The sequence below is a fragment of the Chelmon rostratus genome, chromosome 15 (genome assembly GCF_017976325.1).
Source record: "Chelmon rostratus isolate fCheRos1 chromosome 15, fCheRos1.pri, whole genome shotgun sequence".
Taxonomy (NCBI): domain Eukaryota; kingdom Metazoa; phylum Chordata; class Actinopteri; order Chaetodontiformes; family Chaetodontidae; genus Chelmon; species Chelmon rostratus.
The window spans coordinates 10412616-10556794 of NC_055672.1; the positions used below are offsets into that span (position 1 = coordinate 10412616).

General features: G+C 42.1%; 5 protein-coding genes across 5 annotated transcripts; 3 read left to right on the top strand and 2 right to left on the bottom strand.

Annotated features, from left to right (window-relative positions):
- Positions 1–53107: 53107 nt before the first annotated feature.
- On the top strand, positions 53108–87146 carry spred1 (sprouty related EVH1 domain containing 1). The gene is made up of 6 exons (XM_041954280.1): positions 53108–53916; positions 66160–66424; positions 71165–71333; positions 76038–76084; positions 81658–81813; positions 81952–87146. The coding sequence occupies exons 1-6, from the start codon at positions 53885–53887 to the stop codon at positions 82648–82650; spliced, it is 1368 nt and encodes a 455-aa protein (XP_041810214.1). The 5' UTR covers positions 53108–53884; the 3' UTR covers positions 82651–87146.
- Positions 87147–88918: 1772 nt separating this feature from the next.
- On the top strand, positions 88919–92691 carry fam98b (family with sequence similarity 98 member B). Its single transcript, XM_041954226.1, has 8 exons — positions 88919–89092; positions 89289–89437; positions 89533–89661; positions 89749–89924; positions 90247–90327; positions 90450–90566; positions 90792–90959; positions 91052–92691. Exons 1-8 carry the CDS (start codon positions 89055–89057, stop codon positions 91316–91318), a joined length of 1125 nt encoding a protein of 374 aa, XP_041810160.1. The 5' UTR covers positions 88919–89054; the 3' UTR covers positions 91319–92691.
- Positions 92692–92803: 112 nt separating this feature from the next.
- Positions 92804–108938, bottom strand: ptpn21 (protein tyrosine phosphatase non-receptor type 21). The gene is made up of 19 exons (XM_041953991.1): positions 108754–108938; positions 107607–107905; positions 105964–106133; positions 105389–105486; positions 104044–104111; positions 103867–103937; positions 103457–103544; positions 103174–103262; positions 102531–102618; positions 102116–102195; positions 101022–101082; positions 100783–100864; positions 99085–100613; positions 98452–98592; positions 96665–96883; positions 95679–95807; positions 95349–95583; positions 94962–95122; positions 92804–94826 (listed from the first exon to the last, which is right to left on the bottom strand). The coding sequence occupies exons 2-19, from the start codon at positions 107784–107786 to the stop codon at positions 94698–94700; spliced, it is 3618 nt and encodes a 1205-aa protein (XP_041809925.1). The 5' UTR covers positions 107787–107905; positions 108754–108938; the 3' UTR covers positions 92804–94697.
- A 1018-nt stretch (positions 108939–109956) lies between these two features.
- Positions 109957–115806, bottom strand: spata7 (spermatogenesis associated 7). The gene is made up of 12 exons (XM_041954268.1): positions 115600–115806; positions 114839–114901; positions 114645–114734; positions 114417–114464; positions 113219–113322; positions 112555–113021; positions 112390–112435; positions 111521–111642; positions 111378–111428; positions 111146–111223; positions 110879–110936; positions 109957–110756 (listed from the first exon to the last, which is right to left on the bottom strand). Exons 1-12 carry the CDS (start codon positions 115640–115642, stop codon positions 110115–110117), a joined length of 1812 nt encoding a protein of 603 aa, XP_041810202.1. The 5' UTR covers positions 115643–115806; the 3' UTR covers positions 109957–110114.
- Positions 115807–119424: 3618 nt separating this feature from the next.
- Positions 119425–137686, top strand: kcnk10b (potassium channel, subfamily K, member 10b). The gene is made up of 7 exons (XM_041954395.1): positions 119425–119479; positions 122551–122966; positions 131693–131810; positions 134009–134169; positions 135273–135465; positions 135555–135697; positions 136829–137686. Exons 1-7 carry the CDS (start codon positions 119425–119427, stop codon positions 137477–137479), a joined length of 1737 nt encoding a protein of 578 aa, XP_041810329.1. The 3' UTR covers positions 137480–137686.
- The last annotated feature ends 6493 nt before the right edge of the window (positions 137687–144179 follow it).

Genomic DNA, 144179 nt, shown 5'->3' on the forward strand with positions numbered 1-144179 from the left:
AAAGGCATGGCAGTAGTGTCGTATTCAGTAATGAGAAAAGGCAAAACCACACACACACATTGCACTTGGATGTAACTCCGCCTCTGCAGGCATGTAACCCAGTTTTGCTCTATAACATAAAGTAAATGACAGAGTCTCAACAAAGTTAGACACAGATCAACTACAGTACATTTGTGTGGTGTTGCAGCGGTGCTATCAATGGTTCAATCAGTCCAACTCTGAGATATAAATCAAATGTGGTAAAGTACCAGTGTGTCTCTTTATGAGTCATTATAAAGCACTTATAACTTATTCTGCATGACCATATTCCACAAATTCTAGCCCATTTACTAAGAGTTTTCCCTCAATAATGTCCTCATTACTGCTTACTGATAGCAAGTAAGTAAGAACATGAATTATGATCTTTAATAACATAATCCTAATAACCCTAACCCACAGAATAAGGTATTAATAAGTGCTTTATAAGGACTAATATGTATGCTAATTAGTAATTAGTTAGCAACTAGTAGTGAATATGTGCACCTTGATATTAAGTGCTACTCACTAATGAAAACATAATTCTGTATATTATATAACATTTCTGCCAATAGTTCCCCCTAAATCCCACCCGCTGGACTCTTAAGTATCTTAACTCCTACAGACAGGTTGACATGTTTGAAGCACTTCCAACTCAGCTGCATGGCAGACTTACTTGTTTCTTTCTCTATAGAGGGCAACACTGACCGTTTTCTGCTCCCAGAGGATTAGACAACAAACAACAAATGGACGGCGCTCTCTTTACTAATCCATCTGACCCGTAAGCTTTACTCTCTGCGTCCCCACCCTTTTGTCTGAGTATGAACCTGAGTCAGAACGGCTGACCTTTGGACAAGGGTGCCCGTAGCAGTGACCCCTAAGACCCTGAGTCCTGCAGGGACCAGAACAGTTCCATTGATGAGAAAGCTTGGCTGGACCGTCCCTCTAAGCTTGTTTCACCATGGCGATCAGTGCGGCCAATGGTCGCCTGTTGGCCTTGACAATGGACGGTTTACGTGCCAACAGTCAAATGGTGTCAACAAGCCATTGCTCTCACAGTGACCATTGTCTGCCTTTTCTGTTTTAGTTTTGTTTAAAGCCTTGATCAAACATGCCATTGTCTTGTGTTTGAATGATCACTTCTAACTTGAGCAAATATATGCATCTTCCTGGTGGAATTAGAGATCTGTATACATACACTTTAGTATATAAATACATGCACACATTTAAAATGATACTCCATGGTCCACGACACTTAATTCGTACTCGCACGACATAAGAGAAACTGAGCTTCAATTTAATTGGAGCTCATTATGCACCATGCACGCATATATTTGAAAAGCTGATCATTCCAAAACATTCAGGCCCACCAGTCCCTCTGAATCGTGTTAGCAAAGAAAGGTCCAGCACTAAGACAGCCTTCTCCCAGGAGAGCGTTACACATCTTCAAACAGCATTCATGGTTTACTGCTTTCCATCATGTCCTCTTTGAATACTGTCAAAACTTTCATTATGACGTGACAGGGTTCGCTATGCAGATGCAGGTCGGATGCTTTTTAAGAGGCTCCGCCCATGGACTCTTTGTTTTTGTCAGTCATCCTTGGAAAACAGCTGCTAGATAAAGATACTACTCCAGGCATTAGTCAGTAGGGCTCCCGATGTCTTCATGTCCCTCAGGCCATCACAAGGGGCCTGCAAATGACTACCTGACAGATTTCTCAAAACATATAAGAATATTGACGATATATAATTTTCCACTGTTCTTCAACCCATGACCATGTATACCAGGCTGTCAAAATAAAATCTACATACAACGTGAGCTGCATGTGAAATTGTGATTGCATTTATTTACATATGCGTTCTGACCTGAGCCATGTCAAAGATGCTGGATCATGAATTGCGACATAGTGTGGAACACAAAATTGACCGATGGGCAAAATTTCAACACAATCATTTTAAAATGTGTCTGATTTTACTGAAATAAATGCGAGAGATATGTGACGCACGTTAGCAACTGGCTGTTTGCATAGCTCTTACAAGGAATTATCGTATTATTTATGTTGATCTACCCAGTCCAACAAAAGTGGTATTTTTTTAAAACATGATGTGATTTTAACAGTGGTTTTGTATAGTAACATGCACTAGCCTTCTCAGAGAGTCTGATCATCTTCAGTCCTGGACCCAAAATAGATTGGGGATTACCTCGGATGTGAATATGTCAATGTGATCAAAAGCAGTGGCTTTAAAGGTTTTATGCAAAACATGATATCTCTCCCTGCCTTTCCATTAACTGGCTGTATTGAATTACTTAATATGGTATAGACATTTTGCCATGAAGCAATTAAAGGATTACTCAAATATAAATCGCACTGGCTGTTTTCTGTTTTGCACACCCATTCTGGTTCAGAGCTCCAACTGAGAATGTCGACTGCATGTAGACATGGAAGAGCAGGGGGGCAAAAAAAAAAAAAAAAAAAAAAAAATGCACTCATCATTCTGATGATGGTTACTGTAACAAAGAAATGCACCATGTCTATCTGCAAATGAACGGTATAACATTTCCATACAAAGTGACAACAGACTTTGGCCACTGCAAACAACTTAATTTGATCAGCTTTATGTAAAACAGTCATTTGAGGGGGGAGAGCCCGGTGAGAAGATTAATTGCTAATGTTTACAGTGGAATTTGGACTGTGTGTTCAACACGATAATCCAGCCAGGAACCAAACAGAGGAGAAATAACAAATTAATAACAATAGTGGCCTTTGCTTATCACAGGCTGCTGTCTGTTTAGTGTGTGAGGAATCCAGACGTCTGCCAGTCCTGAACACTTGCACCTACAGTCTAACACATTTATTTAAGACCCAACCATGGTTACAAGCTCCATCCAAGGAAATGTTTGTTTCTTTTTTTAAAAGCAACATCTGTCAGGAGTTATATACTGCAGCAGTTTTCTCATGTCTCCCTCTGTTTGTCTCATTGGCATCATTAATTTGCCAAGAGTGCTGCTGAGGTAATTTCTGTAGCACAAGACACAATTATCGCCGGCCAAAGTCAGACAAAGGCCTGCGCATTCGCATGTTCCCGGCCATCACACCATACTAATGACAAGTGAGGAAGCATAAGTCTGGTTGTCATGTGGTAATCAGCTCTGCTTTCAGTCGGAGGACGTAATTAACCAGTGTTGTAGGGGAAGTAAACACAGCTCACTGAGCATTAAACCAACAAACAATTACCATCACCAACCTCTGCCCTGACCTCCTTACCCATGTTCCATCAGCACAGAGATAGGAAAGTGGTGAGTGCGAGAGCTGTTACTTGAACTACTTAGACTGTGGTGTTTCTAAGTGCAGTGTGCAGTGTTTTTCGTTTTTTTTCGGTAGTCACACCAAATTGTGTTGATGTTTTGTGCGTGACTAACCAGCAGCTAAAATAGCTTTGCGTCTTCAGTCTTGCAGATCTTTTCAGCCATTGAAACAAAGAGTGAAAAGGGGTTTTTTTTTTTTTACATGCATATACATGCACGCGCAAGCACACACACACACATACACACACCACAAGCGCATTCAAATTATTGTACCTTGACCCTTTATTGAAAATCTGTGTGTGCGTGAGTTTGTGTGCTCGTGTCACAGGCAGAAGATGGTGTCAGTCTTTAGCCAACCCCCACCTCTTTAGCTACTCCTAATGCCCCTTTTACCTCCCCATTTTCTCCAGCCTATTCAAACCCTGTCACTCACTCCTATGAATTCCATTAAACCTAAAGGGCGCCGAGCATTCACCTGAAAGAAAGGAAAAATATACACCAATAGTTGACGAGCATTTGTGATACGCCATAACTTTAAATGTATATTTTGTCCTTTTTTGAAATAAAAGAACTTCTCTCAGTTTACTTTCTCCAAGAATTGCAAATCCGAAACAGCTCTATTGTCAGCCATCTCACTTTTTCTCCCCCCTGAGGGGTGAAACTAAAATCCTAGCATAAGGTCACATATTAAGCAGGAGCAGAAATGAGGAGTCAGCAGAGCTGGCTGGGAGAGAAATGTGTGTCTGGGTCTGAATGTGCTGAATGAATGAATGCAGGTCATGATTTATCGGGCCCAGAGAGCCACTCTCCGCCTGTCCTGCTGAGTCCTGATGGCTGCAGCCTTTATGTAAAACAAACCCAGCCTTTTCATTCGGCTGCTCCCATTGCACCACTTTGCAGCGGCTAGAAAACCAGACTCTGCATTCCCCAAAGTAGCCCAACAGCCACAAAATGACCATGGGTTTCTGTTTTATTGAGGTATGAGCTAAAAGTTCGCTCCACATGAGAGACAGTTATTACAGAGTGAAGAACAGTTTGGATTATGAAGAAGGCGAGGAGTCGAGATTAAAAACAAAAGGATGGTTCATTCTGAGCTCTGTCTAACTGGAGGGGGGTCGAGGATTTAGCTGACTGTGCTAATATTCAGCAGGTATCTGTCATTGATCATGATTCTGGCAACATATTAATACTTTCCCTACAGCTTAACATTCGTAAGGTTGCGTTTATGTGAGGAATAATTGGTGGCTACTGAAATCTTAATGGTTCGATCACCATTTGAGCGCCATTAATCAAAAGTTCTAATCCAAAGAGATGAGCCGTCTTCGGTAGTGAGGATTATATATTGTTTTAAATATACGAACATTCTGTGCAGATCAATCTCTCCTTTCAGAAACTTGAGCAAGTCTGCTTACTCAGACTGATCGGGGAGTGTGTGTGCGGAGGCCAGCGCCTTCCAACCTACCGTTTAAACCTAAAGGGCTATAGAGTTTGCACTGAAAATGACCCCTTTCAGTTTAATTACTGAGAATCTCATTGACCCGACATGTCCCTTTTTTTGTCCAGCACGGGGAGGGAGGGGCGTCCGTGAACAGCCCACAGTTTGACACACACTGGCTGCTGGAGGTGTCTGTCTTAACCCCACAGCGGTGGCGTGGCCAGCAGTGTTTAAAGCATTGACAAGTGACCAGGACAAAAGCACTCAGTCAACAAGCTGTTTAATATCCATTATTATGGAGTGAACATTGTGCCCCTAGACAGGTAAACACATCTCCATTGATCCATTGATGGCAAGATAGAAATATTTTCTCTCACTGCTCACCTCCATAAAGTGCCCCCTTTCACAAAGGCAGGGAGCAAACAATACAGAGAGAAAAGCAAAGAGGTATATAGGAGGGCTGACATTCTGCTCCATTGGTAAATAATAGCGTCGGCAAGCTGGCCTATCTATAACCTCTGAAACTGCTGTCTGCCAAGATAAAATGTTGGGCCTGTTTCTCCAGAGCCGTCGAAAAAGATCAACACGGCTGATGTGGTTTTATTTGTCTTTAATGTCACACTCAGTCTGGGCTCTCTGAAAAACAGTCTCGAGTAAACACTAATGACAAGAATGCTCTTAGACACTTCAAATTGGACGTAAAGCATGGCGCTGAAAAGCCATTGCACCCCAGTGGATCGCTAATCTGTTGAACCTCTGAAGTGGATAAGACCTTGATGAAAAAAACCTCAGGAGCTCTTCACAATACAGATTGATGATGCGTGGGGCAACCTTGCGCCTGCTCACACAGAGTCAAAAGAGAACCAAGTTCTTCTTCTTTCTTTCTTTTTTTTTTTTTTAACAATCTGTGTGTTTTGCATATGTGCACATGTGCCATTTTTTAGCTGGAAAAAAAACCCCATCAAATTGCATGTTTTTCCATTGTAATTGTGCATTGTTATGTACTGTTGACACCTTTCCTCCTCTGCCATCTTTTAACTGTGTGCTATTATGACTTGTCGCTTGTAAGCAGTGAAGTAGATGCCTGCTTTTAAGTTTAAATGGAGGCGTATCCTTTTCCACAGGCTCTTCATATGAGCCCTCCATCAAAGAGAGGGGGACAGACACTTGGTATGCTGTTATTTTGTGAACTACTCCGCTTAGTGTGAAAGCAGAGGGCATCTCTTCCCAGCAGGAAGTGGACAGCTCTTCCCCCTGTAATGATGCATAACTAGTACACTTCCATTCACTCCGGCGAGCCTCAATGAGGATGGCCTCTCAAACCTAACTATTATAGTCTGGCTAATGTCAGAGAGTCAGCTGCATCCAATATTATATTTTGGTCTTTTTTTGCAGTTTGATTACTCTCCTTTACAAACACTCAACCCCCACCGACCACGCCCACAATCTCATCCATTTCCCTCTGTTTGGCTGTCTGTCTCCACCAGACCTCTCTCACTCTCTCGCTTTCAGACCGTCTCTCCGATTTCTCCACCATCTTTAATTTCAAATAGGCTTGCTGCTGATTTTCAGTCCTGTTCGGGTGGTATAAACAAGCACAGTGGGTAATTCACACGATATTAAAAACAGTTGGTGCAACAAAGAACTCTAATCAGTGGAGGACTGCATAAGCAAATTATCACTGCTAAATTAAAACCCTAAGCACAGGCTACATGGTAATAATATTGTTGATCTCTAGAGCAACAATCACAAACTGGGTGCTTAACTTTATTTATTTTTTACTAGGCAGGCTATCAGACTGTTTTAGGAGCTCTAACAGCATCATCAAAATGTCTTTATTACAGCATACACATTACAGGTAATGTAGATTAGGATCTGATGAAGCGTATGGAGCATAAACGTGGTGCAGTGTCATGGCTTCCGATTTTGGAAAGCACCCGTATTATTTGGTACGATAGCACAACAATGATTTTCCTGGGTTATTACATGTTCAGATTTCTATGGTCCAAGTCACTTCCATCTTTGTTTTCTAGAAAATTCACAGCTTCGTGGTGCATCATTAAAACTCCATTACTAGGGGTCTCATTTTAGTGCGTAATAGGGTTCATATTTCAAAACACTTCTTTGTTCCCTCAACTGTTGATTGTTATTCATGCAATGCAAAATATCGTCTCCATATTCCGTGCCAGGCCTACACTGATGTGTATCACAAACTCTTGTCTGCCTCCAACCTTTCACATCACAGCTTAATGTGATAGCATCAGGATTATTTCTTGTTTAAACTTATGGTATCACAAACGTGCAAAAACAGGACATTTGCATAAGCATCAAGAAACTCCATTTAAGCTTCATCTTACGGGTTTGCAGGATTTAAATGCTACACAGTGCTTTGTTACTGATATAGTTTATTCTGTCGGAAATTGTAGAAACATTAGTATTTTCGCTTTTACTAAATCTTTTGTGAATGCACATTTTCTGGGTTTTCGGGGTGCGTTGGGTATGCAGTTCTGGTCGCAGGGGGCAAGGGGTGGAGGATTTTTAATGGGAAGACAGTCGCATTTTTTTAATGTACCGCAAGAACATGTTACCGTTGTACCTCTCTTTCAGCCGTGGCCCTCCTGAATTCAAGCCGATTATGGATAACAACCACATTACAGTGCGATACATCAAAGACCTAGCTTACTGCTCAGTGGGGAGCCACTCTGGCACATTTCAAAAATCTACCCATTCAAGAGCTCTCACTGGAAGCATGTTATGCATTAAATGTGTCACACAGGGAAGTGTCTTCTGATCCATCTGAGTCCAAACCTCACTGCTGCTGCCATGTACTCGTTCTGGTTTCATTAAAAAAGATGAGCAAAAGAACAAACAGTAGCATAAACAAAGACGTGAAAATGGCGGCATCATAACAAAGAGCTAGAATAGGAAATGCACAGAATTAACTATTAACTGTTTATTGTGTTAATTGTTAGGCTTATTAGAAGTTTTGAGGCATTTTTCTCTATTTTTGCCATTAAAGATTAATGTGATTACAACATATTAACTCAGTCGTCACCGCAACTGAAACTAAAACAAATGTTCATTAGATGCTTCATTAAACATTAGACTAAGTGTTGTATTGTTGCCACCAAATAAGGAGGAACATTGAAGGGAAAAGTTCCAAACAGACAAGTCAGCACTACTGCAAAGCTACTGAGTATTACAGCGTGTATCATGCAGCTTTTCTTTAAACCTGATCAATTTATTTATGTTTTTTTTCATATTGCATCCATCCATGTGCACATGCATCTGGACACATTCATTCCGATCCAGTTTAATTGAATATGATTCTAAACTAATTTCTGGGTTGTTGCGCTAATAAGCAGTCGTTTTTCACATGCAGGTGCGAGGACCGTGGGCGACCAAGGTGTGTTTATGTATTTGCATAGCTTCACACCTGTTAATGAAAGTGCTTGTTTTTCCAATGATTCTCCATGCTCCTCTAATAAGACTCCGTTTCCTCCCACGGCTACCCTAATGACTGTTATCACACCACCTTCACAGAAACCAGTGCAGGAGTTATAATAACCTGCGTACTGTAGCACCGCTGTGTGTGTGTGTGTGTGTGTGTGTGTGTGTGTGTGTGTGTGTGTGTGTGTGTGTGTGTGTGTGTGTGTGTGTGTGTGTGTGTGTGCCCTTACACTGCCGCACAGGTGATACATGATCCATGCAAGGGGTGAGGGAAAACCAGCAGATCCTTGTGTTGAACCAGGGGAGGAGCCATGAAAACATAATGTCCATCAGATTCAGATTAACTAGACAGAGACACACACACACATTGCATCTTTATTTTTTCCCTTATATACACACACACACACATTATACAACTATTATTATTACTATTATTATTACAACATTATTAACTTTGCTCTTTCTCTTCTTTCCTTAGACCTTGAATCTGCTCTGGAAAAATCCAGCACTCAGCCTGACACTGACACATTTTGCAGGCGAGAACAGGTGAGGGCCTGCCAAACCTTTTCCTAAACCCATCAACAGTCTTGAGAGCTGAAAACATGCCAAGGCTGCCTACGATAACAAGCAGAACACGTGGAGATCCTCCTCTGGGCAGTACCAGAAGCCTCTGAATAGTTAGGGATTTTCATTTTACCCTCAAAAAGCCTGTCAGCCTCTTTCCTGTGACTTACCACACCGGGAACTGTAGATATTTTCTACAAGCACGCTTCTCCATTACCAGGAGCTAAATTAACAGCATTTAAGTATCTATTAAAACACCAATGCTTTGCTGCCTCTGGCTGACCTCGCCTTACCCTTATTCCATCCGCTGCTGCTCATTAAAATGGCATAATTGCAGGTAAGCATCCTGCAGTATCAACAGGCTTAATTACCAAAGTGAGAGAGGTTCATGGTGCCACACTGGCCCAAATAAACCTGGGTAGCAGTGGAATAAATAACAGTTATCATTACCAGTCCAAGCCTGTTTCATTACTGAGGGCAGGGCCTACGTTGATGTGTCCTTATTAACAAAAGAGAAATGTTTTTCTGTAATTCTTTATCAGTGAATTACCAATTAAGTGATGATAGTATTTTTGACAACACTAATAACATTCTGTCTTTTATATTTGTTTCTTTAATTTAACAATTACTTAATCATGCATGCATGATAATGAAGAAATAATTTCTTTTTTCAATCACGGCATGGCGACAGATCTGAAGTAATGTGAAAAAAAATTGTCAATTAAAATGTTGGTCAGGCTGGTAAGCTGCAGTGCACTTATTCGGCACAGCATTAGCCTGCAAACCATTCTGTGTTTGCTGTGCGTGTTGCACTTATCACACTGGATTCTCTTTCACACGTTCACACTTCCCGCCTTCCAGCATTGCACACTGCTTGGTGGTTTAGTTAAGCAAAACTTTTCTTTCTACCTCTCCTAGTGTCTCCTAAAATGACAATCTGCGAGATGCTTTTATTTTGTGCTTTTTATTTTTACTCCAGTAAAAAACAGGCCTCCATGTTGCCCTTCAAAGAAAGAGAAGTGCAGAGTATGGAGCTGTATTTACCCCCTGCTCATGTGAAGGTTTAACCACGGTGCTAATCGGCTCTTAGATTCCACTTTTGTCATCTCCCGTCCCCTAATATGCACTAACTGGATATATATTGTATGGGAATGCTCTTACTTTTTTAACCTGCCTCTGAACCGTCAAATTTCTGCTTGCTCTTGATCCGTCCATTTTATACATTTTAGGTCCTTTAAACCCCCTCAAAGCTTCTTAGTAACAGTCGGTCGATCAAAGCCACCACAGTCTTTCCATCCTCTCCTGAACTGAAGCACAAGTTTAAGATTGTCTGAAAGGGGACTTGGGGCAAAATAAAATGGCATTGTTTGCCACTGACCTGATTCAGTAAACCAAATGTGCCATTCTTAAGCTGAAGCACATCACGCTGGAACTTAGAAGTGCTGGTTTCATTCATTATACTGAAAGGTTTGGTTTTGAAGGTGTTGGACCTCATCCAAAATTCTGCAGTATAATTGTGTTGTATTGAAAAGTCCGACAACACACTGGAGTGAACCGAGCACTGGCGTGCACTGTGCCACCTTAATGGAAGTACAATTATAAAAGCTCATTTTATTTCCTGGGGCAAAGAAAATATTTTGTGTTTTACCCAGGATTACACTGAGACATACACAGCTATAAATTGAACCATGAGTGCTATTATAAATAATATATTAATATGCTGAAACTGACTGCCTGTTTTTCTGAAGAGGATACTGCAGGTTGTTGTTAGTCTGTCTGTCGGCCTGTGTGTGTGTGCGTGTGCATGCGCGCAAGGTTGCATATGTACCATCACTGTGAAAGCACACATGCACTGTGTGTCTTTGTGTGTATGTGAGAGAGAAAGAAAGCGAATGTGTAAGCAGTGTCTGAATATGTGCTCTGTTTATGTGCGTGTGTGTGTGTGTGTGTGTGTGTAGGTGGGTATTATTTGGCGGTCTGGGTCAGAGGAGGGGCAAGGTATCAAAGATCACAAAAAGTGTATGACAGCTGACAATTTCAGGCTTTTGATTAAGATTTGTTGATATGACCAGTCCCTGGGTCTCTCCCAAACGCACTCCAGGGATTCTGGGCTGCCTGGCTGTGCTGCAGACAGAACAACCCGTCAGTTGACAGAATCAGGCGGTAAGGCGGTACAGGCGCCTTACCTCCCTGCTGAAACCCCAGTAATTAGAGTCTGGGCAACATGCAGAAAAAACACCTACAGAGAGCACAGTGTCATGGACATCGCCAATTATGCAGCCATTTTGCTCATGGATGCGACCAGCTCTTGTTGTAATGACACACACACACACACACACACGGGCATGTATAGCCAAGTGCATGCACACACACAAACACGTACACACAGAGAGACACTCACATACAAATGATGCACATGTGGATACAATGAGATCATTACAGGACTAAATCAGGTTTAATCCTGACATATGCTTATTATTTACTGGAGTGTCATGTCAGCAGTAACACCAAGACAATATGATGCTGCTTATTATTGCTATTTTGACCACTAATCCCCATCAAGGTCCTCCCCTATAAACCTTGAGTACACCTGAGATTAATTCCACAATTCACAAAGTCATTAATAATAACTCTTCGTATAGTCTAGTCGTATCAATACAGCTGTCTATTAAAAGTAATGATGCATGTGAAAGCATAAAATTGTTTTGGATGGAAACTTGTTGAAAGTTCTACATGCATTTCAGCTGAAGAAAGTAATAATGTCTAATGACTATCTTGCTTTGGATTTTTCCATTAAATCATCCTTGAATAATACAGCATAAATGGGCTATTATCTTCAACTGTAATATTAAGTACCGGAGAAAAATACTGGGAAAAAGTCTGCTTAAATTTAGCAGTAGCCAGAAGATGCTGTTGAGGGCTAATGTCTTTAAAACACCTTCTCCCCCTAGAAACAGAGGAGGAAAAGTTAATTGCAGCATTTGCTCATTGGGGAGACAGAGGGCCACTCAAAACGTCCCCTCATTTGTGAATTAGAGACACGCATTTAGCCACAGGAAATGTAAAGTGGGATTGCTCACCATGAAGAGGAGGTTAAGTGCACTAATGGAAAGCAGTTAAGTGTTTGTTATTGTTGCTCCGTTATTTCCTTTCTCTTCTATATTTATAGTTTGTATTCGCAAATGTAAATTTTTTTGGAATGTTTTAATGGCAATTCTTTAATTCATCCATCCAATAATAAATGGTGCTGCAGTGTTAGTGTTAAGTGCACTTCATTGTCTCGTCAGCTACCTCGTCCTTGCAGTGCTTTGGTTTTGTGCAATTATACTGTGGGCAACACATTTAAGTAGTGCTAAGATGGCACAGGTACACAGTATATCATATCCAACATGACATCTATTTAAATTTACACAGGAGAAAGTATGACAGTACCATAGTAGAGTCTCTATGAGAGCTAAATATCTAAAATGATAATGCTAATATGATTCCTGTGCACACTGGCCTGTGTTAGGTATGCAAGAACTAAGACAGACTTTCTAAAAGGCTTGTCAGTGGCCTTTATTTTGTACATGGCACCTTCATATTGCCTACACTGCAACACAGAGCCACCATCATAATGGTACAGTAATGGATCAGCCACCCCCCTCGTGCATGTTTGGCCTTTGAGGAATTTGAGAAACAGAATTTCGGTAATTATTTGTGCGGCTCCCTCCAGTATAACTTGACACATATTGTAAACGTAATCCTGCTGATGATGTGCGGTGGAATTAGTGTTTCAGTATTTTATTTAACACGGTTAATAGTAATTCCCCAAGCAGAGATTTCTGAGAGGAGGAAATTAATGGATGTATTGTGGCTACTATTGTTAGCTGTGGTGAAGCACGCGGACACAGTAAAATGCTTGAAATTGTATTTGTCATGTTTAAACGAAGTCAGCGGCATGTAAAAAAGTAGGTGTCAGAGGGGAGAAAATCCTCAGTATTGCCTCTGAGCTGTCTGACACAGATCTTCAGCATAACATGCTGCCACTTCCAGAATAAAACAACCCAGGCAAAGCCGGCAGACTTACAGAGCAACCCTTTCTAATGAGAATTTGGTGTAATTGATGTCATGCTACGGCAAGATTGGGATCATTTTTCAGTTTCTTCTCTTTATTTGCTGCCATTTCAGAAATACGCCCTCTGAACTTTAACAGTCATTTATTCTTTCATTTCCTTCTCTAAACAAAAGCGTGGCCCTCTTTATGCTCATCACCGTGCCAGTATGAGAGAAACACCATCTTGTCACGCAATGTAACAAAACCATTAAACGTGCAGCATTAAAGGGAGACGAAATGCAATTAGCCAAGAAATTACTCTGATCTTGGTGACATTTGGGAGAAATTGTAACACAATATACGAGGCCGACGCTTGATTGACAGCCTAATCCAAGTTTGATGGGCGCAGGTCCACGTTCACCGAGCAGAGCGGGTCGTCGGCAGATAACGAGTACAGCTGCACAACTCTGATAGCTATGTCCGCCACGATTCGTCACCGGGCAAATTCCTCTGGTTTAAACGATGATGAAAGTATCGACCATTAATGACAGGATCATCTCCCTGCCTGAAATAAACGCTCTAATCCCTTTTGCCAGGTCCATGAATTCCTAATATGAGTTATATAAACTGGAGCAATAAATCAGTGTTAGCTCAGTTGTGTTTGGAAAATTGTACCAAGGCTCTTTGCCCCCTGTTTAAAATGCAAGACGGGCAACTGAGGACATCTTCGCTTAAGCTGTAACATCCAATGAGTTATTGCTGGGGATAGATTAACTTTCTCGCTGCAATAAGAATTGCAAATGGGTGAAGAATAAGGTGGAATTTCCCTTTGCTATTGTGAGCTGCGACGTGTGTTTGACTGCAGTCAGTGGATGGTGATGAATATCACAACCTTTCATCGGCTGGGTCTTGGATTGCTTGAACATGAGTGATGGGAATATCATACTCATTGTATTATAATGACATTAATCACGGTTGTAGGTAAGTGAGCCACAGAGATAGAAAGAAAAAGAGACAGAGGTTAACAGCAAAATCCGAAATTAGTTTGTGTTAGTGGGTCATATTAGAAACTGATTAAAGCGACAGAAGAGTCAAAGTAGATATTTTAGTTAGTTTCCTTTGAGTGCAACCTTTCACAGTATGTAATACTTGTGATGTTCATGTGCTAAGCCAAATGTTAGCAGCAATAAGTGCATGCTCACACGCATACTGTTTATTTCAACCACACAAATAAGTGCCACAGCTTATTGGAACATTGTAAGAACTGCAACATGCATTCATTCTAATTTATTTAGCGATTTGTACCCACACACAAGTTCTATTTTCACAAAAGTAGTGTATTTTAAGCCGTTTAAACATAAGCGGCATACATTTGTGAACACGGTTGGTTGGACCCTGAAAACATAAGGCAACATCATAGGAGGGAGGGGAAGAACTTTGACTGACACTTTTATACCAGAAAGAAAATGTCCACCCGTGGCACGCCTAGCATAAAAGCAAGAACGCATTCCCTAATTCACCTCCCCTCAGCAAGATGATTGTAGCCTCTCTTTTTTTTTTCGTAAAGAGGAGAGGTGACACAATGCTGCCTAAACGCAATGATTAGGGTGAGTGGAAAGCAAAAGTGAATGGCTGATGAATATTTCATAAATGTTAGCAGCACTTACTGGACACAAGGCCTGATTGATGGCAGAGAGGCTGTAAAGGCTTGGACGCTGAAGGGCTTCAGCCTCCTTTCACACCAGTGCTTGCTTCAAGCACCACCGTTAATCGCAGAATAAAGATGTATTTAGCTGAAGAGCTCTTCATTAATGGCCCGCTTTAAACAAAAGTAGCTGCACAGGATTTGTGTCATAGGAGTAAAATGCAAAGGAGTATAGTGAGTGATAGTAGAAGAGGAACAGGCATGGTGAGAACATGCCGGGGTTTTGTTTTTAGATTTTAACTCTATACTCCATTTCAACTGCCACTTTAAAAATCTAATTATTCCAGTGGCACCCTCTAGACTCCAAATAATAAATAAAGCACACAATATGAAGCTAAGTTTGTAAAAGTATAGTCAGTTACAGTGTGACCACATTTCTTTTGCTGAAGTAAAGCATATGTAGATGTTTATGCAAAAACATGTGCAAAAATACAGCTTTACTTAAAGGTACCCTGTGGAAAACTGTTGTAAACAGTTCTGATTACATTCAGTGTTTCTCAAAAATGTTTTTTTGAACCTCTGTTATTTACCTCCACGTTTACTGGCAGTCTTCTTCTCTGCCTTGGCTAGCGCTTTGCAATGTTTTTTGTAAGGCTGGACCTGAATACTCAACTATTCGGATATTCATTCATTGGCTTTTCTGATTTTGTTTAGTTTTTTTTCTAAATGTGTATGTGCAATTTTTTTCCCCACACATTCTTGTACTATATAAATATCATAAATATAAATCTCAAATCCTCTGCTGAGGCTAGTATGCTGTTTTTGTGCTTCCATTTTGCAGCGCTTACAGGCGTTGTCTATGTGGTCTAGAATTTATTAGCAAGAAAAATTGTCACAACCTGTTATCAACAAAACCCTTCAGGATTACAAACATGCATGACAGAATTTCCGTTGTTTTTACTAGGAAAATCTGTTGAAGACGTCTAACATATTTAAATTTCTCTGCTTATAATGTCCGGTGGAAATAATTCCTGAGATATATGTAAAAATATTCTGTAAAAAGATCCCAGTACTTTCACATTCAACTCATGAATTAAGGGTTTATTTCGACCAAATCAGAGTTGGTGGTGATCTTCAGAGTAATCGAAAGATGAACCAAAAAGGTTCTGGTGAGTTTTAATTTCAATGAAGTGTGTTTTATGATGCTAAAATGAGTCCGGTGGCTTTGGCGAGAGAGATACAGCGGCTGTTTCTGGTTGAACAAAAAGGATCTTACTCTTTAACAAAAAGGTCTATCTCTGTAGGGGCCCTTTCCATATTGTTGTCAGACACTTAGAACAACAAACTGAGCCTGTCAGTGGCCAAAACAAGCACTTTTAGTGGACGTACATTGACAGTGCGCAAACACCTTGAGGGATTACGTTGCAGCCCATTTAAAGGCTGCAGGCTGAAGCGCTCTCGCTCAATACTGGACCAATTTCAAAAATTATTGTCACCATTAGTCGATTATACACAAAAACATGGCAAAAAAGAGTATATAAACTCAGATAATACTTGACTGAAATTAGTCCCCACCAACACAGTTTCAGGCTCAAAAATCCTGCATAAGTCAGTCAGTACAACAGACCTTCAGCATGCGTATCCCAAGCCTGTGTGCTCGCGCATCCACAAGAAACTCACGGGGGATTTATAAAAACATGGTACTACTCCACAGGGTAAAGTACAAATTTCTTGTAAAATTCAAAAAATATATGACAGAATTGCCACATTTTAAATTATGGGCAAATCCAAAAAGGTTTTTAAAAGGCGACAAAAACAGACAAGACCATACTACGACCTCAGCCACAGAAAATAACAGAATCACAGGAGACTGTCAGAGGCAACAAAAATTAGCCTCTAAAAAAATGTCATATGTCATTGGCCATTTTATTGGTTTATCATTCCAGTCTTTGGTTCTTTATATGTGGCATCAGTCTGGTTTACGTTCTTGTCTCTCTGATTACTGGGCTGTAGCATGATGAATGTTTTCTTTTCATATACATGTCCTCAGAACGAGCATGCACAGCTTACTGCCCAATGCCTCGACAATCCTCTGATACACGACCCTGCCTGTACAGATGTGGAGAGACACCCAAATCCACTCTGGATCCACTTGTCCAGCCCTCTTTAATTAAAGCGTGTGCATTTTTCTGTTACCGACAAGTCCATTCGCCGACAACCATCCATCAGACATCTGCCCCCTCTCTGCAGGCTTGTAATGAATTGAGAAAAAGTGATTTGTGGTGGTAATCCTTTAGAGAAACTGAATAAAGTGTAAGCATTGCATGTATTTTTTACCCGTCTCCCTTTATTTCTCTGTGGATGAATCGTGCCCCATAGGCATTGGTATCGTATAGATGGCAGTGAACATTATGTTGACTAAGGTTTTGGTGCCATTACCATGTATTTCTAATAAAACTAAAGCCTTAAGAATGACTCTCCATCTCATTTTTCATTAGCTTTAGTGCCCTTTACCTGGAGTCCTCTGCCAATTCTTCAGCTTTGCTATGAGCCTGCTAATAACTTAAATCTCATTCAGAACATTATGGGAATAGAGGATTTGAGCAGTTATAAATGAGGTATTAGTGCAGAGAGGGTGGATGGATATTGCTACTTGCCATAAAAACTGTCACAGGGGACGTTGTCAACAATATATGACCGTGTTTTTTATGACATTCTATTGTATATTTCTTGACAGCCAATGTGTTTACCTTTCTTTCCAAACTTTGTTCCAGCACCAACACAACGAAGGATAAGACCACAGATGTTCTCTATTTTTGTCATTGTTAAAAAATGCCATGAAAAGATATAAACCAACAACATGTTAAAAAAAAAAAATAAAAAAAATGTAGTGTCCAGTAAGCAAGCTACTTTTTGGACAACACTGGAGGTCTATAGTAAAGAGGATTAAGATCCATCTGGCTTTTAAAGATTTACTATTTTCACTATTTCTAACCACATACATTTAAAACTGGCGACACCTGTAAATTACACAAAAATGCACTGTTCTTCTATATATAACTGTAATAATTGTTCATAATACTAACTAATCATACACACATCTTAAAATTAGTTTGCTCAGGAGAGTTGGGTGTAATGACAGCATCCCTTAGTGGGCCAGCCCAAGACATGCCCAGCCCTGCTACGTCCCAAAGGCGCTCCTGTCAGCTCTGTGCCTCCACCACCGTCACTGAGTATGTGTGTGTGTGTGTGTGTGTGTGTGTGTGTGTGTGTGCGTGTGAGAACGTGTGTCCTGCTGCAGAACAAGACCCAATTTGATTTGCTCCACTGGCCTGTGAAGCTCGGCTGTGAGGCAGCACCTCTCTTTATTCCCCTAATGGCTTCCCTTCCCCACTGCTCCTTACTCTTCCCCAGACACCAGTTATGTGCACTCTTGTAAATATACATACACACAATAGCGGGAGAGAGAGAGGGGAAAGACTGTGATGCATAGACGGAAAGACAGAAACAGAAGAGGGAGAAAATGAGTGAAAGGGAGTGGAATAAAAGTGAGACAAAGAGTGCGATTTAAAAAAAAAAGGTAGAAAAAAATGGGGTGTTCGCTCTCGGGAAGAGGCAGTCATTCCCTCAAACGCTGACCTTGGGGCTGGGGTCTCTTTAATCTGGCGATATTAAGAGCCTTTAGATGGGCCAGGCAGATGCTGGAGTGGTGCGACCTGCCTTTCAAAATGGGAGGAGAAGCACCAGAAGCAGTCCATTTCCACGGCTGGGGCACGAGCCGGGTTTGTCATGGTGTCATTTGTGTTTCACAGAGGATGGAGTTCAGGGGCAGCGGGGTTAAGCTTTCTGCTGCTGTTGCCACCCACTCTATACCACTGCAGTACATACATACGGTATTATACCAGCTCCCTCTCCCCACCCCCATAAAGTGATCTAATGGTAGCTGTGGTGAGTTGAACCATATAAGTGACTGTGATGGAGAGACATGTAAATTGCATTGCATAGGACATGCAATTGGCACAGTCTGTAGCTAACTAACAGCAAGGTTCTGCTCAAATAGGTTCTCTAAGCGCCCATGTGTGACTTGGAGTTTAAATGGGTCATACCATACAAGTACAATTCAATCACATATGAAATGAGTTTGCTGCAAGTAAACTTTGAAAATGATTTTCTTTGTCAAGCCTAATGTGTTGAGTTCAGTGGGTGCGCATGTGGTTGTGGGTCTTGGCAAATTGCAAGGGCTGTGTGAGAGGAGGCACTAATTTAAGAGGCTTAATAATGACCCCCTACTATTCTCTGCAGGAACTGCCTTCATTCGCCCATCACATCACATGCATGGCATGACATGGAAACAGGAGATGCATGTCATTTTTGACACGGCTTGGCACTTACTGGCTGCAGGGGAAACTTCTACATGAACGTCTTGCTGCAGTACCTGCCTGTGTCTAGGCGGAAGAAAGGAATACGTCGAGAAGCACTGATTTCTTTTTTTATCTTCCTCTTCGCAGCAAAGATTGAAAGAAACAACATAGTCTTACGGTCTTCTTTTTATACATAAGAAAGCAGTGCTGAATATTCAAAGCAGTCACAGTGCACAATGTAGCTTGTTTTATTGCTGGTATGAGAAATGGGATGAATTTTGAAACATACGCCTAGTTAAATGAGTTTCTTTGTAAGATTAAAGTACATCTTTGTTTTGGTGATAAAAACATTCACTGTGTTGCCATCCTACAAAGGACCTACAGTGAGATTCAAGGTAAATGCTACACATTTCTCCCACAGACACCAAAAAGATTGACAGGCTTTTGTCTATAGTACTCAAAGTATTAACTGACAAGGACTATAAATAGACAAAATGGGCTTACTGGCCACATGGGTGTGTGTATGGACAATTTATATCTTCCATGCTGTTCAGACTCAATAGATTAATTGATCCTTTCTATGGTTGACAAATCAGCATGAGAGCGGTTAGAGCAAATGAAAGGTGAGCTGAGAGGGCAAGGCGCATGCAATGTTTGAGGTAAATACCTAGGGATTTCCAGAGCACGGAAATCCAATTGCATGACCTTTATTTCTGGCTAACAAGAAGGCATCGTTGCTATTAAAAGGCTGCCTTGAGCTTCCAGGGAGCGTAGAGTATGTATTTCACCAGACTGATAGAGTAAGGCATGTCAGACACCATGAATGAACTCCACATGGAGATATAATGACATTGACAGGCAGTAAAGTGGTGAGGTGCATGACATAAACATGAGCTCCAGGCATTAATCACATCAAACTTTAATACTGATGCTTACTATATTACTATATTTTCACATTTTTCTATGATATCATTGGTTTTCAAGTCATTATTGCAAAATAATGAAAAGTTAGTAATTCATCTTTTTTCTATGCAAATACTTAATGCACATAAGGTTATTTTTTCTTGGCAAATCTGATATCTGATTCCATAACATGAGTTAGCAGCTCACTCTTAAATCTACTTGGTTTCTTTATTCAGAGGAGACCAAAAACCCTGTGGTGCATTGCAAAAAAAGGGGCCCCTTTGCGTTGCCCCTTGATGCAACAGTCACCATAATGCAAGTGGCACTGTGTGTCCGCTGTTAAACGCTTCGCATGAGAATCCCTCTCCCTCCCTCTTCCCTCCGTTTATCTTCGTTCTATAGTCTTCCTGTCTTTGACCCATGTAGAATCTAGCTTCCCATTTGGGCCTCCATGCGTCCAGTCATTTACATTTCAGCACATTCAAACCTTTCCAAATAGGATCTGAAAGCGTGTCATCACACTGACTGTCGGGAGAGGCAGGTCCCATAATTTCATTTAAATTTTCATGTTTTTTTGGGGCGTTTCAGTTCAGTGGGGGGCTTTCTCAGAGGTGACTGTTTTGAATGATTGTGGGCTCGAAGTGTAAATCTGACTCATAGCTGTCTGATAACAGCTTATAGTCTGAATAAAACCCAGAGGAATATTCTGCACAGTTTTAGCTAGGCTGCCTTAAAATCACTTCCTTCATCATAAATTTATAACTGCTGAATTGTAACCAATAGCTTTCATAGTCAGCCACCTCAAAAGGACCCAGCGCGACAATTCCAGGTGAATTTTTGATATTTCATTATGAAACGAGCCAACTGTCCCATTTATATCTCAGAGTATTCACTCCGCCAAAATCATTGCAGCCCACCCCGTCCCTTCCGTCGCCCCTGGTGGAATGTGAGGCTCGTCTGATCTGCTTGGACCCAGCCCCAGCTCATCTGGATATCATCTGATATTTTTCTCTCTTTCTGATATCTATTACACATTTACCGCCGAACTGCAACTCTGACAGTTAGACAACATTATTAAAGATTTGTGTGGATCTCGGATAGGAACGAACAGATGAGGAAAACTTGCTTTCTTTTCAAATACACATTCAGAAAAAAAGATGTGCTGGGAAAACCTTGTAATCGTGAGATTCAAGTTCATCTTATAGCAACCATATACCAGAATGATTTTTTGACCTTGTTGTCAAGGCCGTACTTCCCAAATCCCATGTGCATCTCAAAGAAGTATGACAAAACAGTCTGCATGTCAGTCAATATCCATAAGGATGTGTTGTCCAGTTTTTTTTTACTTGGCTAATTTAAGGTTGCGTGAGAGTACTCCTGAATTTATTTCTTTAAAGAGCTGCCAGAACTTCCCATTGAACAGGTCCCTTAGAAACACACATGCACGCACACACACACACACACCAAGCTCCCTTCCCCTTTGATGATATTCTGAAATTAGCCCTCTTTAATCAAATGCGCCATGGTGTTCAGGTGTTGAAAACTCTTTTTTCTTCCGGAGGTTGTTGTTGTAGGAAAAGAATTCCGTGGATTACACTGGCAAGCCACCCCTGAACCTTTCTAACGCTGTAATCCAAAGGGGAAGCATGGCTCATTTTTATCAGGAAGCTCAATAGATAAACAATAATAATACATTTCAGCTAATGAAACAGACCACGATGTATGGAGAGCTTACCCGTGCCAAGCGCCTCAGCCTCGTCGCCATTTGTTTGGAGCTGTTTGTTTTTAACTGCCTGCTATTGTTACTGTTTTTAATCCTGGAGAAATAAATTTATTTGAATGCTCCATGGATTAAAGAAACTGCGATTTTCCACTTCAAACACATGCAGTGTGTCAGGTGATAAAACGACTGCAGCTCAGAACCAGAGTTTCATTGTCCCTTTTCCTCCTGCGCCAAATGCTGTTTATTTAAACTGTGCCCTTTCTTTTTGGGTTTCCAAGTGTCTGGGTGTCTCTGTATAGATGTCTTTTCTATTTGGAGGTATTGTTTACCTCCTTAGTCAAAAGCTGGTTTGAATAATCCCAGAGCCCACCTGCTCAACTCAAACTGCTCCAAAAAGAAAAAACACACACACACATACACACAAAAAAGGCCAGGTAAGTGTTTGTGTGTGCGAGTACTTGTGCTTTTGTGAACTACCAAACATGGCAATGATATACCGTGATTCCTTCTCCAGCTCTAATTGCAGAGCAAGAAAACAATGGGCCCTTAGGAGGCTCTGCAGCCGCTGGATGCTTTATTTGCATCACATTGATCCCTTATCTCTGCACTGCCAGTCTTCCATCTACCCGTAATTCCAATTAGCACTCCTTTCTTTGTGGTTTCAGGAAGTCCGCTCAGATGGCCATGGTCACTTTGCTCCATGGGGGAAAGCAACGCCAAGGCCCAAGTGAAAGATGGGAAGGAGGAAGTGTGTAAGTGTGCATGTGTGTGTGTGTGAGAGAGAGAAAGAGAGAGAATGAGGGAGAGAGAAAGCAAAAGAAATGAAGAGAGCGAGCAACAGATGTAGAGACGTGAAGAATGGAAGCGTGAGGAAGTTTCGGGGTTTGGTCGGACAGATAAAAGACGACAGAGGAGCCGATTGCCAAAGGTTTGATACTTTAACAGCATGAATCAGAAGAGACTTCAGATGAAAATTTATGATGCGTGAAGATGCATTCATACAAACAAAGGAAGGAGTCAGAAATATAGCCACTATCCTAAATTACTGCTGCAAAATGCCATTAATTAGTAAACAACAGAAAGATACCATTAAAAAGATGCTGAAATGACGACTTGCATTAGGCAGTGCAGTTTTGGTGGAGGGATACATTTTATGCACAAGAACTTAAAAAGCTGTCAATGACTCATCTATGGGTTTTACAAAGTAAACCTGACAACATTAGCCTCCATCTGAGGCTAAACTTGGACCAAACATACTGGCATGCTAAAGATAATCTCGATGGGCAGCTCAGGCCAACGAGACAACTTTCTTTTAATGCAATGCATATGTGGGTGAATTTACACATCATTGTCTCTTAAAAAAAGATGTAACATTCTGACAGTCAAGTCTGTCCCTCCATTCCCACCAACACCGCTGCCAGCCTCCAGGGCTGGGGGCATTTTAATTGGCCCACTTCCGAACTGTAATTTTTTTAATTGCTTGGAGACACTCTGCTCTCTTTAAAAAAAATCAATGCAGATGTAATAATATCTGTAATTGTCTGCCACGCTCCAGGGACACCACTAAAGCCTCGGATCAATGGAGGAAAGCAGGGAAGCTGGTAGGGGTTAATTTTTCCCTTTCTGTAGGTAATGACAGGGAGGCAACGCTTGGCTCCTGGCATAGAGGCACAACTTGTGCTGTTCCTATTGTCTCTACAGCGCCTAATTGGGCCAAATGCAGTTAGTTCCCCCTGGCAGAGGCTGTCGAGGTGGTGATTAATGAAGCCTCCAGTCACATAACCTGATAAAAAGAAAAGAAAGGGATGGGAGAGGGGGAAAAATATCAACCTGCTTTGTGTTCTTCATCCTTAGTTCTTTCTTGTGCTTTTTCACTGCCTTTGTCAATCCTCCACAGCTTCTTTCTCTCAATAAACAGGTGAAGTACTTTAAGTTTGCTGCAGTTTATTTTTCTGCAGGGAAGGAAAGGGGGCAGGCCCATTATTGCATAGTGGGAGGGAGTAATTAAACCAAAAAAAAAAAAAAAGTAAGAGAAATGGAGAGGTTGCTCAGCTTGAATCCCAAGTCTCCTATCTTGAAGTGTAATATCACACATTCTTGGTAAAAATTGGCTGGAGTGTCTGACCGAGGCGGCAGTGTTTGGATTTTACAGCAGTCTTTCCTGTACCGTCTCCAGAGATGTGTGTCAGGAATCCAGGATCAAGAGGTCACAGGTATTAGCCTCCTAGGATTGTCGTGGCCTTTGACTAATTACCTCATTAAGCTGCACTCCAATACTTTCCATAGTCTCTGTGTCTTGTTGTTTGGTGTGAAGAGGACAGAGTGGACACAGAACTCATCCACAGTGACCTGGCTGGGCTGACCGCAGCTTGTTGCTGCCTGGTGGGTGGGTCGTGGGAGGCACATCAATCCTCTGTAAATATATTACATGCAATTACATCCTGCTGGACTTTGCCTAACACGTTTATGGAAGCATTAGGCAAAGTCTTCCTTTATCAACCCCCACCCCCAGGCCCAGGCCATTAGGACAATGACATGTAATTTTCACATGTAGGTGCTGTTGGGAAGGTATTGGAAAACGAGCACAGGGGAGGAGTAACACAGCTAAAGTTTTGATTGCATTCAGAACAAAGTGCATTTTATTGGTTTTATTAGGTTGATGTCACGTTGTGGTTTGTTGTTATCTTAACAAGAAGGCTTTATGCAACACGGCAACCAGCCTTATGAAGAAATCTTAAATGAACTGTTATCTTATACCTACAGTAAAAGATGTAATAAATCAGTTTCACACATCATATTTCCAATTTACAAACATTTACAAGATGCTGTATAAACCTTGCTATTCCTTTAATCACAGATTCATTTAGGCACTAATACATCTTCAACTCCGTATGAATAACTATTACTCATATAAATGAATTATTAAAATGGCATTTCAGTTTCTCTCAAAGAGAGGACTGACATTCTCATTTTTAATGTTTCATTTCAGTACTTTGTTGTGTGATTATCAGCAGCTGAAATGTTGCGCCGTTATTTCAGGGATTTGATTAATGTTTGTATTTGCGTATGTTCATTTGGTCTGGAATTACGTAGGCACCTTAATTCCCCAGTGAAAAAATGCCCAATTACCATAAAACGTATGAATGATAATTGTGGAACAATGTAATGTCAATAGCCTTCTGATTAATCCCTCTGAACACAGCCAAATGGCTGGCACAGTAACTCCATAAGTGATAAGCAATTTCATTTGTTCCTAATTACTAAGAGGCCCATTTTGCCACTGTCATGATGAGATTTCTAAACCTCCTTAACCAGCCAAGGCTTATACATTTATAAAAGCATCTCTTTTTTTAGCCTCTCTCTTCTTTTGGAAGGTATTCAAGTCTAATTACTCACAAGAGGGCATGTGTGCTTACAGTAGCACAAGAGGTGCTTGACAACAAAGTTTATCCCAAACAGCCAGGACTCTAAGTACATTCAGGTACTTTTTGAGAGGAACAGCAGTTGTCCTAATGAGAAAGCGTATTTGTCTGTGCGTGTGTGTGTGCTGTTTGTGTGACTGTGATTGTGTACATGTGAATGCGTCCCCACAGGTCTCTATGTATGAGTACGCACACAGCCGCCATCATGCCTGTGTGGATTTTTTCATGGGGTTTCAGAGCCAATAGAGCAAGCTTATTTGTGGTCATCCATGAAATAGCCTTGGGCCTACATGCCATAGGTTCTTCAAACAGCCCGACTTTTTTTCCCACCTTGCTCTTTCTTTTAGCAATGGATTGGGGAGGAGGTCTGGTCAGATGGGCTCAAATACAGCATCACACAGTTTTTCCTCAAGGCTTCCTCGCTGTCACCCAACAGCACCCTCAAGACCACTATTCTCCTCCTTATCCCAGACCTGAATTCTTCATTTGGTCACACTGCTTGCTCCTGAATAGTCACCTCTGAGGAGATTAACCCTTTCATTAAAAATGCCTGACCAGGGTCAATCTACTGCCTGGCTCTGCAGTCCCTGCCTTGCTTTGATCTATCAGCTATGGAGAAATTATTAGCAAACTCTAAGCCGTGCCATGTGATTTGTTTTTGTAAATTTGTAGAAATTATTCATAATCCTATTATGTGGCCAAGGGGCAAACCTGCATAAAATATATGAGGCCTTTGTTATCATGGGGAAGGCACAAGGAAGAAATGTTGAATGTGGGTTCAGTGGAGTTATGGGAAAGCAGAAGGGTTTGGGATCTGCGCTAATCTTTTGGACAAGGCAGTATGCCTTTGATAAATAACTGCCTCTGTAACCACAGATTCCACTCACCTAAAATCGAACAACTAGTATCCATATTTACCAGTTTCCCAACTGTATCCCAATCCTAAGTACACCTCTTTTGTTGCAGACAAGGAATAATTGTGACATTACAAACCTCAGTCCCAGCAGCATGTATTATCAGGAGGGTAATGTATTGCACATAACCAGGGGAAGAGGAGAAATCACAATTTTTACACCTCCCATCTCCCTTTCAGGGGCCAATACTTTGCAGAACAAAAGTCAATGTCTCAGCCCAAATCTTGTCTGACAACGCGTAGCAGCCCGTGCTATTTTGGGCTCTTTGTGGTGCCAATCTCCTATCTCTCCCGTGACATTTTTTCAAAGAAAGAGTAGATTTCCTAGAGACTCTGCCCTTTGCAACTTCCACAATGTATTCTTGCACATAGAGCAAGGACCCTCCTCCTCACTCTAATGCCGTCGCTCTCCGCAGTGACCTGAGAAAGGGAAAATTAAGACAGCGTATCAGGCTAAGAGCCCTATCTTTAGCTGGTGGAGTGAAAAGACGTTATACAGATGCTTAATTCCCAGTTACACATTTGGAATAAAAGGTGCAGAACCTGGGAAAATTTGGCCAGCAACTATGCAGTAAACAAAAGCCAGAAACATACTAAATCGTAGTATAGCATTTGATAAGAATATTTTGCTGATGTGCACTAACACAACATGCTATATCACCATTTCTAGCTTGTAATATGCTCAATGTATAATTGTCTCTAAAGATATTCATAAACCCCGCTCTTTTATCACCTTGTGTTCTATTCAGAAATAATTTACAGCTTATACAAAAACTTGCCTTCATGCTTTTAATGTCCCCATCTTAGATGTACTGGCTTACTGGCAGGCCACCAACTTCACATTAATTTGCTACAGTGTCTGAGTGTACAGGTCTTATCTGGGCCTGCTGTTATTCAGGGTGAAAAGCTGAGTCGTTCTAAATAACGCAGGTCTAATTGGCTATGTTTTGCAGTTAATTTCCATAAAGAGCCTAGGAGACTGTCACCTCAGTTTGGGAGGACAAGGTGCTGGAGCTGAAGCCATGTACCTCAGCCAGCCGTTAATCAGGAAACACACTTTTGCCTGCTTCACAAAGGGCAGAGGTCAAGGAGGAGGGGCCGACACCATATCTGCTCCAGAACGCTATAATTGTAGGAGTGTAAATTGCTGTAGAAAAATGCCCTGTCTATGAAATTCAGAGAAAACGCATGGTGAGGCTCAGTCCAAAGGGGATAACGAAGGACCAAGTGTCTCTTTGTGTAAGCAGAAAAGTAAGACGTGAGAAACTTATTTGGCTTGGGTTCCTCACAAACACGTCTAAAGTATATCAATGTCCCATTCCTTCTTCCCTTTCCTTTCTACATTCAGGTAATTCACAACCTGTCCAATAATAGCATATCCAAAAACTTGATGCAACATTTACTGTCGGCGCAACATTTACAAGAAATCACAGCTGTTTTCTAAAAGCGACTCACAACCTACGGCGTCAAGTATCTCAAAGCGCTCTGGTTTTAACCTGTGAAAGCTGTGCCGGTGCCTCGACAACAGTGAGAATATCAGTTCACCTTTGGTATTCTATTTGTGCTGTACTGTACCCTTGTTTGGGGCCGGACTTTCTCTCCTAATGTGGCGTGCTTGATCCCACAGCTGTGATTTTCCGGCTGCCACTTAGCATCCAGTGGCTTCGGGGGCCATGAATAGAGGTGGTCTCAACAGAGTCAGGCCCCCTCATTTTATGGCTGCCTGCCTGTGGTCAGCAGTCCTCCAGATCACAACAGCACCACAAAAGGAGAGAACATCTGAACTCCAGATCCGCAACTTATAAATCCATGGAGATATATGCTCATATCTTGTGATACTGATTCCGTATGCTCTGTGCTGTATATTTAACTTTAAGACAGGCAAATAATACATCAAACATATCCATGTACTAGAGGTACACTTCACAACTTTATAGCAACACTTAGAGCATGCATGAAAACCCACAAAATTTGAGAGCTGTTTCCTTTCCACTGCTTCCCAAAAAGGGGGCACAGCCTAACTTAACTGGCTTTATTTATTCAGTTTAAAGCGACCATATTGGGTCTATGCAACACACTAACCCCCAGTGGTATACTTAAGTGGCTCACAAAGAGATTCAGAGGATGGTGCTGCCAAGTGCGGCTTTATGGGGACAATTTAACATAATGGTCAAATAAATACTGTTGTAAAAAAACACCTGTGAACAGTGGTGGCAGGTTGAGGCCCATTACTATATTTTTTGTGTGACAGTTCAGCGGTGTACAACAGATTTCATTCCATTTTGCTAAAGCAGACGGTCGCATTCGGGCTTTATATGCAGGATCGGAAAGTACAGCTCAGTGAACCTGGCAAGGCGGTAAGGATGCAACAAGAAATGCAATGATCTGGGAAAATAATGAGAAAGTCTACTCTTAGTTCCTCATTATACTGCCTAATCATTCTCATACTCATTATTCTCTAAAGGAATATCTATTAACACTTGATGATTTCTCGGCAAAGTCTCAATTTTAGAATCAACCCCGGAAGAACTCCAAGCTAATTGGGTACTTTATGAAACACGAATTTGACAGCAACACACGAAGGAGCAAACACTGATAACTGATGATGCTGCTGCTGCTTTGCTCTCTGTTGGTTCAAAAGTTCAAGCCAAACCCATTCCGCAACATCACAGCCATCATAAAAACACCAAAGTCCTAGTCTGAATTACAAGGTGACTGGTATGAACTAGTGGGAAGATGGTAATTATGGTAACCGTCAGAGGATGTAAACTTGGCACTGAGCCCTACGTGAGTCAGCATGGATTAACCCTTTAAATACTTCCTTTATAGATGGAAATGTTGATCAATACAAATCAGAAATTTCAGAAGAATATACATTCTATGAAATAGTTCAGTATTGTGAAACTTCTTTCAAAGTGAATATATCGTGTGTTTAAATGATGTTTCCCTATTGCCACCCGCAAAAAGACATCAGCAGATTGAAAAAGAAGCAACACTCAGAGACTAGATGAGTTCTGGTTAGCTCACATGAACAATGGTCAGTGGCACAGGCTCTGATTACTCTGTTTCTGTCAGGTTTCTGGCACTCAGCTTAGTCTCAGGAGGGTCAGAGTGATGACTGGTATCTATGAGCTGTCAAAGTAGGCCAGAATTATCAACCAAAAGCTAAAATCAATACCACAAAATCAAAATGACAATAATGGTTGTGTCATTAAAATGGAGATTTAGCATTAGTACACTATCCTTCTCCTGTAATTACGGAGTCAAGCTGTTTATAAGCCTTGCTGAGGGCTATGTTATGCAGAGGTTGCAACAAGCTTATAAAAAGAATTAAAAGGTCTAGCAGTATTTCAAATTTTGCTTTGTGTTAATGGTAACTTTAAATAAAGTTTACATCATAAGAGTTAGGCCTCATCAGTCATCAATATATCATCTATCCATACTTTATAGATCAATAATAAGCCATTAATAAAAGCTTTTTGGTCCAGATGTATTGCATCCTTTCTCCAGAAGGTGACCACTGAAGGGGTCTAGGATTTGCAACAATTTTGGTGATCGATTCATCGTTTAAGTCATGTTTAACCAAAATGCCAGAAATTCTCTGCATCCGGCTTCTGGAATGGGAATATTTTCTAATTTCTTAGTGTTCTGTGATGTTTTTGTACTTAAACTGACATTTTAGAGACCAAACAATAAATTCATTAATTGGGAAACTAACTGACGGATTAATCAATAATGAAAATAATTGTTAATTCTTTTTGATAAATTAAAGAGCTGAATGACAAGAAATTATGAAAAAAAAAAAGTTTGACCAGGATATCAACCAACTGAATGGATTTTTCACATGCAGGCAAACCTGTCCCTAATAATGTATAATTACTCATTTATAAAGCATAACTAATTAATTTATTAAGCATTAATAAAGCCATTAGTTCAACCTTTAAAACCTTATGCTTTACTCGAAACTAAAAACGTCTATACACCCTGGGTCTTTCAGGTAAACACTGTTGAAACACTGTTACAAACATGTTCTCTGTTTTTGTTCTATGACAGAACAACACCTTGCATAAACCCGACTCTAGACAATAGACGACACGCCACAAGTCAGCAGTATTAAGATGCCATGCACCCAAACCCTGATGTTTCCTCCTCGTCCCCGTCCCCTACTCCTTCTGCTTGTCACACTTCTTCCACCATGCATCAGAGATATGACCCCTGCCTCACCCCTGGCACAGGGTGTGAGCTGGGTGTCCCAGTCAGACCTGTCCTGCTGAATGCCTTATGACAGGTTGTTTGTGAAACTCTTGTGTTCTGTTTGTCCCCTCTCCCCTCCGCTGTCCTTGCTGACAGTGTCCCCATTGTGAATCTGAAGGGCTCTGCTTTGTTTTGCCTGCCTCATTGGAGCCAGTGTTGGTCCAAAAAGAGCCTGCACACACCCCTGCTCACTCTGTGGGAGCATCAGTTGACTTACCTGCCCATTATTTAACTTGTTCTGCCTATTAATTAACTTTTCTGGGTGGTTCTGAGGGTTTAAAGTGCTGCTGTCATCTGAATTAATAGATGGAAAATATTTTGAAAGCAGCATGATCATGCTACAGAAAAATACCACTGATATACAGAATACTTAGTATACTTATGTTTAATATATGTCTGGTTGCATATGACTGCATCACTGCTGTCTAACTTTACAAACAGACTAGATATTATATATATATGTGTGTATTCAGTATTTTCTGAGTAAAGCACAATCCATATGTGTAACTAATTGAAATGTATAGGGTGGATACAGCAAACAAGACCTCATTGGACATCATTTGTTTTAATTGCAACATTCCTTATGCTTCCTTTTTATATACACATAAAACCAGTGATTTGAGCGGGAAAAAAGACATTGAATAAAAATACAATGCAATCAAATCCAGCCTCGTGTCTACATCCAGTCATCTACCTAACTCCCCCCCCTTTTCCCTCCCTCCACCCCTCATCTCCTGTTCCGAACATCAGCGGGGAGCGTGGCTAATTTACGAGCATGGGCAATGCCAACATACTCTCTGAGGAGGGCCCGTTTTAACACCTCCAAATGCTGTAATGCATCCCAGCTGACCTTAATTATAAAAGCATGTGCCTCCCCTGTGCTTCCCCCAATGCACCACCACCCCCCACCCCCTATATACAATCCACAAGGCCGGGGGTGTGAGCCAGTCCTCTTACCTGCAGAGAACAACACAGCAGCAGCAACCATTGCAGCTCAATGTTAATAGTTGCATCCTGAGAGGAAATCAATAAAGCTATAAAGGGTGATATCACAGTGTGTCTGGGTCCCCACGCACACATTCTCCCCCACTCCCTCCTTCCCTCAGTGGGACCAGTTTATGTCTGTGGTTGGTGGGAGTAACTGAAAGGTCAGTAGTATGAGGTTTTGATCCAAGGATGAGACGTCCTATTTGGGAGAGTGGGGTAAACGGTGGAGTGGGACCCCTGACTCATCTGGAGAAGAAGTGGATCTTTTCGAGGGCTTATAGCTGCTGTGTGTTGTCAAGGTAGTGAAGCATTAGTGCCTGTAAAGGCCCATCAATGCCTACTGGTTACGATCAGAGGAGAATCCCAGGAGGTAAAACAGGGCCTTGCTAAACTGCTGATGAACCGAGGGAGTTATTAAAAGACCGACTCACCCTCATCTTCTGTCTGTACTGCAGATTTTTGCCCATAATATTGATATACGCACAGCACGGGGCTCTAGCATCATTGGGCTGATAAACTGCTCACACAATAGATAATCTTTTATGTACCTCCCGTGCACAGCACAAATATTATGACTATTAGTACATTAATTAACTCACTGGCCTGGGGGTCCTCTGCCCAGCCAAGGTTAAGAGCTTCTTTAATTAAAGATCAATACCGTTTTGCAGTATATTTCTACAGCACCAAAGGAGACATGGAGCTCTTTACTGTCTACATGTCAGAATGATATACAAGTTCACAAGATATGTATAGACAGAGATTCAAAGTGCAAAATGAGACCATTTGCAAGTAAAGAACAGTGAGCTGATATATGTCAAACTGCTGAAGTGATGGTGTGAAAGACATATTAATACCTCCTTTATGGATTGAGTTATGTTTGTAGTGATAATGTGAGTTCACCTTTCTGCAGGTCTGAGCTCGAACCCAAACACACAAACCCATTAAGACCACTGCTAATGGGTGCAGCATTAATGTCCGGCCAATCCTCCAGTCTTTGTTGACATTCGCCTGTCTAACATCACTTAATACACCTGTGCACTGTGCAAAGGAGGTGAGCAGCCATGGTGATGGAGGGGATCAAAGCCCAGACCGTTCTCTCTGCTGCCATCCAGGTGTGTACACCTTAGGAATTAGTCCTTGTTTGTAGAGGATGGCAGAGCCCAAAGAGCACACCTTCACGCTCAGTGCTCCAAAGTTCCCCTCTGATCACCGTAATCCGCATGGATTATGTTTGACAGGACAGGGATCCTCCTGCTGGTCTGCACCCCTGTCTGTTCCGGGGCACATCCCACAAAGGGTGGCTACAGCCAAAAACCCAACCCCAGACCCAAACCAAGCACCAACCTGCCTCTGTCCATAAGAACATGGAGTTTTTAACAGGTAAGGAACCCACATACTGTATCTGCAGCATCTTGTATCTACAGTGTATTAGGTAACGAACATTCATGGTTTTTCAAATTACACTTTCAAGTATCTTAGATGCGAAAGAAACACATTCATTTTTGGACTTTGAGTATCATCAGCCAACATTTCATATCAAATGTTATATTTATTGCCATGTGCACACACTATATCAATTAACATTCACTCATTCTGCAACACAAAATAACTGTGTGTGCAAGACTTTCATATTTAGAGTATGCTGTGTTCATGTTTAGTTTACATATAAATATTGAGGTCAAACTTGATCTTTGGATCAAGTTTCTGTAAATATGTCTGGGGCCCTCATAATTGATAACGCACTGGTCCATTTGCAAAATACACTATAGCTACTTATTCTCGTGTGCTGTGTATTATAGGCAAGACATGAGAGTTGTAACCAAAGGAGGACCAATATGATTCTGATTTATTAGTCTGAGGCACCCAGGGGAAGCCACTCACAAACACACAATCTATTATGTATTCTCAGCCTCTATCTCACACACACATTTTGGTACTCTAACGACTCCACTGGAGATGTGATGGATAAGGAACCCTCTCTTATCAATGCTGGCCTGGCTCTGCCTTAGTCCACCTGGGTCTCTCTGGGCCTGCTGACCAGTCTCTCTCCAAAACCCTGCTTCCTCTCCCTCCCACCACAGCCCGCACCCCTTTGCCACACAAGACTAAGACAGGTTAAACAGTTAAACACTAGCAAATCCAGCACTGCCCTGTGGGAAATTTGCTTCTAATCCCTAACTTATAGGCACAGAATCAAAGCCAAAAAGCCCGAGCAACAAATCTGATCCTCCCCCTAACAATCTTGGGCCTCTTGGGAGGGCAGGGAGAAGCTCCACAGACAAGGCTGAGATGGATAAATACCTAAATGATGAGACAGTCTGGGGACAGGGGAGTAGTGTCTGGCTATGGCCGTTCACCTCCAATTTGGCATCCACGCAATGAAAGGCAATTGGGCGGCAGCCCCCACACAGCAGCCAGTCCTTATTATTATATGTTGAAGTGTGGCTTGGGCAATGATTAATGACAGTGTCAGGGCGAAAACAAAGCACAGCGCAAGTTATCTCCAATCCACCTGCTCCTGTGGCCCGATTGGAAGAGAATGGAATAGAGTGCAGGCAGCACATGGCTTGATAATGGGAAAGCGAAGGGGAAAGAGAATGGAAAGGAAAAAGAAGAGAGGAGGAGGAGGAGAGGGGATAGGGTGGGATAGAGGGTATAGTGAAGGGGACTTACTGACCACAGCAAGGTGACAGTAACTTGGAGAGACACAGTACAGGCATATATATACACAAAGGAATTTACAAAAACCAATGCCAAAGCCTGTACACTGTACGCTACAAATTCCTTCTTACATTCAAGATCAAAATAATTCCTAACAACCCCACAGGGATTTATTCTTTGCATCTTTAAACTAACCAAATGCCAACTTGCAGGTAGTTTCCATGTGAGGTGTGAACATGCAGCTTGTGGCTTGCCTCTGTGATTGATTTGACAGACAGAGTGGACTTTCATGGCGTCTGTGTTTGTTACATCCAGGCCCACTGTCCCCTGCTGTACTGGTGTTGACATTTATGAGACATGTCGGAGGGGGCCTGCTAGACCTCACTAATGAGAGGGCTGAGGCTGACAGCGGGTAGCACAGCCTGACACTGCCATCCAGAGGCTGCTTTTGGTAATGCAGCTTTAGTATGGCGATCAATTACCATGTTTACACTTGTTCCACTATGATTCTTTAACTGTGTACTAAATTGCCCAGAGATTATCAGAGAAACTTAAAACAAGCAGGAAAAGAAAAATGAATGTGTTTTTTTTTAATAAACAAAAAGTCAACTCCTGATGTCTTCCAAACTAAAGGCCAGTAACACACCAGTTATGGCATTGTGTGTGTAGGCTCTCAGGTGTGAATGTGTTTATCAGTGTGATCTTTCTTAATTGCGACAATGAGTTTATGGCAGCGAGTACCGAGTTCACTGTCAGACACAGTCCTCTAATTCAGGTCATGGTGTGACAGTGAGTCGTGGGCGCCGCAATAACTGTAAGAGGACATTGTCTGTAGACTAGAGCTGCCCTAGATAATGTCACGGTATGGTACAGTATTTTATTTATGCACGTGAATCAGCCCCGAGTTGCAGGAGACAAGCCTTACTCACTCATATATTCACGCAGCAGGGAAAACTGTGATTAGTAACCTGCTCGCATACAAAGAACCTGCACTATGACCAAAGAGATTAGGGCACTGTCTGATATCTGTCCCTTTCAACAAAGAATGAATGTAAGACAGTCATCTTTTCCACATGTTTTAAGCTCCATCTAATGACAATGTCTAATCCCCTCTGACAGTGAAAAATGACGAAACAAAAAAATTCTCTGACACTACCAATTACACCTTTAAACCACATAATATATAACCACAGCAACGAACGACTTCAAATGTGAAAGAATGTGTGAAAAAGAGGTTTTCTGTTTTCACTGTCCTCAAAAGCTGCAGAAAAAACAACAACATTAAAGTCTCATTTTGACCCATGTAAGGACCGAGAGACTCTCTCCATTAAAACCAGGAAATGAAAGTGCACCACCCCTGGCTTCACTAATAAATGTCTCTGCACTTTCCAAAGAACCCCTTGCTGGATGTATAATATACACCCTGGCCATTCTAGGTCTGACGTTCCCCCTCAAGTGACACCAAAAACAGCTTTGTGTGATGTATGCCAGATAAAATATGACTGAGAGAAATTATGTACACGCACAATCATTCACACTCTTTTTTTTGCTGCTTGAATATCTACATCAATACATTACTCCCTGGGTTTAATTTATGTCACAAAACTTACAACAATTAAAATGCAGCTTCAAGACTGGACTGGTCTAAATTAGAGTTATGGGCATTAAGAATAAAGGTGTGCCCAATGGAGCAGTAAATACAGTAGTAGTAGCCAAACGCATGTGTGGGAAATGTCTTTGTCAAATTACGGTGTACAGAACATCAGCAGACGCAGAAATGGGCGCCAGAGTCACAGTGGGTTCCCAAACACAACTCCCTCACTGCACATTTTTTGTCATGCAGGCTTGGGATGCCAGCCAAATGTATATGCAGTACCTAGTGTATACAACACTGTAGACTTTTCTGGCCTTTTAACCACCAGGATCTGTCACAAGGTCTTGACCAGGTGTAAGGAGCAACAACAAGCTGAAAGTAAGCAGGCCTCACAAAAAGGCTAGACATTTCTAAACATCAAGAACACTGAGATTTCTCTGTAAACAACCTGTCAATCATTTCCATTAAAAATGTTTTGTCATTTTTTTTTGTGAACACTTGTTTTGAGACTTCTCAAACTGTATGCTTTATTTGACAGTTCCAATCATGTAACACTGCATCTTTCAGCTGTAGATGTGGCAAGGGTGTCTTCCCTGTGTAGTTTTCCCGTAGCAGTGTAACCTGTGGAGGAAACAGTAGTGTTTTTAATGAGAAGCCATGGTCTCCTCTTCTCCATAACAGCTCCTGTCTGTCTGTAGCACAGTGCAGCACAGCACAGCATGCTCCACTGAAATGTGGTCTGTCTATGTGGGATTGCCGGGGCCCCTTTGAAGTACCGAGCCGCGGCTGTTTCCTTTGTGTGTAACAATGTAAAAAATCAAACCTAAAACCAAAACACCCATAAGAATAACTGAAAGGGGTACAATATAAAGTGCCATATGTATATGATGCTTTACACATCTCTTCTTTGTTTCATCCCCTCCCCTCTGCCATGATTATGCATGTCTTCTGTGAAGAGCTGCACTGCGTCTGGAGAGCCCCTTGAATGGAAACTGTGAGGTACAGAGAAGCACATTAAAATCCTCTAAAGCTCTCAAACGAACAACCTAGGGACAAAACATGAATTCCATGTGGTTTCTCCCCTTGTAGTGGTGCAGCTCAGACAAGCTCACATTTAGCACTGGCTGGCATCTCAGACAGTGGGTCCAGTGGGATGTGTAGCTATGTGTTTATCAGAGGATGAACTTCCTCTAATATGTGGCACGTTTCCCCCCCCTCCCGTTCTCTGCTCCCTCCCTCTCCCTCCCTGCGTCTCCTGACTGTAGTTCAAGGTGAAGCACCCGAGTTCAGAGAGCAAGAGGAGCAGCCGCCGCCTGAGTCACACAGAGCTCTGCTCTTTGGGAGCGCAGGGTTTTGTCCCTGTGTAGATGCTGTGGCATACTTACAGTAGTGAGAATATATGATGTATGAATATATGGCTTATATGATTGTGGCCTACATAGCATCTGTGTTTGGCAACTTGCTTACTGAATATCATATTGGTAACTTGGAAAACACCTTGATTAATTTTTGCTGAGGAAATGAAATTAAACTGATAAGGGCCACTAACATGAACCTAAAAACATGACTTTCTGCAATCTAATACACTTAATCTTACACACAGTATCAAATAATGTGTTGTATTCCCCTGTATATATTTTTAAACAACATTTGTATCTGTGTGGTTAAAGAGCTTTTCATCTATTTGATTTGCATTTCCTCCCACATAATTAAAGTTAGTTTAAGTAATAAAACATTGTAAAATAACAGGTGGTGCGAATATGTTTTACACCTCTATAAAACCTAATTTCTAACTCATGGCTCATATGCAGCTATAATGCAATCTATGTTATTGCTTCTCCACCTTTCTTATTTGATCATCCAATAAGTAAAACATATCAGCTCAATATCAACGAACAAAATGTTTTAATCACAGAACAATACAAGATATAAATATACAGTAAAACAGAGCTGAGTTACCACAACTGTCAGCTACAGAGGATAAGACTCAACAATAGTGCTCTCTAGTGGACATTTTGCATTACTGCCACAATGGTAAAACACTCACCAAGACATCCAACAGTTAGAGAAGCCAAAAAATACAGTTTAGAATGTAAAGATGTTCCTCAAGCATTTTGTGCTTGTTGTGACTTCTAATGTGAAGCAATCCACTACAGTATAGATGTCTCGCTCTGCTGGAGTTGCTGGGACTACAAAAACACCAAGTCCAGTCGTGGTTGTACAGTGGTGTTAAAGAGCGATGCTTCTTTGACTTCAGAAATAATCTTTGGCTGAGTTCAGACACTGCTTGCAGAAAGTACAGCACTGCACGATAAGGTGGACAGAATAGTACAGTAAAGCAAGGATCAGATTTTTATGGGCGTTATTTTAGCCATACGATCCATTAAAATAAGCCAGGACCCTTAGATTCAGCTCAGGACATCTCTAATTTTAGATTAAACTACAATGAATTTAGACAGATAATGTGTTTTTTAGTATTTCTTAATAATCCTGTATGAATTTATTTGGTTTCTCCCAGCACAACATGGCATATTCCTAGTCCTGCAGACCGAAAATAATTATTTCAATACATTTTTTTCCATTTATAATCAGAACACTTAACTGTCAGTGATGAAGTTTGTTCATATCCCAAAACTGCCTTGAGACAAGACAGTTCAGCAAGGCAGCAAAAAAAAGGCACATATGAAGTAAGGTAGCAAGAAACTCCCAATCATTCTAAAGAGCTGGAAACCCAAAAAAGTCAACTACAGTAGTGAGAACAGTCTTTATTACTACAAGCAGTGGTGCCTGTTTGTATATTTTGTTGGCCAGGAAGTGAAAGCTGGAATGCAAACTGCTGGATGAGTGGTGTGAAATCCTCTGCCTCTCCACTGCACAAGGGCACCTGCCCATTTGCCCCTACGCTGCCTGTGGTGTTGTGGAATGTCACATGAAATATTATATCTGCGAGGACAGTACAGGTCAGCCAGCATAGATATTCCAGTCATCAGGCTTGTTAAAAGTAAATTACAACAAAAGGGAACAGCTACAGTATCTGCTGGGTCAGAGGAACAAACTGTCAAATTATTTCCAAATATCCTCTTCTGAAAAGCTACTAAATAAAACATTATTACACTGATGTCAGTTCTCTCTCAACACCACCAAATGCTGACGTTAAATGCTGCTATTCTTCAAAACTGCAGTACTGGTTTCAGAACAACAGTCGATCACTGGGTGCTACACTGTGACGGCCCGTCTTAGTTATGGTGAGTCTAATGCAGAGGGCAAATTCCTCCAAAGGGATGAATAAAATATATTGTAACGCAAACTCTGACTGAACAGAAACTTTACATAAACAATGAGACAGAACTGATTGTATATATAAAACACTCAAATGTTAATATTTTATGCAGAAGCACATGATTTTGACACACTTTTAAACAAAGGAGAATACTGCAAAAACTTTATTTATTTCAAAAGCTTTTAAATTGCGCCAAAATAATTGCTCAGAACTATATCGAAGATCTATTGTCAGCTTTTGAGTCTTGATGCCCCAGGGGTAAACAAAACAAAATTTAGGTCTCATAAGCATTCAAATCTGTCTTTCAGTAAACAAATACTTGCCCATACAGAGAAGCTATCTGTACAATGAAGCCAAACTACTGCCACCCAAGTTGCACATTTGCATATTATTTTGGCAACCAAATTCTCCACCACAATTTAAATGAAATCACAACAACTCCTACTGCAGAAGTAAGGAGACGTCCAATTTAATCCCTACTAGCGACAGCATTTTTATTGTTGTGAATAAACTGACAACATGTTTGCTTTGTGTCAATCATAAAAGGTGTTGCGTGGTCAGTGGTGAGCGTCGCTGAATGCAGTTGGCTTTCCGAAGTAAGTTTAGCAACACACGTAAACTGGTGATTTCACCCACCGCAACAATAAACTTCAACATCAGTCAATAGGTCAGACCACAAGTTAGTTCCTCTACTGTGCTTCATTTTAAAGGATATGCACAGGTGTTTTCAGATACTGACTTGCACTGAGTTGCAGGATGTCACTACAGCTGCAACGGGTAGCCGATCAAGTGATTAGTTGATCGACACAAAATTAATCAGAAACTATTTTCATGATGATTCACATTTACATTTTTGCAGCTGCGGGATAAACTGAGTGGGTTAAAAATCAACTTGTCAGTCCACTCTGGTGGACAACCTTTGTAATATAGACACTGTTTCTAAATTCCCTCAAACTGTTACTTATCGGCTAACGTACACACAAATATGAAAATATCTGTGATAAGCTCATATCGGCCTGGTTGACTCTGAGTCAACAAGAAACTCTTGGTTTTTAAGTTTCTCCTCTTATACTGCCACAGACAACAGGCAACACTTAAAAGTCCTTTCTGCACCCCCTCTACAACTACGATTCCAAAAAAGTGTGCAAAATAAAACAATGTAATTTGCTGATGCTGTATGACATACACTCAATTGAAAGCAGTACAAAGACAATTTATTTAATGTTTGACCTTGTCAGCTTCATTGATTTTTGTAAATATCTGCTTATTCAGGTTCACAGGTAAACAGGTTGATTGGTAACAGGTGATAGTATCATGATTGAGTATGAAAGGACCCAAGACTCACTCATCAAGCCGACAAAGTATACTTGGAACAAACATACGTGACACTACGGAGGAAGTTGGGATGTTCTTACCAAGTACTTGTTTGGCAAAATTTTGACGCCAGATGTTTGATGCAATGGACAAATGTTTTGCCAAGATGCCTCAATCTGACAGAGCTGTTGGTGGAATCATAGTTCCTGTGTGTGAATATGTATGTGTGGTTGCACATATACATTTCTAGGGTAACCACTGCGGTGTTCCTTTGCGCAGGAGTGTGTTAAATGACAATGACACTCATCCCTTCATGGTGACAGGATGAACACATCACTATGATCAAAGCAGGGGTGACACGCCTTGAGGAGACAGATGAGTGCTTTACGTGTTCGGGTGGGGGTTTGGTATCCATAAAACAAGCAAAGTTTTTTTTTTCCACCATCAATAAACATGTGTTTGTCTCTGATAAGGTCATCTCTCCGTCTGTCTCTCCCCTCTCTCGTTTGTATGTGTGTATTGCTACTGTGTATTGAGAGCTCTTCACATAACGCTGCACAACTCAGTTGAACTGATTAATCTGTACAAAAACACAAAAGGAGATCTTGATCTCATCCATGCATGTTGAAACAATGAAGCAGCACAACTCAAAGAAGTCCAGGAAATATAGTGTGGTAAAAATGTTATGATGCATCGACTAAGTTCCAATACCCATATAATTACTCACTGCTGCAAAGTAAAATAAACAGGAAAAGGAAAAGCAGTACCAGCGATTTCAGGTAACTCCTGAACTAACTTATGCATTTCAAACCACCTGCAAATGTGACCTGAATCGATTTGTAAAATCTCATTTCATATGTGTTCTTGCTGTCCGAACTTTCTATAATCAATCTGGAGACATTGGAGACATGCAAGGCTGGCAGTCTACAACAAGGCCTGAAACACAACCCTGTTACACCGAGTTCAGACTACAAGGCACGACTACACAGCGCGATTAAAGCATATGGTCTTGGGTGCAACATACAAGGTGCCACCTGCTCATCTGGAGCGATAACCACTCATGCACACACACACATTGATAGAACAGCATCAGGAGCAATGTGGGGTTCTGCCTCCAACCAACCTTCTGATTCCTAAACCACAGCCACCCCCAAAGGATGAAACACTTTACAGACTAGCCAACTTCTCACACTAGATGGTAAATGGACTGCATTTTTATAGTGCTTCTTTGTATTTTACCGACCACTCACAGCAACAACACATGACACAACAAACCCAGTATCTTGGCCAAGGACACTTTGACATGCAGACTGCCGGGCCGGGGATCGAACCACAAACCTTCTGAGCCCCTACTGTTATGGCAGAAATAAACCCAAGACATAAAGGATAGCCAGAAACTGTACCATGAAAAGTCTGACTTCAGTTGGCCTAACAAAGTGAACCTAGGAGGTGAACACCACGGCGGGTGCTGCATGCCTAAATACAAGGCGCACTTCTTGTACATTCAACAGCAGAGATACCGCCAGGCCAGACAACAGTTAAAGCTACACACCGGAAACACAGCGGCAGAGCTGCCCATTTAAACTCACCTTTAGCCGGCGATCCTCTTGCTAGCTAGCATTCCTCTCCCCTTGCTGACAACGATTCAATGAAGAAAATATATGTTCTTCGGTTTGGAAACATCTTTCTCCAAAGTGTGTCTTTGTTTCCCGGTTTGAACGCCACTAACGCTAACCGCGATTCAACATTTCGACAACTACTCGCCATCATTTTTTTTTTTTGAGTTTCACTCGGTGGATTTGTTGGACGCGCGGTTACCCTCTGGGCGCGTTCGATTTGTGTCACTAAACGTGCTCGCCGGGCGGTGCAGTGACTCACTGATAAATAAAGTTATATACAGTCTTTGCTACCTATGCCGATGTACAGTATATCTAAACTTGACAGACAAACAAAAAAAGTCGCTTGGAATATATTTCAGTGATTAAGACAGACAGAAGAAAGAAGGGGAAACACACGGTACAGGTGAGCAATGGACACCCAGGTGTAACTAATTAACAAAAATGGCTGCGTTCTATTTCAGTGTACTAAGGCCAGAGCTCTGCTATTGTGCGTGTTGGCTCATTACCATGGCTTACTGGACATTTAAATGGACTATAGCTATAATTAATGTCATTAGTCACACCTGTGGTTTTACTACAAAAAGTCCAAATATCTCTCCTGAGTTCTACAACAGGATTAAAAAAAATACAAAGTTCATACAAAAGCAGACATATGATGTGTTCAAATGTTCTATACTATAATGTTTTTGGGGTTTTTGTGTAAAATATACAGAAAAAATAATTAAAATATTATTTGCTGTGTGCACTCTTACTGACAGGTGCACGAGCAGAATCCAATATTTAGTTTAAGACAATATATATGTATCTGTTTAGAATCATTAAAAAAATGATTTCAAAATTGTTGAACAGTGTATCTGTGGAGCTTCAAACATATTTCTTAAAAAAATAGATGGGAAAAAAGTCAAATAAATAAGATAAGATTATTACGTGTCAGAGTATTGACCTCTAGTGTTTGTTGTATAGAGAAAAATTAACTGTGATACAAATATCCACAATGATAGTTATGTTTGTGAAGTTTTGAGTCCAGAAACCACACTTTTTGATAGATATGAAAGAATGACCTCATGCTTACGTTGTCATTACATTACAATGCCAAAATGTTCGAGATGGCAACAGTTTTTTGAATTATGCCATGTTTTTTTGCACTGCTGTTTTGTTCCAATGGTGTGCAACGTTTTGCAACAGCTTTGAGATATGCCTGCTCCTCTTTTGGTGCCTTGGCTGAGAAACAATAAATCCATGGTGAAAATCCAATGGAGCAATAAGGTGTATAAACAATCCACAGTTCTAAATACCCATGAATGCACCGTGGAGCCCAATTTGCATTGTAAAACATGCATTTAAACCTTTACTTTCAGTGTTTTCTGATGCTGGACACACTGAAAACAACATTCCTAGTGCTATATTAGCAACAAATACCAACACATTTTACCACTGTTTTGCATCTACAATGTTTGCAGACATGTGAAACATGAAAACTAAATTACGTTGTACAGAGTAATGAAAGCCTAATGTTGTTGATGGCCTGTTTGGGTCCACTACAAGAACATGTGTTGATAATGTGATGTGTTTAATTGATGTGTATTCATATTAAGAATTATTATATTGCTATATATGAGAAAACTGTGTCAAATATGACATTACCAAATAGGGCAACTAAGGAAATTATATCAGGGAAATGGTTGTTCTTGCTGCTCCAGATTTGTTGATTGTTGGGGGAAACTACTCAAAATCCTGAACGACACATCATCAGCCACTGGGGGGTGCTAACCACACTTGTTTGATTTTGCTGTGCAGTTCTCAGGATAAAAATTAACCTTTTTGCTTCTGACTCTTGTCCTGGGCTTTGGCCATGTTTCAGAATTGGGTTAGCATGAATATTTTTGTGTTCAACTATGAACAGCAGCCCCATACCAATGCAAAACAGTGAATAAAATGAGTAGAAATGGTTACTTTGCAGACCTGAGTCTTGGCTCAACCTCTCTTTGGTCCTGGGAATGACTCTAGTCTCTACTTTGGCTTCTCTCTGAGAAAGAAGAGACTTTCACTAAAACAATGTGGATAATAGACTTAAATATTACATTTTCTTGCACAATATTCACAATACTATCTTCACCCACTTGATGGCAGTATAGACCAAAAGAAAGCGCTGACAATGAAGCCTTTCAGATTTCACCTAGCAACAGGGGCTGCTGCTTGTTCATTCACACACCTACATGGTTACACGTGATGCCCATCCACTTTCACATGTACAAACAATTCATCACAAGTACATACAAGCACACTAGCTCAGGTACAATTGCAAATGTGTTTAGGTAGGAGATAGATTTGCATATAAAACCTTATTAATCTGTAAACACTAATATCTATATGCAGATAAACAGTGGGCCTCCGCATACATGCACAATAAACAATTGAATTTAACAGGTGATAATCATGACAAACGCACAGAGCAGGCAGCAGTGTAAAGAAGAAGTGGTGCCCATGTGACACCAAGGCTCTGTCATACAGCCCAGTGCTACTGTCAGCCCACATAAAGCCACTTTCAGTGTGAATGGAAACACTTTGATTTGGCTTTCAGGCCACGGTCAGAGTCAATGCAACAGGCTCTAATAGTAGAACTACTCCCACCACTTTTACCCCTTCGTCTCCCACTTTCCTCCATTCACCCTCGCCCACATCCCTTTTTTTCCTCCTCCCTCTCTTCTGTGTTCTCCAATTCTCCTTCCCTCTCCTCATTCTAAATAAACACATGGACCCTGTTTATTTGTCCCATTGGAGAAAATAGTCCAGAGATCGTGGTGCTGTGTCGGAGATCAAAAAAAGCAATGCAAAAATCAATTGACTCTGCAAGTCTCAAGACTGCCATGCAGTAAATTGTCTCTGAATGAGGCACTATGTGGACCATCTTTTTTTTTTTTTTATGGGTCGTCTTTTGAAAAAAAAAAACCACACCCTGGTGAATTTAGAGTGCGCGACTGTTGTCTTTCTTTCTCTAAAATCATGTCAAGGGACTTTTGACTGAAAGCATGTGATTGGTTTTGTGGTATCGTCAGTCCCAAGTGGCCAAACTTACAGAAACCAAGCTTCTGTGGTTTTTGATAATGCTTACTGGAATGAATAATAGTTGTGTTAAATTGACTCCATTTTCTGGACGAATTCATCCAAGAGTCTTTTTATACATTTGGCTCCTTAGAAAGCTGAACTGCATCGCGATAGGCAAATTTTGTCCAAAGGACCCTGAAAAGCCACACTCGCTGTAGGAAACAGACTAATTACTCCTGATCAATTAAGAGACCTAGTTTTCCGGTCTGCATGTGTGCTGGCGGGTGACAGACATATAAACCATAGAGGCCAACTTCCCCCATACTTCCTAGGCTCTTTAATTAACTCTTTGATGTGAGTGGTACGTAGCGAGCTCAGGCCGGAGGCAGCTCAGAGGAGAAAACGGATAACATTTCATATACAGCACACCACAGCAGGAAGAGAGGAAAATGCTGACGTACTCCTGCTTGGATCCAAATGAGAGTTTATATTCTTGTTTACTTTGGTTCTAGGTTGGTATTGTGTAAATCCAGTAGAATTCTAGGGGGTTTACACTGTTTGCTACACTGTATACAGCACTTAAAGTCAGCTCTATGCATGTGGATACAAGATATGCAAGTTTGTTTCTACAGCCAAATCTGCATTGTAGTTGCGTCCCTCTTGACTCAAAAATCATTTTTTTCTTCTTGTTCCTACAATTGAATGTTTGAGCTTCGCTGTGCAGAACGATGTATGTGCAGAGTTTGACACCAGACGTCTGTTTTCACATTCATCTGCTGAAAGGAGAGAGTTTCTCTGTGATCACTGAAAAATCCAATTTTAAAGAGGCGGGCCTGCAAGCACGATTTGTGACATCACAAACAGTTTGGGAAACAATCCTGGTTCAACATTCACTTTAGACAAGTGTGATGTGGAAACTTGAAGCCTCCAGTGCACAAATACTGAGAATAGACTTGTCAGTAAAGTAGGACACATCTCTTGTGAAGTACTTAATTTTTTTTTTCTGCATAATCACAGATTCAGGATTTTGTAATGAGGAAGAAGGAGCAGATGTAATTTTAAGGATTTTAACAAGATAAAAGAACTTTTTTTGAGGAAAAATCAAATCCAAAACACATTACTAGTCAAATTACAGTGTTTTATATACATCTAAAAACATGTCTGGATGAAATCTTTCAGTTAAGATTTCTGTGCCATTCAACTGAATTACAATACACTAACTGGGTTACTCAGACGCTGTGGGTTAAGGATTTGACCGTCAGCAGAGTGTGTTGGGATTTGAAGGGGTTGAAGTAAAGGGGCAGTAGATCTGGCAAGTTTTAAAAGGAGCAGTAAGCTCACTTTGTTGGTTGGAATTTGCAGCGCCATGGAACGACTTAATAACAATGCGTGAAGCAATGAAAATTACACAGCTCCCGCTCGAAAGGAAAAATTAATTGCTCTCAGGTTGCACTCTAGAGAAGTTTGTTCATTCAAGCACATGCATACACACACACACACACACACACACACTAGGGCAGGCAGGAAAGCACTTTTACACCCCTGTCCAACACACACAGACATATGCACACAGACACACAGGTGCACGTGGAACCTTGGCTGCAAGCGGAACCAGGCCTTAGGACTCGATGTGCAGCCGTGTGTGTGTGTGTGTGTGTGAACCTGCAGCTCTCCTGTGGAGGGAAGAATAGGGCCTGGGCCACATTCCAGCCCTGCCTCCCTGGGTGAGAGACAGTATTCAGCATTCCTCTGCCTGCCTATCAGGCCAGGTGCATTCCAGAACACACACACAGACACACACAGACACATTTAGACAAAAAACACGAAGTTCGGCAACATACGTTTATGCTCAATCACAAAAACAACATGTGTAGGCATGTACTTTCATACCCATGTGTGCATACAAGCACTTACAGGCGATCATACAATATATCTATGCGTATATGACATTTTTTTTTTTAAATGAGCATGACAACCGAATATGAAACAGCCTATTACCTCATTAACATACTGCTAAACACACATGCACCCACATAAATCTGTGGAAGACACACGTACAAAGCATATTGTAAATACAAGTGCTACCTCACTCACATGAACACATTAAACCAAGACAAACTAGCATTGTCTGTGCATGGCTGCTGCTGCGCGCTAGGTTATGTGAAAAGATGTTCTCTGCCTCTTTAATTCTTGTATGATTCAGTCATTTTTAATGCATGGATTTTTTTTCTGTTTGGAGGAGGCTGAGCTATTTAAAGAGCAGGGGTTGAATACACTGTGAATGTACAGCCAGCCTCTTTTTGAAGTTCATACGGTGCTGCGATGCACTGTGAGTCACACATGACAGTGCAGACGGGGGTGGAGTGTGTGTGTATGTGTGTGTACGTGCGTGTGTGTGTGTGTGTGTCCCCATCCGGGTCTTTTCTTTCATTTATCAGGAGATTTGCTTAGCTTCTTTTCTCTCCAGACAAGAATAATACAGAAATCCCAGGTAGTCTTTATGTGAACGAACACAGCACAGACAGGAAGAACATGAATAATTAAATCTTCACAAGGGTGAGGCAGTTAAGGGGATAAAAATGGTTACTGGGAGACAAGTGCAGGAAAATGGGATGGCGAGGTAGGTGGTTTGATGAGAGAGGGAATGGGACCTCATGCAAAGTCTCATCTGCAGACTGGTCAAATGTAAAAGCACAACTACGGCCAGAACAAAAGCGCCATTCAGTGTTAACGCGCCGCTTCCCTTCCACACCATTCCACCATCAGACAGAGAAAAAGGTTGTTGGTTACATGCTATTTGACAGGCACGGGACTCCATGCTTGACAAGCCCTGAATCAGACCATTACTCTCTGGCATTCCTCCCTCACCGTTTCGCTCACTTCCCCTATTCTTGCATTCCCCATCGCTATCCTTCTCCTTTTTCTCCTTCCTTGTCTCTCATCCTTCACCTCCCTCCCTTTACATCCCCGTTCATGTCTGCTGGTAGCGCAAGCCAATTCCCGCCCTTCTCCCACTCACCCACCCCCCAACCCCCGCCCCCAGCCCACTTCTCATCCATTTCCATGTGGCGACTTTTCATCAGTGAAGTGCCTTCCTGGCCCGACTACCCCCAACCCACCTACTCCCTCCGCCGCTCACTGAATGGATGCAGCATTAAAGAGAGAGGGAGAGAGAGGGCCGAGACCGTCCTTCCTTCCTCCTACAAGCGCCACCCCTTTGGCTGTCGCAGAAGTGGTACGTTCCACAGCGAGGACTGCAGAAGTTGAGAGAGCACATTGTTTGTAATCTGGCATTGCAGGGGTCACTTCCTGACTCGTGTGTCCGCTCCCTGAGCCCCGCGCCGATCCCTTCTTCCCCCCGCCTCCTCCCTGTGTGTCCATCTATTGGCCAAGTAGCCTAGGGCTTTTGGACAAACCCTGTTCTTCCCCTTTTGTGTAGGAAAGCTTCAACATCTGAAAACAATCAAATAATCTGGGCACAAAGCGTCTCTTCATGGAGGGGTGCTGGTGGTTCCCAGATGAGCGGGAGGATTAAGTGGAGGAGGCCATAGGGGAGAGAAAGAGAGGGATGGGGATGAGGGCTTCACAGCTGACGAAAGAGTCGGGGGGGCAACTTATTGTTACTAGATTTTCATAGCAAAATGTGTGTATGCGTATGTAGGCAGTTTCAAGTGAGGGATGAGATTTGGGAACGGGGAGGCCATCTGAACACTCTTCCAAGGAGTATTGTGAGGAGTCATCTCTGACTCAGAGGCTTTACAGTCATTGATTCCTTCTCGTTTGGAAATGGAAACGTTGCAGTGAAAACAACACAGTCAAAATTAATCATTGTGCATCTTTCTTTCACAAGAAAAATATTAAGGAGATTCATCATGGTGCAATGAGTCAAACTAACTTTATGACCTCTGCATATTTAAAGTTCCCATGAAACAGCCAGCAGGGTGCTATTTGCTTCTGCATATTTACATGTTTCCTGTAAGAACAGGGACTTGTCACGGACATTGATCGGTATTTACGGTAGCCAACAGCTGACTCTGGGGACTCCAAGTGAATGCAACATCAAAGACTGATGGAGGCCTGGGTCAGCTAATAGGACCGCTAGCTGCACGGCTAACCAAAAGCCAAAAGCTAATGGGAGCCTAGTTAGCAGTTACTTCTCTTTGTACATCCATGGTGCCGTTATGAAGATTTAGAAAATTCATTGGGCACAAAATTGGTGAGATGAGATCGTCGATACCATTCTGAGTTAGCTTAGCTCGGTTAGCTTAGCTTAGCACTAAGACTGGAAACTAGGGCAAACAGCTAGCCCGGCTCTGTCCAAAGTTAAAAAAATCTGCCTACCAGTACCTCTAAGGCACACTAAAAACAATATATCGTGGTTTTATGGGGTGTTATGTGCTGTACTATTTCCTTAGCTGCGCTAGCTGTTTCCGTCTGTCTCTAATCTCTGCACTAAGCTACCCTAACAGGCTGCCGACATGAGAATGGTGTCAATCTTCTCAACTAACTCTTGGCATAAAAGCAAATTAGCCTATTTCTCAACTTTTCCTTCAAGTTTTATTCTAATAAAATATCAATATGAGATAATCATAATAGAAAAAATATCTCTTTAGCTCTCTTTTCTTGCTCTTCTTTCTTACAAACATAAATGCACACACAACTGCGCAAGCATGCACATGCCCACACACACACACGCAAACTTCTTCTGCTGCTGCATCTCTCATGCCAGTCCTTCTCATCCCCATGAGAATGGTAAATAGTCATCTGTAACTTCCCCTCCAACATATTCATTAATCCCTTCTATCCTGTGGGGCTGGATGATGATTACAGGGAAGCCAACTGAAGCCGCCCAAATAAACACCCCTCAGGCAGCAACAAAGGCCTGTCCACCTCACCCTAAACACAGCTTCCCCAGCTAGATCAGGTTTCAATCAAGCCCACGCACAACATGCAAACAATAGGAAGTATCTCGAGCGCCGAGAAAGCTAACTGCGGCTGAAACCAGTTCAGTTTCCATTTGTTGTAGCTGATGAGATGTTAGCGACTGGTACAACTTTATTGTAAAGCAGATCTTGAGCTTTATTTGCATTCAAGCTAAGCGTCAAACCCGGCAGCAAATCCAAAGCTGAGTGACAGACTGTCTCACCCTCACGACACGTGTAATGTATAACATATAGAAAGCTGTATCATAATAATTTACTGTAAGGTCCAGTGCTAAACTGTTTTTCTGTTCAATCTAGGCATAAGCATAAGCATAGCACGCAGCCTACCCCCCCCCCCCCCCCTCTAAAGCGCATTCCTGTGTAGTTTTTGCACATTCACATAGTTCAAATTCTAACCATTTACAGAATTTACACAATCCCAGAGATGTGTTATCACCAAGTGCTTTGCAGCCATAACGACCTTCCATCTGAACCAACATCCTTGTGCGTGGTCACAAGACCGGCTCTTTCAGTTTGACACACTTCACTCATCTAGTTATCCACATCCATCTGTCTTCTAAGACATTCTTGAAACAAAATCTTTGGGGGGGGGGGGGGGGGGGGGGAGTCCCCTCATGCTGCTTAAATGACATCAAGTATTTCTTTACCAGTATTCTGAGGACGACTGAGGAATATCAGAAATGTTTGCATCTTTAGTTCTGCACTGGTCATATGCACACACACACAGTCAGAAAGAAAGAGAGAGGGAGAGCTTGCACACAGCGCACAGTCAAACATGCCTGACGGCCCTCACACTTCCTTCCCCTCCAGCCACTACACCTTTTTCTACTCAACACCCTACAATTAGCGTGCCTAAAAGTTGCAGGCTTCCGAGGCCAGGCCCACACTAATCATAGGTATGCATTGTTGTGTTCAGCTGCCAGCACCTCTTGTTAAAGCCACACCTCTTTGGCCCACATTGCCGGTAGTGCACCGCTGTTGTCCGAGGGGTCCCGCAGGCAAACCGCAGAAACTCTACAGGTGTGTGTTTTTAAGAATGGAGAGAAACACTATGACACTCATAAAAACTACAAGTCCACACATCAGCAAAAGTTAAAATAGCCTAAGTGTGTTTAAAAGGTAACTAATTGGGGAAAAAAGAGGGAGGTAAACATAAGGCAGGGGATCCCAAAATTAGGTTGTTTACCAAGAGCTGTCAACAGCCATCTCCGGTTGTTCTTACTAGAAGCTCTGGAGTCTCTGCAGACTGTATGGCAGCAGCTACACAGACACTGAACTTCCTTTCCATAGTCACTGTACAAAGAGAGGCCTTCACTTCTGCTCTCTTGTGACCAGAGGCTGCCTGAGCTGGTGATCACATCACCTGTGTTTTGAGGTCATCATCTGATTCTAGTCCTCATGGTCCAATACTGGGAATGAATCTTCTGTGTTATTTTGAATAAAAGTGGCCATGTAGAGATGTGTCTGTGGATGTTTTGTCCCTCTTCACTGTCTATGGTGAATTTGCAGTTCTGAAAATATCTCAAACCTGACACCATCAAGTTTGTGAATTTTGAATTTGTTAGTTCAATTAAATTCAAATTCTGTTTATGGTCTGCAAACAGCCACTCAAAGTAAGCATTACAGTGCACTCCAAACCTACACACCTTTCAGGCTTACACAGATTCATTAGGATTCGTGTCAACATTACAAAGCTTTCATTCATGCTTTTCAAGTGTTAACTCATATCTCAAGTCAGAAATGAACGCTCTCAAATTCATAAGTGGAATAGCAAGTCAAATCCAATAAAAAGCAAAATAAGTTTCTAACATGAGTGTCAGTGCTGAAGTGAGTACTGACAAATGAAGAAACGTGACCAAATGCCAGACTGTGATGTGCAGATCATTTCCGCAAATGTTCCTGAAAGTCAAGTACGGTTCTGTTTGAGTTGGACTCTGCTGAATGAGGTTTGCGTTAGGATAGAAACATCCTTTATTCTGTGGTTGCTCGCTGGCAATGTAGGAATGTTAGCTTGTTTACCGTATTAAAGAGAATTGTGATGACCCTGATTGCACTTAGCGAGGGAAGCCAAGGGATGCCTCTGTTAGCTAAACATCCTGTTGCCTTGTTTAAGTACACAACAGTGTGTTCAGTGTGTGAAAAACACAGGAAATGCACTAGGGCCATACACGTTTGTGAGATGAGAAAGAAGGCTGACTTCCTGAACTTTGAATACTCTGAAGGATATAGGCATGTTAGTGGGAAAATTCATGGTCATTGCTTTTTCTGCTCTATTTGAAACAAGGGACACTTTATTTGAGCTTGTAAGCTCAGTAATGACAGCGGTAACCCAATTCGAAAAGGAAGAAGTGAAAACAAGAGGCCACATTTACTAAAATGCAGACTTGGTGAGAAAACAGTCCCAAGAGACAATCCACCTTTGCTCTCAGGCAGCCATCAGCATAGCAGCACACACCTCAGACAGATCTAATCAAATATCAAAGGAAGTGTACGATATGTGTCAGGGCGGCACATGTGAGGGTCCTGTATGCCGGGGCCATCTATATACAGTGACACAGGGGGGTGTTTTATATGCTCTGCAACATAAGGCTGTGGCACAAGCTGTATGAAAGCCAGAGAAATACAAAGAAACTTCTCACACAACATGCTGTCACTATGACAACCAGGCAGAATCGTTTAGCCTGATCTCTTGCCATTCCACACAGCACAGAAATCCAATAGCATTTAAGTCTTACGCAACCAAGCCACTGATTCGCTCTGCAAGGCTTTTAACACATTTGAAAATAAGATTCATAGGTGCATACGTGGATTTTTCTGGTTACTTGTCAGGCCGCTTTTATTTTGGAGTGCGCTCCAGCAGCCTGGAGAGAGTCTGGGGTGCAAGGTGGGGCAGCTTTAACCACACCATTACACCTACTTGTATGTATTTTAGTGCCCCCCCCCAACAAAATGTGCAAGTGTGCAAAATCCCCCCCTGCTTGTGGTTTAGAGGTGATGGAGGATAATCTAATGCTTTATTTTTATTTACCATGATAAGATGTGACATTACTGAAACACCACCACAATCTTCCATTTGAAAGTAGCCTTCAGAATAGATTTCAGCTGTGTTTCAGAAAATATTCTCATTGTCTGGAATTGTCTCAATCTTTTACTTTCCCTTTTGCTTCGAAGCTAGTCACGTTTGCATTATAAATAAATAAATAAATAACGATGTAAATAGTAGCTTGGCTTCAGCCACATAAATCATGAAGGGGGTCTAATGTACCTCCACGTGCTGCAGCGGTCGTTGCTGTGTGCATTTAAAGCATTCCCCCACAATTTTATACCTAGATTTTTAAAAGAGCGTTTCGGGGGCGGTCGATCACGTTGAGTCTGCTCTTAATGAAAGAAAACAGGAGAAATTGTTAATGGCCGAGTCTGTGTGTCAGCTCAAGTCCTTCCTCCAGATTATTTTCTACTTTGCGTGCTATCACACAGACGCTTCCCTCTTGTATCAATGCGTGATTGAAGGGAAACTTCTTTTGGGAAGTGCGGGGACTACTTTAGGTCAACTTTGGAGAGAAACGCTCTTAATTTACTGCATACGGCTACAGGGGAACGCAGTTCAGCACAATATGCGCCACTCTTTAATGAGATACGACGAACTGCGTGCGAGTTGAACATATTTTATCGCAAGAGTGTTATGTTTTTACTACGTCGCGGAAGGATCTAATTTTCTCAAGCGAGGGTCGACACATCCGCCCAGTTTTCCGATGTTTCATTCCCCCCGAGTTGAAAATGGAGTTCGATTAAAGCAGATGTCCAACAACTTCTCAAGGAAATTTCAAGTGTAGGTGCTTTTACTTTGCGCGTCAGTGTTCACATCGAAAGCAGCTGAGCCCTTTTTCGGCTTCGGATGCCTTTACTGCAAATTACTCGGACACGTTGACGGAGCAACGCTCCACAGCGCTTTTTCAAGTGTTGTCCTGGACCTGAAGTTGGCGAATGGATGCTCGACAGCCAGCCATAAATAACCTGCCAAACGTTACCGTCTACAACAATCTCTGCATTTTTTGAGGATCTATTCACGTCGTTGCAAACCGGGGATCTGTGTTTGTTGAAGAGGATGATGCCGATGGCCCGTTTGTTGTGGTCGGATTTTACTTCCAGGGAGGATAAAATGAATCAACGATTGTCATTCCTCCTCGCGATTTAACGTTAGTTCCAGCCAGCAAAGCTAACGTTAAGCTAGCTCCACTTGGTACTCACAGGGACGCTTAGTTAGGCATGCCCCATTGTACCTCGTTTACTTACTATCCAAAATAGGGGTATTTTCTATATGTGAAGGAAAATGGTGATATTTGTGGTATTTTATCCCGCCGTCACTGCGTCGTCGATGCTATTGCTAGGATTTGGATCCCCGTGAGGAAAAAAATGAGTGAAGATTCAACAAATCCAAACAACGAGTGAGTACTGTTCATGCATTTTCTCCTCATACACACACACAAGCTGCAATTATATGTACTTGCATGTCTTTAGATATTAACACACGCTTTGCTCGATGAGCTATGCACTAGCAGTTCCCAGTGACATGTCTAACCGAGCGACGCTGCTATTTCATCACCTTACTTTCTTTATATCAACAATAAGAAGCAAAGACGTATCATTATTTTTGTTTGGATGGCGTTATATGCTAATAGAAAGGTGATCTGTGGATTATATTATGAGTTTATTTTAACAGTGTCTGACAAGCAATGGCTCAGGCCCATAGTAACAATACAATCAGCTCATTCTTAAAAAATTTGGTCTAATTCAGCCTACTAACATGCATGCTGTGAGAATCCATGTTAGACCACAGTATGTGTATATATAGTCATACTAATGATCGCCTGCATATGATTTATTTAACAGGACAGTTACATACCCAGGAAATGTAATATTGCTTTATAGGTTGGCAGTCATAAAACGGCTCATGAGGAATCACTCGTTATAGACACGTACAAAGCGATAATCCAGTCTAAATGTGATTATTTCTATACATATCTGTTCAGTACACCATGCTCAGAAAGCGTTGTGTTCACAATCTGGATCTGTATGTAACTGTCGTCCGCCATGATTTCGGAACATAATCATCGATTAAAATCGCGCAGATCATGTTTGCATTTCAGCCGAGCCTTTCTGAAATTGAAAAACAATTCGAGCCGATTGCGGCAGTGTCAACGTTGAAAAGCTGAAGATGCCATTTTTTTTTCTCAATCACACTCATTTACATATCACGATCTCCATTCATAAAAACGCTTAAAAAAGGCGTCACGCGCACGCCCAAGTCCCCGCAACCCACGGACATCGGTTGTAATCTGCACATGAGGTGCTTCTGTGCACGTCGCGCCCGTTTCGGCTCGCGTTTTGGTATTGTTTTAATGGGCTGATCCCTTGTGTGCGCTTGTTGACAGTCAGTGAGAAATATCTGCTTCGGGAGGTGCTGCGGTCACATGATCCCTTCCATTCATAAAGTACCTGCCTGCCCATTCACAGCACTGTACACTGTTTCGCATTGCACCGACGATCGCACAATGATCGCATTTCCTGCATTTACTGTACAATGCATCTCACATAAAGCAGCCGTTCGCGTCTGTTAGTCGTTTATTTTGCATGAGCGCCGCACGTGTTTTATTCAAGCGCCGTTTCTTCACTATCTCCGAGGATTTTCTTTGATAATGTATTCGTCACAGAGGAAGTCATATGCCCCTTTCAGCCATTTACAGTGTCACGGTTTGATGTTCGAAACACACCCATGTTTTTCCCCCATTCCATTTATCTAGCCTTTATGGATTTGATTGATTTAATGCATGGAGGCTTTGTCCTTGAACTACACTTCTGTTTTTTTTTATGTAACATATGTCATGGAGCTCTTTTTATTCCTATCAAGCCACAGCAGATAGTTAACAGTTAAACCACTCATCCTCAGTTGACTGTATTCTGTTCTGGAGAAATTTCTGTGACCTGATTTTTGCATTTAGTCATGATATAGCTTAAATTGTGTAATAACCTACAGTAGCATGGTTAATGCTAGTGGGAAGGGCAAAACCCCTGATTCTAGCAGACATCTGAATACAGTAACCTCCAGTGAGACAAAGTACAGTGAAGTGAAACTGTTCCTGAATTTGCCGGGACTCCCTGCAAGTCACCTCAGGGACTCCCCAAGGCCCCCCAGGTCCCACTCTGGAAACTACTGCCATAGGCTCCAGATCATCTATGGTGGGCACGCTACAGTGGATGCTGGGTTTGTTCCACGCTGCATGATGGCAGCAGCTAAGATGGCGAAGTGATCCAAACATTGTTGCTATGATTCCACCACCTTTCTGGCTGTTGTGTGATTCATAGTAATGGAGTGAACAGAATACTAAGCGTTGCCTGAGCCACTTAAGAGACTCCTTTATAAGCTCTTTCTAATGACACGACTATTCACAAAAAAACAAACAGATATTTTGCATCTCATTTAATTTTCTTTTTGGCATCATAGTTAATAATCCAAATGTTCTTTGTGGCTGTGTGTCTCTTTTTACATTCTTACGTTATGCTCTCTTTCATTGATAAGATGCATTCAAATCTTTGATGAGTCACTTGCTAAATTTCTTTCATACATTGAAATTGTTAGTATAAAGCATGGTTATCTTTTAACTTTATGCTCCCTTGTACAAGTGTAATTAAGGAGAAATGTGTTTGTTCTCCCGTAGCCTGCGTTGTAAACATTTGATTTGAAAATCTCCCCAAAAATGTGTGAAGCAATAGTCCTGAAGTGGTTTTGTCTGAATGATGGGTGGTAAGCCAAGCTGGTGTACGCACAGCACGCCCTTTGCTGAGAACATGTTACTTGGCCTTGGTGTAACTATGTTCACAAGGCTGAAATGACAAGAATCTGACGCCTCGTCAGATTTGGGTTTGCGTCTGCGCTGGGATGCATGTCGGTGTGTGGAGTGTGGTGTGATGTAAGGCTAATGTGAATTTTGCAGACGAGGACTACGGTCGTGCTGAGAGAAGTGGGAGATTTATGAAAGTGTGTGCAAGCAGCCTCTCTGCTGAATGTCACGTTTATCTAAAATATTAATCTCAACCAAGGCAGTAGTCTGCTGAGGTGCACTGTACTGGTACCTTTTATCTGTGTACTGTAGATGCTATTTTTACACAGTCTTTACATGAGAATAGCTTGTCCTTACACATTGCATCTTATGCCCTGCTAAGCAAACATTTTACGTTTCAAATTAAAGGTTTCCTTTCAAAACAGTGACATAGGTTACAGCTAGACAGGCTTGTCTGTCCTCTCTAAATCCATACCATAAGGAAACTAGAAATCACAGAGGTTGTCATGTAGATTTCAGTTCGTATGGGCCTTTGTTAAAACGAACTAAATGAATTCCTCATCCATTTTTATCAGCCAAGGTCAGTTGCATCTATATTCCACTGAACATGCACACGGTATGGCCCCATTGTTTTAGATTCCTGCAGTTCTGTGGCATTGTCTGTTGCCAGTCAGGTGATCCCTCTGTGATTCCTCTCTCTGTGTCCTCTTCCTATCTGTGTGATTGATTTGACAGCTCGGCGTTTTATCTGCCAATGTGGGTGTCGTGATCTTATCACCTGAGGGCTGTTTTGCACTCCCATTCCTGTTGCGGAGCTTTCCAAACACATTCCTCCTAAACAACCCCCATCATGTCCTGAAACGACAAAGGGAGACAGCTACTTCAGCTGTTAGGCTAGTGCTTTATGGCCTGGGTAATTGCCTATATCCTGTGGCCCTTATGTTAAGCTAAATAATTTCCTGGACCTTTTTTCTTTTTCTTTTTTTTAATAGATGGTATTATTTGAGGTTATTGCCAGTTGTTGGATATAACCTCCATGAACACTTAGCTTTACTAGCTGAACTAGTCTAAGCTTACAGACATATCTTACCTTTGACAAAGTCTGCTGAGCTGAACACATCTTTGGTTTTGCTTCTGTATTCTTTTGGGGAAGTGTTGCTTGTGACCAAAGTGGTTTATAGAGACTATTGAAATGTGTTATTTGACAAATCTACATAAGGGCACTTGTGCCGGCATTTTACTTCACCAGGCATGTTCTCACATATTATTAGATTTGGATGTACCTCTAAAATATACATATATTTTTGAAATTAATGTGTCTTTACAGTGAAATTCTCTCAGGTTCAACATATTTACTCTGGGTAAATGTTGCATAATTCTAAAAGTTATTTTGCATACAGAATATTTATATCCAACTGGCAGCTTGGTACATGAGAAGTTGTCGTATTGTTTGTGTGATTAATGACAATGATCCTCTGTATAACCAGAGGGCTTGGACTGTCTGTAAGTGAGACAAGCCAACAAACTGAACAGGCCTTGTATAGCGGTGGACTGTTCCATTCCCATGGCCAGATTTAGGCCTGGATTCTGTATATTTTAAACCCGAGCCACTTCCCTCTTATAATTTTCATTTCCTCTTCAAGTATTTTAGGAGCAAGCATAAATGTAAATGTCAGCAGTGTATTTAGAGCACATTTCAAAAAAAAGTTCTTATTTGTAAGACAAAGACCTGGTGTGTGGACCTGTTGACCTAGGCTATGTAGGCTGCACTAAAAAGCTTGCTGATTTTTTTTGTGTCTCCATCAAAACATCCAGATCGCAGGGCTTGTCTTTATTTCTTTGTCAAGAAGGGCCTCTGATGTTCGCAGACCATATCTCAGTGCCTCCAAGAAGTGCTTTTAGCACTAAGTGTCTGAATTGTGGATATTGTTTTCAGTTGTGCTGCATGCTGGAGCATGAAGGCTGGGCCTTGTTGTGAGCTCTTTGCTGCAGCTGGGCCGAGATGGTTCTTTCCTGCGAGGCCACAGACATAAAAGGGCACAGATGTAAATCCTAAACCTTGTGTCTTTGGTTGCGTTTCCAAACACTTTGAAAACAGGAAGGGGTTTCTGTGTGTGCATCTGTGCGCACACACACACACACACACACACACACATACACACACACACACACACACACTTGTGTGTTTATTTCTCTGGAAACATTTGGCATGTGTATGTGTCTCTGGGAGAGATGGGCCCAGGTCCTAGATTGAATTCAAGCAAACATAGCTTTATGTTATCAAATAAATTAATGAGTCAAGTTTTCAAATAGGGTTAAAATCGGAGGCCTTTTTATCTGCTAAGTAACTTTTGATCAGAATTTGTCCTGTCTAATGGCTATATTTAGAATTTGGGACAGGCTTTTATTGGTTGGTGAAAGTGTTTCTTGAGTCCTTTAAAGCTGAGAGACAGAGATTCAGTGGAAAGCTGCTTGAATGAATCTGATCTTTTTTTTTTTTTTTAAGATGGACTAATAGGTTGGTTTCTGATTATGCTGATGATGATAATGATAATGATAATGTTATGTTATTCCCAACAACAGCGCATGCTGTGATGGTTTCCAACTTTCAGTTTCTCCTTACAGCCATGGGCCATCATCATGGTTTGGTGGTTTATCCTTCCCAAGTTGCTCCTGAGACGTATTGATGGTTTCTCCCACAGTTAGACGGCTGCCCTGTTCCCTCAGCTTCCCGTCTCCCCCTCGGTCTCAGAGTAGCTGACGAGTAGACGCTCGGGTCTCTGGGGACTACTCTTACATCAAAGAAGACCAGAGACACCGCAGCAGTCGAAATTTGTGGTTCCTCTTTTTTTTCTTTTTTTTTTTATGGCAAGCGCAAGGTTTTAATTTTCCAAATGCTTGTGGTTCAAATTAAGATCATCTCAATATGTGGATTTGATTGATGTTTGAGAATAGTTTTTTGGCATTGGATACACATATGGGATTCTTTTGATTTATAGTGCCACGGCGCAGCGGCACCTCGAACATTGTTGTTGGGGTTGCAGGCCCAATCCAGTAATAGAGGGGTTGGTTAGAAAATCAGTGTACGAAACCCTGTCTGAGTGAACAGTTTTGACATCCATTTGTTGGTTTAGGTCTATCTTTGATTTGGGCTACAGGCTTATTCGACCCACTAAGTGCTGTCTGTGACGGATGCTACCAGAAGTGACTATGATCAGTTAATTTGTCGTCATATTAGGTGGTATTTCTGTGAAAGGATGGTGGTAAACTTGAAGTGTAGCTTCGCTGTGTGGTGCAGCAGCAGAGTAGGCTTGTTCTGTTTTTCTTTTTCTTTTTTTTTTGCCAGAGTCAGTTGGTAGCTAAGCTGAATGTTCTTGTGAGGGAGATGACTCACCAGCAGCCTGAGGTGTTGAGAGGAGATAGGGCAAATTTCTCTTTCACTTCTCTTTCTATAGCCAACATATTAGTTTTCACTGCAGCTAATGTAGCAGGCCTGTGATGCCGGCTGCCTGTTGGTACTTCTGTAGGCATTGTCCCTTTCATTAGTTCTGTTTTATTAATGGCTAACAGACGGCCCCTTCAAAAGTGTCTTGTTCTGGCCTTATGTCATAATTTGCACTGCATCCATGTTGGGTCATGTTGGTGTTTGTTTTGGGTATGTCTGTGCCCTTGAGTTTGCCACTGGTTATTTAGGGGATTTGAACCGTGGCTAATTGGCCAGCTAGTTTGCACCGTTCAGATTAGATGCACTGCTGGAATCGACGGTTGAGTCCCAGATTGCATGTTATTCATTTCTTCAATGAGGCGTGATCACAATGAAGGAAAACTGCACCACTTTATCCGCTTACAGCTTTAGCTCCAAGTTGCCATTTGTTACTCTAGATTTTGATCTTGGAGGGAAATATTATGCTGGATTACATTTTAGAAGTTTTTGACTGCATTCAAATATTACATACTTTTCTGCTACATTATTTCTGCAAGCCTTGAACTTGTGTAGACCTTTTTGGGAAGTTGATCTACACTGAATACATCCAAGACTTATTGCATTTTAGGCAAGGGAATGTAAAAGCAGCATATTTTATCTATGATAACAGCTGTTGAAGATGGCCCCACATTTTAGCAAGCATAGAGAGTGAGTCACGCAGAGTAGCTTTTCACACCATCTTCCATTCCCCCCCTCTACTTTCCTAGTGATTGCTTTCCTTTTGGAGGATAATCTATAGAATCGGATTGGGATAAGTAGCTTGTGTTTATTTTCCCAATGATATTTTAATGATTTTTCTCCCCCTCAAAAGTCTTACAAACCAAAGTGGCCTAGTGGAGCTTGACCGAGCTTGACAGCTTTCCTCCGGTTTTGATACAGGGGAGAGATGGGGAGGAAAAGGGGCGATGGAAAAAAGAGGTTTGTCGCGGGGAGGGGGACTTTTCTCCCCTTTTCTGATGCTAATGAAAGGAGGAATGGTTTTCCAGCTTTTAGCTTGCAGAGTGTGTCTCCCCTGCAGCATGCTCCGCTGCCTGGACATTGTGGGAGGACAAAACTCCAGGCCCGGGATCCAATAACGTGAAATTTCAGCAGAGAAGCGGCCATTGTGTAGAGAGAGGCAGCCGGGGAGGGGTTGGGTAGAAGGGGGAGACGAAGTGGAGGAAAGGGAGGGTGACTTGGCGAGCACCCAGGGCTCAGGCCACATCCTTTCTCTCTCTCCTCTCCTTCTGCACTCCTCCTCTTCCTTCTCCTCCTTCCCTTCTTCGCACCGTCCTGTCTTTCTTTCATAACCTCCCCCCCAATACCCCTGTCCTCGCCTCCCCTCCACCACTCGCCTGTGGGGTGGGAAGCCCAAGGCTGAGACAGGAGCAAAGCATGATGGCATGCTGGAGCCCAGTGAGCCATGGGCCGGAGCAGCAGACAAACGGCCACTTTGTCAACTTAGGAAATGGTTGTCCCAGGATCCCCCTTCTCCACCATACACTGCAGCAGCCGGCCTCGAGGCCCAGGCCTGCCTGGTCTGCACGTGCTCCCCCATCACGCCTTCTCTTCCCCTCTTCTCTTCTCTTCTCTTCTCTTCTCTTCTCTTCTCTTCTCTTCTCTTCTCTTCTCTTCTCTTCTCTTCTCTTCTCTTCCCTTAAGTCATGCTGTTTTGTTTGCTCTTTGTTCTTACTTTAAATAAGGTTTGAAATGGTAAGATACTGTTAACTCTCTCATTGCGTTTGTCACATGCTATATTATATAAAGGCCATAAAGGCACATCCTTTTTATGAATTGGAAAAGGCCATATTCAAATGCGGGAGGGAGCTGTTGACTGTCACCTTGGTCTCCACCCTGTTCCCATCCACAGCCGCCTCCTCCTCCCCCCGCAGTCCTCCGTTACACTCTCACCCCTCCCTCCGTTTTTCTCTCCTGCGTTTGGTCGGAAATGAAGTCAGTCATCCAGCAGAATAACTTGGAATAATTTGGAATGGGGGGCTCCTTTCTCTCTATCTCTCCCTCCCCCCTCCTCCTCCCTTTTCTCCCCTCGCAGGCCCAGGCCAGCTGATCTGCTTCCGCTCTCAATTGTGTGTCCAGTCGACTGTGTGCTCCCAGCAAGGGGCGTGGAGGCCAGCCTTTGTCTCCACTATCCCACTCTGAACTCTCTCTCTGTTTCTGAGTGTGTGTGAGTGTGTGTGTGTGTGTGTGTGTGTGTGTGTGTGTGTGTGTGTTGTATCTTTTTGGACCTCTTACTGTTTTTACCATAAGAAAGTAAATATTTTAATGTGAGGGAGAAGAAGAGGAGCTGATGGAACCTTTCATTTCCCTGATTGAGAGCTTTTGTTAAATATTACTCTTATTTTCTGTTGGTTGGGTTGAGTTCAGTTGTTGGTCTGCGGGTTTCAGCAGTGTCCTTTTAGAGATATGATTTTGATTCTTGAAAATGTAGCTGCAGAAACGATCAGTTGTTGTTTCAGGTATTTGTCTTGCTCTTAAAACGAGGCTGACATGGGCGGTTCAAGCTCGATGCAAAAATGCACGTATACAACGTTCACTTAACTTCCTCTCTGGGCCCAGCCCCCCTCCCTGTGAGTGTCATGGTTGCTGGCATGTGTGTGATGGTAGGTCTGAAGGGTCAGGCCCTGGTCATTGTGCCCTGGTCATGGCTGAGCGACACCACCGCCTGCCTTCTGTTCACCCCAGGGACCCCTGCCTGATTGACAGCCCCTCCTGCACCCATCACCCGCATCCTTTATTGGGGGCCATTGAAGGGTGTAACAGCGGCAGTATTTCCCTCTTTTACTGCCTGTTATGCTGCACAAAAATGAGTTTTTCTACAGTTCTCGTGTAAGGTTAGGCGCTACTTCTGCGACACTCTTGTAAGGTGTAACCAGAAAGGGTGTCGCTGGGAGGTTGCAATGGGGAAGTTAGTTGTGGTTATGTTTTTCTGTCACTCTCCCACGGTTAGTTACTGCTCAAATTTTGGGGCAGCACATGAGAGAGACAAAACTGATGAGAGCGTAATATGAATACATTTTGGTCACTCATCACTCATTAAGTGGCATGAAAATGACAACATACTGTTTTTGAAAATGTCCTTGGCATTGTGATGATTATCATAGCAACTAAAGACTTCCAGTGTTGTCCACTTTTGTTTGCGGCATGACTGACGAGGCCTTGCTGAGTATATCCAAAGACAGGCTTTTAATATAACTTTACAAAACATCATAACCTGTATTATCACCTTTCAATTTGATGTGGCGAACAGTTGCTTATTTGCACATCCCGCTGTTATGAAGCAACATTAGCATTCATTTGGAGTCATGTCTCTGCTCACCTGATGAATGTAAGTCCATATTTACTCTCTTTTAGCTCTGTTTTTGGTCTCTACCATCTTCTGAAGGAAATATGTGCCTCTTTAAGTGGTAAATGCTCCACTGTGTTTACCAGCTAGTCCTTAACTGCGTTGTTTCAAGTGTGTGTCTGCTGTCGACACCAAGCAGGAAGTGCACAGTGGGGTTTTAGAGCTTTTACGCTGAAAAGAATGCTGTGAGAGCGGTGAGAGGGAACCAGAACAGTAAAGTGGTGGACCAGACAGCTAGACAATGACTTGAATCTTGCTATAAAGCTCTATAAAGCCGAGGGGAGCTGCAGATTTGACTCATCATACAAGCAATCACTTTCACATTGTCATATTGTTTTCCCATTGTAATTTGATACACTGTTATAATTTAAGTAAAGTTAGTTGCTGCTGAGAAGGGATGTGGAATAGCAGATTTGTCTTAAGTCTAGAAAAGAATAGTGTGTGTGTGTGTTTGTGTGTCTGAAGTAGAGGACGACTGATTAGCTGGTGTGGTCGATTGATCGTTATTGGCGGAACGTTGCTCCAATACTGGCTTATGGCTGGGTAGCCTCCACCAGTCACGTGGACGTGTACATCAGCGTTTTGCGTGGAAGTCAGGGTAATGTCATTGTGTACTTGAGGTCATTTATCTTTAGATGAAAGTTAGCTTTATATAACAGCTGTGTTTGTAAATTATGAGCATGGTAAGGGTTTTGGTGATAGTATGGCATTATTAACAGATGCAGAGTACCATGGAAAAACTTTACAGTGTGACTGTCCAACTAAGACAAGCTCACAAGCAGCACTCCAACATGAGGCAGTGTGAAAATCCATGAACAGAGCAGAAAAAAAAGTTCTGTCCACTGTGACAGTCTCTGCTACTCACATATCCTTCGCTGTTATCTTGATCATTATCTGTCCCACAGAGTCTGTTTTATGCCACCAGTTACACCAACTGAGAGGGAGTCAGGGAGTTTGGGGTTGTATATCAGCTGATAAAACTATGGGCTTTTTCCTACGCCAAACTATCATAAAAATCCGCAATCGGTCAACCTCTAGCCTGAACAAAGCAGGACTGGACAGAAATGAGTGTGTGATTTTCAAAAATGCTCTCTGTTTTGTTGATTGTTACCTGTATTAATCATGCTCATCAATCCTTTGAAGGAACGTTGGTCAGCTACAGTATTACCAGGTGCCAAGATATCAAAGCCGTCGCATGAAGAAAAGCATAGCTTCAGATTTAATGCTCACTGGCTCTTAGATTAATTACTAACCAACAACCAGTGCACTGAGGTTTACCAAGGGTGTGGAAGGCAGGAGGCCAAAGGTTAGCCTTATTGAGTAGGCCACGATTTAGACAGGAGAGCCTGTGAGGGGTAGGACTCAGCCATTCTTCTTTTTGGAGCAGGAGCTACTAATTAACTGTGTAATGTATTACATGGTGCAAGTCAGCGACATTCCTCTCCCTTAATCACTGTTTCATATTTGGCCAGAAAATAAATTCTTTACAAAACACTCAGGAGCCTGTGACATCATCCTCACTGGTCAACCCAAACGTCAGCCAGAGAGCAGTGTGTCACAGGAAGACATCCGGCAGACGCATTCTTGACTGTCTTTGCCCGTTTCTGTCAGCTCTCAGATCTTGCCCAGTCTTTAATATGTTACCAGGAGTTTCTGCAAAATGCTGCCCTCAGCACACCCTGACCTTTGTCATTTCCGGTGGCCCAGTTCAGTCTGCGTTATCTAATCAGGGAAACATCTGACTCCAAGAGCAGAGACAGAGAGGCAGAAGAGGTGGGGAGGGAGAGAAACATGGAATAAGGGACAAATAGATGTACAATTGTGATCTATTAATAATCGGCAGTATGAAGGTATGAGTGTGATACGGACTGCTGATGAACTGGGACCAATGTAGTGATACAGGCAGTTGCGACATTATAGTAGAGGTTTATTAAGCTGTGTGGCAGTTCAGCATTTTTCCAGTTTGTGGCTATTTGAATGATCATGCATGCATTTGTGTTGCTGTGTGTTTGGAAAAACCCGAAAGCTTTATTTTGTCAGCCTCATGTCAGCTCTCTATAAACCTCTGAAACTTAAAGGCGTTCACAATACAGTGAACCCCCCCATGTTTCATTTCTGCTTGGGTATTAGTATGTTTTCCTTCAGTTACATAGATGATTTTATGTGTCCTAATAAGTGACATGAAAAAAATGACAGTATATCACCAGAAATATCATTGAGAACAACAAAGGAAAGAGATTGACGTGGGCTGGAGCACCTGTCATGTGTTGTCGAGTTTGAAACCACCTGCTTTAGGGGAAATATTGGAAATGAGCAGTGGCCAGAGCCTGAACTTGGCCACATGGTCAATCACCCCCTGGCCGGGGTTAAACATAAACTGACGGCTCCACGCTTTAAAAATTGTACCCAGTGGTCTATTATATAATGCACTAAAGCCAAAATATACATTTAATCCAGAGCTGAATTGTTGACTGTGCCCCTTCACATTCTATTTTTAGAATTGTTGCAGATTTTATGCTAGCTTGTTACCAGTAATAGCGGCTGCCACCACCCAGATTCCCCCACGGTTTCATTTGTTTTATTTGATCTTGGTTTCAGAGCTCTTCTGGTGTGTGGTGAACTCTTTTCACATGCGCAAATTGTTGGACGGATGGGATGTGGACATTTTAGACCTGTCTCCTCCTCATCTACAGTGTATGTCTATGTGGTGTGTTCCTTACGACACATTCACGACCATTTCGTATAGGCTACATGGACTGTGCAAAGGCTAGTTTATGCTGCGGTTCAGATGTATTATGTGGGCTGATAGTCTCATGTAGGCTGTCCACTTTTGATCATGATTTTGTAATCCAAGTGATAAAAGGTCACCAGAAAAGACCCTCAAGGAAAAGAACCTGATAGAAAATGTTAAATGCTGATTACTACTGATTATGCTCACTAAAAGCATTGTTTTATCTTTTGCTCTTTCCCTCTCTTCTTATTACTTCCACCCTCCTCGTCTTCCTCCCTTCCCCCTCCACAGTGACAGTTATGCGCGTGTGAGAGCAGTGGTCATGACTCGGGATGACAGTGGGTGGCTTCCCCTGGGGGGCGGAGGCCTTAGCTGTGTCACCGTCTATAAGGTCAGCCGGGCGGAGGACAGCAGCAGCACCCACAGTGGAGGCAGCGGAGGAAGCAGCAGCAACCTCAGCCCCTGTAGCCCCAGTCCTAGTCCCAGCCCCAGCCCCAGCCCCAGCCCCACAGCTGTGGAGTTCCACATCAAGGGCGAGAGGCTCAAAGACAAGTTGGTAAGGGAACTTCTCACTCATTTGAATGTATTAATGTTTACTTTCTCATTTATTCAGTCATTCCTTCTCTTTTGTGCACATTCAGGTGCACAAGCCAGACATGGTGCATTCTCATGGATGAGATCACCCTGAGCCCCCCTTTCTTAGACTCCCCTCTCTCTCTCTCACTCACACACACACACACACACACACACACACACACAGGAAGTGGTTGTTTGGCTTTCCTCCATGGCGCAGGTATCTGAAAATAGGAGCGAGCTGCGTGATGCTGTGATGCATGATGATATCATCAGGGAGAACGGCAGATTACTCAGGAGAAAAGAATGTGGGATGAGGGATGTGGGAAATGCACAAAAAGCTTGGAAGGGACCTAAATTATGGAATAGGGGCTGGAAATTCACACTCACTCTGATTCTGAGTACACAAGTATTTGCCCACCTTTTTATACAGTAAGCATTTCCTCTTGATGCGTGGGGTAAAGACTGTACGTGTCGGCAAACTGAGCCAGGGGAATATGTTCCTGGTTATTCTAACCGCACAAAAAAAAAATCCCTAATGTCTGCATGTGTACAGCGCTGAGGAACTGAGGAAAAATTGGATTTTAGACATGCTAATATTTCCGTCTGTGATCTTTTTTTAGTTGCCATGTGGACTGACACACTGACTATGTCTAGTTGTTTTGGATAAATATCTAATTATCAATTAATCTGCCAGTCAGAAAAATGCTGAAAAATAGCCACCATAATTTTCCAGAGCCCAAGGTTGCAAAAATTCAGTGCTTGTTTGTCTGACCAATGGTTGAAAAATGGCATGATGATGTCCAATTAATTGTCATGTAAGACAAAGTAACGCAACAAATCCTCACACCTGAGAAGCTGGAACCAGCTATCTAATTAATTAATCGACTACTTGTTTCAGCTCCAGTGTAAAATCTTTTAAAGTCAACAAACTTTAGCTTTGGAGGTTTTCCTTCCAAACTCTTTCCAGTCACCGTATCTTGATATGGGTGCGGCTCGTTCTGTAGCCACACAACATGGTAGTGTATTGCTATTAATGATTTAATTTAACGAATCATCATCATCAACTTTTGCAGAATGCAACAAACAATTTACCTTCACAAGCACAATTTGCCAGTAGCTGCAGTGGAACCAGCGCTATGTAGCTTCATTCACAGATAGCGAAAATGTCCGACACAGCAAGAAAAAGCTCACCTGCAGCACTCCTCTTTGACTTTATGTGTATATGAGCAAAAAAGCACTAAACAGCAGTTTTGTAGACACGACTCATGCTTTACTAATGTATGATTCATATGAACATATGAACATATTTGATAGTGTGTCTGCTAACATTAAATAGTTTGTTAGTTTGTACCCATACTTTAGTCATGTACAACATGCACACATACAAACACAGTCACAGGTCTGTTTCTGTCATTTTAATCCTTATGGCTTTTGCTGTACTTGCTGTAAAGCTCATGACCTTCTTGTCGCAGAGTCATTCTGTGTTGTAGATGTAAAACAGATCCAGTAGATGCACTGGGATAATCCTGGTCTGCGGTAATGAGAGTGTAAATCTGTGTGTGGGGGAGAGAACTGTCTGTCAGATGTCAGGAGACCGAGGAGGCCACCATGATGCGCAGAATCTGGCAGCTCCTGACGATCAGACATTAGAGGCTTGTTACAGCGGGGCGTCTAAATCACCTTTTTTTTAATCTTCTTTGACTGAACACATTTTATGTGCGTTTTGTGTTTACGGCGTGTTTGTTTTTTGTGCGTTGCTATCCAGGCGTGTGTGTGTGTGGCACAGGAAAGGGTGTGACGGGAATGCTGTTGTTCAGACAGGGTACAGACATTGCTCAGAGACCCTGGCAAGTCTTCTGGGATGTGGTAAAACACCCCTATCACCGTCAGAGTCTACCCCCAGCCACCACAACAAACACCCAGCCATATGTAGGTCTGTCGGGATGCCACCCAGTGCCATGCCGTTGGCGTCAACCACAGCGCTACCGACAGTCTGAGGGCATCAGAAGAGGAGCGGCAGAGTGATGAATCCATGAAAACAACAGCAACAGAAAAAACCCACATGAGATTATGCTAGCCACAGTCAGGAAGAATGCAGGGCAATATCAGTACCTTTTACCACAGTGTTGTCCAAAACAGTACCGTTTTGATTTCAGAGGTAAATGAAAGAACAGAATTATGTTGTATGAGTGAAAAAAGAGGCCCAGGGAAGAGCTTCGGAATGTTTGAAAGGCTGTTTGGTCTGATTTGTTATGTCTAAAACACAGAAAAGGAAACTGTAGTTCCATGTTTGAGATGCATTTCGTTGTCGTCTTAAAGGGTGTAATTTCAGTGTTCTAATTCAGCCAGGAACTGACAGAACAGCAGCCTGAGAGGAACCTGAGCTAGACGGAGGGAAAACAGATAAGAAGAGGTGCAGTTATTTTGAAATCACAAAGGCACGATTTTGGCTGCGAGAAACGAGGTGATTGGGGTGCGTGAGATATGAGATGAATCAGGGAAAGAAATGTGTGTAGTCAAAGAGCAGGAAACAGAGGTGGAGCCAGATAGACGGGAGACGGAAGAGGTGGAGGGGATCTGTCTATAAGCGCAGTGATGCGGCACAGAGTGTACTGGTGATGACTCAGCTGGCTCTCCATATAGCTACCAATCACCCCCCCCCCACCCCCACCCCCTCTGATTCTCTGACTCTCTTTAAAACTACAGCTCTAATTGGTTGATGATTACTGACCATACTAGCTCTCGGATTATGACAAATCTCTCGTTTTAGCCCTCACCTCTTTCCCTGTCGTTCATGTTCTGTGACTCCCTGATTAATACAGCTGGGGCCTGTGGTGGAGTCCAAGCTAACTCTAAAAGCTTTGCCGTGGGGCGAGGGCCCTGCTGTTAACCTTGTCATGGGATTGTTTTGACTTATCTTTGCTCGCAAAATATGGTTTATCATCTGTAACTCTTGAGTGAAGGGAAAACCAATGCCTCTAAAACTCATTTCCTAAATATGAATGCATGCCACTTTTTATGTTATATCTACATTTTTTGATGCACCAGTTCACTGCAAATTACATTATATGCTCAAAACACACATTTTTATTCCAAGACAATTCAGATTGTAATATATCCTCTTTTATTGAAATGTCTTGAACTGATATCAGGTTGTGCCATAATTCTAATTCTGATGGCAAAGGCTGTGTTTATAGATAAAAGCCTGATTTCTTGCCTGCATGTAAACATCTCTCTCCCTCTCATCCACTTCCCCAGTTTCCGCTTTCACGCTATCTCTCTCCACTCTCTGCACGTCGTACCTCCGTCTGTCTCTTTGTCCGTTCCTCCACTCCTCTAAGATATCTAGCCTCCATTCTGCTTCTATCCCTTTTGTGAACCTAAGTCAGGGTGGCTCCTCCTCTCTTTTCTCTGAGCACAATGTGGAATGCGGTGTTAAGTATCGTCCTTCCATGCCACTGTGATACTTCCTCCTCTGTCGGCCTCGCTGTGCGCTCACCTTACCTGCTCCGGCTCCATTCAGTCTCGCCTCCACAATCAGCCCCAGAGGCACAGCGGACCCCCCCCTTGCCACCCCATCCTCCTCACATCCATCCCTCTCATCCGCTGGCTCTGGGTAAACACATAGACTTAACCTTTGCCCCTTCTTTTACTTAGGGAGGGATGCATGCAGTAGTGACACAAGAACAGATACTGTCATACACATCTTCCACATGCATAAAAATGATGTCGCGTACACTTGCGAGGGAGCATAAAAAGCAGCTCTCAGTCAGACATTCAGAATGAAATGTAGACCTGTGTGCACCCTCTCTGACACACGTATCACATATCATCAACCTCTCACACAGCTGCCGTATCAGCCTCTTTAAGTGTGCATGTTGACTGTTGTCCGGATCGACGGCAAACCGTGCCATCTGCTTTCAGTCGTCGAGTATTAGTTTGTGACCGTTGGCCTCTGACGAGGCATTTGCGCTGCGAAGATGCACAGGGTAGCACATGGCTCGTTGAGGCTGTCATCGCACCGGCTCCTGCACTCACGCATTCTCTCACGCAGAGCGCCATGCCCACGCTCACGCATTCACACCCCATTAAGCCACCTCTCGTGCACGTCGGTAAAAAAGCCTCAAAGACTGTAATGGCCGTCTCTCATTTCATTTAATCTGCCTAGAGGAAGGCCGGGAGGCGGCCCAGTAGCCCTGATTAATAATAGGCTTTGGAAACACAGTCTCTTTGCCACACACTTGGCTTGCCTGGCTCCAAAACATACTCAACCTCCCCTTCTTCTGCCACCACCACTGCGCTCCAACTTTATCATCATCTGTAATGAAAACCCCACCATTTAGAATGTGTTTTACAAATTATCCAAGGACGTATGTTAAATTATTGGGTTTAGTATGATTTTTTTTTTCAGTTTTCTATTTTAGAAACTCTGGAGGTATGTTGCTCCAGATGCAGGCCTCTGCTCTTAATCTTTTTCTCTCTATTCCCTGACTCGTAGTGCCGTGGATTGATTGAAAGTGACTTTCTTAGGGTGCTAGCTTAGGGTGAGGAGTAAGATGAAGGATTTACGTGTAGTACCCAGTGAGTTTCTTCATCAAGCCTTTAAATGATGCAGTTTCCAGGCTTCAAACTAACAACTTGAGCTTGACCGAATGTAATTACAATGATGTTGAGTGCCTTGTTTCACCGTCCAACTCTGTGTGTGTGTGTATGTTGTCAGGTGGTTCTGGAGTGTGTCCTGCAGAAAGACGTAGTATACAACAAGGTCACCCCCATCTTCCATCACTGGAGGATCAACGACAAGAAGTTCGGACTGAATTTCCAGAGCCCCGCTGACGCCCGCGCCTTTGACCGGGGCATACGTCGGGCCATTGAGGACATCAGCCAAGGTGGGTGTATGTGTTGGCGGATAGTTAATGTTGCCTGCATGTGTGTGGGTTTAGAACCCTATCAGCAAAACCCCAGATTTGTTTGGAATTCCCTCTAAGAGGTCGCACTATCCTGTGTGTGTTGGCAGCCATCCAGTATGTGTAAAATAATACGGGTGTATGTGTATGAACATGTCATGCATTCTGTTAGCGAGTATCTACAGCCTGTATTTCTGCCCGTTTGTCACTGGCTTTGTAATGGCTGACCTAGCATCTGTTCTAGGAGAGATGCATGGCGTTGATTAGCGTTGATGACTTCCCCCCACTGCTACCTGCTCACTCACCCAAGCATTACCCCTCCTGCGTTATCTTATCAGCGCCAGCTGCCCAGATAAACTCTCCGCTTCCTGTAGAGACTGGCAAGGCAATGCTGTGCCCAGACAGTGGGTGATATAGGACAGGGGAGGGGGGTTGCTAAGAAAGAGGGGGGGCAGGAGTTGGTACACGTAGAAGGGGTGGCAACCTGAGATAGGGGCAGCGCAGTAGTCAGAAGAAACCTGACCAGGTTGGGCTTTTGTGCTGTTCAGACTTGGTAAGAAAGTTTGTGGACTGGCTAGTCTACTCTAAAAAAAAAAAAAGGTAGGTTTTGGTGTGTCTTACATTTTTTTTTTAATTTAAACTAGATGCTACACTTTGGTGGAGTTGAGTGTCTTGAGTTTAGTTAACAGCCTTGGATCCTGATAAGCATTATTTTTCAGTACAGTGCCAGAGGTAGCAAAGTCATCCAATTAGCAGGAGAATTGCCAGCTCAGCAATCTGCCACCCAGCCCCGGCCTGTTACACAAGACGCTGGCTGGCTGGGGAGCTATAATCTCCTTTACTCTCTAGACCTGGGAACCCTGGGGAGCATAGAGGAGGTATAGCAGAGCATATCGTAAAAAGCTTATCACTGCTAGGCATCGGTCGCTTCTTGCCCGCAAGCATTTATCTGAGATTTGCACTTCCTGGGCACAAGTCCACACATAGTCTAGGTAAAAGGTAATCATGGGCAACAGCTGTAGGGCTGGCCTTGCAAAGTGCTCTGCCTGTGAATTTTAGCTGACATTTTGGTAGTCAATTATTTATATAGGACTGTCAAAACTGGCCAAAAATGATGTTTGATTATTTCTAAACACATAGGATTCAACCATTTGATTGTCTACTTTTGTGCATAATGTTCAAAAGAGGGCAAACCAGTACAACTAGAGACACACTACTTGTATAGATACATTTACTTCAACAGAAACTTGTTTTTTAAAAGATCTATATACCTACACATTCCAGAATGAACAAGTAAAATAATGTCCTCTACCGTGTTGTCGAATTTTCTCCTCATTTTAGCTTGACCTACATTTCATTTCAACAATGACAGTGACGTGGCGTGCACAGTTTCCAATTGGTGCCAGTCCACGTGTCCAAATTCTGGTTCTGGTCTGTGTAGGGAACCTAATTTGCCATGTTTTTGCATCCAAGTAACTAATGGAGACAACGTTTTTTGAAATTGGTCCAGCAACAGTGCTGCAGCCCCCATGATACCTATGGCCGTTTGTACGTCCATTAAAAGTGTTTGTTTTTGCCACTGACAGCCTCAGATTGTTACAGTAAGTGTCTGACAACATTATGGGAAGGATCCCTACAGTGGCAGACCTTTTTGTTAAAGGGTAAGATCCTCTTTGTTTCACCAGAAACAGCCGCTATGTCTCCCTCGCCAAAGCCGCCAGACTCCATTTGCAGAAACAGTCATTTTAGCATCGTAAAACACAACTTCATTCAAACTCGACAGAAACAAAATAAAAGTCACCAAAACCGTCTTGGTTTGACTTTCACTGTTCCAGCAATCACCACCAACTCTGGTTTGGTCAAAATAAACTCTTAATTCACCATATCAGGAGAGGAGCGAGAGAGAGGGCAGACATCAGAGAAGCAGCAGAATAAACAGCACGTAGAGCCAGAATATTTTCACATCTAACTCGGACTTCAACAGATTTTCCCAGCGAAAAAACAGTTATTACCGGATAACGGAAACTCTAGAGCAGCCGCCACAGTAGTGCTATTTATTTTTCATGATCGAATGTTAATTTTTAAAAGCAAAGGTCTGTTTTCTATGTTTGTTTTTTTGTTATTTACAATTGGATTATATATTCGAATCTAGAATACTCAATGACAGCCTTATAGAGTGTCTGAAGAAGACCTAACGATTAATTGAGAAATGAACCTGATGAACCAATAATGAAAATAACAGTTAGTTTCAGCCCTAGTTCACATAACAGGATGCTTTGGGAACAAGAGTGAACATCTCTGATAACTGGTCAGCGTTGCTTAAACACATCCCCCTCCACCAGAGGCTGTACAGTTTCTGGGTGCTAGTAAACGCTTCACCTCTTTCCTGTGCATGTCAGCTACAGCAGGTGATGGAGAGTTTCTTCTCCCCAGTGCCTGCACTTCTCTCTCTCTCCCTCTCTCTTTTCCCTTGCTGTCCTCTCCTGCCTCTGCTCTCCTTTCTCTCCTGGCATCTTCTGTATTCTGCCAGTGTTGTGTAATGCCTCTCCTCAGCTCAGGCAGGCAGCTTCTTCTGTATTCCTGTTGCATCGTTCTGCTGCTGGACTGCTGCGTGAATGTGTGTGGGGAGAGAAGAGGGAGAGAGAGAGAGAGAGAGAGAGAGAGAATATGTTTTGCCCGTGTGTGTGTGTGCGCACGTGTGTGTACCAGTCTTGCAGTCCTCTGTTGCCATGGCAACGCCGGGCACATGGCTCAGGCAGCTTCGCGGCCCAGCACTGCCAGAGTCGTGCTGCAGGAAGCCTCTTTCTCTCTGTAGTGGAGAAATGCACACACACACGCACACACACACCTTTCTCCATGTGATTCAGACAGACAGACTGATGGACTGACCAGGTCTAACACAAGCCCAGTGAATTCTTCTGGCCTCTGTATGGCAGAGACGGCACTATTGCTGTATTTCCTCCCTGAATACAGACAGGCTGACTGATGCCTCAGAGCTTCAAACGAGGCCTCAGTGATCCTAATTAAGTGAACTTGAGTTTTCAACTCTTGATGCCCCAGGTACAAACAGTTTCCCCTTCATCCCAATGGAAATGGTTTAATCCCTGTTTTCTGTAACATTGCCAAGACTGTAGCCTGAACAATTTCCCCTTTATTAAGTTTCTGTAACAGTGTTTTGTTTTATAATACATATTCTGGCTGCTGCTCCTTGAAAATCAAGTGCTTGGTTTGTTTTCACATGACATGCACAAGTAGTGTGTGTAAAATTACACACTAGTCTGTATGTCAGTCTTGTAAAGTAATATTATAGTAAATAGAACTATATTTTGATCTCAATCATACGACTGAAAGAGCATGCCTATAACACACGTCACGCTCCACCATTCAACTTGCAGCACATCTCAAAACACATCTGGAACCAGACATGTAATTACTGAGTCCCTAACATGTTGCATGTATAAGTTCTGTTTTTTTTTTTTTTTATATATATATATATAAAGCCATATAAAGCCAGGTAGGTATGACATCCTGGTATCATTTTAATTCAAACAATATATTTAAGGCACAGAGCACTGAAACAGTTGTTCACTCAATTTATCATTAACATCATAACATCAAATGCAAACATCAGGACTTTGACTGCATGTCATGCTTTGCCAACAAAATGCCACACGTTGAACTCCCACAATGAAGTGTGGTGATTTCTCATTGTTGACATGTATGAACACAATAAAAATTTACAGCAAAATCCGATGCAGTATTTAAGTAGAGCTTGTGGGTGGTTTTATTTTATGAAGGCCAGTAATACTACAATATTGTCTTTATCAGAATATTATCTATGACACAGTGGTGCTCTCAATGGGACAAATGTGTCCCTGCTTGAGTAGAAAAAGGGTTTAACAAAACAGCACTTTGTGCAAAAATATCAGTAACGCTAGTGTCCTTCCTCGGGTTACACCGTCCACAGTTTCATTCTCTATAGTAATGAAAAGCTGTAACATGGTCGGCCTGGTGCCTGAAACATAAGCTCCAGCTCCAGCATCAGCAGACGAGGTGTTTTGGATGCGGAAATGGCACATGGCGTTTTAGCATAGGTTGGGGTTACATTATTCTAGCCATGTATATTTCATTAACTTCTGTGTGCCCCACTGACACAAAGCAGCTTTCATTTCCCCATTAGGCTGCACTGAAAGAGGAAAGCAGAAGTCTTGTCCTATTCTGGCCTGACGAGAACCAGCAACGTGAATCTGCTGGCTCAAACGTGCTTTGTGGAGAAGATGTCATCCTCTGAGAGTGAAATGGTTTTTGATAAATGCAATTTGATTACACATATTCTTAGAAATGTAGCTAAGGTTTGAAAATGGTACAAGGAAGTCGGCAAGAGTGGTGCAAGATTTCAGTGGTGTTCCATGAGGTTTCGCCACCTAGTGGTAAAGGTGCAAAAACTGATCTTTCCTCCCATTTGTCACTCAAAATAAGTTATCCAAGACACTAAAAATAGTGTGCTATTATTATACAAGTTAGTGTGTGAGGAGGTTTTAATGCCATAGATAATGATGATGGGCTGTTGTAAGCTTTTAGTCACTTATTTGACTGCAGCAGTGCCTGTATTGGTTTGAGTGTATAAAATGATCAAGTCAGGCCTCTAATCTTTTTCCCGTCTGGGTTCTGTCTTCTCTCTTGCAGGTTGTCGGTCGTTTGGGGAAGGGGACACTCCCGAGGATGGACCACCGGTGAGTGACATTAAAGCCGAGAGGTTCTGGCTAAGACAAAAATGTGTCTTGTGTGGGTGCAGATGAGTCCATTTTATTTTTTTGACTTTGAGGAGTCTAGTTTTCTCTGCGTCTCTGAGTGTGTTGGACCAAATTTATTGAGGCTAGCACCTTTTTTTTGTTGTGTTACAGAGTAAAACAGATTTACAAGATGAAGCATTTTTAATGCCATGTCGTTTGTGCCATGGAGTGAGAAATGGATGATTGTGATGTTGAAGTGCACCTGGTGTAGGTTTTTGTCAAGTTAGATTCGTCACTCAGCTCTCCCTGGCTATTAAATAGGAGGCAGGTCATAGCTAGAATATGAGCCATATGTTTGAGCCGTGATGTGTCCCACCCAGGTGCTGACACCTGCCTTTGTTTTCGAACAGTTGTTCTTGAAGATTTACAGGTGTTCAACTAGTGCCAGCCAGACCCCGAGGTGAAGCTGGGTGTTGGCCAGCAAATGTGTTGGAGCAGGCTTGGCTGTCTCTATCAGTCTAACTTGGTTGCTGTCACTCTTGTTTCAATTGATGCCGATATAATAACTATTGCCTCAGGAGCTGGTTGTTCATAGGCAGTTGTGGTGAAAACGCTTTGTGATCGCACTGGTCTCCAAAGTAAATGCATTGCTTCATGAGCGGGGCCTCTTCTTGTTGACAGCTTGAGAACTGTCAAGGTGCGTCATGTTAAGAAATGTATATGTTTGCCCTGTTCCTGGCATGTGGCGCTCTATTGGCTGCTGACGTGTGGTTAAGAATGCCGTTCTCTCTCTAGCAGAGAAAGGCAGCAGGTCTATAGTTCACGTCCACACACCCATGTTGATTTGTTTTAGATATCAGGCTGTTACAGGAACGTCAGTCACCTGTTTCACTTCTGATTGCGAAGTAGGTGAAAAGACACCTTCGTGGGAGGAAGGGCAGTTCTTGTAATGCACACTGAGTGACAAGAAATGCAGAAACCATCTACTTCATACAACAGTCCTGTAGTAGGCGCTACCTTTGTGAAACGTATTATTAATTACTGTTGACACAGTGTTAGAGAGATGTTGATTCAACTCTGGTCATTTTTTACACTGTAGTTTGTGCTGCACACAAAGGTACTGCTTCAAAACATAGTTAAGAATTGAGTCAGCACACAAATAGCTAAAATAGTAGCCTCAACAAGTGTTAATTGCATGGCCGCTGTATTGCATTGCGTGGTGTTTCTAGTTTTTGCTGACTGTGTTTATTGAAACTGCCCCACCAGATCTTTGACATTGCCCGGCGCCTCCTATGAGTTTTTAGCTGTGAGCTGTCAGAGTCAAGTCATCACCTTTGACCTGCCCCAGTATCTCACATCCTGTACATCGTGGACTAGAGGAGCAGCGAAGGAGGGAGAGCTGCTTTCCTGTTCCCGTGGCGAAGTTCCTCTTTAAGGAATCAGCCTGAACATACAGGAAATCCAATGGCACCACTGTTGCTAGGCAGCAGGAGGGGGGTAGAAGGGGGTGTTCACAAGGTTCAGTGAGTGAGCCACCGAGGGTGTCACCATGGTGATTTGGCATCCGAATGTTGCGGTCGGAGACCTGGGCTACAGAGAAAGAGAAGTGAACCAGTGGCAAGCGCTGCAGCCAAAGGAACTAGCAAATACCACCACACAACAAGGTGCGATATTAGCTGCACTGCTTTGTCCTCCATTGTTCGTACAAATAACCTACGGTATGTTTTGGCCTTTAGTTTAGGTTATTGACCCCCCCCCCCCCTTTAGAGGCAAGAGATGGGTCTTGAGTAGCCTTGACCTTGTTGAGAAAGCTGACACCGATGTCTCATCAGCATGGGAGGTCACCATCTAGCCTCCTTTAGTTCCTTGATTAGATTCAGACAAGTCTGAAAAGAATCTCTCGTCTTTACCGGAATTCACGATAGCCTTGTATTGCTACGAGCGTTGGACTGGTGTGTGTGTGTGTGTGTGTGTGTGTGTGTGTGTGTGTGTGTGTGTGTGTGTGTGTGTGAGAGAGAGAGAGAGAGAGAGAGAGAGAGAGAGAGAGAGAGAGAGAGAGAGAGAGAGAGAGAGAGAGAGAGAGAGAGAGAGAGAGAGAGAGAGAGAGAGAGAGAGAGAGAGAGAGAGAGAGAGAGAGAGAGAGAGAGAGAGCTTGTCCGTGCGTGTGTCAATGTACACGCGTTCAAGACGGTCTTCTCCACCCACATCCTGCCTACTGAGGCTCAGCACCCACTTGTATGCCCTTCACAAGCTCACCACATTCTTCCTCTCACTCAGAAACACATGCAACATATTTAACCCATATTTAAAAAAAAAAAACAACAACAAAAAAAAGAAATGCGGTTGCACAACACCCCACTCAGCTGTGATGACCCACTGCCAGGAATTGTGAAGCTACAGTCCTTCCGCTCGCACTAAGTAAAATGCTTTTTTTTTTTTTTTTTCCAAATGCCACTGGAAAGCATCCGCTTCTAATTTAGCTCTGGCAGGAAGTTTTCTCTTATCAGTTTAGTGCACGGAGGTTTTGTTGGCCAGTTGACTTTTACAGCCCTGCTCATAGACCAGAGGCTTCCAGACTGGTTTTGTGTGGCTCAAGCGTGCTCCATAAAGCACCCTGGAGCCAGGAGGAAGAGCAGTTTAAAGGAATAGTTTGACATTTTTGGAAATGTGTTCATTGGCTTTGGTGCAAGAGTTGGATGAGAATTGATACGGCTGCTCATACAGCCTGCAGCCGCTTAGCTTAGAATAAACACTGGAGATGGGGAAACATCTAGCCTGGCTCGGGTTTTATTGGCAGGGTGGTGATTTTTGGCTGAGCAAAGCAACCACAACTTGTCGCTTTTTACACTTTGGTTTTTGTACATATTAAACAACCAAGATAAAACGTGTGGATTAGGGAGCTTTAGAGACACTGCTAGGCTGGATTTGTTACCTTAGGACAGAGCCAGGTTAGCTGTGTCCAGGCTTTATGCTAAGCTAAGCTAACCAGCTGCTGGCTGTAGGTTAATATTTAACCTACAGAGCTGAGATTGCCATCTATCTTCTTATCTAACTCTCAACAACAAAGCTAGTAAGCAGATTTCCTAAAATGTTGAACCATTTGTGTACAGAGTACATGGGGAGGGGCCTGGAACTTTACTTCTTTCTTTTAAGTTAACAAGACACAGAGATGAGCACTACTCATGATTAGCCTTATTTACCCTGTTTCTAGAGTGTACAGATGTAAATCATTCAGTGTTTGTGATCAAACGGCCGAACATGTGCACCATCATCTCTGTTCTTTTTCTCTGTCTAGCTCAGAGATCCGGCATGTTCTCTAGGTTTTCGGTATGTTGGCCGACCCCAGCCTTCCCTGTCCTGAGCCCCTGCGCCTTTGAGGGCGGAAGTGCACGGAGCCAGGTTGCCCCTGGCTCCCACCACCTCCATCCCTTGTCTCCCCTCCTCTCCTCTCCTCTCCTCCCTCACCCAGCCACATCTCTTGGGTCAGCTCAGCTCCAGATTGGCCCCCACGCATGCCTTTGAATGGTGGGGCTTAGGCAAGCGCTTTAAAAGGAAGCCCAAGTCTGTTTCCCATTTCACCCCCCACCCCTTGCTCCTTTCTTTCTTTCTCTCACATACACACACAGCTGTCATCTGGCTTTTTAAGTTCTATGCTGCATTTCTCCAGCTGGAGCTGGTTTATGACATTCCCTCGGCAGACTCTTTGGCCTCTCGCTCTCCTTCTCCCTTTCTCTCTCCCCCTTTCTCTCTCTCTCTCACACACAAACATGAATACAACACAAAGTCATTTTTTCCTGTTCTGTTCTTTCTCTTCTCTCCCTCCACTGTCTCTTATTCCTCACATTCCCCTGCAGACGCTCTGGATGTGTGTTACACCACTTGGTATGTTCGGAGGCAAGGAAGGAGCAAAGTCACACACACACACACGCACACACTCACACCATGTGTTAGCAGTCTAGAGGTTGGGGGGGCAAGCAGAGGAGAGAGAGAGGAAAAAAAGAAGAGAAAGAGAGGGAAAAAAAGAAGTCAAAGGAAGCATCTCTTAGCAACCACAGGACAGTAATTACTGTAGCAGCAGCTGGGAGCAAACCAGATTTCCGCTGTGCGTTAAAGCACTGGCGTGGGCTACTTTACACACGGCACTGACTAACCAGAGCCAGCAGCCTCCTCCACACGCAGAGCAGAGAGAGGGAGAGAGAGAGGGTGGGAGAAGGAGAAGAGAGGAGGACTAACCCTGCCTTGATGAGGTCGGGGTGTGTGTGGGAAAAGAGGGACAGCGAGCCAGCTCGTGCGAGGCTCGAATATGGTTGGACCGAGCCCCTACGTGTGAAGATGCCTCGGCGCGTGTCCATGTTTGTGTATCGCTGAGCGGAGAGCGATGTAACCTTGAAGACGTTTGTTTTGCAGTTTTACTTGATTGATTTTCTTGAATGATTCTCAGACTGCAGTGAGGAGGAAGGCGCAATTTGAATATTCCGCTCTGAATTGAGTCGACCCCAATCCTGCTTCTTCTCGTGGAGCTTGCGTGCGTGGCGTGATGTGATGTGCGGCGCGTGGAGGTTGTGCTGAAATAAAGCTGGACGTGAAATATCATCACACGGCTCTTGATGTCATAACCGGCTCTCCTCCCCCATCTCTCATCACCTCTGCACACATGAATCATGAATAGCCATCGCTTTTGATTTTGTTGCCATGAGTACCCAAGTGTCGGATCTTTAACTATTTACTTTATTTCTGTCAATGTGTAGAAATACATTTTAGCTGTGTTTATATTTTCAAATGTGTTTGCAGACTGTGGCATTCACAGAGATGTTATTTATAGCCACCTCGTTCTGATTGATGCCAACAGTGAGCTTCCCTCTTGTAATTATGAGATTGTTTGGCGTGAGGTGGAAGGAATGCTCACACGGTTTCCAGCGTTTCTCTCGCTTTATTTTTCACGTGTTTCAAGTGCCTCTTTTTTTAGGCCCGTGTTTGTAGATTTTGCATCAGTTAAAATGTTTGTGGGAACACATGCAAGGCTGATGGGAACTCTGAGTTCTTAACAGAAGGGGCCTTGAGTCATCACCACACAGCACAGTCATTTGGGCAGGCGTGGGCGCAGGATGCCCCCTGGTGGTTTAAAGTGGAACACACACACACAGACACACACACACGGCCTACACTCTCTGAGTCAAGACAGTTGTGGACATGAAAACTGAATTAGTGCTTTTGCAACGTAACGGTGACATGGAATGTGAGGATGATGGATGTTAAGGGCTTCAGCTTATACTTATTTTTATTGCTTATCATTTTTTAGTATGTATCTATAAAATAATGATGATTGCGCATCACAATTGATCAAAGTGCGAAGCGATGCCTTAAAATAGTATATAAATGCTACGAGTGCTTGGAAAAATTCCCAAAAGTATTCATGTATTCTAAAATTATTTAGATCATTAATTTTGTTTGTAAGCCACCAATTATTTGATTAATCATGGCAGCACCCATGTTTCTTTGACGTGTCCTTCTCACATGCATTTCCACAAACTGCCTGTCAAACTTACCTGACTGACTAATATTATTGTCTGTAGGTGTGCGATGAGCCTCCCTCCATCTGTACCCCAATGAAAGAGCCCTTCTATCCCCTGAACAACGTCGTCTCCACCGAGCCATTCAGGGGCTGCTACGTCCCCGCCCAACCCTTCGACGAGTTCCCCCCCAGCAACCGCCGCTACCTGCCTCCACAGGTCTGTTTCTCCTTCATTCAACCGATCGCACCTTTGAAGTTCCATAGAATTTGTATCAGATTGTTATGAAATTGTCTTGAGTGCAAAAGACTTAAGCCTGTGAGGTGAAACTAATTCTCAGTTTCTCCTCTCTTCTAGGTCTCCTTTAAGTCGACCCGTCATGTCAGATTTCACATGGACGAAGAGGAGATCGTTCGCATCAACCCACGCAAAGACGTGGTCATCCGCCGCTACGAGGACTATCGCCACCCTGTCATGTGGAAGCAGGAGGCCGACCGTGACGACCTGGACTTCCCTACCGCCTTCCACAAACTGGACAGTAAGAAGTGCGAGTACCTCTTCCCCGACGGCCACGGCGGGGACTCCCACTCTGGCCCCGGTATGGGCATTGGAACAGGCATGGGGCTGGGGCTGGGTAAGGACACAGCTATCAAAACCCAGCCCTCGCCCCTGCTGAAGTCCAAGAAGGGCCGACGGCGGCGAGAGGACGGCGAGCGTTCACGCTGCATCTACTGTCGGGAGATGTTCAACCACGAAGACAACTGGCGGGGGCAGTGCCAAGACGCCCCCGACCCGATCAAGCAGTGCATCTACAAAGTCAGCTGCATGCTGTGCGCCGAGAGCATGCTGTACCACTGCATGTCCGACTCCGAGGGCGACTTCTCAGACCCCTGCTCGTGTGACACGTCTGACGAGCAGTTCTGCCTGCGCTGGCTGGCCCTGGTGGCGCTCTCCTTCATCGCGCCCTGCATGTGCTGCTACCTGCCTCTGCGCGCCTGCCACCACTGTGGCGAGGCCTGCCGCTGCTGTGGGGGCAAGCACAAGGCCGCAGGGTGACCTGACGACGGACTCTGGGACACCCTCAAAGCTAGCTAACGCAGGAAGTGGATAAAAGCGGAAAATTAAAAGCCGACGTCCTTTTTTCATTCCCTCTCAGACGGGGTGATATGTTGTTGATCCCCAGCTCTGAGGGCTTTTGGAGATTTCAGTTTGTGTTTGTCGCCGACAAGCAGCAGTGGAGGACAAACCATATGCTTTGTGGGGGCTCTGAGCACCAAGCTAAGTTCAGGAGCTTAATCTGAGGAGAAGAGGAGGAGGAGGAGGCTTCAAGATTAATAGACTTGGAGATGTTACTAAACACACCTGTACACACACACACACTCACACATACGTACACACACACCCTCTCACATTCACACCCATGCATTGACAAAGCCAGGCCACAAATGTCAGAACTCTACAAGTAATGTGTAACTTTATGAAGGAAAATTGTCTTTTGTACAGAGAGCGACAACTTGATGACAAAAAAAGAAAACAAAACTATTCTGCGTTCAGAAAAAATACTTGCTGTTTGAGTATGCTAAAAGGGATTTGTTCTTGCTTTTTTGTGAATTTGCAGTTGGGTAACAGTGGCCTTTCCTTCATGGCTTAAGCATTTGCTGACAATGTAATTACTAGACAGAGAAAAGTGCACTAGAAATGGTATACCCCCCTCCCCGACTAAAGGTAACCCTCTCAAATTCTTGTGGTACATTAACCACCATATTTAGTGTAATTTTAACATTTGAGAGATGTTGCTGTGGTGGATGTATGGCCAATTCCTTGTTTTCCTTTCCACTGAAGTTGAAAAAAAAAAAAATCAAAAAGTTAACAGCTTGTTCTTGAAGGTACAGCTTTTTGACATTAAGAAGATGCTAAAATGATGACTTTCCCGAGGTGATTTAGACCATTTGATTGCATTCCAAAATAAAGGGATTGAGTCCATGATTAGAAGGGAAAAAATGGTAACGACTTTACCATGCTGAGTTCCCCAAAATAGGTTTTCCACATCATGCAAACAGCATTAGAAGCTCTTGAACCATTTGAATTGAAACCAATACATGACAATTTCATTCACTCCAGTGAATTTCCGTTTTAGTCCAGTTATTTACTGCTGTAGTGAAATTGTTTGGTGTTTTCGTTTCTTCACTTTTATTTTCCTGCTCATTTTATAATTATTTTTGAAACAAAGGCTGAAAATGTTGCTCAACCAGCAAGTTTTGTTTTGGCAAGTAAAGGGGTTACAGTGCTCCTTGGTTAAATGACGAGGCACTTAAAGTAGGCTATTCTTTTATTGAGAATCCCACAGATTTTAAACTTAATTTAGACTTAATTTAACATCCAATTTGGCATGGGGGGGAACCTCCCCTGAAAGCACTGCTCTCCAAGCTTTGGTTGCTGCACCCTCTCCAAATTTCAGTGTTTGTCCCATGAATTTGTGGTTTTCTTTTCATTTTATTTTCCCCTCTTATCCTGTGTAAATGTAGTACTGCGTTATTCCTCAAAAGTTAAAGTCCACTCCATCCGTATGTCTTCATTTAACAGGCCCTGAGTGAATGAATGCATTGTGTCAGGAATGCTGAGTATCTTAGCTATTAAAAAACATACAGATGCTGTGTGTGTGTATGTGTGTGTGTGAGAGAGAGAGAGAGAGAGAGAGAGAGAGAGCGTGAGTGTGCATAGGTCTTAATATGCACTGTTTGATTTGATGTCAGGTAACGTCGCCACTGACTATGTGATTAAGGCTTTGACTTGTAACAGCACGAACCGGCTTCCTGTTTCCCGAAGCGTCTTAGTCTGTTGGCTCCAGCAAACAAAGAGACGAGCAGACTGTTGAAGGAGTAGTTTACTCATGTGCTTTCTTTCCGAAAGTTAGATGAGAAGATCAATGGCGCTGCCTCACCTTCCTGTTCAGTATTAAGATGGAACGAGCAGCCGCTTAGCTTTGCATAACATAAAAAGTGGATATGTGGGGAAATCACTTGCTTGGCTCATTCCAAATGTAACAAAATCTGTCTACCTGCACCTTTAAGGTTCACTAATCAGTGTGTGATATCTCATTTGTTTGATTCGTACTACTTGATATAACGTGTTATTTGGTGAGCTTTGGTTGGTGGGTTTTGTGACCTTAAGCCAGAATCGGGCTAGCTGTTTCCCCCTGTTTCCAGTCCTATTGCTAAGCTAAGCTAACCAGCTGCTGGCTCTCCATTAACATTTAGCAGATTTGAGAGTGGTATCGATCTTCTCAACTAACTCAAATGAACTCAACGACTCCTTCAGGATCCTCTGGGAAACAGGGGTTAGGCAGACTACACACCAGAGTCCAGCTGTGTTTGAGGCCCATTTCCCACCCAGAAGAACAACACTTAGATCAGAACAAACTCCCAACAGTAACAATAGTTCTGTTTGGACGTCTGGCTGCAATAACTGAATTTATCCCTAACTGGAAGGCATTGGCATGTTTAAAGTCAGAGCTAATTGTGACTCTTCTCCATATTCATCAGCAGATTTGGTGCAGGGCCTGCTGTCAGGCCGTTGCTAACATACGCATCTCTTCTCAGCTCCTGTCACTCCTGGTTAAAAAGCGACGTAGTGGCACCTCGGCCTCGACAGGAGAAATGTTTCATTTTCCTAATTCCACCCTGACCGATGCTCCCTTTACTTTCTATGCAAACTTTCTAACGTGGGAAACACATTGACCTCTCTGCAGACTGAGTCAGTGACGGGACAGGACACTTTAACGCTATATAGGTAGACGACCAACCCCTGGTACCAAACTCCAAACACCTGTAAATACTTAACACTATATTTAAGTTCTGATAATAATCCCAGCTTTTTCTGTCTTTGAGATTTTGAAGACAGAGCTGTATTTATCGTTGCTGTCAGCATATACTGTAGCTTCAATTGACAGCATTATGTACATAGGTCACCTTTTAGTATTATTTCACATTGAAAAGTAGAGGGCGTTTGTGATGGAAATGACTATTGAGCTTCTAATAGAGTTTCTCTCTAGTTTTGTACGGTAGAAGGAAGGATAGTGCTAACACGGTACAGTAGTGGCAGTCCACTTGTTTCAAAAGTTTGATATATATAAATATATATATACATACATACGTATAAAGCTGCTAGATACAATCACTAATTTTATTGTTTTGACAGAGAAAATCAGCTATGAACGACTGTTAAACCCTAATTCTCCAACAGCATATAACCATGACAGTGAGTTTTTAAATGTTCGAGTGTGTGTGTGTGCGTGCGCGTGAGAGAGAGATGAAGTGGACACTTGTGCATGTGTGTGGGCACGCGAGTGTTACTAAATAAGTACGTTCTTGTGTGCCCACGAGTGCGTGAGCCGTGTGTTAGTTTCCGGTGTGCTGGCGGTGTGTGTGTGTGTGTGTGTGTGTGCGTGCGGGTGCGTGCGGGGTTGGTGTGTAACCAAATGTTTGGTTGCTTGTCATATTCTCCCATTGGAATTGGATTGCCCTGCATTATTGCAAGCTGAACCAAGGTTTGATGAACCTGATTAAAACTTGCTGGCTGAGAAGCAAAATGTAGGACGTGCATTTATACAAAGTGTAGAGAATGCTGAAATAACACTTCTCATTCTGCATTAACCAGCACAGTGCAACTTCCTGTCATGTACTGTATTATATATGCAACATGTGTCTGTCTGCTTTAATATATATATTTTTTTGACCTGCATTATATAAGACTTCAGTTTTAACCACTTTGCTGCTAGTCTTTTATCCTCTTTCAATCTTGGAAATTGTGCATATCTTTGGGAATGCATACAAGTGTACATTCTTGACATTGTGTAGATTAAAAAAGAAAAAGCTATATAAACCTGTTTCTCTTCAGTGTATTGTTTTAAAAAGGTTACTTTTCACAGCAGTTGAGTGGTTATGTTTCAATTCTCCGATGCTTTGGTGCACTGATGATACTATATGTAAGCTTTTTTTCATCTTACAGCGCTTGATGTAACATTTATGTGATTAGTTCTAAATAGTGGAAGACATTTGTGTTTTGAAACTTGCAGTATAAATGGTACTACTCTTAACTATTCTGTAAACACTGCCTGTTTTCTTTCTTTTTCTTTCTTTCACTCTCTCTCTCTTTGTGCATATTTCTTTCCTGTGCATCCTTTTTGGTTTTCTTGAAGTTTCTTAGTGCCATCGCTTTTTCACATCCTGACAACCTCAAAAAAGTGCCTCACGTCCATCCTAGTTTCCATTTTATAATTTAACATCTCTCGTTCTGGTTCTATTGGTTTCTACACGTCTAGGTATTTCTTATCATGGTTCGAGAATACCAAGTATATGATGTAAAATTTATAGTCCCAATAACTCATGTCATAGTTGTATTTTCTTTATACAGATGTAGCTCGTTACTTTTCATAAATATATAATGTAAATATGCATACATATGTTTGTAACTGTTTTTATGTTACATCATACACTTGTAATTTGACATATCAAATAACATTATCATAATAAAATGGTGAGTTTTAATCTTTTGCCGTACAGGCTTCGTTGTGTTTCTTTTCACTGATGCTCGTGCATGTTAAAAACCAGAAGTGTGCAGACGCCGAATGAGTCGTCCTGTAGAGACGAGTCCAGTGTGATTAGAAGAAGATTGAAATCACCTTCTGCCTCTGTTGTAAACACCTGAAGTGTCAGGACTGAGATCTCCTGTAAACAAATTCAACCAGGAATATCAAAGGTAGAGCTGAAATGATTTGTAGACCAACATAGAATGAATCTGCAACAATTCTGACGATCCATTCATGTTTTAATCAAACATTCTTCTGTTTCAGCTTCTACTGCAAATGCTTCAAGGTGGTGACAAGACACTGTTTTATGGTTATCAGTCGTGGAAGCTGTGAAAATACTCCACTACAAGTAAAAGTCCTGCATTCAAAACCTTACTGAAGTAAAAGTACTATCATGGGCTTAAAGTATCTTAAGTAAAAGTACTCATTGTGCTGTATAATGCTCCCTGTCAGTGTTTTACTGTTATATATGATGCTTTTGGTTTAATACTAATTACTGTAGATGTTTAAAGTTGAGCTAATTCTAACTCCTTTAAATATTGTTGGGTAGTTTAGTCTGCAGCAAAGCATCATGTTCTCTAAGACATCACGTTAATACTGTCACTGTCTTGTGAGAACCACGTATCTCTTACAGCCCTGTTTTCAGGTTTGTGACGCATTTTTCAGAAATTCCAAGAGGGTTTTAATAGTTTATTCAGTTGAAGAAGGAGAATGTTCTCAACCTACAAAAGAGCACTTAATCCCCCAGGTTATCATAAACATATAAAATTTAGAGATACATGCTTTTTAGGGGACCGGAAGGGTATGCAAAATTGTGCAAAGTAACAAGTAACTAACTTAAAAAGTACGATATTTGCCTCAGAGTACCTCAAATTTGTGCTTAAGTCCAGTACATGAGTAAATGTGCTTAGTTACATTCTACCACTGGTGATTATATATAAGGAGATGATGCTTTACATTGATATAAGTTACACAAAGACACTACTGAGTCTGACCAAAGTCTAACTGCATTCTGTAGCGGCAAGACTAGTCACTGACCTCATATTTTTGACCCAGATACATAATGTTATGTGATTGTTCGTGAACCTTGAATGAACTTAAAACAAGCATTTACAACAACTGAATTGGAAAGAAGTAACTGAGTACATTTACTAAAGTACTTGATTGTAATTTAGATAATTTTAGGTACTATTTTATGTATTTCCAGTTCCTCTGACTTTATGCTTTTACTCCACTACATTTACCGGATAACTGTACTAGTTACTTCCCAGATAAATGTTTTACATTCAACATGAGAAAACACAGTAGTGTCTGGTAAGCATAAACTTTCCTGGAGCACCAAAGTCTTGTTTTTACTGTTGATTAACTGATTTTACAGAGTTTTCTCTACCTATAAATAACTGTGTCCTTCAACTTCTTTGAAAGGAAGCAACTCACAAATTGGAGATTAAATCATTATTTCCAATTACAAATTTTGACAATTTTCCTTATTAGTGCATCAATAATTTAACACTTTGACAAGACAAAAGTCACAGTACATCTCTTTACTTTTAAAAATTGAACACATTTTACTGATTTAATTTGGGTCGAATTCTGACCTTGAAATTGCAGTTTTCTATTTTGGTATATCCACTTATTTACACGCTATAGTACTGGAGCGGAACCAATGCGGCGGAACCACATATTCAACGTCGAACGTTTCACTTCGGCTCGCTTACGAAACCGGAACAGCAAGGAGGCATTGTAGCTTCCAGGCATGTCAGCGCCGCAGAAATGAATGGGTGCACGCACTGTAAATGTTGACGTTGTTGGACCCCTAACATCGTCATGTTTTAAGTAGACAAACACACGTACTGACCTCACGGATTAGGCCATGGAGTGTGATATCTTGGACTCGTTAGAGCAGCTTGGGTAAGCTAATTTACTGTTAGCATGGTAGCATTCCGTATAGCTTCACAATCACTGCTCTATTGGAGTTTGTGTGTTTTTAAGCAATTGAGTGGCTGCAGTAGCTGGGTGTAAAGTAGCTGGTGGGAACAATACCTCCGTTTAACATCTGGGTGTTATATGCTAATTTGACTCCTCTCACTACGTTACTGGTCCTTAGCTATGACGGCCCTCTGCTGGAGGAGAAGGCGCTGCTCACAGCCGCGGAAGGAGGCCTGTCCTCGCCGAAGTTTGTGGAGCTCTGCAGGTGGCTGGCATCCAGGTTAAAGCCGCTGTGTGATCTGGAGGAGAGCATTACTTCCGGTCCAGGTGAGTCACATCCATTCACAGCAGACTCTGACGCTCAAAACTGTCACTTATGACTCATTTTCTCTCAACCTGTCTTCTGTCTGTCCTCCCTCCAGACGACATGGACAGCCTTCAGGTAGAGATGAGTGGTTTGCTGAAGGAGTTGCACTGTCCTCACAAAGACGTAGTTTCAGGGATCCTCAAGGGCAGTTTGCCAAATGCAAAAGATCATCTCAAGTTTGTCTGTATGTAATCACTCATACTCCGATCACTGTGCTACCTGCTCCCTGTGTGGTCAGTGAGTAACTTTTTCGGTGTGTGTGTCTATCAAGTGTTTCTGAGCTCTGAGCTCCAGGCAGCTCAGATTGTGAGGAGCAGAGGAGTCTCTGATGAACGAACCGAAGAGAGTCCGACGTGTCAGGAGCTCAGAGCGATCTGTGAAACACTGAACCTACCAGAGCCGAGAGGACAGGACGCGGCAGGAGTTTTCTCTCAAGTCCAAGACAAGGTGGGACTGTTTCATACCGCTTACATGTATTCATCAAAATTCACCCGTTGGAATCTGATAATAGAGGCCAAAAAGATGTATCTTCACTAACAGTCTTTATATCTGTGACTCAAGCCCAATAAAAAGTCTATGTTGTAGCTGTGCATGTTACTACTTGCAGTCACTTCCTGTTTGGTTTCATGTTTTTAGTAGCCATGTTTAAAGCATTAAATGTTAACTGGCTGTGTCCATGTGTGTCCTGCCTGCAATGATCTCTAACACTCAAATGAAAAGCTTTGTTTTTGTATCATTCTAATACATTAAATCCTGTGTGTCACTGTAGGTTGATAAAGTACTTAAAGAGCTTCCAAATGGCTCCATTGGAAACCCGGTGCTAAAGAAGTCTCTATGCAGTGAACAGTGGGTAAGAAGATCTGGAATAAACATTATGAGCTGTAGTAGCTGTGTATTAGTTGCTGGGTGTTATTTGTATAATGGAAAGTGTGTTTGAATTCTAGCACATTTTGGCTTGTTTTGTGTCGGCAGGAGAAGCTGCACAACATAAACACGGTTCTGTCTTCAGAGTACGAGTGTCGGCGCAGGATGCTGATCAAACGGCTCGACGTCACGGTTCAGTCTTTCGGCTGGTCAGACAGAGCCAAGGCACGTTCATGTGATTACTCATCCATCTGTTTCATGTTTTACCCTCTTTCTCCGGTCCAGGGGAATCGAAACTGGTGAAAATCAGAGGAAAGGTGTCGATTCTGTGTCAGCTGCTCGTTGGAAGACGAAAAGTCAGATTCCAGCTGCATTTTCGATTTTGTTAGGAATGATCTTTTTCTGGTGAACAGCACCCTGTCTCTCTAATATGTGCCTGTGGTTTGTTAGGTCAAGGTGGACAGCATGGCGAGGGCCTACCAGCCTAAGAGACACTCTCTGAGGCCACAGTCCACAGTGGACATGGCCGAGCTGCTGGCTGCCAGAGAAGACATCTGCAATGTGGTGAAGACCAGCAGTGGCTCGAGCAGGGAGAATACGACTTGTGCTGTCAACAAGGTACAGAACTTTTCCACTTTCTCACTAAAAGCTTTGAATCTGATGTTTTTATCTGACGCAACCGTGTCTCTGGTCTACTTGCTTATCCATAGATCCTGATGGGGAGAGTCCCGGACAGGGGAGGACGTCCCTCGGAGATAGAGGCCCCACCCCCTGAGATGCCACCATGGCAAAAAAGACAAGACGGTCGAGGAGGTGGCGGCTGGGGAGGCCGCGGTGGTGGTGGAAGAGGAGGAGGTGGTCGGGGAGGTGGTGGAGGTTGGAGAGGAGGTGGATGGAACCAAGGAGGATATGGTGGACATGGTAGCTCTGGAGGACATGGTGGACACGGAGGAAAGCGAGGACGGTACCAGTATTAATGTCTCTCCTGTTCCCACATTTAGCGTCTCGCATGAACTCTGTTTTTCAGTGGAGGGACAAAAAAGGTGAACTTCCACTGAAACTTCTCCCTCATTTTAGGTGATTTATAATGCTCCGGTTTTTACTTTTATTAGTGTTTCCTTTTGCTTTTTTTAATATTCTCATTACTGTTTTTTAAGGTGAAAGCACCAGTATTACTGTAACTTCATCACAAGTACCTTTTTTAAATACAAAACAAATGATTTAACGTGCATTAGGCTGTAAATCTGTAACTCTGTCCCAAATTCATACTACATAATAAGGAGGTCTGGAGTACGCGTTTTGTAAGGTATGTAACTTATACTATTTGTAGAATTGGATTCCAGTGGTGGCTGTTTAGGATTGTTTCCGATTCGTGTGATCCCGTTTCCAGCAAGTCCAGAGCGTTGTTAAGTCCAAAATAGTCATAATTTATTTGAAAACAGATGGATGTAATAATTTCTAAAGTTCACATGTTTTTATTTAACGAAAGATTCTGCTTCGGTCTGTATTTGTTGGAATTTAGCCTTTCAGAAATAACATTTTTCCATTTCTCTCTGTTTGCTCACATCTGTATTTACAGGTTGGTCTAACAGCGCCATAAACTACATTTGTATAATGTCAACATTAAGAATGAATTCAAATGTCAACTTTATGAACAAAGCTTTGAAATATTCCCCTACATAAACCAGTGGTACGGATAGGGTTCTTGTCGAGCCCTTTTCTCCCACAATGCAATGCACAATGGAAACGAAGGAGCAGCTCCTGGAAACCAAAAACTACTATAAATACATTTTGGAAAAACATTTAAACCATTGAAGTCAGTAGATTTCCGTTAAACTAACTGCAAAATACATAGTCTGTCGTATGGATCTGGGACACAGCTTGCATTTTTGACAAAGTTCAGGTACCACTGAGCGGACTGGTCAACACTGAACAGAGGGACAAAAACACATCAGTTTTGCTCTGCATGAAACACGAGTTCTTGACACTGAACATTCTGCTTTTAAGCTTATGTAACTGAACACTTAGAGGATCTACGCATTAGATGAAGGATGTTGAAGATGATGCACACAAAGCAAGCAAATGACAACAAGCGATCTTTGCCTGGCAGACGAGGTGTTAGTGTGATGACTGAAACCACTGCTACCTGCTGAGGACAATGTTAAAGCATTGGACTAAAAAAAATGTCTTCAGCCTCTTTCTCAAGGACCAGAGACTTTGACTTTTTAAATCCATATTTACATTTTGGACTGATAAATATCATCTCTCGCCACGTTTCTGTGAAGATTCTGTACCAGCTATCATGACTGATCTGTTTTCACATCTGAATTTATTTAATAAAGATCTCTTCCAATAATGTGAGCTCCCTCTTATGTGGACGTTATTAACACATGCAGAAATAGTGCAACCAGAGATGGAGAGAAAAACTGGCCAATTCCTACCACAAGGTGGCAAGATAGTGATATGAAGAAGAAACCATTTATTTCCAAATATTTATTCTTGGCTGAAAAGACTTTCTACACTTGTTTTTTTTTCCAATGGCATACCATTTTTTGTTCAATAGATACAGTTTATACATAGTTTGTACAATAACCAATATTCATAAAAGCAAAATTTTACATTGTGTACATTATGAACAACATACCTGTACATGGACAAAACAGTTGCACCTTGGCCACAGAACTCACTTTTCAGTCTCCACGCTAAGACTCAATCAGTATCTTAAAACATAAAAACAAAGCTAATTTACACAGGCCTTAAAAAGATCCAATTAAAATACATCTCAACATCTGTTAGAGATGTAGTTTTCTCCAGTTCATTAAGATCGCTGCGGGTGTATCTGACGCCAACAACAAAAACATGACGGTAAGACAAATGAGGGCCGAACAGTCACTTCACTTTGGCCATATTGCAACCTAAGTTGGCGCCTTGAATTGATAATACAGGCAGAATATTCCAAATTAACATTAAAAAGATACATTATGTAAACTTTGCAATGCCTGTCAGCATCGTTTCTGTACAGCTGCAGCAGGAAGTGGACACGTACTGGTCAGATGTGTTCACTAATCGTCAGGAGGCCATTTGTAACAGCAGGAAGCGGCTCTGCAGGGGAACATCGAGCATAACTCAAGCCTCCCACTAATTCTGAACACCGCAGCCAGCTGCATAGCACGGCGAGTTACATCTGAATACTGTCACAACTTTCGGGATCTAAGCCGAATTCATTATGGTTTCATTTTATTGTTTCTCAGTATCGATTGGCATTAATGAACGCACGTCACCGCAATCAAACAAGCAATAAATGACACTGAACGAGAAAACGTTCCTTCATATTATCCAGAAAATAACACAGCTTTCAACTTTACAATGCAGACATTTAGGCACTTTGTCTTGACAGGATATTTAAAGGTATATTCTTTGAATACAGCACTCAAGAGTTTTCATGATTTGGAAAAGAAAAGGGATGAAATTCTGAGTATAAAATTAATTGTCCAGTTTTACTTTCAACCCAAAACACCTGCTCTGTCATTCTTTTACTTCACTAATCAACGATATACGTCTGGAACCTGTGCAATACATTTCTACTTCCCATCAATCCAGTGTTTTACAAAGACCAACTCACCATCTCCCACCCCTCTCTGTTAGGACAATCCTACTTGTGCACTGAGAGAATATGTACATTTGTTTTTAGCTTCATTGTTTGGTGGGTACTGGGGCTTTTTCAACATGAAAACTGCCCATAGCAAGTAGCACAGCCAAATCACAGGGTATACATCATCATTCTGCTAAATGTAGCTCTATATATTCTAATTAAGTTAAATGCAACAACAGAGCCGTCTGTACCACCAGAGTTCACATGATCAAGGTAAAATCACCTGAACTCCGTGATCAAACCTTCATATGAGACAGTCGTGATGTTTTCGGAGGTTTAGCCGCTCTGTCTTCATTACTATAGAAACGTCCTTCATTATCAGAACCAATAGATACCAAACAGCAATCCAAAACATATCTATTAAAGAAAGTGACCTTCATCAGCTGTTTTTAATGCACATCTATCACAAAGATTTTCATTATGTACTGTAAAAAGTGCTGGGCTTTATTAAGCAATAATGTATGTAAAAAATAATATATATAATACTGTTTAGAGGGAGGTCACAAGTCTTTGTGCTCCATCATGTGACATCACTTCTTTCTCCTGCATCATATCACATCATTCCTTCAGCCCGCTCTGATTTAATACAACCAAATACTGACCGCTACATTGAACAGCTGCGTCATCACAGTGCGGTTTGGCGTATACCTGGAGCTCCATCCCACAGTCATCTGTGATGACTTGGGCCGGACAGACACTTGTGCTCATATGAGCCTGGAGTTGCGGAGGTACTGGATGAGGACCCTGTAGATGAAGGTGTACTGAGCCAAGGTCTGAACCATCATCATTCTCTGAGCACGAACCTTCAACAGGACTTTTGGGACATCCAGCGTCTGAAAAGAGGCAGACTTTTAGTATGAGAAAGACAGCAACCGAGAAAATGTACACCATGTGGTCTTAGCTCGAAAAAAGCTGAACTACACAGGTTTTAGTTTTTGTTTCTGCTTGCGGGACAGTGAGGAACTCACCTCATTGTGCTCTAGACAGGCTATCATGATCTCAGACAGGATGACCACGCCAGATCGTCCCACTCCAGCACTGCAGTGGACCAGCACAGGTAGGTTGGTGTTCTTTGGATCACTGATGCTGTTTGTGTGTCTCCTCACAGACTGGATCTCCTCCAGGTAGGCTGGAAGACGAGAACACTCACTTGAGATTTCATTTAAGGCACATAATGAATGAATGCAGCAGTTTTAACACTTAAATGTTCTTTTCAGACCTCTAGGAGCTCATTTCACCAGCTGTCCTGTTCCTACAAGACTGATCTAGGGTCATGGCACCATGTGGATTTTTCTTCCAGGTGTATAAGAGATCATAAAAACATGACCACAAAAGGATTAAGTGATCCCACTCACTGAGGAAGCCTTTGAAGTCTTCAGGACAGCCGTGGTCAGGCCAGTCTGTATACTGCAGGTGCCAGACAGTCCTTTCCTGGCCCGTCAGGAGGTGTTTGATCTTTAGGCCTGTGGTGGCGTAGCAGCTTGACTCCGTGCGGAACCGCGTCGTGATCTTGAAACGGCCGTACGTCACCGTGTTGTGCCTCGAGCCAAGTCGGGGCCAATAGCGGAAGCTCTTTTCTCTGCCACTCTCCTAGAGGAAGCGAATGACACACAAAAAAGGGTCAGTCTGGGTTGTGATGAGGAATTTTTAGAAAATGCAGAGTTGTAAATATGAAAACGATGCACCTCTTCAGCAGTAACCATGGCGATGATGGAGACACCCTGTTCCCACACCATCTGCCAGAAGTCCTGACACGTGTTTGGCAGCGGACCCTGCGTGGCAATGTAGCTCCACTCCTGTCCACCTACTATTATCTAATGACACAAGACACAAGTCATCAGTCACAGAATCTCATCAGTGATTCTCCGAAAAGCTGAGAGCTAGATCAGCAGAACACGGAAGTCTATTGTGTCGAAGACAGAGGAGTGAATGTGACTAAGCAGCAGTCATTACCTTCCCACAAACCACCAAACACCCCTGTGCAAGCAGCATGCCTGCTACTCATGAGCAGATATAATGCACAGGAGTATTTGGATGTCTGGTCACCAGGGTTGAATAATAAGATGAATACTTTGTGTACATTGGTGGAATCATGTGCTATTGTCTCACTGAATGTCAATACGGTCATTCAGAATTCTCAACACATCCAGGATTATGCTCTTAATTAGGACATAAAAGCTTCAAGGGGAACTCCACATATTTAGCAAGTACGTTTGCGCATCATGAGGAGTTTTACTCAGCTTGTGTAAACAATTGTACAACTCTGCAATGTTAATGTTTCACCTCATCAGCCTCATTGATTTTTATAAATATTTGCTCCTTCTGAATTTGATGGCAGCAACACGTTTCAAACAAGTTGAGACAGGAGCAACAGAAGACTGGGAAAGTTGTGGAACGCTCCAAAAACACCTGTTTGGAACATTCCACAGGTAAACAGGTTGATTGGTAGCAGGTGATAGTATCATGATTGGGTATGAAAGGAGCATCCTGGAAAGGCTCAGTCGTTCACAAGCGAGGATGGAGCGAGGTTCAACACTTTGTGAACACATGGTTGTATGAAGTTACTACATGACCTCAGGAAGACTTTGTTAAACTGCTGTCAGTAAACACAGTTCATTTGTAAATATGCTACTATAGTGGAAATGTTATGATAAATCTCTGCACAACTTACTCTGATATGTGATGCATTGATGTATCCTGTGTTGTTTTCTTTGGTGGGAACCAGCTCCACTCGGGTACTATCGTAAGGCAGGACGTCTTGGAAGCGGTTTTTGTCTCCGCTCTCTGGCAGCTGGGCGATGGTATATTCCGCTGACGGATGGCGCTTTGGGATACTCTCGTACTCTTTCAATAACTCTCCCCGTTCCATATGCTGCTCTAGAAATTTACACTAACACGCGCACACGCACACACACACACAAAGAAGGAACCAGTTTATACAACAAACTCCCGTGAACAGGTTTACCTACCGTATTTTCTGCATTATAAGGCACACCTAAAAGCCTTTAATTTTCTCAAAAACTGACCGTGCGCCTTATAATCCGATGCGCCTTTTATATGGATCAATATTGGATAATTATGGCTATCGTAGTCAGGGGGCGTGGCCGAAGTAACAGCAGTAAAAGTGTAAAGGGCATTCCACTCTCTGCGTTATCCTTTTACTGGCACGTGCAGTCAGCTGTCAACCTGAATAATAAAATGAATATTTCACTGAACAATGAAAAAATATGAATATATGCTAAATAATAGGCAATTAAAATATTAATCAAACGTGGTTAATGTGATTTCTGCTCCTGAACCTCAGCGCACAGGGTCTGCACATCAGCGCTGTGCGCCGTCACCTGCATCTTTACACAGGATAAGCTGTCATCTGTGAGCAAATGAACAAACTAAAATAAAATACATTTTAAATAAATGCTCATTAATTGTTTTCAGGAGCTGCATCAGAGGGATGAAAGAGCCGCATGCGGCTCCGGAGCCGCGGGTTGCCGACCCGATCTAGTGGATGCATAACGCAACCCCAGACACCACAGTACGGTAGTTTCTTTCTTTGCGCCCTATATATGAAAAAAGTTTTAAAATAGGCCATTCATTGAAGGTGCGCGTTATAATCTGGTGTGCCTTATAGTGCGGAAAATCCGGTAATTTTTGACTTAGTCTTTGGCCAATCAGTTTGATTTTATACATACATAATGATGTGGTGAGACGTATAGTATCATTCATCTTATCAGCTGACGTGTAAATGAATGAATGAGAATATTTTGATTATTAACAAACAGGTGGAAATGAAAAATCCCTGTTGAAAGTGGGTTACAAGACAAATTTGCAGCACTTTTTCCGATTATTATGAGACACTCTGAAACATTAGCAGCTCATTTGTGCTTTAATTTCTATTAGTGTACTTTTACTTCCTATTACTGTAGTTTTACTTTCTATTACCGTAGTTTTAATTTCTCTTACTGTAGTTTTACTTTCTATTACTGAAGAAATATTCAGAGTTTTGCTTTCCATGACAGGACATAGTTTACTGTAAACTGCTGAATGGTGTTGCAGGATTTTGGACACATGACATAAAATCTGGGTACTGAAAATCAGATTTTTTCTTTTAATCACCACTCGTTTAGTTATTTTTGCAACTGACAAAAAACCAAAGTGAGACACAATAGAATCCTAAATTTCATCATGATCACGATGCATCACGATTAACAAGGCTGACCAGTTCAGCTGTGTGTTAATGTCTGCTGACGCTGACTAAGACTTTCTCCTTCATGTATCCTTCAGAAAGAGGCCTCACCACCCACAACACAACAAGGTTCCTGAATGGCACGTCATTAACAACACACAGGAAACATCTATCATAACTCTTAAGTTTCCATTGTCTAAACCAAACGTTACATTTGTTTTTGCTTTACGAATCAATTTTTCAAGAAGTCAACCACAAACTCTGAAGTGCCCTACCTTCTCGTCATTAGAGGCTCTCTCAGGCTCATCCTTGACCTCGTCGTGCATTGGCTGCCTGGACACTGACAGGCCGTTGAGATGGGCCACCTTCAGAGGGCCCATCTTCTTCACTTCTGACCGAGCTCCTTTCTTCATGCCCTGATAAGACAACAGAGTGGAGACAGAGATAAAGTGAGGATGATTGTGAGTGTGCCTCACTGAGGGAAAGTAAGTACACAGGGGAGAGGGGAGGGACAGTGCAGCCTTGCTGGGTGCTTCCTGGGAGAATGTCACCTGTCCGGTTTTCCAGGGTAGTCCAACGACATTCTTTCAATATGTGTCAAAGTGAGACTGTTTGCGTCATTCAAAGCTGCCCACTGAAACTAACACCTGATACTTTGTACACCACACTCACATGATCTTAATAGGAGACATACATGTGTTGCTGTGAAAAAGGCAAAAGCAAACAACCCATTATTTTAGAAAACTGAACAAGACACTGGGGTTGTTTGCCTTTTGGAACTGGTTTCTCTGAAGTATTACAGTGCAGCTACATGCAAATATAAAGCTGGAGTGTGACTGAATGTTGTGATCTTTTAGCCATTAATAAGATGGCTCTAAGCTTAGCAGGAGACTGGGAACAGGACTCACTGGAGGGGGCAAGCCTTGTACTGTTTTCTTCCCGGGAGGCACATCAGACACAGGCCTCTTCTTGAAGTCTTTCTTAGTCTTCTGCTTGGCCTGGCCACTCAGGTCACCCTCGGAGACCGACGGCATGATCCTGGGCTGACGTAAATCTGACAGCAGGTACAGAGGCTCACTCTCCTGGATCAGGGGGTGAACCTTGTAGGCCAAGGAGCTGGTTATAGAGGGGTCCAGGGAGGAGCCTATGGGGTAGGCGGGAGGCGGCTCGATGGGAGTCTGTTGCTGAGGCGTCAGAGAAGAGAGAGATGTCAAGCTGTGATGCTGCTGTGGCGGCTGGTCAGGAACAATCGCTGCTACCGCATCCTGAGAAAGAGGAGTGTGACGTCCGCTGTCGTCCTCAAACTCTTCTTCTTCACCACTGCTGTGAACCAGCATGGTGGCATCTGAAAGAGACTTTTTGTGCCCATACTGTACGTCCTCCTTAATGCCACCCCTGTCCTCTGTCTTTGTACGTTCCAAAAACACGTTGAGCTGAGAGCCCTGAGAACGGCCGCCACGCAGGACAGGAGGTGGCGTGGCAGTTTCAGCCGCTGAAGAAGACATGGTCCGCTCTTTGACCCTTATCCCCTCGAGACTGTGCGCTAATCCAGCAATCTCAATGGAGTTACGCTTCTGAGCATGGTATGGGTGTCTTTGCGGGGGTCCACTGAAGAGGGGCTCTGACACTTCTTGTAAAGAGTGGGCAACAGGCAGGCTGTCCTCCTGGAAAGTCTGGACTGAGTGGTGCACACGCCTCGTGATGATGAGGTCGGGGTTACTACTGCTGACATACAGGTGACGTGACAAGTCAGGTGTACTGTTTGCGGGCCGGGGATGGGCGTATGGGTAGGGTGGAGGTGGTCGGTACACGTGTGTTCTCATGATGTTAGGGGCTGGATACTCCTGTGCCTGTTGTAACTGGACATTGGTAAGCTCCGGAACACTGACTGCCCCGACTACAGGTCTCCTCTCTGTGGGGTAGGGGTATGGAGAGGGGCTGTGGAAGCTGGAGCCCAAATGGAAGGGATAGTGGTGGTGCTGGGCTGCTCCACCATGCTCCCCTCTGATCTCTGGCTGGCTGTAAACTAGAGGGTCTGGTCTGCTGTAGGCGTATGAGTTTCCAATGTTCAGGTTCCTCATGGAGTGGCTCTGCCGGTGCTCTTGAGACAAAACCATACCTCCTCCTGCTCCTCGGGTCTTCTGACGCATCACTGTCTCATAATCAGGAGTGGCACGGTAGGAAGGTGGGATGAGAGCGCTGTGGCGATGTGAGGGAACATAGTCTGGCCTGGTGATATCACTAGTGATAGACGGGTTGGAGGACATGGGTGAGGGCTGCAGGTAGTGCTGGGGATTAGTTAGTGAGCTGGTGCTGTGGGCGCTGTACACGCTGCCATTACGTAAACGCCCTCCACTGCCATATTCCAGAGGAGAGCAGTCCAGGCTGGTCTGGGAGTGGTAGTAATAACCGTTCTGACTGTTCATGTACAAGTTGTCTGCAAGAGAGCAAAACAGTACTACATTAAAATCTAGCTGACGATGGTGCAGGCAATCACAGCGCAAAAAACTTATTAGCATCATGTAAAAACTTACAATGTGAGCAAATGTAAACCCAATGCACTCATTTTCAAGTTGCTAGTAGCAAGCCACTCTCTATATAGTTACCTTGTGACGATGTGTAAGGCTCTGTGAAATGGCCATTGTAGTGCATTTGTGGAGGGGGCATCATGTAGGCCTGAGGCTTTGGCTGTAAATCAACAAAGGAGGGATTCAGTTACAGCTCTGTTCAAGAGCAAAAAATTAAATATAACCATGTGGTCACACACCCTTTAATAATCATTTTAATATGCATCATGTGCTGCAATGCAAGCTAGAAATGGCCTTTTAGTGACCACAGACATTACCAGAGATATTCTCGTAGAGGATCTTCGTCTGACAGGGTTGACGACTGTGGGCTGGGTTTGCCTGGTGGGAAAACAAATGCCAGTCACAAAAATATGACAATACCAATAATACTTTTTCCGATGCCTTTACTGTGTCCTTCTGCCATTTAACTTTGAAATACATACAGGAAAATGCAGATCAGGTCAAGCCCATCAAACTTAAAACATGTCACTCAACTCTTCTCCAGTTCACAATGCAGCGTCTTTGCTGCAGTACTGGAGAAGAGTTTTGTGATGTGTCTTCATTTTACTTGACTGGCATTTAACAAAACACACAAAACTTCTCTCTTAAATGTTGTCTTGACACATCAAGCCAAATATGAACTTGGTGTAAATAAAATAAATTAAAAAGAGTCAAAACTTTGAAAATCTGAGACATTTGCACAAAGAAAAATTACAAAGTGACTAAGAATCTGAACAAGCATTCAGTGCTAATTTTCAATACTTGCTTTTATGGACACATTTCAATCAGTGCTCTACAACCACTGAAGGCTGACAAAGACCAAGATTAAAGACAGATAATGAATGAATTACAGGACTGCAACAGATACTGAATGACAGATTATAATTTAAAGGTTCAAAATGAGTTTATAGCCAAAATCGCTATTATTTATTTGGTCCAGGGTCACACCACAATTAATAAAGTATATTATTAAAATATAATAAACTCTTGGATGAGCAATGACTACATGCTCGACAAGCCAAAGCTCATTTCAGATACAGAGAGCCTGTTGGGTGTGGCACTGTTGGGCTTGGCAATCAGGAGAGGATGGGTGTTGGCACCTTCTTAATAGGCATACTGTAGGTGGTGGCTGACAGTGTTGCTCACCCCTTATTAGAAGGCAGAGAGGGACGAGAGAGCATTGGAAAGCGAGGGAAAGATAGAGTGAGAAGGGACTTCTGGGAGCCCTCAGAAGGCAGGGGGTCACACTCCTCTCTGAAGAGAGAGGAGGAGAGGAGGGTAGAAGTGAGGCTACACCGAAGAGGAGACACGTGCACGAGACAACAAAGAACAAAGAGACAGGAACTAGGCCAGACATGTTAAAAATACTTACAGGCTACTCTTGTTAATCTTATAAAACTTGAGTCTGGCCAGACACATCCGGCACACATATTTGGAGGTTTCCATGTCTTCCTGCGCAAAAAGGAGAAAGAAAATCATTAGATTGTGAAACAATTAGTACAGAGGTTGTGTTTGCTCATTTATCTCAGAGCGTTCCTGCGTATGCCCTCAAATACTTCTGCACTGAGTTTCAGCTAATAGCATGTGACTTTATGACCCACACATTCATAACATACCCAAGCAACCCCAGTAACAGCTCTACCCACACACAAACACAGGTGTATTGTTATGACTAGCTAGATGGTAAGCTCCGAAGCGAATTTCCAATTTTGCTAAATCAAATAAGAGCCTGAAATGTCCCAGTGGATGGTTAGAGAAGAGGAGGTGCGATGGCAGCAGAGACTTACAGTCTGGAACTGAACACTCTCCTCTCTGTTGGTTAGCTCCAGGGCAAAGAAGGACCTGTTGTGACTCATGTTGTTAATTTCATTCCACCTACACAGCCAATTAAAGCACAGTGGCAAGGAGAAAGAGGGGGAAAAAAAAACCCACATGAAGTCATGGCGGTCACAAAATCTTGCAGCATTTTTAAAGAGACTGTGGCACTGCTTTTACAATGCATAATAAAAACCTCACACGTGGGAGTCAATCAAAAGGGTACCTAGTACTCATAATGGCATGTAGATAGAAACAGCTCAGCCGAGGTCAAGAATGTTCACGTGCTCACTTAACTGACAGACAATGCTCCTACAATCCTTATCAGCCACCACAGTCTACCTGACTCATTTCCTCTTGGCCACATTCAGGTGTAGAAAGCAATTAGTGACATTACAGGAAGCAACCTCACCTAAGAATAGCTGTGAGCTGTGCCCCAAAACTCAGTCTACAGTGATAGAATCATCTGATTCAATGTAATTACTGCTCAGAGTCACAAGTTTTAGGACAAAGCTTTAATTTAGAGTTTCATATTTAGAAGTAGATCATATTTCCTGACTTTAAGCAATGATGTAACAGTAAAACAAACATTTTCCAATTTGTTTCTGGACTTACCTAAATAAAAGAAGCGGCCTGCCATTTTTATGCTTGACAAAGATGCCTTCAAGGCAGGATCCCAGGCTAACATCTGTGCCTGTACTGTCCTGTTTAGATGAAAGAAGAGGATAAAGACATCCATTATAGTCTATTGGGTAAAAGAATCCAGACCATTTTTAATAGTTAAGTTAGTTTAATAGTAGTAACGATAATATGCAGCCTATGAGTTCACATTCTAATAAGCCATTGTCACTCTGCTTCAATGCTGTTCGGGCTCACAGGTTGGACATCATAAAATTACCTTGGCTTGATAGCTTTCCTGGCCATAGCCTTCCATTTTTTCCACCTCCTGCATGTACAACATCTCTGCCTCTGGGGCTGATAAACCCCTGAAAAAAGACAAAAACAGCACAAAAAGTGTGACCATCAAAACTCAGCGAACCAACATAAAACACCAACACAGGAAGACAACCAGGCAAAGCAGGGCATAAACATATGGTATGGTCATTCAAACAAGTCACTGTGCAATCCAATTTGTTGTAATGGTAACAAGCTGAACAGTAAAAAAAAATCTACAGAGTAAATTAGAAACATGGAGTGATGAGAGACAGCCGTCTTTGGAGTGAATGTTTAAGACAAAAGGGGTTAAAAAGAAACTGGTACGAGGTCCCACATTCAACAGGCAGACTGATGCTGCGAACACCTGCTTACCTGAAGGACTGATAAAGAAGAGCCACTTTCTGAGTGGCCTCTTCCAGCACTCGCTCATCCTGGATCCAGTCCTGCAAAGACAGACACAGGATTGATACAATGCTAGAGTCAAATACACATGGGCACAAGATGGCTGCAATAATTTCACATGCTGACCAGAAAAAATGAAACACTTACTATAGGGAACAACACAAACTTTTGGAGGAACTCCTGGGAATCATATCGATTGAAGTCTCCAAAGTCAGCTGTGGACCAAAGGCACATTAAATTGGTAAATACAGCATTGTATACTCTCCATGAAACAGCTCTCTGACTAAACCCTATTACATGTTCATTTCTGGATTTAGTACAAGACAAAATAGGCATGCAACAATTGCAGAATGGTGTAATGCCTTTTGGAAAGCTGCAGTGTTTGATGACAAGAAAGACTAATTTTAGGAGAGGAGGGGCCTGTTTGTTATGAAAAGGAATTGCTTCAGCGTCTGACAACGTGGAAGTCCAAAACTGGTACCAGCTTCAGCCTGCCTGCTTTCAGCATTCACAACAATGCTGGGTATCCCAAGCATCACACTGCTCAAAAGCTGCAACTGCCCTTTACTCCAAAAGATCCTAGCCAGGGACGCAAAGTAGGAACTAAACAACCTTACTGACAGCAGACGTTTGCATGACAACTTGCCAATGACTAAATCTTAAAGGGGGTTTTGCAAGAAGCTTCTTAGGGCGTGTCTCTAGGGCACATATTGCACACTGGGCAGTCATTTGAACATGGCTGCAACAGTAAGTGATCTCAGCGGCTCTGCTATGCTAACACCCAGGCCAGTAAGTTGCAGTGCCTGATATAACTTTGCCAGCAGTGTTTGAGATTCTTCTGGCTGGGCAAAAGTTGGAGGACGAGTCAGGGCTAAAGCTCATGCAAGGGGAGTTCACATTCACACACAAACGCACACACATGCACACCAATGTCTAATTTAATAGGCTGGTTTAGGTTTAATGGTGCTTGTTAAGTGCTGTATATTACAAAAATCATAAAAATGTTCTTGTCAAGCCTTGGACAAGTGATTGAACGGAGGTTTCAGACAAACTACTGTGAGCAGCAGACACTCGACAAGACACAAGGTGTAAATAAAAAAACTGTGGTTAGGAATACTTCATGAAATTCCATATCAAGTCCCTTTTTTCTAGCCATGTTTTGACAAGTAACTGTTGCAGAAGCAACAGGCATACTGCACTTAACTAGCAACCTAACCCTAGAAAACTTGCAGTTTGGGAAAAACCTTGATGAACTAGAACAAGCTTCCTGTCCAGAAATCACTCAAAATAATTCTACTTTTTCCCGTACAACCTTGTGTTTCAGCAGGAGTTGCATGATATCATGATTAATGGACAACTGCGGTACATCTGCATTAGTCATTACTTTTCCTGGGACTCAAAGCTACTGTAGTCACAGCGTAAAGATTTAAGCCAAGAAACACCAGGCTGGTCAAGCTGAAGTTTCTGTTACACGGGAAGTATTACACATTACCTTGCACTGCCAGGCTAGCCAAACGAATAGCTTGTTCTAGTGAGCATGAGATCCTGCCCTCCAGAACATCCTTCTTCAGTTGTAGATAATACTGATATCTATGGAGAAAGACAGCGTTACTGAGAGTGCACAAGAAGCCAGTGACCAAATATGACAAATATGTTTGAAGAAACAGCTGAAAAGTCACTATAGAGCAAAACTTCTCAAATGCAGCAGCATTAAAATGTATGACATATTCAAACAATAAAGATTTGATACCCTTCTACTTGTATTGAAGTTTAAAAAAAAGAGATGGATGGGGAGAGGTAAGAAGACATCACTTTAAACTAGCAGATGGTTCAGGGGGTACAACTGTGCACCTAAGCTGCTTCATCAACTTCTTGCCCAGTTGGCTACCTTATCCTGGCCAAGGCTTGTTCACAGAAACAAAAAGCACTGGATGGATTGTAGTAACTCTGCTTGCTTTTGCTAAATTTTTACAACATTTTTATTCCTGCTCTGGAGGATAAATTGCCGCAAAGCTAATAAGGTTAGGGGGTTACACAAGACACCTGGTGTCACGGAAGGAACATCACCTTGTGATCTCCTGTTGCAGTTGGGTGACACTGGGTATGTAAAACACGACTCCAAAGTAAACGGTGGGCTCCAGCCCATACTTGTCCAGCTGCTTTTTCAGCGGCTTCTCCAAGTCAATCCATCTCTGCTGGTTCTGCTTGTTGAAGTACCACAGGCTAAAGTATGTTATCTATCAAACAAAGAAAGCAAGCACGAACATTATGCCTGAACAACACTGTCATCATGGAAATTCTGAGACAACTTATATATCTTGCACACCAATATTGGTCACTTATTTTAAGTGCACAAAACTTATTATCATATATAGAACATTTTGAACATTTTCAGGTCTACATAAAACATATGTAGACCTGAAAATTCAACCACTGCAATCGTATCTAGATTTATAGGCTGCTGGCACTCCCTGTTCGGTCTTGTGACTGTCTGAACATCTCACAATGAACACAGGAAAAGTAACCCCTTTAGGCTTGCTGTTTTACGAAAGACAATTGAGCTGTAAGACATCAATTGTGATTTGCAGCCAGTCTCAAACTACACCCTGAAAATAACTGAACATAATAACTGTTTTACGGCAGATGATATTGGTTACCAATTAAGAGGAAATGTTTTGTAAATATTACTCATTTTCTCTTTTGGAAATGCAAAATAAAAATGACCTTGAGCAGAGAAAATAACAGATAAACCAGGTTACAGCATCTAATTTGTTTGAAGGTCCTCATTACAACTCATCAACTGAATTTATAGTTTTTTTTAACCACAGGACCTATTTACCAATGTAGCACAATCATTAACAGTGGCTGAAGCTTGGCAGTGAACTCTGCGTGTGATGACTGAAAACAAATATCAGTACAGAGGTTAATAAAAAATCTTTTTTCTTAATCAATTCCAGTGACGGAACCTGCAAAGACCACATGAGAGACAGCACAAACAACCCTGGTGACATCAAAAACAAACAACTGTTCCAGGCATACTGCATACAAGACGACCTCCAAATGAGGGTGGAGGCCTGGCAGAAGCACTACTAATGACCAATGACAAATGAAGCCTTGCTACATTATGCAGCAAAATAACAGACACTGTCACATAATGCAAGTGCCCATGCCAGATCGCCTGCACATTCAGCAGTCTCTACTGTTGATTTGAGGTGCAACTGGGGATGACAGCACTCAGGCTTACATCTTTTTCAGTTCATGATTAACAGGTGGTGTCACTGAGTGACCATAGTGACCATAGTGACCAAATGCAGACATGAAGCTCAGTACGCTGTTAAGTCCTGACTCAGAACTACTTTTTTAGGACCTTATAGTCCATGCTTTGTGACCGCTGACTCTTTGAATTCAAACTTCAAAAACATACACAATATGTTTGCTAGTCTTTGTGATGAGCTGGTTACATACATGTAATTACATATAAATGTAGTGCATGTTTAAGTTCCTAAGTAGGAGAAGGATTATGAGACACTATATTATATGAATGAACAATTACAAACTTGTTATCTCAGTTTCTGTGGTCCCGCTTACCAGTTCCAAGAAAGAATGCGACAACCTTAACAAAAACACTTTCTTGCTGAGATGGCGAGTCTCAAAAATAGTCTATAAGAAAGAACAATCAGTACTTGTATTGCTCGAAAACACATACATACCTCTCTTAACTCCAATCTCTGAGCAACTGCTTCCAAACATTCCTGCCCAGTGCTCTCCACTGAAAGTGTAAACTCAACAAACTCTCCATTGAGCAGCTGAATCCGAGTGACAAGACAGCTCTTGCTTGAAACAGTATACCTTCGAGTCCTTTTGAGTTTTAAGCCAAATGGCAAGGGCATGTTTCACACTTCTTCAAGAGGGAGGTCTTCAATTAGTCCAGAGAAATGATTCTCCTTGCTGTCCCCGCGAAAACTGCGCGAATCCTCCCAGTTATGAGGTTCATCATCAACGGACGGATCTGAAAAGTCAGACAGGACACATCTCAGAACACCTCCAGAATATTACAATACACAGCAAACGCCAGCGCGAAGCTGCAGTCTTAGGAAGGATGATGCAAAACAGGGTGACTCACATCTTAAGTGGTCATACTCATCACCAAGGACTATGTTACGATACTTTGGCAGATGGTACAAGATTTCACACCTGCTCTGTCAGATGCCAGACTAGACAAACACAAGTCTTAACGAAACTAATCCTCTTAAATGCGGCATTTTGTTTTAAGTTACCCAACTTGGCTATCTCCGATTTGCTGCCAAATGGATTCGACTAACGTTAACATCTCTCATGCAGTTAAAGGTTTTAAACAAAAGAAAAAAAAAAAAAACGATTAAAAGTTAATTACAATTTGAGGTGGGCTACTTGACCAGAGTCTATAATAAAGTCTGCTGGCCATTTTTTCAAGCTTGTGGTTAGATTAAGCCCCTTCCGGTGCATAGCCCGATCCAAACACTGACAAGCGCGACCTGATTCAGTAACGCAACAAGCTGCTACTTGTCGAGCCCAACACTGCAAAACTGCTGCTTTCAGCCTCTACCGTACATCCATTATACTACAAATTATCTACCATACAACGTAACGTACTTCACTACTGAGTTAAAAGAAGTTTGACCCTAATGTTTTACATTTCCCATACATAGTAGCTAATTTTCATTGGTAGCTCTCAATTATCACTAACTTACATCCAACTACAACTAGCATTAAATTAGCTTTACCGCTTGCGTGCTAAGTTATGCTCCAGCAAATAGACGACACCCTTGGGAAGCTGACGTCGCCGGTAAATATTTTGGGCAAAAACATTAACGTTACCGTTAGCCGCCAGATGCAATTTAGTACCCCAACAAGGATTCGGTCCCGAGAGATTCCGCCATCGAGGTTAATGGATCACTCCTTTTTAGATTCTTTTCGGAATTAGAGAGTGCTCATTTGTCTGTAGTTTGTTTATGGATCAAAAGTAGTTAGCGTTGCACTCCATGCCTGTTGGTCCGACAGTTCACTCAAGTTCCAAGCGTGTTTCGCTTCCTGGGATTGGTGGAGCAACAAGCGTATTCCGTCTACATCCGCGGATCTATAGCGCTAACAACAGAGTTTCAGCAATTGATAACTCGGCAAATAACTTTGAAACATTATCTGACTCTTAAACAACTTTCTACAAAACACATGGTTTATCGTACTTTCTTGGACAGACGCTTCAAAATGCATTGTAGTGCCGCCGTGGCGGAGGAATACATGAAGGTTTACAGAGCCATGACATCAGACAGCTGGAATGCCGAGCGGTGAAAATGCCAGAAATGGGACAGCTGCCTGGAACTGCTGGTCGCTGACCTGTCTGTTTACCTTTTACATCGACCGACAGCTGTACTGGCAAACACAGAATATTGTGCAACGGCTAAAGAGTTTTCCCCCCGTAATTGTTTGCAAAATGGTTCAAGTCACGACCCTTAAATGTGGTAATAATGGCCGCGCTGGTTTTACTGCTGGTTGGAGGCTGAGTAATTGGTTTGTAACACGGTCTTAACAATCAAATATATGTATGCAAGAACCACAAGAATAGAAAATTTATTGCAATTGTAAAGACACTTTCTGGTGACAGTCAACTCCTAGTAGCTACATTTCAGAGGCATATGTCAAGTCAAACACATCAAACAATTAATGTTTCTTCACAACAGTTTTTCTAGAAATCTGAAAATATAAACTGCAGCTACATCATATGTAAGACTGACTGGGTGGGGACACTGCAATCCATTCAATCTAACGGATACCGAAATAATCCCACACATCTGATCTCAGAGCAGGGCTTTTTCTTTTTTGTGGGTTTTGCTAATCATAGTTAAAGGGCAATAATTTAGAAAATATTTAGAAGCATTAATCTGGGGTAAGTTAGAGCGCAACCATCACTTTACAATATCCTAAACAAAAAATTCAAGTCTTATGTACTCACGAAACCTTATTTATGTGAAATTTTAATTGTGCTTTTGTAAAAAGCTAAAAAAAAAAAAAAAAAAAAGCGGAATGGGCCTACACCACACTTGAGCTTGCAAAAACATGGAAAACACAACCAAATTACAAAACTATGCTTTTAAAACTCCAAATATTACATTTCCCTGTAAAAACACTCAATTGGTAACAAAAAAACCTATAGGACATTAAATCCCTGAATACAGCAAAACTCAGAACTCATCATCACTGACAGAAGCAACTGTATCTGTATGTTGCTCAGCGCTCTCCATGTTGTTGTAGTGTGTATTGCTGGACACATGAAGCGACTGTGACAGACTTCTCCCCAGATCCTCAAGCTCTTTAGACTGTCCATCATAACTGACCTCAGCTTGGTCTTGATGAAATCCTCTGTCACTGGTTATAGTGGTGTACTCATGGTTTTCATTGCTGACTTCACTGGTCACAGTTGTGCTTATTTGATTTTGATGGAAATCCCCTTCACCGATTCCTATATTATCGGAAACATGCTCACTGAGCCAAGGAGAGCTAATGCCCTTTTCCAGATTGTCATCTTCTCCGTCCTTTTCATTTGTTTTAGTTGCTGAGGCAGTCCTTTCAGGAGAGCCTAAGGGTGTAGACACCAACAAAGGATCAGCATTATCTGGTGAATCGCAGTATTTAATTAGTGATGCATAAGGGAAGGAGTCATTGTTTTCTTTGGGCTTCAATTGGGTCCCCTCTGATTCTTTATGTAGTAGGAATGCATCAAGCAGACCATTCTCCTTTTTTTCAAGCTCTGCGCTGCAGGTGGAAATGTTGGTTGGCTCTTCAAAATCTTTACGCAGGACTTCCAGAAGGTGGCGCATTTTACCCTAAAAACAAACAATGCAATCAGATACAGGAGAAAAAGCTGAGGAGCCCTTTTTGACAACCTTCAAAATTTTTTTCAACAAGACTTGCTTTACATACATTCTACATAAAGCTACAGACTCACCTCATCAAGTTGATGCTGATTCATGTCAATATGGCGCTTTATCACCTGGTCTAAGACCCTGGAGGAGGACACAGACACATGGAGTAAAGTAATGACTCTGGAGGTAGTAACAGGCACTCGCTATTGTTTAAGAATTAACTAAGTTATGAGACACATGCTATAACTAGTGCCATATAAGCCGGACATGTGCTGGAAGCTAACATTAAAACAGACAGTTCAACATCTCAACTAGTTCATAGAAAACGGTCATAGAAAAAAAACACAAACCTGTCAGAAATGTGCCCCCTGGACAAGATGTCCTCTGTTACAGCAGAAATGAATTCGAGGTACTTCAATTCTTCCTCCCTGTTGAAGAAAAGAGGGGCATTATCCTTTTCACTGACACATTAATTCAGATGACAAAAGCATCATGCTGTCAAATCCTAACCTGAATGGCACTAATTTCCCACCATATCAATAAAAATTATATAAGCATTAGACAATATCAAAGAGAACTTACTCTGCAGATACATTCTTCATAATGGGAGATTTCCCGCCGTGTGGTGAGACCCTAGAAGATTAGACATAAATTCTTCAGACAGGAAATACACAAGGTATAACACTGGGCTTAAAATGGAACAGTATTTGCATGTCATGATTTACCTGGATAAGAAGTCAAAGAAATCACGGTCTCTGCTCTTGTTTGCTCGACTCTGTTGTCTAGATGCTGGGAAATACGTGTCATTGAGGTCATCCTCAGACCACTCGTGCTCTGTGCTAAATCCCTGTAAAACAAAAAGGACTGTACAATGAGAAGGGATAACCAAATGTTTAATGTAGCTGTTAACACTTCATTTTAAGAGCTATTTATAGAGACAATAAACCATGCAAGGATTACTGACCTTGAGCAACAAATAATTACATCCCATTATCTTTCATTGTCTTTATCTGGGTACTGTGCCCTAGAATGTCATCTGGCCTAGTCAGTGTGACTAACACTTAACTTGTTCTAGTAATGTTCTCTGAAATAATTATGCAATAACAACCAAGACATGGAACAGATTTTGGGCCTGGTGCAAACTGCATCTCACACGATTGATCCAGGAAGTGCAGTGCAAGCACTAAAGCCCTGATCAGTAATTACCAATAAAGAGTGAAGAAAAAATAAAAATGAATCCAACCACTTTGACACATGATTTAAAGAAGTCTGTCTTGATTAACAAGAAAATTGTTCATTTCACTTTTGCTAATACTTTCTTTTATATTCATAATAATGCATAAAGTATAAATGCTAAATATTTGCTGGTTATAGCTTCACAAACAATAAACTCTATTTGCTACATCTTATAACATCATGGAATGGTTACATGGCAAATATATTTGGTTCCTGATATACTATACACTAAGCAGGCAAATTGAAACATTTTGTCACCATATGATGGACATTTGTCATGACGTAAAAAGGAAAAGTGTGTGTAGTGTTAGACACATTAGAAAACATTGGAATAATCAACTTAAATCCTTAAAATGACCTGAGATGGCTCATACAATTCCTGGGTGCACTCCTTGGTTTTTGTGCTGCATAAAAAGAAAGAAATGAAGTTATTTTTAACACATTAGAACACATGGTGCACGTTGCGTGAATTGTTTTAAAGACACAACTTTATTTGAGACTCACTGAGATGTTTGGTAAGTACCTTTCATGATATGTCTCCTGTCGCATCAATCTTGACTGAGTGCAATCCTGAGTAGGTTTCCTCCTTGGTGCTCTGTAGTAGCGATAACCTGACAGGTACGAACTCTTATCTGACTTCAGGGTCTTAGGGATGAAAGGTTTGTCTTGGGTAAAGTGCTGTGAATGTTTCTGGAGTAAGTCTCCGCTGTACGTCTTCTGAACAGGGTCCTGGAAAGTCTTGTAGCAACTCTGCTCTCCCAAAGCTGCCAGTGAACACGCTGACTGCTTTCTGTGTGAAGTCACCTCTGGGCTCTGGTACTTTATTTCTGATGCTGGGCGGCCGTGTTGAAACTGGTTTTGTGAGCCGACTTTAAACGATGGATAAACTGTCTCCTTGGCATGAAAGGAAGTACTGAACCTTGGGCTGGAGACAGTGGAACTCCTTGAGCAGAGGTAGCGACTGTCATCATACTGCACAGATAATCTACTCTAAAAAGCAAACATATCATATTGAATCAGATATTGTACAGACTGAAAAGTTTGAATGAGAAATAATGTAGGCTTTGCATCTAAAGCCTCTGAGCACTTGTGATCTTCAAGTTTTCAATGCCGTGGCTACTGCATAAGATATGTTGACATCAGGTGAAGCAATGAGAAACACATGAGTGACTGCCTTGATTTCTTACCTGGGCTATGGAGCAGGAGGCTCTGCTATTCCTCTGTGAGAGAGAGTGGGCTGACTGAGGACGACCTCCTTTCCTCAAACGCTCCTGTCTGATCTGGTCATTGTCTGCAACCAGGCAATGAAAAAAATGAATAGACAAAGGAAATAGTTTACTTTGAACTGTGTAACAATCACTGGAAGCAAAGCAGTTTCTCATAAACAATGTAACATGGGTTATTAAAGACTCCTCCACTTAAAATTAAGTTTTCAATCTTGTTAACATGTCCATACAGTGTTTTTGATATGCTACAAGACATATAATGAGCAAAATAAGCAGCCAACGCCATGCCTGAGCCTTTCCACTTTGGAACTGCAGCAGACCGATGACAGTCTCAGAACCACAGATTCAGAAAGCCAGGATTTCATATGTCACATACCAATCACGTTGACAAGCAGGGTGGGGCCTTCTGAGTACGAGCCAAGATGTTTGTAAGTTTATGTTTCTCATGTTTTATCCATTGACTCTGCCCAAGCAAATTTGCAGTGTGCTAGATTATGTTAGGAAACGTTAGCCTGCCAAGTTACATGATGATTCATGTCAAATGCTGACAGGACATTTTATGTGGCTTCGGGGTGTTGACACAAAAAGTTACAGCAAACGTTACTCCAAAACAGTTTGTCATATAGCTGCTGAATTAGGTGATGGCTATATTCATTACAATAATTCTGACAGAAAACTTCAGATGACATTGGAATTGTTCATGACGAAAACATGTCATGATACAGGCCTCCTAATAAGCTGTTCGTGCAGTGTGAACAACATAAGGTTAGGTAATTCAAGTACATATAGTACGTGGGAGAAGATGCCCTTCAGGGCTTTCTGCCAATGTCAGTCAAAATAATTGTGATTTATCTATTTTTTGCATATTGTTCAGCCCTACTAAGTCAGTACTGTATACTTGAGCTCCAGAGTGGATGAGGGGTGATTAGAGATGGAGGCAGAGACTTTTTGCATATTCATAGATCCACACATATTAAATGAGTTACATCTAAGTCATTTTAAGGCACGAACTGATTTTTTTTCATGGAAAAAACTTAATAAAAAAAGTTTTTAGGGGCCCAATTAATGCCATGAGAGGAACTCTGAGAAGAAAAAAGTCACCAAAAAAAGGTGTTTTGAGTTGAAGTAATCATTTAATATTTGATTCTTGGGTACTTACACTTAACACTATGTACCAAGCTTTTGGGTACTGAGGCATCAATGGCAGCTGTGAAAAAAGGCAAAAACACAAGATCACAACATATTATTAATTTAATTTTTATGCAACAGAGATACATGTTTTAAACACTGCAAAATATAAGCATAATATGTATGTTAGGAGCTGAATTTGTTTGGTTTACCAAATGTCAATACAAAGATCATCATGTATTCCTGTCATGTAGCTCACCTTTAGCTGAGTAAACCTTTTTGTAGTGAGACACCATGTGGTCTTTAATGATGGACTGTGTCAGCTTGCTGGAGGAGCGAGGGCAGAAAGCTAAAAGCACAAAACAGAGAATAACATACAGTACCCTGTAAAACTAAGCTCTTATCTATCCTATCTTATTTCTCATTATAATTTTAACATTTATTAATACTTACGGCTACTTTTCAAAGTCTGTCCTTTCATACCAGGGCTGCATCCCAGTCCAGATGATACACTCCCTAAAATAATGACAGTTATAAAATTTAACTCATTTATCAAGTAAGCATTTGGTGCATTCGGCTTATATCTTTCTAAAGTGAATACCTTAACGTTTTAGAATGGAAATAAAGTGATTTTAAGATACTGCTTTGATAGCTTGTTGGGGGGAAGTGTCATTACAATTTACTGACTAAACAATCAAGAAGTCGTAAAATATTGTTTAGGTAATCATATCTGTATTATTGAATTGATTTACACTAAAAAAAAACAAAATCTTACAGTGCTTCAGTCAGGGTAATTACTGTTTATCCTGTGTTGAGATATTTCTGTTCTGGCTCTAGTGCGTGATTATTATTATTAGTGAGGAGTATATAATTGGTTTTCAAAGTAAGTAATACGGTACTGTAAAAACAGAATACACACGGCAAACAAGTAAAATAATTACAAATTTCAAAGTAATGAACCAAAATATTGTGGCCTAAAGTTAATTTCCGTTGACTTAAACGTCGTGTTACAAGCTAACGTTACTGGTTTAGCTAAGTCTTGACAACAAGCAATCTGACTAATGGACTGAATATTGTCTAGATAAACTTGAAGCCATATTAGTGAGTGCATAAGCTGTCAGCATGAGTTTATCTTTGAGTTGCTGCCTCAGCACAATTTGTATTTGCCGATTAACTAGCCAAACAGCTAGCTAATGCTAATAGTATCTGCATACCGATTCTCGATTCCATGATAATGTTGCACTCAGCGTATCCCATTTTCCTTAGAAATACTCGGGGGCAGCGACGGCAGAGCTTGGATACATCCAGAAACTACAGTGTACTCAACTGTATACATTTTACCGCTGTAAGATAATCAAGTAACGTCAAGGTAACGACCTAATGCTAGCTTATTAGCAGACGAGAAGCGGAGCAAAGCTTCCCCGTCGCCATGCTGGTTGCTATGATTGCCTTCGTCATCACGCTCGTGCGTAGGAGGAAGGGCACGCCACAAACCATCCACCCCCGCGTGCCTAGACAAGCACACCTGTCACTTGACTGGGAAAAGTGAACTGAAATAACAACATGGCAGAAACGATTTAACTCAAGTACAGTAGATTAATAAGATAGATATCCACTGGCAATGGTTTTGTTAGTCATTATTTGAGTCCATAGTATGCAACACATATGTTGAAGACAGCGAAAAGAAAAATAATGAGTAATGACTAAATGACTAATATCCCATATGTATAATAGTGTTTCAACATTGTGGGACTTCTGTGTGTGGCTGTGATAATTTTGGAGCCACAGCCAGCCTATATTGTCCTCACTGGTCATAAAAGACAGTGGCATGAGCCCCTGTGCCTGCCAATTACGAGCAGGATGACACAGAAATGGCCTTGTACTTGCACTGATATGCACTTTTATACAATTGCTCCCAGAATAATTCAGTTATTTAAATTTGTCTCTGGAAGAGACAAGGCAGCAGCTGGAAATTCATTAGTCTGAAAACAGCTCTCAAGGCCTGGAAACAGTAGAACTGATCTGTAACACTTGACACGTTCCAGGGACTCTGTCTGGCATCAAGATGAGAGCAGACAGTAGAACGATGCATAAAACATGTTGGGACTTTATTTTGTCATTAGAAAATGGGACTTTGGGACACATTTTTCCTTCAGTGAGTGGTAGTACAGGCATATTACCAGTGTACACAGCTCTCACTAATTAAAGACCATTTTCACAGCAGGCATTTTGACTTGTCATAGTAGGAAAGACACAGGGACGATGATGACGGCTACGCTCTTTTCCAGTGCTCCAGGGTCCAGAATATCTAGCAGGTGCACCACGTTTATGAATAACCATGAGATGGCTGGTAGCCATCTTGTTTATTACCAGTTTGCTCTTTTCCTGGCAGTTTGTGGTACACATACACCATCTGGCCTGCTGAAAACAAAAACTACTGAAGTTGCCTCATTTATAGTAATAATTTGACAAACGGACCGATGTGGGAAAACACAGTGCAACAAATATAAATTCTGATTCAACTGAGTACACGACAGTCATGAGAACGTTCTGTCAGCAGCATATTGTTAGTTCTGCCATGTTCCTTGTATTGTTGTAGACCTTTTAACCCCTCACGTCATTTACCAACAAAGGATTGTGAATCACTTAATAGTGGTCTGACTGGCAAAATGTGAAACAGACTCGTTGAACAGTGTATTTAGCCTAGTGGTTAGTGTTTTTCAGTGTTTAACAGTTTAAAACATTTAAAATGATATGAAATGGTCCACCAATACTTCATGCAGCACTCTCAAATTGAAGTACATTATGCAATAGCTACATTCCTGATGTTTTCTCATGCTGTTTAAAGCCTGTAACGACTAGCAGGCTTATCCTTGGAGTGTACAGGGCTGATAAGCTGTGAAAATCTTTATTTGACTTGGATCACATAATTGCAGTTTGGGAATTTAGGCCTCCTAAACCTTTTTTGCTTTGAAACAATTTAAAGTAATTTTGCTGTATGAATAAATGTTGCTGCACTGAATCTTGATGTTGTGTCTTTATCGTTCCCCAGTGAGTCAAAGAACCTTTGTTCAGCCTGTCACAGCAGGAAAAGCACAGGTAGAACTGTAACATTAACGATGGCTCCATTGCTGCCATTATTAAAATGCAATGAGTAGTTAGTGTTATAGTTACAATAGTTACACCTGTGTTTCATAAGTCAAGTGTCTATTTTACTTTAGTTTTACTCCACTTTTTCCATGGATATATGTGTGTCATCCACTGCTGTGGTTCGTTATGCCGAGTCTGACGTTACTGCACACTTTTCAATAAAAAAACGTACTTACTACTGCCACACCACTGTACGTAAACTTGCCTTGTTCTATATATGTTTTCACATACCCATACATATTCATACTACTGGCCATACTGTACATATTTGTCTTATTTTTGCCATGACTTATAGCTACTTACACCTGCACTGTATATCATATTGTTCATAAAATATGCACATCATAATGTGCATATTTTAGTATATTCATATCTAGCCCTACTGTTTATTCTATATGTATACACATTACTATACAATTAACTGCTTTTTGCATTTCTGGTTAGATGCTGAACTGCATTTTGTTGTCTCAGAACTCTGCGCAGTGACAACAAAAGGTGGATTTAATATAATCTAATTAATTTAATCAATGAGTAACTTTAGTTTTTATATTGTGCTTGTTTTCTCTGGTGCTGCTCTTGCTAACGTATTACATTCTGTTCATTTTGGGTGTGTTGTAAAGCAATTAGCAACTATTATGTAAAAACTTTCAAATTATTATTATATTATATATAATATATATATATTATTATTATTGTTAGAAGTATTAGTATTAGTGGTGCTAGGATGCATTTGCAAGTGAAGATTGTATTGTGGTTAGAATAACACAACTTCGACAAAATAAAAGAAGTTTTGAAGCCTGTTTCTTCGTTCCATTGAAAAGAATGGAAATCAACAGCTGCCTGGAGGGTATAGGGTAGAAAGCTTATCAGGATAATCTAAATATATGCTTGAACGAATAAACAAAAACATCCAAAAACTAGAGTGTGTTCCTTTAAACTTGCAACACCTGCAAGACATTTTGGCATCATGAGCATCAAAATAAAAGCACAGTTTTGAGTTTCACATAGAGCAAAAGCTACTACAGATCTACAGACTTATTCTGTACTTTGCTTAATTTCCAGAAAACAATTTGGGGTTTAGAAATTGCTGCCTATGGTGGCCAGCCCCATCAATTGACTTGGTAGGCTACCCAGTTTCGTAAGGGGGGGCTGGCGGGTCTGAGGTGATTTGTTAAATAATGCACTGTTTCTCATACATGTGAATGATGTAATGGTTCGAGTCCGCTGCTGATTTGGCGTACAACGCTGACTTGCCACCCTGCGCCATGCGCTCAGTCACCGGTTGCCAAACGATGAGAAGATAATCCTGGTTTGGGGCGAAAAACACAAGAGTGAGTATTAAAAAAAACAAAAACAAAACACGGATTATATAAATGAGCGAAAATGTATGTGGTGCAAAGCTAGAAGCTAATTTCCGCCAGCCGGTTACAGTGAAAGGCAGGTGGAGCGGTGCGCTTTGGGGACGAAAGGGAGGCAAGCATCCTTCCCCGTTGTTCTCGCCGCTGGTGTAACGCGTGGGTAAAGTTGCCCATTTGGACACATTCCGGCTGTGTTTTCTGGACCGGACCGCTGTGTGTGTGTGTGTGTGTGTGTTTGAGTGTGAGACGGGATGCGGTTTGGTGCGCCAGCTCAGTGATGGTCTCACAAGTATCTCAGTCTGTCAGGCGAGCACCACGCGTCCAAGCGAGGTGGAGAAAAAAGAGGAGGGGGGGACAGCAGAAGCAGACAATGCGGTTTATTCCTCCGTACAAATTACACCCACAATCCACGAAATCATGATGTGCCGAAGACGTGGGAGAAGAATTCCTCGTGATTTGGCTGTTTTTCCTGTGTTTTTATAATCGCGCTGAACAAATTCTTCTACGTTTTGACTGAGAACAAACATAGAAATGAAATTTCCAATAGAAAACCCAAGGAAACAAGTTAACTGGGACCCCGAACAAGGTAAGTAATTGCTTTTTTATTGCCTGACAAGTTTGGATATTTGTCATTTAATAGCTACTCCTAATCTCAGCAGCATCCCATCGAGATACATGCCACAATAAATCACATCCGGCTGCATTATTCACTGGCTTGACCAGTTTTGCACAATTTCTGATTAATTATGTTGTTCATTTCGGGGCGTGTTGTCTCTTATTTGTACGTTTCTATTCTGAGGAAAGGAGCTTTAACACAAGACAAAGCGGTTGGGGGTATTTCTTTATTCTCCATCCTCCTTGTGCTCAGCTGTGGAAGGCAGCGCTGCTGGGAGCGGAGCTACAGCCGCGTTAAGTTAACCGAAATAACCAGCGTGAAACCGGAAAACGCTTACAAATAAAAGCATGTAACATTGTTGCCTGAAAAATGATGTTGCTCATATAATATAGCACACAAAATTACCTAGGCTGTAATTACTATTTTTTGCTGCAAGATATGCGTTTTTTTAACCATGTTACGTAGGCGGTCTTCAGCCTCCATAGAAATGAAATTATGCAATTTTGTATAGAGACATATAAATAGATTCATATACTCGTTGCGACTTTCTTTGTTGACGTTTTATTTTGAAATTACATTTTACCGGAAGTTGTGTGTTATTCAAGATGACTTGACGCTTAATTTTGAGGCTCAGCTGGTGAGTAAAACGCCTACAACCTGTCCAGTGCCTTAGGGATTAACTGAGCCAAGGGCCGACCTGAGCCAACCCAAAATTGGCCCTCATGTTTACTATGATTTAGTTTTGAATTTTGTTCATCAGTGTGTAAATAACACTTTTGTGCATGGAATATGCAGCTGACGTGCTGAGGTGTTGACAATCTCAAGTCCCACCACAACTGTGCCCCACTAAACAGTTGGTAAATGGTTGATGCAACATTTCATTGTCATCATCAGTCCTCATCTCCGGCCACAAATTTTATTATTTTTTCCATTCTTTTTGAGGTTGAATTGAAGAATGTGCATTCTGGACCTTAGTCTCCGGTGAACATTTCCCCTGCTTTGGCCAGACATTCTGGAGGCAGAGAATGAGGGCTGAGAGAGAGTGGGAGTATTAGATAGTATCAGACAGAAAGCACTGCTTTCCACTCAGGCCTTATTTAATTTGCAAAAATCAATATGAAGCAAATTCAGCGGCATGAAAAGGATGTTAGATCAATGGCACAGCCTTAGAAATTTGAAACCAAATTATGTTCATAGTTTTGGTTTTGCTTCTGTGGTGTAAAATTTATTCCTTTAATCCTGATTTTATTGTTTTTTTTCACTTAGCTGTACTAAAGTTAAAGAGAGCCAGCTTTCTGAACTGCCCCTCAGTGTATGGCTGCCTCTGCCCCGCTGCATATCTGATTTATTCAATTTCGTTTCCTCACAAGATGAGATAAAAAGCACTGAATGTCTCGGTAAGACTGGTCGTGGAGTTTGCAGTTCATTTACCAGCTACGACCGCATCCATCAAAACGACTGAACCAAAAACAGCAGAAGGTCTTGATGTAGGATCACAGTCTTTCTGCTTCACCTCTCCTCTTAATTTTCTAATTCATCTCATGTTCTAAAAATAGCCCTAACCACCGCCCTTAAAGGCACATACTGTAAATTGAAAGTGGCAGTTTTGCACCTACCTAAGCTTGTGACACCACTTTGCTGTTATTGGTTCAGTCACGATACAGGGGTTAACTAACAAGATTCATAGCTCCTGGATCAGGGAATGAGACACTTCCTGGATGTCCTTGACTCATCGGGGTGGGGTGTCTGAGTGCATGCATTTTACTCAGTGTATCCCATAAGTGATGCTATGCCATTAAACAAAAGAGTGCCTCCCTAAAACGGATCAATTTCTCATTCCTACCTTCCGGAGTTGCGGTGCTGTAGTTGATAGGCTCTCCCCATGGCTGTGAGGCAGGTCATCAGATCTGAGACAGGTAGGGGCGTCATGGGGTGAAGGCCGAGCTCTGAATAGCTTATACAATGCTTTATGCACATTAAAGGAATCTAAATTTGGCCGCCTCCAAGGTGCTGCCTGCCACTTGGCTGACCTGCTCCACCACACATGCATTTATTATAAAACCCCATCCTGAAGCCAATGACTGAAAGTGGCACTTATCCCTCTCTTACAGTCTATTAGAAAAATTGAATCCTGTTGCCCAGCAAAGAAGGTAACAAGTTTTCACCTCCACCTAGTACTACTGTGAGGGTTTAGCTGCAAAGTGGTGTGTCGTAAATGTTTTTCTTATTTTGCCTTATTGTGCACATACCACCATATCTGACCAAAACCCTTAATTCAGGATTTTCCTGTTTTTTCATTCATTCATTTAATGATGAGGTTTTCTGCATTACTGATGAAGGCAGTCGCTGTGGTTGTTTGTGGCTCCATTTCACGGGGCTAATGGCTTTTATGTGCAGAACCCAAAACAAATTCTCAGCGTGGCAAGATATTGAGGTGACGGAGTCTTGCTGTGGCCTGGCTTTGACACAGCTGTGGGCTTGCTAACAGGCATCTGAGTGTCAGCTTTGTGGAGAGCCCTTTTTCTCTCTCAGAGTAATGGAAGGAAATCACCTTGTAATGCCTCATTCAGCATTTAGACTCTGCTGCTGAGCCTAAACCTGAACGGTGACTCATTACACCTTTAAAATTATTCATTTTGTTCCATGTAGGAAACCTGATATATGTGATGCATACCTGATGAAGAGCCAATTATTGCAAAGTTTTATCATTTTACTTATTTTTTGCAAGTCTTTGGGAAATATTACTGTATTTGGCATGTAACCTGTGGAATAATTTCAAACTCACTCAAAAAGCCCCAAATGCCACCTAGGAAACAACACATCAGAAGATTTTTTCATTACTCAATCTGTTGTCACATTTTTTTCCTGTCCAGTCCATCATAGATTTGTTTAACCAAATATTAGAACAGTCAGTTAATAAATCAATTATAATAGTAATAAATAATAAATCATCAGAATTCTTCCAGAAGATACAGAATTTCTTCCCAAAAATTCAATTTCAAATATAACTGAATCTTCTCTGGCCTCTCATTCTTTCGTAGTGGCGGTCCAGACCAACTTGGTCCCTCCCAAAAAGGTCCAGCCTGGCATGGCGAAGTCCAGTCTAGTCCAGGCCAGTGTGGCCACCATGCAGAACCCCATGGGCTGTGACCCTAAGACCAACGGCCACTGTCCACTGCCACGTCTGTCCATCTCCTCCCGCTCGGCCAGCGTGGTGGCCAGCATGGACGCCAGCTGCGACGGCTCGGCCGCTGCGCTCCACTCGGTGATGAAGTGGAAGACGGTGCTGGCGGTGTTCATCGTGGTCGTTCTCTACCTGGTTTGCGGAGGGCTGGCGTTCAATGCCCTGGAGCAGCCGTTTGAGAGCAACCAGAAGACCAGCATCACTCTGGAGAAGGCTTCTTTCCTGGAGAGACACCCCTGCGTTACTCCTGATGAGCTGGAGGCGCTCATCAAGGTGAGTGGAGATCAGCTTTTGGAGTTTTAAAGACGGAAACTGAGTCTTTCCATTGTGTTCTCCTTCCAGCTGGTCAGACAGCATTGGAATAGCAATTGCATGTGTTAAATGTATTCATCACCAACTGATTAGTGTGTAAAGGGATAGAAAGATAAGAAAAAAATGAATGATAAGGATCTCTTAAAGAATACTGAATGCCATTCAGTTTGGTTTGGTAGTTGGAAAGAAGAAAGTCAGAGGACTGACCTTTATAGCTGCAGTTTTCTAGATGGCTATCAGGGGTAATTAGAGGCGCTCAGGGTAATTAATTTTGGTCTCATTAGCTGGTCACATGATCTTGAAAAGCTTGAATGATACTTCATTTCATGTCCAGATTGTCCTTCAGCAAATGAACCATTTAATTCCAGCTTCCATGAAGTGTCCAGTGTCCATCGGCATCTGTATTTAACTATTATGTGAGAGAAACTGTGACTTTTTAGTGGACTAATTTAGAACAGTGTTCAGTTTGAGAGATTACTTGTATTTATGGCAAACTATCCTGAACTTAAAGTGGCTATAACGGATATTTGTACAATAACAACGCATGAAATGACAGTGTGACAATGTGAAAGGGGAGTATGATCACCTGAACCTGAAGCTCTCCACAGCTTTATAAGGAGTTTCAGCTCATTGTTCAGCTGTCCGGCCCACAACTTTACTGCTTTGGATCACTCTCACTGCTCTCACTGTATCTTTTAAGCTTTCGGAGAAAAAAGCTCTAATAAACGCACTTTACATGACCTGCTCAGCAGACAGACACAGTTAGCGACCAGCTGGTGAGCGTAGTGGAGCATTTAGCAGCCTAAGTACCAGATATTTCCCTCAGGAGTTGGTGGAGAACAAAAGCAGAGCAAAAAGAGATTTACATTCACAAGCAGCCATTACACGAGTTCAAATGAATGCTAATGTTGCTCTGTGCGTGATAAGTCAAGGTCGTGTGCTTCCAGGTGGCCACAAAAAACAGTTATTGCAAGTTTTAACCTGCCTCATCAGAAAGTGCAAAAGCTCAGGGTTCATGACATGACTGAAGAGTGGAACATGGTCATATATGTTTACTTATATGCTGATGACACCCATGTCAGTTCCATTGACAGTGAAGTAACTGACACGCAGTTGAAAGCTTGGCAAAAGCTGAGTGGACCTTCCAGTAGAGACTGTTTTGTCACATTTACTGTTCCCAAGGTCAAGAATGAACTTCCATGCTCAAACTCTCATGTTGGCTGCTTGTTTTACCCTCATAAATCTGTATTTATGGCGTCAGGCATCATAAATTACAGATTGCATAAGCGCAGTTCAGTTGTCGCAGCCGAGACAGACGCCTGAGAACGATCTTTCTAGATGTTGCTGTCAGCTTCAGTTCAGTCATACCTAATCCAGCTCCACGTCTCAGAAGCTCTACTATCCTGAAACACCCCAGTTCTGAGTTTGTACTCTGGATTTTTATTATTATACCTGTCTTTGTAGGTGCACTTAGCACACAAATGCAGGTGGGTGGGTTGGATTCATCCACTCACTAAATGCCAGAGGAGATTTTACAAGCCTTAAGAGCTACATAGAACCCAGGCACAACGAATTAGCTTTTTTCCAGCTGCGTTGATGAGTCAATGAATCGATTATATAATGACTGAAGCTCCATCAGAAGATGCGCCCCCTACTCTCTGCCCCCTGGTTGCTGACAGTTGATGGGTAAATGTCACGAGCAGACTTAGAGGCAAGTCCATCCTTCAGCAGGAAGCACAATAATACCTTCAGGGTCACCGCAGACATACTCGTAATTCTCCGTGACACTTCACATATGCTGGCAAACACCATGCTTGCACATGCCAGTATCGTGTTACATAACAGTACATTAAAGAAATCTCAGAGAAAAAAGGCACATAACGGTCCGTGTCCTAACGCGTTTATCCTGATAGAAAATAAGGTCAGTCACTGTGACCTTCATGCTGAATCCACAGGTGATTCAGAGGAGAATTGTGAGTTGTAAGCTCCATATTGATTTTGTTGTGTCTTCAATTCACTCGTAAAACAAATAGTAATAGTAGTAAACAAGATCTACATTTTTTTTATTACAATAGCATCATAGGTTGTTATGTGAAATAGATTTAATGACAAAGTTGTATCTGAATACCCTCAGTAGCAAACGTATTAGCGTGGTATAAAATTCCAGAGCAGGGCTTTAACAACACCCACACATTTTAAATAAGGAAACTAGCTCACGGCCACAACAGCACTGTTGTTTTTACTGGAAGAAACGTTTTCTTTTTCTTTTTTTTTTTATATCAGAACTACGTGTGATGTATCTGTACTTCAAGTGGAAATTTAGCAAAACGTAGCGGATTGAAAGAAGATTTCAGGATCTGAATCACCATCTGATACTTAATCCACAACCCTGATTCCAAGAGATGGGAGGCTGTGTAAAAACATAAATAAAACAGGATGTGATAACCTGCTAATCATTTTTGACATATACTCAATTGAAAACAGTCCAAAGACAATATATTTAATGTTTGACCTCATGACCCTCATTGATTTTTGTAAATATCTGCTTATTCTGAATTTAATGGCAACAACACGTTTCAAACATGTTGGGACAGGAGCAACAGAAGACTGGGAAAGTTGTGGAACGCTCCAGAAACACCTGTTTGGAACATTCCAAGGGTAAACAGGTTGACTGGTAGCAGGTGATAGTATCATGATTGGGTATGAAAGGGGCATCCTGGAAAGGCTCAGTCGTTCACAAGCAAGGGTGGAGCGAGGTTCAACGCGCTGTGAACACATGGTTGGATAAAGGATGTTACTACAAGGGCTCAGGAACACTTTGTAAAACTTTTCGTTGAACACAGTCCATTTGTAAATGACTGCATTCTGTTTTTATTTATGCTTCACACAGCGTCCAACGTTTTTTGGAATCAGGGTTGTATATTCCATCAAAGTGTGTCTGACCATCAAACTAAATATGGCATCTATTAGAATGAATCATTTTGTGGCAGATCTCTCTTTGAATCTGATAAAACGGCCTGTTAAAAACATGACTGACTACCCTTTAACTGTGGCATAGAGGCTGATTTAAGCTGACTAGAAACATGCTGTCTCTGCGCTGCTCCACATTGTATCAATATACCTGGCTTTTTATTCTCAGCCAGCGCCTGTGTGAACTGAACCAGATAACAAGCAGATTGTGAAAATAAAAAAAAAAAAAGAAAAGCCATCACATCATGACTTAACTGTGCATTTAACGATGTCTTTTTACGGTGTCAGCCGCTTTATAACACAGGGTGTGGCGATGCTTCGCGCTGCTCTCTGATATCACGTCCAGAATTATGGGTCAAGACTTAAGGTCATTACATCAAGCTGACATGTTCAGCTGGAAGCGGGATTGGAAAATGATTTAAGGTGTGAAACCGTGCAGTTGGCAGAGTGGAAAATTTGATTTGTGAAGGAGCGCGGTGATAGAAAATAAGTGGGACTAAGATCAGTCAAGAACTCTGGTGCAGAAGTTGCTCAGAAAGACAAGAGAAGGACACTCTTCGCCAATATGGGTTATTTTGTTTGGAGAGTAAAAGTTAGTCACACAAAAAACAAACAACAAATGACTTTTATCAACAGCAGAACCTACTTCGCAGTATCCCACAGAGAGCGGAAAAACAGTAGATGCACAGAAGCAGAGTCATAGTATGTGATACACATTTGGAAATAATGTGCTCTTCTTGTTTTCCTCATTTTATCTCAGAATAGTAAATACCAGATTCAGATTAGCGCCACAGTGGGCTCCTCTGGTTCTGAGCTTGAAAAAACCCCAAGAGAGGACCAACCACATGGCATTTGGTGTGCTCCACTTTCCGCTAGAATGGCTCCGGTTGATGTTAGCTTCTTCAGCACGGCTCCAGTGAATATCTCTTCCTCCCTCTCCACGCCCACCTCTGTTGTTTTCTTCCCTCTCGGAGAAGCATCATTTCTCCTTCTTCCCTTGCAGTGCTCAACCTTTGAGCCACAGAAGTGCTATCATGAGTTTGAAAAAAATCAATGGCAGTATTTCCTGAGGAGAAGTGTGGAAATAAAAACCTTTAGCGTGGTGTGCCTTGGGTCCAGAGGGAATCAATTATTCATTGCACAGGCCAGCAGTCACAGGCCTCCTGCTGCAAAGCAGCACTAGCAGCAGCAGCTGTATCATAGACAAGACTGTCTCCTGGACAAATGGTCAGATTCAAATGCACGAGACGATGTATGACATGTCTCACCAGCAACTAAAGGCTAACAAGTTATTTCCATGGGTGAAACTTCCCATAACTCATTACAGTATGACATCTGACGAATTGAATCTATTAAAATAATTATCAGTTTCATAATATATTTGCTTTTCTGCAGAGAGTTAGATGAGAAAATCAATACCAGTCCAACATACATACGGTAAATATAAAGCTACCACCAGCAGCTGGTTTGCTTAGCTTAGCTTAGCATATGGACTTGAAACACAGGGAAACAGCTAGCCTGGCTCTGTGCAAAGGTAACAAAATCTGCCAACTGGCATCTCTAAAACGCACAAATTAACACATATTCTACTTTACTTGTTTCATTTGTACAAAAACAAAAATGTACAAACGAGAAGCTATGGCTTGTGTGCCAGATTTGTTTTTTGGGTTTTTTTTGCTTGGAGCAGTGGCTGTTAAACCACAGCTTGTTGTGCTTACATTTCTGTTTGTGTACTCATTAAACAAACAAGATGTGACAGTTTAATTATGAGCTTTAGAGGTGCTGGCAGGCATGTTTCCAGTCTTTGTGCTAAGCTAAGCTAACCAGCTGCTGTAGCTTCATTTGCACTGTACAGATGTGAAAGTGGGATCGTTCTTCTCAGCTAACTCTCAGCACGAAAGGGAGTAAGTGTGTTTCCCCAGATGTCAAGCAAATTAAATCAGAAGAAATAATACTGATTCATCACTATACTCTATAAGAACTGCTATAATAACAAATGCAACGCCATGTGTGGAGCTCAACCTGACGAATAACACATTTTTCTTCCCGGCTGTCTGAAGAAAAGGCCTTCAGGACATGGCGCTTCACAAGTCCTCCATCAAAGAGTCTGTCTGGTCCTCTAACGGGTGCCATTATCGGGCTGTTGGTGCTGTGTCAAGCTTGTCACTCAGACAAACATCCTCTGTCGCAACACAGCAGTGGTGACTCACAGTACCAGGCGGAGGAGTTGACAGAAAAATGCCAACCTTGGGAAAGATGTGTGTTTGTATGTGTGTGCCTGTGAGGATGTGACGATGTATTAGAGGAAGGTTGGTTCCACAGCGTGTGTTGATTTAACGTGTGTGAGTGTGTGTCCACAGTGGTCTGTTGATCCCCACATGTCTGCTTCAGTATCCGCGCTGTCCACCTACCCACTGTGCCCCCACAAGGGCAGCGGACCTAATTGGCTTTTTTCAGCGCCGTCGGGATGACTCACACTGTGGCGCAATGTGGGGCTGCGCTGTTATTGACACCAGTCAAGTCTGGTTTATTGATGAGTCACCTACCTACAAATAAACTATTATAAACACTGAGCTACCTGCAGTAAAAGTGCGTCAGGACACGCAACCAACACCGTCATCGTGCTTTCACAGCATGAATTCCATGATTTTTGAAACAAATTAAGTTATAGTTGTTTGTGAGGAGTACTATCAAAGTTAAGCTACTTTATCAAGATGCTTGAGTGGCTAACGATGAATCAGCTCTTCAAGTGTCTACACAATGTGCACATGTGAAAATCCTATAAATATTGACAGAGGAGTTATTATTGACCCTGTCTTAAGACGTCTTCACACATGATGCTGGCCATGCAGTGGTGAAATGCAACTCAATTCGCATCAACATGATTTTAAAGCACTCGATTTCCATTTAGTGTTTCTCCACCACAGTTCAGAGGGAAGTACTGCACTTTTTACTCTACTGCGTTTATTAATAAATGTCGATGCTGTAACACTGTAATATACACTCGGCGGCCTCTTTGACCTCATTTGCAAACACAAGGGGGGAAGAATATGAGAAACAGATTTGATTACAAAGCAGCCCAGTAAGACCACTGCAAACTGAGGCCTCAATACTTAACAAATAGTTAATAAACACCTCTCTGACACAGTCGATCAAAACTGATCATTATTATCTTTGTAAAGGTGGAATTTATGGCAGAGTTTTCGGATTGGATCACATTAGGTTTTACAGGTGTACCCAAGACAGTGGCCACTGAGTGTAATATATAATATTATGACGCTAGCAGGAGCCATTCTGCTACATAATGAGTAGTTTGGATACCTTAAAGTGTAATTTGCTGGTAATGCTTTTATATTCGTACATAAGGCTTGGAATGCAGGAATACTATGGATGGAGTATTATAAAGGTATTATAATGCAGGATAGAAGTAGTAAGAAGATCAAAGATATGTCCATAATGTCATAACAAAACCAAAAACAGGCAGGCAGTGCTCACTTCATAAGACCAGTCTTCCTGTTTGCCAGTCATTTGTGCAGCTTCAGTGTCTTGAGGGTGTTCAAGCTATTGATATTAGTGAAAGCGCTACAGAGGAGAGTGCTTGGCACCGGCTCCCAGTGAAGGTGGGTGAAGGAGAGCGTGAGGCACCACGCCGGCAGGATCACGGCCGTCACCTGCTGCGGGGCAGATAGATGCACTGAGAGAAGAGATCTGAAGTGAGCTAGCTTTCTAATGACCCTGCAGTGTGGAAAACGAAAACACACATTAGCGAAAAGAGCCCGTCACGGTTGCGCGTCTGCGGGAATATGCTGGTGCAGTCAAAATGGAGGAGAGCCTGAGTGAGGCAAAAACATTATTTGATGAAGTAATTAAGAGGCTGCAACACAAATCAAAGTCACCGTCTTCACGCCTCAAAAGTGCACGTGGAGAGGGAGGATTTTCCACATTTCTAATGCATCGTGAACTTGGCTGTGAAAAAGGCGAGAGACAAAAATAGACGCTCTCATGAAGTATTCAGATACATTGTGAGGCTATTTATAGCTCTCCCTCGACTCCAGAATTAGGTTATTTGGGGTTTATTGTATAATTACCGCTTTGATTTTGCCCCTGCAAAGTAGCTGCGTCTGCTAAAGCCTATGAAATAGCATTACTGTAATTGGCTAAGTTTAGATACAAAAATCAGCCTCATTGGGGGGCGTTGGGGGGACGCTGCACTGATGGAGCTGAGGTAATCACATGCAAGATTATGAGTAGGCATGTGCAGGGATGCGTGTCGAAGTGGTCCTCCTCTCTGTCTGCTTTCAAATGTATGTCACGAGAGTGGATACATATTTTATAAGATGGACGTGCATCTCGCTAACAGCTTGCATGGATAGTTTGGGGGTTGCTCTGAATGAAAAAGCTGTGTGTTACATCCTGCCAGGAATGTTGCACTGAAGCTATTTCTAACCAAAGGCATCCCTCACAACCACTTTCATGCCATCAGAAATGGTGTTTATTTAAGCCCAGACGCATAATTCAAACTATATACATTTCAATAGAGATAAGAAAATAACTGCCTTTCTCAGAAAACTACCCATAAACAGGGATATAGAAAGAGTGCAAGGAGATTAACATCTCATGGCTACATAATGGAGCACAGAGGGAGATCAGTGAGAATAATGATGCAGTAAACGCAGAGCATTGTGGCTTCTTAATGTTTTCCCGCCACTGCACGAGCGTGGGGATAAAGAAAAGCTGCAGGACTAAAGAAAAAGGCTGACACAGAGGAAAAGAGAGATAAAGGTCTCTCTGCTGCAAGAGAAAGTCTGTGTTGATTTAGTCAGTGCGAACAGAAAAAAACATGCAAATTGGGGAAGAATGCTGAGTGGAGCAACAGCTCCCTGTGAGGAGCCAGACACTGAATAATTCCTGCAGATCTCGTGATAGGTGTTTGTGCATATATCTACCGCACTGCACGTCCACACGAGGATTGTTTTCATATATTAACGTTGGAATGGGTTTTTTTTATGTGCATAATAAAACAATGACAGCATATTTCATTTCAAGGGGTCACGGTTGTGAACACTGCTCTGGATCTATGGCTGAGCTCTATTTTTCTGAAACTACATATACACCATAATATAAATGTATGCAAATTGTTCAGATAATAAAATAATCAAATTAATATTCAATGTAAAGCTTATTTTATATGACAGCATTTTGTAACATAGTAACATGATCATCTTACCATGGTGTGATTCCACAATCATATTGAACTGATTGAATTCATTGTAACTCCATCCACTTACCTCCACCACCTGTATTATTACAGTTTTATTGACATGGGTCCAGGATTAATTCAGTTCCTGATTCATATTCCCCTCCCCCATTTTCAGGACCTTCCCAGCGCTCTTCCTTCTCCTTTCTCACTGTCTTTTATCAGGTAGCGTGACCTTCCAGGTTGATCTGGAGATAGTCACGCTCAGTCTATCCTCAGTTACATAGTGTTACGCAATCGGCGGCAGGGGTCACACATGAACACACATCGATAGACCCTGTACACAGGAACACACAAACATTGGTGGGAGGTGGGTTAACGTGCTCACTCTCTTCAAGCCATCAGGACACGTGTGTTTGTTGTCGTCCCATCAGCTGCACTGGCACGCGATCATAGCCCTGATTTCCCTCTGTTTGCAATAATTATGATGACTGTAATTCATGCATTTTGCTCTTTCCAGCATGCCATAGATGCTGTGAGTGCGGGAGTGAGTCCTATTGGAGACACATCCTACAATTCCAGCTATTGGGACCTGGGCAGCGCCTTCTTCTTCGCTGGAACTGTCATCACAACCATAGGTGAAGTTTTAAATCACCCACTTTTGAATACTCTAATTAAATCTGCTACTGTTGGCACTAAAACCAGCTGCCATTCAAGAACGTGTATATGTGCTGATGTATCATAATTCATATTAACACACTTCTGCCTCATTGTCTTTAACTTTAGTTTGTGCTTTTACATTTCCAGAAAGAATTTTAAGAAATCTCTTAAGAGAAATTAATTATTTGATCCAAAGACGTGCCTCCAGTCTTTTTCTCAAGCCAATGACAAACCACATGATGAAAAATTATCTCCACCATTCAATGTAAAAACAGCATTTACAGGCTGTTATCGCAGAGATATGACTGAGGAATAACTTCAATAAGAAGAAAAAGCTTCAGCTAAGATGTAATGAACTGAAATGACTACTGCCCCGTTACTGTCAGTCATGTGAGGAGAGGAGGGACAAATAATGTGATACTGATAAAAAATCGGTCAGATGGTACAAAACGATTGCCAACCATCATAATCTGCACAAAGTAATTTTTCCCAATGTAATAAAAAAGTTACCCACCTGGGCAGAAATCTATGTGAACCCAAAGTCTTCAATATTAAATAATAATAAACAATCTGATATAAATGATTATATTAATTAACTGTGTTTTATGCATAAATTAAGCAACAATTTGCAAAATAATTACAAAAGTAATTAAAACTCAACTCATTTATATGAAATGTAATTCCATCACTCTTATTTTCAAAGTAACAGTTTTTCATTACAAAGTTATTATTTCATCATTTTTCCCTCACTGTTCTATTATTTCAATTATATGATTGACATAATTTCTGAATAAATATCTAAATATCTATTTCATAATGACTTATTTATTGATATCAACACTGACTCCATAGAAACCAACCCAGCTCTGCTTGTGTGTAGACAGAAAAAGCCTTATTACATTGTCACCATTGCAAAGTTTATATTTTTATATAAAAAAATAGTCATCTTGTCTGCATTCGATGACGAACAAAATGCCCCACCAAACTACATGAGCTTATAAATGTAAGAATACTGGGAAATAATTTGTTTTTGAGTGGAGCGCTGTAGATGGGATTTGTCCTTTCAGTTTCTCAAAGGTGTTTTCTCATCACAACTCTGCGTGAAGCTGTAAATCCTTCCTTCTTATTGCCCTCAGGTGAGTTTCACAAATCCCTCTGCCCCAATGAGCCGCTGCTAAATGATGCAGAGCCAAAGCACTGTGGGATTTAACAACCTGTGAAGATCAACATTATCGAGGATGCTGACAAAACACTGCTGACATAGACGATGCGCCTAAGTCTCTCTGCTAGCTGCTCTTTTCTTCTTAAATGAAAGCGACAAACCTGGAAGCTCTGATCTAATGAGACCATTTACAATAGATATAGTTCCATTTAGGAGCCATAATTTCACATCAAAGCTGATGCATTTAAGTTGCTGTGTTCTCTCTATTAGCTGAATGTCCCCTCATTTAAGGGACAAGAAAAAAACACAGTGTCCCTGACCTGTTGTTCTGTTTTGGCCCAGAGATTTAATTAACTGTGGCATTTGCTAATAGGCTGCTGAGCTGTGGCCTTCAGTGGGTTCATTTACTCCACTGCCATACTGTTATGAAATATCAAAAGTTTTAATAAAAGGATTAAGAATTCCAGATTCAAATTAACAGACAGTTCTAATACGTATTTATTGTACAGATGTGCTCAAATTAGTTTAAATAAAATTCAATGCAAAACGCACATGATAAAAATGCAAGAAAATCAGAAAAATACATGTGGAAGTAAACATACTGATGATACGCTATGTTAAAACTGTAGACTCAACAGGTTGAAATGGGAGCAGTTATATAGTATATGCTTTGTCCCCCGCCTGCCCTGCATCTTCATTGTAGCTCTGTCACTGTAGGGCCATAATTAATGCAATTATATCTAAGGGGAACCTAATTGTTGTCGCTCTAGGAACTTATTTACTGCTACAGGAACTAAGAGACATTATATAAGGGCTTCAGTTGTCTATGTTGCATCAGAAAGTCTTGATTGTCTTTGTCTGCTTCTTATCTTACTCGTAATACTCCCCCACCTCTTCCTCCTCCTCCTCCTCCTCCTCCTCATGTCTTCTCAGGCCTCCATAAGTTTCATTTCTTCACTCATTTACCCTCTTTCTCTCTCTCTCCTCTTCCCTGTGCTTTCCCTATTCTGACAGGTTATGGAAACATAGCTCCAAGCACGGAGGGTGGGAAAATCTTTTGCATCCTTTATGCCATATTTGGCATCCCTCTCTTCGGCTTCTTGTTGGCGGGGATTGGGGACCAGCTGGGGACCATCTTTGTCAAAAGCATCTTGCGAGTTGAGAAGATATTCAGGGTGAGCTGCAAGTGTCACAATGACTTTTCTTTGTTCGTGTCTTTGTGGTTGTTATTGTTCCAAATTTGCAGTCAACAACAAGCTAGTTGTAGTAATTTTGACTCATATTTTCCACTTTTTTCAGTGGGATATTTGAACACACCAGAATTGCTTCACTCAAAGTCATGTATCAGTGCCTTTGGGCCTTTCCTGATCAGACAATCAGATGATCATTTTTAATTGTTTGTATTGATTGATTGATTTCTTTTTTTTGTGTGTCATGCACACAAATGTGCCCAACCCACATAGGTTTACAAGGCACCAATATACTGACATTGCAGCAATACATCCTAAACAATAATTCTACTGCTCAGTTCTCAAAAAAAATATATTGCTTTCTTTTTCAGGCCCGGTAAAGAAATTTTGCCATGAAAGGGCCAAGTTTTTCATGGTCATCCAACCAAAAAAAATCCAAATAAACAGAAGACATCTTATTGAAAAGTACCTCTCTGATATCTTTGCATACAGGACAGTAAAACATAAAATGAACCTCATTCTCAACTTCTCCCAAATCACAGAGTAAACAAAGTCTGTCCTTCTCTGGAGTAGCATTAAACCTCCCAGTCTCGAAAGCTAATGGTAATGTTCCTGAGCGTAACTGTGCACACAGGGATCTCTGTCTTTTGCTTAAATTATACTGCACATAAGGTTCCACACAGTAGCTGTCCTTTTATAAGACAATAAGTTCGTAATTTTGGTTTATACCAAATGTCAACAGACCATTTTTCTATAAACTTAAGGAACATATTTCTCCTCATCTCCTGAATATCACAACAAAACCTATTATGGAAAATAAATGATGAGTTATTCAAATGAAATAAAGATTTTAGCTCATTAGCCCAGGGGTGACGATTGGAGATGCCCCAATTAAATATCTTTTTTGTGATTCTCTGGTTGGGCATCTTTACCAGTCTATTCCAGAGACGAAGCATTTGGCATTTATGTCTGATGTTTGGAGGTTCCCATCCCATATCTCCAGTAATGGCCAAGACAGAAGCAAATTTATGGACTCCCAGAAATGTATTAGTTCTAATACCAACTCCTATTCCTATTCCTTTTTTCAGCAAAAACACAAACAGATCAGCCAGACTAAGATCAGAGTGACGTCCACCATCCTGTTCATCCTGGCCGGCTGCATTGTTTTCGTCACCATCCCTGCTGTCATCTTTAAACACATCGAGGGCTGGACCACACTGGAGGCCATCTACTTTGTCGTGATCACTCTCACCACAGTGGGAATAGGAGACTACGTGGCAGGTAGAGCTATGGTTGCTCTGTCATTAACTGCTTTGTCGAACTATCACGGCTTACTTTTGACCGCGCCGGGGTTTTCCCTTCCCCTCCAGGTGGAAACAGCAGGATCGACTACATGAAGTGGTACAAGCCTCTGGTGTGGTTCTGGATCTTGGTGGGCTTGGCGTACTTTGCGGCCGTCCTCAGCATGATCGGAGACTGGCTTCGAGTACTGTCTAAAAAGACCAAAGAGGAGGTGGGGTTCATTCGATTACGGCGCTCAGTATTACATTAGAGAGGCAGAAAATGAAAGGTCACTCAGCTGCTGCTTCCTCTGCGCCTCCTGTCTGCTCTCGCATTTTGCCTAATAATTACTGCTTCGACCCTGTCAAAAGGTTTTGTAACAGGCTGCTATTGTTTGAGGTGTTCAGGCTCTTTTACAGAAGTCGAGACAGAAGAGACAATGATGTTCTGTACCGATCCGCTGGGAAGGAAAAAGGCTCAATAAGCACAAATAGGTTTCTACTCAAATGTGTAATTTTGAAGTACCTGAAAACAGAAGCATTTCTCTAAAGCATTAAATATTCACTTCTAAATAAGTGTCAATCAAAATTAAAATTTGGGAAAATATGTCCTCCATCAGTGTGTAATTGGGGTTTGATCACATTTGACTGACACTGCTGCACACATAAGCAAACAACCCAGCAACCGTCCATCCTCTTTGATTGAGGTGTTGCTAAATCCTGATTGGTGCACAGACGTGTGTGTCATGACTTCTTCAAACCAGCGAGAAGACCTGAAATCTCTCATGTAAAACCATCCAAACTCTCCAACTTTTGGAGAACATGCTGTTATCATTGAGTGTGTTCACATGTACACTAGTATCCTGGTTTTACATCTTATCCTGCTTTGTTTACATGGAATATGAAGAACCTGGTTTTTCATATGCTGGTATACATGTTCATAACTGCAACCAGGTTTCTGATGGCTTGAGTGCAGCTGTGTCTTGATTTCTCAGCATCTCAGTCACTATGTTCTGTGCGCACAGAGAATCTTTAGAAACCTGGATAAGATGTTTACATGTCACAACCTGGTTACCCCAGGCGGAAAACCCAGATTTTTCAAAACCAGAATAAGGTCTTATTCAGGTTTGTGAAACCAGGATAAGCTGCTTACATGCACAAAGCATAACCTACCCCTAACCCTAACCTTACTCCAAAAACCAGATCATGACCAGGATCCTAGTGCACATGTGATCACACATTCAAGAGCCCATCCCTCGTATGCAGAAGCTGATTAAGAAATTGGTTTCAGCCCTTTAAGAAACAGTAGTTTGACTATGTTTTAATCTGTTCCTGATCCTTTCCTTACTGCGCTGTCATCACAGGTCGGGGAGTTTAAAGCTCACGCGGCTGAATGGAAAGCAAATGTACGAGCAGAATTCCGTGAAACGCGGCGGCGCCTGAGCGTTGAGATCCACGACAAGCTCCAGCGGGCCGCCACCATCCGCAGCATGGAGCGCCGACAGCTTGGCCTGGAGCAGCGAGCTCACTCCCTGGACATGCTGTCTCCAGAGAAGCGGGCCCTGTTTGCCAGCCTGGACGCCGGCCGCTTCAAGACTTCCTCCCAAGAAAGCATCGACACCAAGCTCAACAACCTGAGGCTGAAGGGCGCCTGCGAGGCATACGACCATCAGGGGAGCGAGCAAACGCAGCAGACGGCGTCGTCCTCAGAGGAGAACCTCTTCAACCTGCGCTTCGGATCCCTCACCAAGCTGGCCAGACGCAACAAGAACCGCGAGCTGCGGAGGAACATCCCAGAGGACGCGCGGCGGGCGAGCGTGGGCATAAACAATGGCAGTGCCATGCTGGGTGAGGAGAGGACGGAGGAAGAAGACGAAGACGGGGAGCCAGACGAGGAGAGCGGAGAAAGAAAAGAGGGAAACACCAGTCTGACAAACCTGTCGCAGTACGCAAAGGAGCGCACTAAGTTGAACGGGTTCATACCGGTACAGGCCAAAGATGGAGAGAACGACTAGATACTGACAGCCCTTCAGAGACAGAAACAGAGCGAGAGAGTCGGAGAACAAGAGTGCGTGGTCCTTGGAGATGTCGAGAAATGTGCCTTTCTGTTTCCTATGCTTGGATTGGAACTGCTCCCAGGAAATTCAGTCATCGTGCCATAGCCATGGGGGGAAAATGTGTTGCCAAAAAAATGAATGAACAGAAGAGACAGAAGAGGCTGAAGTTAAATACCTCATGTCGGATGTTACTGTAGAATGGGCTTCTGCAGGAGCTACCATCACAGCTCCGTCGTCTTTCGTGACTCTTACGAGACACTCGGGCCCCGGCTGTCTGCTAATGTTAAATCTTATTTTTTAACAATGTGGGCAGGACTTCCCGAGCGCTAGCTTCATGTCATCCATCTTCAGAAACATTATCGATCCCCGCTTTGTCATCTCATACGGCGGTGGCTATTTTTAGCTCAGCGGCCTGCTGCAAAAGGACTTCCACGTTTAATGAATGGAGGGTGGGAGGTTGTGTTCCTGCTGGATCAATAGACGATATGAGCATTTACCTAGCTGACATGTACAATTACTCCTACATGGTTTGTGACTTTGAAAATGTAGCCCTAGGGCATACTGCATCCTAAGAGCTCCTGAAAACTACTCACCTTGATTGTGCATGGTTATTAAAAAACAACCATAGCAGTTAGCAGACATAAACTTGAAAGCTTCGAACTACAGCTGTAATGATGTTTTTTCTTAAATAAAATGAAATGTACAGCTTCCATTCACGCATAAACTGTATTTCAGTAATGATTGGCACCATTTCTTCATCATGGATCAGCACTGAGCTGGAATTCAGCTGACAGACATGTTTAATTACCTTTGGCCATGAGATTGTCAGCAATGTTGAAACACTTTTTTTTGTATATGACATTCACTTTAGCACAAATGTCTTGACGCTGCTTAAGTGACTTTTTAATTAATGAATTTGATGCTGTTGATTTTGTACTCACCGAGCATGTTTGCATCTGTGTTGACTCCTTTTTATATCCGCCGAGCACTTGCGTTGAATTCTCCATTGAACTGTAAAATATTAACTGAATATGTTTCTTTTTCCTCTTTCTTTTCTGAATGTTTTACTGTAGTTCTGTAAGTTTACGCACACATGACCATTTTAGTCTTTATTTGCATTTTACAAACAGACAGTGCTATCCAACACCTACTTCAAATTTTACAGAGTTATTAAATGTATCACTAGCGTGCATTGCATGCATTTCCAAAGCTGGATTACACATGCACTGGTTGTACTTGTAACCTGTTCATCTGATATGAATATCATTAACCTTTCCATGACCATGACCTGTGAGCGAATACTTGTTGTGTGCAGTTTGTTTTACGAACAGATCACATTAAATGTAGTGAGTGCCTTTTTCCAGATAATAAACACGTGAAAGAAATTTAAAAGCTTCATTAGCATATTAATTCAATACACACTGGTGGCCTTGCAGGGAGGGGATTGCTTTTCCAAGGGCATCGCTACTAAATTATATTCTGGAATTAAAGTCATCATAGGACTTGTTATAATAGAAACTAGTGTTACCACATTAAAGTTAATAACATTTAATTTAAGTGACCAGTAAATCATGGCAGTGTGACAGGGTCACAATACCAGGACCCTGAAAATGAAGCAGCTATATTCAGCCATCATTAGTTTTCTCACTGTGTTAAAATGTCTATCATGGAAAAGGCGCAGGCTTTTTGTCATTAAGAGGTTTTACAGCCCCAATTTCAAAAAAGTTAGCATGCTGAGTAAATCTTTGTAACATATAATCAATTGAAAACAGTTCAACGACCACATATTTAATGTTTGGCCTCATCACCTTCATTGATTTTTGTATGCTTATTTTGAATTTGATGCAGCCACACATTTCAAACAACGAGCAACAAAAGACTGGGAAAGTTGTGGAACGCTCCAAAAACACCTGTTTGGAACATTCCACAGGTAAACAGGTTGATTGGTAACAGGTGATAGTATCATGATTGGGTATGAAAGGAACATCCTGGAAAAACGCAGTTGTTCACAAGCAAGGATGGAGCGAGGTTCACTACTTTGTGAACACATAATTGTATAAAGGATGTTACTACATGGGCTCAGGAACACACTATAAACCTTTGTTGATAATCAAAGTTCATGGGTCACAGACTGTGCTATGTTTTTGGCCGTCATCTTCTCAAAATATTTCAGCATACATAACATGGGCAGAGATTCATGTGTACTAAGACTGTAATTCAGTTCGTATTTTTAGTTTCATTTTTTTGGCTAAACACAAAGTCCTCCCTTGTTAACATCTACATCCTTTCAGTGGTAATTTCTAATAGACTGGGTTAATTCTGGTAGAATTATGGTCCATGTAACACCACCTGAAGAGGAAATGGTTAGAATTTACAGTGATATTTTTCCTGTAAAACACTGTTGACAAATGTGAAAATATTCTTTTATGCATTTTATGTAGCTTCACTTTGCTGTCCAACCATCTCTGCATTATTAAGAATATGCAAAGTGCTACTTTGCTATGTTCCCTGCTACGAATATTATATACTGAACTATTTAATGATCTTGCAGTTTCACCCTTAAAAAAAAAATCAAAGGCATGAAGACAAACACAAGTCAGGACAGAGTGCGAATGCTCACAATTTACTGAATTTATTCAAACACCATATGTCAACGAAGCATCCCTTCTCTGCACACTGGGATCTATTTTTATCCCTCTCTTCTTTTCACCCCTCTCAAAATTTTAGCCTAACCAATCTTTTTAAATATACATTATCACTGTGAATTTGCCTTGATGCAGCTTTTGGGTAATTAAATGACAGAATTCATTATTATGTAAGTGACTCTGTAGCGGGACGCTGGAGCCCAGGGTCTCCAATCCATGCATATCTAGCCCGGAGCCACAGTCACGTGTGTCAAAGTGTGTATGGCACCCAGGAAAAAGACCCAGCTGACAGCACCACAAAAGAAATTAATCAGGGAGGCAGGTCAGTAAAAGCAGGGCTATAAATTTCATGTAATGGAAAGGGTGTGTGTGGCCATGTGTGTGTGTTTGTGGAGGTTTTTTCTTCAAGGTGGACGTGACCTCAACCCCCCTCCTCTGATTCCCTTTTGTCTGTCTCTCACTATCTTTCTGTATCTTTGTCCCTCCCCCACACACGATGAATCCACCAGGGAGTTTATTTTCATTGTTTTCTATTTGTGCATTGATCATTAGTCTCTTAACTCGATCCGTCGTCGACATGGAGGAGGCTCATGGAGTCAAAGCAGGAAACAGAAAAACATCAATCTCTTGACAAGCACGTCCATAAAACATCGATCGGTGTATCAAAATGCTCTGAAATATATTTTTTACAGAAATATTCACAGCTGAAGAGTTATAGATGAAAATAAGCTCTTACGTGTTCCAGGAATAACTATCATTTAAAGTATCTGCCCCCATCATGTGCAGTGGTTACAGTAACCGGGCACGTACAAAATACAATTACAATCATTTTTTTCATCCTATAACACCATACAACACCACCTCTAAATACAAACTCAGAGATAATCAATACTTCACAGGCACAGTGTCAGTGAAAACTGAGGAAGAGGCTGTTGCACTGGATTTCACAGTGTGTGATCCAGCCGCTTTCAGGCTCATATTAACCCTCCACTGCATATCATTGCTCTGAGGTAATGCAGAATGTTTTTTAACTCACACACCCTCCCAGCTATGAATATTAACATTTTTACATATTGGACGACATGACTGCATGTTTCTGATCAATGCATTTTGTTGTGGGAGTAGACCTTCACCTGTGCTGCACTGCTACAAATGGAGGAAAAATTCCAAATAACTTAGTGAAAAATGTTTTTATAATTGTATAAATTAAATTCAGTTTTTCTACATATTCACAAACTGTGATTTTGCATTAGCAGGATCGGGTCGGGGGGTCGACACATTAGTGGGTCATACCAGCAACCTCGTGAAAGTAGCTGTAATATTACACTCTCACTCTCGGAGGTATCAGATCACTCTCGTTGCTCTCTTTGCATGCGTTGCCTTCGCAGACTGCGCTCACATCTGCTGCTCTCACTTCTCACCGGACTGCTGTCCTTCCCTCCACTGTTTATCTGTGTACCTCACTTTCTGCGTACTTTCATGTCTTACTTCCTTCGCTTCCTCGCCTTCATGTAAACAAATCGAAACTACTTCAAAACGTCTGTCAGCTTATTCTACAAGCTGCAGGAGGGGAAATGCAACTGTGATGGGCGGTACTGACATCTGAATGCACCCAAAGGCCTTGATTAATGACTGCTCACAAGGCTGGGCCAGTGATTTATTATATTTATGCCTCATAACGATCCTCATGATGTGGTTTATCTACCGGAAGTTGCATGATCATACTGTGTTTGAGTTTTTAGTCATTTTTACGTGCATATGAACGTACATGTGTGATCAAAAGCTTGAAAGTTACGTCAGTTTAGATCCAATTTACACATGCAAATTTATGTGATGTGTGTTTTAACAAGGCTGGGGTTTGTATGCAAGAGAAAAAAAAAATCATTTGATACTCTGGCAAATTAATACCATCCATCTGGCCTTCGTCTAAATTATGACACTTTGCCAGAGTGAGTCTTAGAACTTCCCTGATGCCAAAAAGCATTTTTAATTTCTAACAGACTGGCAGTTAAGGAAACATTATCCGCAGTGTTGTAGCTTTACTGCTCTTTCCCCCATCAGAGAGCTGTGCAGTTTACCCAGAGGGATGCTGCAGAATCACGAATCCATCAACCAAGAATTGTTTTAGAGTGTGTATGGATGAGAACAAAGGCTCGAGTGTCGCATCCGTCGAGGGTGGCCCAGCATGCATGGGCACACACCCTAAGCTTACCATGTTTACAAGTGCGCTTAAATAAAGGCGGTCTCTGCGAGGGCAGCCAAAGCTACAACAGAAAAATTACTCCTCTTTGAACTGAGTGATGAAAGGCTCGGGATGAACTCACCCCCTGTTGCAAATAGTGAAAGCTGCCCACTTTCGGTTCCTTTTAAACATGTTCAAAACGGCCATGACTCACCCACGAGGAGGGCTTCATGAGGGGTTACTCAACTCTTATGTTTGTGCATCTTTAGTCATGCTGACATGCAACAGGCGATTCTGCAGCTTTCATACAGCAGAAATTGGACTTGGCTTGCCCTTGCTTGTATAAGTAAAGTACCATAAAGTAGCATGACTCACTGAGGCTGTGGGTGGGATTGACCTCCCTGGAGGAAGTATTGTTGCTATCTCAGGTAATCCTAAAAACAGTAAAAATAACTGGCGAGACCTAGCCCAAGTACATTCACCTATATTATGGCAGCAACCCATATATTGTCTGCATCACTATCAGTCTCACCACGATTCTACACTGTTAACTCTGAATTACTGAGACGTAAGAAAAACAAAAGTCCTTCATTTACGTTTCTACTCAAACTAAATTCATTACAGTGGGAGAAACATAAGAACTTACCATTTCTATTCAGTTACCTGTCTTTTGGTTATGGCACAAAAACCACTTCCTAAACACTTTTCTTTGACCTTGATGGGAAACGTCGTGAGGTCAAGGAAAGATGTGAAGGAGGAAGAGCTGAGGAAAAGACGACCGCGGTGCTGAGAAAACCTGACCGCATTCATTTCTGGAACATGCCTGAGCTGGCCCAGGTGCCGATGGATGTTAGCTCTACAGCAGTCATCATCATCATCATCATCATCATCATGTTTTTCTGTGTTGTGATTTAGTTTGCGATTACGTTAGCTAAGGCTAGCTTAATTTGAGCCTCCACCATATGTTGAAATCCTGCTGCAACTTTGGCCCTTAAGGATAAAAATGTTCATATTTGAAAATGTCAGTTAGTTGCACACCATTTACCAGTATACTAATATAAAACCTCATGGATTCTTTCACACAAATTTAGAATACAAGTGTGACAATGGGTTTCCACCCGTAGCCTATTAAAAAATAATGCATTTTCCCTCTCTGGATCAAACAATGGGGGATTCAGATTTGCATACTTTTTTTTTTAAGTAAAGCATTATCATTATATTTTACAGTGTTTGCTGAAGTAGAAAAGAAAGGAAGCACTGAAGCACCTTTTTCGGCATTTAGTGAATTCAGCCAGCTCTTATCACGGCCGCCATTTAGATATTTCTGGGTCATTTCACTTAGTACAACAACAAAAAAAGACTGTTCAACCGCAGCCAGTAAGATGGAAACAGGTTAATCTGATACATAATCAGTTAAATTGATTAGCCTCACCTTATCTGCACCACTGCAGCCTTTGACTTCAAAAATTAGACATTGTTTCAATTGTTTGGTTTCTGTATTTGCTCTGAATGATATAAGATAAAGACAGTTTGTGACAATAATTTCACCAAAATTATGAACCATGTTTTTTTGCCTTTATAAAATTGAAAGTAGAGACAGAATTTCATCTAATACATTAATATTTGACTGCATTATAGCACCAATAGTTGCTGCCCTCCTGCCATCATAATTTCCTCACTCTGTATGTTTTGAGAGGTTGTTGCCAGCACAGGCGGCTGTCGTGAGGAAGGGAGAAGTGTGAAAGCGCTGCAAGCGACGTGGAGGATGATGAGGAGGAAAGGCTGCAGGGAGTGTCAGACAGTCACCCGTAGGAGCCCAGCATGCTCCACA

Coding starts and splice junctions, on each gene's coding strand:
- kcnk10b (XM_041954395.1), top strand. CDS start 119,425: ATGAAATTTCCAATAGAAAACCCAAGGAAACAAGTTAACTGGGACCCC. Junction 135,466..135,554: donor AATAGGAGACTACGTGGCAG/GTAGAGCTATGG, acceptor CTTCCCCTCCAG/GTGGAAACAGCAGGATCGAC. Junction 135,698..136,828: donor CTAAAAAGACCAAAGAGGAG/GTGGGGTTCATT, acceptor CTGTCATCACAG/GTCGGGGAGTTTAAAGCTCA.
- spred1 (XM_041954280.1), top strand. CDS start 53,885: ATGAGTGAAGATTCAACAAATCCAAACAACGA. Junction 53,917..66,159: donor TCAACAAATCCAAACAACGA/GTGAGTACTGTT, acceptor CCCCCTCCACAG/TGACAGTTATGCGCGTGTGA. Junction 71,334..76,037: donor CATTGAGGACATCAGCCAAG/GTGGGTGTATGT, acceptor TCTCTCTTGCAG/GTTGTCGGTCGTTTGGGGAA.
- spata7 (XM_041954268.1), bottom strand. CDS start 115,642: ATGGGATACGCTGAGTGCAACATTATCATGGAATCGAGAATCG. Junction 112,436..112,554: donor CAGGAGACATATCATGAAAG/GTACTTACCAAA, acceptor CTTTTTATGCAG/CACAAAAACCAAGGAGTGCA. Junction 111,643..112,389: donor AATTGTATGAGCCATCTCAG/GTCATTTTAAGG, acceptor TTTGTTTTACAG/GGATTTAGCACAGAGCACGA.
- ptpn21 (XM_041953991.1), bottom strand. CDS start 107,786: ATGCCCTTGCCATTTGGCTTAAAACTCAAAAGGACTCGAAGGTATACT. Junction 101,083..102,115: donor AAGATTAACAAGAGTAGCCT/GTAAGTATTTTT, acceptor TTTTCCCACCAG/GCAAACCCAGCCCACAGTCG. Junction 95,584..95,678: donor CCATGGTTACTGCTGAAGAG/GTGCATCGTTTT, acceptor CGCTTCCTCTAG/GAGAGTGGCAGAGAAAAGAG.
- fam98b (XM_041954226.1), top strand. CDS start 89,055: ATGGAGTGTGATATCTTGGACTCGTTAGAGCAGCTTGG. Junction 89,662..89,748: donor AGATCATCTCAAGTTTGTCT/GTATGTAATCAC, acceptor GTGTCTATCAAG/TGTTTCTGAGCTCTGAGCTC. Junction 90,328..90,449: donor CTCTATGCAGTGAACAGTGG/GTAAGAAGATCT, acceptor TTGTGTCGGCAG/GAGAAGCTGCACAACATAAA.